Raw genomic sequence first — 144,179 nt, 5'->3', positions numbered from 1 at the left:
ACGCCAGCGTCCACAGCCCGAACAGGTGACAAAACCAACATGGGTAGTAGTACCCTACTACTGAAGGTCGCAAGCCGCTCTCCCAGCAGAAGGTTCAACAATGGGTTGACCAATTCGCCCCTTCGCACACAGCAGTGGGTTACATGAGCGGGTGCTCTAGCATCGGAATCCAGCACCTTAACTACATAGGTGAGGTGCCAAATCCCTTAAGAAAAGGTGGACTAAAGGGGGACAACGGGCACACTGCGGTCCAGCGTAACCCGGCACGATCGGCACCGTAGATCCCAATGGGCTCCACAAAGCCGGGAAACCGGGCCACAGCGCCTCATACGGAGACCCGCCGCCCCACAGCAGGCCACCAAATCCGCCTAGGCGACAGGATGCCTGGCCCCTCTCCATTAGCTTGAGCTGAAGCTAAGTTTCCAGCCCTTACCTGACCGAAGTCGGAGGTCGGAGATCGGACCATTTGATCTCAGCTAACATCTCCCGGTGTGCCACCGCCCTTATGGGTTACAAGAGCCGGACCCCGACTCCTCAGCAAAGCCACCAGTTATTGAACACTCAGACCCCTTAAGGGCCTGTGACAACACTGCAATAGTCGCCTGCCAGCGGCTGCCGCCAATGTCACTTTTCTGACCCAGAATATCGGCCGGCCGCGTTGGTTTCAATTTGCCAGGCCGCCCCCTACATCTATGCCGCCCGGGGCCATGGCCCCTTTTGCCCCCCCCCACGCTACGCCACTGCTATCCATTCTGCTCGCAAGGCCGACGAGATCTTCAAGCCCAGAAACAAGTCCATGGAGATCGTCCAGTCTAAGATACCTTTCGAGCACACACAAACAACTTTTCTGGTCGTTACCACGCTCAACGACGCCAAAGCTCAGTTCCTCCATCATCGCTGCAACGTGACTCTTCACCGCAATCAAGCAGCACATTAATTCAAATACTTGAAAATCAAGCCAACTTCAATAAAAACATCTTACCATTAATAATTCGCTTCGCCGCAAAAATAAAATTATATCACAAATTTTAAGTCGATTAGATAACTGGAAAAATAACGAAGTAGCCAAATAGAATGTTTCTGCAAAAATCAGTTATTTCGCGGAAAAATTAAATACGTTTAAAAAATAATAAATAATAAATTCGCTTTACAATTTAATAGAATAGCTGAAAAAAAAACAATCATATCAAAAAATGGAAAATAAAACAAATCGTTATCTGGATCATTAAACAAAGGTCAACAGAGGTAAAATAAGTCCTTTCCCAGGCCTAACATTTTATTAGATCCACATCCAAATATAAAAAGCAAATTTAGATTTGAACTTTTACCGGCCTTTTTTTAATTGCTATTTTTCCTTCAAAAGTTTGCCTATGACATGTTGTATTTTCATTATAGTCACTTGAGAGTAAATGTCTCAACGGTAGGATGTCCGTTTTCTACCCGAAGGACCCGGGTTCGATTCCTTGACGCGTTCATCATTTAGATTAAAATTATGATAAAATAATTAATTAATTGTAAGTTTAATATATTTTAACAATGTATAAAATGTTGTAAAATAAATTGACGCTTATAACTTTATAACAGCATAAAAACAAGCGTCGGTGTTAGAGTAAATCTCTTCGCGCAGCAGACCCGGGTTCGATCCCGGCCGGTGACAATAAATCGCAAATTGATAATAGGACGTATACCGTGAACATTTGGTGGAAACCCTGCCTTATGGACGTTGAGACGTTTATCGTAACCCTCAGCATTCGGTCCGTTTGAAAAGTCAATACGTTGGAAAGTAGAATACATACGAAACACAAACATCACAAAAACACAACACGTCACAAATGCACAATATACATCAACATCACTACACGACATTTCACAAATGCACTATTTACATGAACATTAAAATCGCAACACAAACATCACAAAAGCACTATATATATGAACATAATAATCGCAACACAAACATCACAAAAACACAACACGTCACAAATGCACAATATACATTAACATTACAATAGCAACATAACGAAAATGACTACTAAGTCTCATCTGTCGCGGCAGTGAGCGTGGACGAACAAAATACCAAAAAACCCAAAACGCAACTAACATCCGTTAACGCTCACCGTCACGGCAGTTTTGCCACACTTTAGAATCAAACAAACTGCGTACGCAGTGATTACGCTTTGCACCAAAATTGCGAACGCGTACACATTACACACACACACACACACACACACACACACACACACACAGACAGACACACACACACACACACACACAGACAGACACACACACACACACACACACAGACACGGTGATTGTATAACCCCTCCTAGGGGACATAGTCCCCTCGGAGAGGTAAAAAAGCGTATCCGAAAAAATAAACCTACTGGCAATTAAAGAGTTTAACAACGTCATTGAATAATATATTACAGATTTATAACACAACGTAAAACGAATCAATAACACAGCGGCAACGAATCAAAGTCCTAAAACCACGCTCCCGGTTCAATTCCCGACAAAATAAAGTTCACAAAAATTAAAAAACAAAGTTCAATAAATAATATTCACAGATATTGTATTCATCCGTTTATTGTACAAAAACCCGCCTTATCATAATGGTTCCTTTACTTTAATATTTATCCTAAGGAATTCAATGGCTCGGCGGTGAACTATCCACATGGTAACAATGCGACCCGAGTTCAATTCCTAATCACGATCAAATTTTACATTAAAATACTTAAATATTTAATTAAATATAAGATTAATATTATTTATAAATATTTAATTAAGTATAAGATTAATATAATTTATAAATATTTAATTAAATATAAGATTAATATAATTTATAAATATTTAATTAAATATAAGATTAATATAATTTATAAATATTTAATTAAATATAAGACTAATATAATTTATAAATATTTAATTAAATATAAGATTAATATAATTTATAAATATTTAAAATGATGTAGAAAATTATAGTACCTAACGTTATAACTTCGTAAAGGACATTTACCAACAAGCGTGGGTGGCTTAGTGGTTAGAGTAAATCTCTTGCACGCAGCAAACCCGGGTTCGATTCCCGTTCGGCGCCAATAAATCGCAAATTGATACTAAGACGAATACCGTGAACAATTGGTGGAAACCCTGACATTGGACGTTGAGAGGTTGCATATCACTCAACACTCGGCCCGTCCCAAAAGTCAATAAGAAGACGTTGAAGAGAAAACGCCCGTATGAACGCAACAGACTCAACAAACACAATCATAACAGACTCAAGACCCACAACCGTCATAACACAAACTCAGCAAACTCAACACCCACAACCGTAATAACACAAACTCAACAAACTCAAACATTCACACCCTACACGTAAACATTACAATAACGAAATATCCAATCAAACTGAGTTAAAACTGTCACGACGCGACGGTGAGCGTTAACGAAAAAACACCATCCGAACCCAACCTCAAATTAATCCGTTAACGCTCACCGTCGCACGGTGGTTTTGCCACCCCTTCGACAGTCCTAGCAACTGCGAACGCAGAGATTTCGAGAAACTGCGTACGCAATGATTAACCTTTGCACGGAAAATGCGAACGCGTTCGCAGGACTGACACACAGACACGGTGATTGTATAACTATTTGGAATCGAAATCTCGAGGCTCAATAGTATGTCAGGTTGATCAGCATTATAAAACAGACGTTGCTAGAAATAGAGATATAACATATATTAAAGTTCTAAAGTTCTGAAGTATTTTAGTTCCGACAAAAGGCGATGCTCATGACGTCAGAGTAAAAGAGAAGGTCAGATTATAGCTGCCCTAGATATTTCACGTGTGAAGTTTACGCGGTTTGGCAGGGACTTCAGGTGGTCCGGGAGAGAGTTCCAGTCCTTGATGGACGAGGGAACAAATGCGTGCTTCCGAAGCTTAGTTTTCAGATAGGGGATTTATTTATTTATTTAGAAAGGAACTTTGCCAACCAAGCCGAATCCGGCTTATGCGCAGGCATTGACAGAAAGAAACAGTATAGTAAATTACCAATAACATAGGATTGGCCGGTTTTCAAACCACGGGGGGCATGCATCCACGATGATATTGTATGCGGGGGGGGGGGCACACCATTGAAAAAAAAGTAAAAAAATAAAAATATTTGTATGTACGACCATACGTTTCGGGGGGGCATGTGCCCCCTGTGCCCCCCCTGGCTACCCCACTGGTTAGCACTCACCGTCACACGGTGGTTTTTCCACCCTTTAAACTACTTTGTATTGATTTAAATAAGGTTTCGCTAAGGGGAATGAAACTTAGGAATTTTATGGGAATTAGAATGAAACAGCTGTACAAGAAATTGTGAGGAGCTATATTGCCCTTTGAATAATTTAATTTTGAATATTTGTGTCTGATGGCTTCACCTAGCTTTATTTGTAGATTCTTATCTTTTGCTATTTTGTGTAATGACGTACATTATAAAGTTGGGGAATTTCAGTTTCATCAAGTACGCATAGAGGTACTAAGAACTATGAAAAACTTAAGTTATACTTTTCATATGGCTTAAGCGTAACTTGGGCCTTGGTGTAATGGATTTTTACATAGAGAGAGAACCGTCGACTGCTTAGACTGCTTCTGAAAGTATAACAACAAGGCAGCATGGGCAAATGTTAAGGTTCCAAGTTCTTAGTACCTCTATGCGTTCTTGGTTTCATCAAGAGCCGTGACATTTCCAGTCAGAGTTGGAGTGAGTCAGGTGGCTAGAGATCTTTTATAAGCACCTTCAAATGGTTTGGTAGTAGGATTATTATTACAGCCACCTTTTCCTCGGATTGTGTTAAAAAATAATTCCAAATGATCTTGAGAAAACTTGTAGGTAAGTAAATAACTAAAATAAAATGGTTTTAAATTTTAATTTTCTGTTATGCTTTAGCCAGAAATAGATTACTTCAATTGAGTGTTTTTTTACAAAAGATATTTCTTTGAAATCTCCAACATGCTGGTAATTGAAATGGGTAAACCTAAGGGACCGGTCTTCCGTTTGCCTTTAAGCGTAATTCGCATTTTACGCCTTTTGATTTTGTAATGTAATTAGTTTCACCAATAGATGGCGTTTTTAACAGACTTATCCCGGAATTATCGATCTTCTGCTAGTTTTCGATACCACGTCTTTCCGACCAGCCTATCACAGCGTAAGGGATCTATACTATTTCATATATCTATGGTGGTCATTCATGAAATAGCAGTTTAGGTCCTCCGAAACTCCCCTTCTTTATGTAGATCTGTTATAGCTTTAGTGTTTGTCTGAAGCATGTTGAGGCTGAGATAACTACCTTCACCGCTTCTGTACAACTCCTCCAATAAAAATTCTCAACGGGTTGTCATTAGAGGTGCTAAGTCCTCCTCTCGTCGTTACCAGTGGGGTGCCGCAGGGCTCGGTATTGGCCCACCTGCTCTTCGCCATTTACGTCAATAGTTTACCAACTTCTGTCCACGGTCCACCATGCCCTAGTCAGTTTATTCGCAGATGACACAAAACTCATCCACGTGCTCTCGACCAGAACATCCCTGGGCAGCTGAGGCTGGCCTCTCGTTCAATGCAGCCAAATCAAACGTTCTCCATCTTGGCAGAAACAACTCTCGTCACACTTACCATCTGGGTGACCAAGCCATACCACCAACGAGCTGCATCCGAGATCTTGGGGTTCACATTAATGATAAGCTGTCCTTCTCCGATCACTGCCACACTGTGGCCAAAAAGATAACCATGTTTACTGGCATGACCCGGAGGGCTTTTCACTTCAAGTCCCCGAAACTGATCAAGACTCTTCAAAACCTTAATCCTTCCATCACTGGACACCAATTTGGTCCCCGCATTACAAGAAGGACATTACCCTCATAAACAAATCGTTAAATAGGCTCACCAAGCTTGTACCTCAACTGCGTGATGTCTCGACTGACGATCGCCGACAGTTCCTCTCCATTCCCACGCTACAAGAAAGACACCAAACAAATGACCTAACCGAACTATTATCTATTGTGTCAGGCTCCAGTTTCCTTCACGAAGGATAATTTTTCGAGCGCCCACATTTGACTTCCACCCGCGGACACAACAAAAAACTATTTCTACCTCACGTCAACACTTCATACCGCAAGCGCCATTTGACACACCACACCCTCTCCATTTGGAATTCCCTCCCTCAAGACTTAATGTCTCTACCCTCAATACATTCCTTCGCACGTACCCTACGCTCCTATCTTACCCCCTCCTGTGCTTAACGTTTTACTGTATTCATATTGTTTTCTTTTTCTTTTATATTCTTGTATAATAATAATAATAATAATAATAATAATTTTATTAGTCAGGAAAAGAAAGTGAAATACACTTATTGAGCCCTGAAACACGAAATATACCAACAAGAGAAAACAATATGAAGGAAAGTGACATACTATTATGGGTATACAGCAGATAGAAAAGTATATACAGCAGATAGAAGGTTATATATTAAACATTTTAGTTTTTTTTATTTATTTACCAGCCACAAAATTTATCAAGGCGGGTCTTGAACGCTGAGGCTGAGGTTTTAACCTTCACAATGGTCGGGAGCTGATTCCAATCATTTACAACCCGTTGAGTGAAAAACACACAGAGCTTTTTGACAATTGTGGGGGCTTTGCACCCCGACCATTTTACCTAAAAAATATTGGACATTGTAGAGACCACGATTAATTTTGAACGTCTCATTGAGATCATTTCTTGCACGCCTGTCCTTAAGGGACATTAAATTTAAGCGTTTAAGGCACTCTTCATAAGAAAGAGTACCAATTTAGTGGATTTTTTTGTACTCTCTCGATATGCTCAATATCTTTGACTAGATGGGGCGACCAAATACTCGAGCAGTATTCGAGATGAATGCGAATATATACATTGTACAATATTGTAAACGGCTTAACACTGAAATGCGAAAAGGAACGGCGTAGTAAATAAATAGCGCGCATACCACGAGCAGCGGCAGCACGACTATGAGTAGCTCCAAACATACGGCCACCGAGCATAACCCCAAGATTACGGACTACAGTTCGAACCTCAATTAGCCTACCACCCAAACGGTACCCAAAACAGAGGTTTTTATCCCCACAATGCAGTACCATTGACTTAGAGGCGTTGAAACCCATGCTATTCAAAGACACCCATTGCTCAAGAGCTTGGATGTCATCCTGTAGGGACTTCAAGCCACAAAGTGATGAAATTTTGCGGCCTATTTTGTTGTCGTCTGCAAATATCTTCAGAAAAGACTCCTTAACAACTAGGGGCATGTCATTGATGAAGATGACAAAGAGAGTTGGACCCAAAACCGAACCCTGGGGGACACCGCTAGTCACCTCACACAAAGAAGAACGAGCACCTCCCAAAACCACCCGCTGAGAGCGACCAGTCAAGAATTCAGAAATCCAATTTACAATCGTAGAGGGGACCTCTAAAAGCTCTAGTTTACGAATAAGTAGTGAATGTGGCACCGTGTCAAAAGCTTTCCGCAGGTCCAAATAAATTAAATCAAACGAGTCACCACCATCAAGACATCTTGTGACTTCCTCAAGAGTGGACAACATATTAGTGAAACAAGATCGCCGTAACAGGAAACCATGTTGATCTTCAGAGAAGAACGATCGACTCGCGAGGAAAGACATCAAAGTATCTCGAACATTTGTCTCCAAATGCTTACAAGGGATACAAGTGAGACTTATGCCTTTAAAATTATCATAGGCACAGGAGCCAGGGGTTTTATGGATAGCAGTGATGTTCGCCTGTTTCCATAACCCAGGAAGTCTACCCAGGGAGATAGAGCACGTATAAATCGAGAGTAAAGGCGAGGTAAAATCGAAGCGCCCGGACGTAACAGCCGAGGGTGAACATTATCTGGACCCGGAGATTTAGCAACTGATAGCCGTTGTAGGTAGCGTCTAACAGTGGAGTACGTCAAACCGAAGTCAAGAGGAGTTAAATCGCTAGGAGTCGAAGTAAATTGAGAAAAGAAATCTCCTAAATACACAGCCTCCAAATGAGGCTCCACAGTGAAAATAGATAAAAAAAAACATTTAAAGTGGCAACAATTAAGGCAGGGTCCCTCAGTGTTTCCCCCGCTGAATGAGTGGGTGTTTGGTGTTACTGGGAATTTCATCAACTAAGCGGGTCTCATATTTTAATTTAGAAGATCGAATGTGTTTGGTGAGAAAGTTGCGCTGAAATGCGAAAGAACGCCGGGAATCACTAGATGGAGAGATTCTAAAAGCGCGAAAGGCGTCTCTCTTGGCCCAAATTAGCCTAGCCGTCTCACTGGACCACCACGGTTCCCTGCGTAATCCCGAACGCTTGTGAGAAGGTTTATTTACCGATGGGACACACTCATCCCTAGCTTCCGCCACGAATGATAAAAAATAGCAAACATCGTATCTAGTAAAGGAAGGCCAGTGAATTTCAGGGGCATTAAAGTCGCCTAACACAACAATACGGTCTGCTAACTTACTAGCTCTCTCTATAACACCCAACATTTTTTTAAAGAAATAGTTGATCTGAGGACGGACTGCGATAACAACAAATAACAAACAGTAACATACCATCAACTTTTAGTTTAAGAGAAGCGGCAAGCACCGGCCTAAAAAATTAAACATAGCCCCCACATTTGTTCACATCACAGTCCGCACGAAAGGAGTCAAAACCGTCAATATGGTAAAGTCAGTGGAGTAGCGTGTATTTCTTCCGCCCGGGGCAGACCCTAAATTTGCCGCCCCCCTATTTTCGCAACTAAGCATAAAATCAGTGAAAATTCTGTGGAACTCTGTTGCTCAGTTGATTCAAGTCGTTTAAAAATTAAAATTTTACTCTGCGTGTTTTTTGCAACGCGAACTCTTTAATGTAATGGTGAATATTAAATTTGTACCTCTTGTTCGATTGCCAAGATACCCAGATTTGTTAATCTCGACGTGCACATTGTAGACCTTAAATAATTTCTTATCACTTTTTCGGTCCACGATCTCAGCCAGCCGCGTTCGTTTCAATTTCCCAGGCCGCTGGCCGCCCCCTACATTTAAGCCGCCCGGGGCCATGGCCCCCTTTGCCAATCCCACGCTACGCCACTGGGTAAAGTTCAGTACCAATGTCCTTGTTGAGCCAAGTCTCGGTGATGGCAATGATGTCCGGAGCTTTGTCCCAGACCAGGACTCTCAGTTCTAAAATTTGGTTTATTAAAGAACCTGTATTAGTGGACAGGAAAATAAGCGAAGCACTGCGAGTGGGAGAGAACTCCAAAGCGAGCGGATTTAGTCTGGTTGGCTTACAAGAGGTAAGTGCAAGTCGCTACCTGAATTCCAAAACCGCATAAATCAGTTTGTGTGTTATTTTTTTTATTCGATTTTTTGAAAGCACTATCAAACCTTTATACCCGGGGTTAATTTTGAAAAAAGTTATCGGAAAAATAAAAAGTTATTCAACTTTTCCAAAACCGCATAAATAATATGAAAAAAAAAAATATTTGAGTTCCAAACCCGGGTAATCAGACTCATGCCTTTTTACACCATGCAGCGCTGCGGCTTCTTAAATTTTATCTCTGGTCTCTGGTAGTCGCGCCGTAGGTTGCTGCTGACAAATTTCTGTTTGACTGTCCGCTAGCCGATTGTAATAAATTTCTGCAATACAGGTAGCTGATCCCTTTAAGATTTTCTCGGAATTTGCACACGATCTAGTAAAATTTCAATGCCAAAGTGGCCTTTTAAATACAAAACACAACAAGAATAAAAGATGTTTTAAGAACCGATATTTCATCTCCCGCATAATTATTCTACACTTTTAGTGTGTCAAAATAATTTGGCGGGAGATGAAATATCGGTTCTTAAAACATCTTTAACTCTTGTTGTGTTTTGTTTTTAAAGGGCCACTTTGGCATTGAAATTTTACTAGATCCCGCGCAAATTCCGAGAAAATCTTAAAGGAATAAGCAACTTATATTGCAGAAATTTGTGAAAAGTTGGGTATTGTGAGAATACTAAGTAGGCGCGAAGCTTAGCTATAAGGAATGATTAGCATAATTTATGGACCTCTAAATTCAAATATGCAACGTAGGTTGCGAGAGATAATAACGAATCTGGAGCAAAGGGAAAACACTAATTACGTCCGTACGGGAACCCAAAACGTAAATGTTAAAAATTATGTTGAAAACTTTTCAGTGACACTCCTTACAAGGAAGTACAAATGTAGTAATTTTTTTAATATTTGTGGCCTCGTTGGTTACCGAAACCAGATAGCCGTAGGTCAGATAAAAAAGCGTACAGGGAGCCAGAGAAATCGAATTGTTTATCGGAAATACATATCTGATATGAGAAATAGTAATCAGTTGCCCAGTACCGTAAATAGACATTGGCGGGGTTGGCCCTCGCTAAGGGCGCGCGAGGGTAAGGGGCGCCGTTTGGGGTTCAAAAAGCTTAAGCCAAAAGTGACATAATGACCAAAAGTGTGACAATCCCTGTACTTTCGTATGCTAAAGGCTTAATGAATGCCACTATGAACCAGTGGCGTAGCTACGTTGGAGCAGAGCCCACAATGCAGGCGGGCCCACGGGCCTAGGGGGGCCCATTCAAAATTATGACCATACTGTTCTAAACGGTAAATTCCAAAAAAGGTCCATGGAGTCTAGTTGTTGGCGGGCCCAAAATCTGAAGTTACGTCACTACTGAGAACATTACATTTTTAACCTCGTTTCCGGGTCCTGTGCGGCCTTACCGGTGGCACCTACCTAGTTACGGTAATGGCTCTAGGCGCGGAGCCTCCAGAAACGCGGTGCGGTGACCAGTGACGAAAGGGCTGAGTAAAAAACGCAGGAGGGGGAACACCAAAGTGATAGCTATGAGGAGGGGGATGATGTGTAGTAACAGTTTGGTTGTACGGAGTAGGCTCATAGTTCAGACTGGTGGGAGGTTGACTACACATTGGTTGAGAGGACCACAGAGAAGAAGATCCACCCACATAGGACCGTCTCCTCGGGGCAAAGGCCCAGTGTTTGTTGCCCTTTGAAGGAGAAAGGCAGGATGCGAATACTCTGGTGGAGAAGTCCCAGCCTGACTAGCTGAGCCTTTCGTAGGTAGATTATTTAAGCGTGGAGGTCTCTGTTTCGAATTGTGTTTCTGGGAGCGAGAAGACGCCAAGTTCCCCGTTGAAAGTTTTGATTTAGGAAGAACCAAGAAGTCAGAGCCGGAAGGTTTGACTACGGATTGTTCATCACCCAAACCCGAGGCAGAAGGTGGTTTATCATTCAAGCCCAAATCCGCTTGGGTAAATCCAAATTTTTTTTATGTCTCAAACTTTTGTATTCTCTGTAACCTAAATTTTTGAGTGCCTTTAAAGGGGAACGGTCAAGCTTTAACCAGTTAAATAGCCCTATAGCCCATTAAAAACTAAAATTTATGGTGAAAACCGCATCAAAAAATATTAAGTGGTTAATTTTTAATAAAATAAAGAAATTTCGGGAAATCGAAAAGCGTGCGTCTGCCGCGACACCTGGTGAGAAGTCGGTGAAGCAGAAAAACAACGTAAAAGCGCGTGCTGCTGAAGACGCGAAAAAAATTTGCCTAAATTGCGCGATTTTAAAAGTTAGGATAGTTCGAAAATCGGTCATACGGGGTTAGGGGCGCTGGCGGCAGCCCCTAAGATGGCGGCGAAAAATCAAACCCAAACACCTGGCGTTATTTTTCGTTTCAACTTTTTGGCCCAAAAGCTGTTTTTTCAAGACAAAAAAGGTACGTGTTAGTATATTGAACGTCTTGTTAATCTTTTGATACGGAAATAAGGCCTTATTTGTAAAAGCTTGGCCGTTCCCCTTTAAGCAGCCAGTGGCAGCTTTGGTTCCTGTAATAAAGAAGAAGAAAGAAAAACTATTAAAAATGAATATAGTTTATTTATCTTAAAATTAGCTGCTGTTCATTTTTAAGAAAGTGTGCCATCTACGTGCCCATGAGAAATTTAGTTCAGTCCAGTGTTGCCAATGTGTGGGATAAATCCCACATTGTGGGATTTTTGGCGATTTTTTGGGCTGTGTGGGATAAAGGGATTTTTCAGCGAAAATCATTGATTTGGTGGGATTTTTGGCGTGAGTTTTTGAAAAAGCCCTATTTCCAGAAATTCATAAACCGAAAATATTAGACTTCTATAATCACAATAACCATAATATTAAATATCTTGCAATTTTAAAAAATACTGCTCATTTAAGCGTACGTTTCAATCAAAGAAGATGGTAAAATGACTTAACAAAACATTTCCCATAGATTTGTTTTATAAAAATTATTAGTAATTTTTATTTAATTTTTTTCCCGCGCTGGCCTACTAAACTTGAAAATATTTGGCATGTTTTACGCTGAGTTTTGGGAGATCGTTTGGCTGGAAATTTTGGAACTGGACTGTAGGATATTCGCTCGTCAAACATTGGCAACACTGGTTCAGCCCTTCAAAATGGCGTCTATCGGGATACAAACGGTGTCTCCATTTTCTAAAAATGTTAAAGATTATGTTGAGGAAAATGGCTCAAGAACCGAAACCAAAGCTTACACATACCAGGTTTGTTAATTTTCCTATTTTTGAAATAAAGGTTTTAGAAAGTTAACCGATGTTCAACCTGTCAATCATTCAACGCCCTTGGATAGTTTTTTTCTAAGCCTTGGCGTGTAACAAAAAATCTAGGTCCATTAAGCCGTTCGTTAGGGCAGACATGTGTTATGAAATATAAAAAGATGTTAAATCTGGCAACTCATACCATATATCATAAAAATAATTTTACTTTAGCACAAAAAGTGTTATGCCTGTTGCGGATATTATGGTCCTTGTTTTGACCAGCCATTCTGTGTTACGTGTCATGCGTTTCTATATCCTTCAAATATTGATGGTCCTGGAGATCCTTTGATTGAAGTGGTAAATTTTAATTACTTTATTTTATTATTAATCTATATTTAAGTGAGGTAAATAAACATCTTTTGTTAAAGAAAAGCGATTCAGAGGATTCCGGCAATGAAGAACCAACAGATTTTTATGAAACAGTTAGAGCTAGACCCCCTCCAAGTAGGCCTCAAGGGCCTCCTGTATTTCAATTTTCTAAATCAACCAAATGTGACCAATTAGCTGAATGTATAACAGCACTTAGCTGTCCTCGAAAGGATAACATTCCAGATTATTTGGTTGAGAATTTACCACTGGAAGGTATATTCGTATCAAATTCTGTTTAGGGTTTCAATAATTTTTGTTTCTATATTCTTCATAGTTTTATCTGCTCTGTTTTCTTATTTGGATGACTTATCACTATGGACATGTGAACGTGTGTGTAAAAGGTGGTGCCAAATTGTAATAAACTTCACCACCGAAGAAAAGTGGAGAAGTTACGTGTTAAGGAAATGGCCTTTATTTAGGCCTGTTTACAATGTTGCATGTTGGAGGACAGTGTATACAAGATTGTATGTAAGCTTAATATATCTGATTTAAGAAATCTTATTAAATTGCTAGGATTATTTTCACAGACTAGAAAGTTCAAATTGTGTTATGTGTTTATATCAAATGATGAATAATGTAAGTAGGATTATGTTATAATTGAAACTTCAAGATCTCTTCACTTTAAAAATAACTTTTATTTTTATAGAGGTGTTTTCCTTCTGAAAATCCTTGGAGAACGAATAGGCTTCAACATGAACTGAAATCATTAAAATTTGATCAACAGCTAGATGGCATTGAAGCTTATCCCATGGATAATAGTTTTTGTCATTGGCAAGCTTGCATAATAGGCCCTGAAGATAGTCCTTATGAAGGAGGCAATTTTTTCCTTTATCTAAGGATACCTTATGGGTAAGTTGAATAAATACCTTAATTCGAGATAGCACCTTGCATCATTAGGGATGTTTTGATTGAGTTGGAAAAATTATTTTTTTTTAATTTTGCTATAGGTATCCTATGAGGCCACCAATTGTACGTTTCATAACCAAAATATTTCATCCGAATATCAGTCGACATGGAGACATTGGCCTTGACTCGTTACAACATAATTGGTCACTTGCTTTGACAATTGCAAAGGTTGTTCAACTTTAATCAATTATTGATAATATCAGGTTATGAACCCATTTTCTCCTAACAGATTTTGATAAGTATTCAGTCACTATTAACGGACCCGTATTGTTCTGTGTGTATGGAACCGGAAATTGGGAAGCTTTATACCGAAGATAGGCCAACGTTTGACTACACGGCGAGACTTTGGACGCATTTGTATGCTTCTAATCACAGATTTCCCATTACAGTGATGCCTGATGTGACATGGCAAGCCTTAGAAAGCGGCTGACGCTTTGTGTATTTACAATATTTTTCATTTAACAGTGTAGGAACTTCAATTAGTGTACATATGACTAAAATTATCTCCTTATTGACCTAACTCTCAAGAAAAAAGTATTTATACTTTTTGTTTAATATAAATATATTCTTTGTTATTAACGTTTAAATAATACTACATGAATTTGATTGACAAAAAATGCCTTAAACGGTTCCTGACCCTGAATCATTTCATTTACAAAGCTCCTTCGTAAAATGTTGAAATTTGGGAACTTCCCCTTTTTTGTACAGTTGTTAGTGTGTTTCAAGCAAACCTGTTTAAAGGTTCATGCTTTTTTAGCTCGTATAATGTCGTAATAGGAAAACTATGCACCCCTTTCTAAAATGTGGTAAAATACTGTTTTATTTTGGAATTTTTGACCGTTACTGTGCTGAAGTGTTTAAACTGAAATATTAGTATATATATGTGCGTTAATAGAATTGCAAAACCCTTTTGATCTTCACTACGTAAGTACTTTAAGAAGCAGGATTAGGAGTCTAATTTGATAAACTAAAATTCAGCACAGCTTCAATGAAAATTCGAAAATAAGTTGATGTATATAACTATTACTTGTATAGAACCCACATTAAGTAACTATGTAACTTATGGACTATAAGTGTAAACATTTCAGAAAAGTGTACAAATTATTTTTCTATAGCTGTTTATTGATCGATTAGTAAATAAAAATTTTGCTAAAAGAACACCATTTTCCAAGATCGAAATATAAGAGAGGTGATGCGTAGAAAATATTCTGTGGAATGCTTTTAAGTTTATTAAAAGAGAACCCCCAGAAACATTTTTTTATTCCTCCTTTATAGAGACTAGTCACTATGACATTTTTTGTTTTTATTGACCAGTTAATAGTAATAAATTAAATCTGGTTTTTTTAAGTGTATTGTTTTAAAATGTTTGTACATAAGTAATTTTTTAATAATCAAAAATAAACTTGTTTCATTTAGTTGACTTTGATTTAGTTCAAAAATAAGGAAGGAACATAACGTCGTCTGATCCGTAGTCCTTCACTTGCATCTTTTAAGAAAATACGGTGTAACAGACGACTTTATGACGTAACTTAGGGAAGCGAGTTTACCAAAATGCAGGGAACAAAAATTTCTTACACTGCCTTTCAGAATCGATATTTTGCAAGAAAATCAAAAGAAAAAAATTTACATATGAAATTGTTTTGACTTTTTGAGTTCCATCACTATGGATACCTCTGAGGAAGTGACAACTTCTTTACGAACAGAACTTCCGGTTTCAGTTAAGGGTCTCTAATAAGAAAATGGTGGATTTTTAAGGTCGGTGGTGACGATAACTTGTTTACAAATGTTAGTTTAAATTTGTTATGATACGTTATTAAGTTATCAAACCACTAAAATATTACGCTATAGTTCCTTAAAGTTTATAGTAAGTTTCTATTTAACAAATATATTTATTTGTTGTAATCGCTTACCTAGTAATATTTATCGTGACAGTTATAGGCCTTGGCTTCTCAAAAATGCGGTTTTACTCTTTAATAGGTTTTACTTAGTTTATTTTTGCTTAATTGTATTTTAATAATTTTCCGTTGTTCAAAATTTTGAGGAATTATAGCAGTTAAAATTTTAATATTTACTTGTGTATTTAGTGTATAATCATGCGATAACAAGACTACGAAACAAAAGATATGGCTGTGTGTAAGCAGTCTCCAGAAGAATTGATTCAAGACGTCTTCTCCCCTGTATTGGCTGTTCTCTGCAGCGATGAGGCAGACGCAATTTGTAGGAAGAATAATCTTTCCTTTGTTGAGCTTGTTCAACCATTCTGTAGACTCAGCAGCGAAGGTAAGAATTGTCTCTCTGTGAATGGATTTAAAAAGTAATTTGCCTTCTTTCACAATCCTTATATCTGTCTAGTGTCCATTCGAGATTTATCATTAGTAAGCTATACACTCAGAAATGCCAGAATTATCATCAAAGATATTAAAAGTCAACCTTATACACCGGCCCTCACTAAAAAAATGTTAAGTGACACTGTGACAAATATTCAAGGTGAAACTGGGCTAAAAAACACACTGACAGCTCAGCCTTACACATTAAAATATTGCAGTAAGTATTCATTCGTCAGTATACTGGTTTGTTTTTAATTACTTTTTTTTAATAGAAACAACACCGTGGTTTGAAGCTTATCGAAATGTATTTTTTCAAGTCTTTTATCCTACAGAACATGAATTCACTAATAGGTTTATAGGCTGTATGTTTAACTATTTACTAAGTACTTCGTAATTAATATATATTGGGATGTTATGTAACAATGTTTTCTTTACAGGTATATATGTAGTTTCTTCAAGTCACCCAGATCCAGTGTCGCAGTTACACGAGCTAGTTCAGGAACAACTTATTCACCAGCAAAATGCCTCTACAAAGTGGTTTTGCCCAAACATTTGTAAATACTTTGTGCTCATTCATGACGTAGCTGTTGAAGATTTAAGCAAGTAAGCCAAGTCTTAGAACTCTGCAAATTGCTGAAACTTAGTTTTTCTGCTTTTGGTGGTTTCAGGGCGGAGGCATCATATCAGAGTATCAAAAACTTGTATGGAGGCTCTCAGTGTCATCTTTTACAAATAAACTCTGGGCTAGCAAATGATGAAAACCATGTGTTACTGCCTGATCCTTGGAATCAGTTTTTAACCCCTCCTTCAGATCATAATGTAAAGAAGTTTTATCTTTAGTTTATTTAAACCAATTTTTTTCCCATGTTTATTTTACTATAGGCGATGGAAACAAGTAAATCCATTGTTGACAATGTTGAAACTAATCATTTCCAAGAAGTTGTTGGTAAGATTTGAAACTTTTCTTGTAAATTGCAAGGTTCTTAGCGTAATTTATTTTAGTAGAAAATCCACCCATATCTGAAGGTGTATTCCATCCTCTCTCTACAAATAATTTTGAAAGTTTGTCACCACCTGATGTTAAGGTATAAATTTGATAAAGGTTTATCTCAATAAGCATTTATTAGAATTAAAATCTTATAATTTTAGGGTACGATTGAGGAAGACTGGATTTTAGCTTCTAAACAAGCTAAAGAAAGCAATTACGGAAAGCATCATGGTCGTTTCCTTACATCTAGTGATCGTGATCGTATCAAAGTTTTTATTCACGAGTTTTTCACCCAATGTTTGATACCATATGCTGAAAGACAAACCAGAATACTGAATGACCAGGTACATAACCTATAACCAAATCTTTTCTATAAATGATTAAAAAATGTTGAATTTATAAGCCTTTCCTGTTGTAGGTAATGAATCGGAAGGGTCTGCACCGCTCTATCTTTAGTGCCACTAAAAAATGGTTTGGCAGCAATAAACCTGGTCAACCAGCACCAGGGAATTCAGCCAATTCAGTGGTCTACAGCCAAGATGCTCCTGAATTACAAGTGCGGAAATTGGGAGACATTGCTTTCCTGTTTCAAATGTATGAAGTTGCCTATCAAGCGTATCATAGTGCGAAAAAAGAGTTTGGCAGTGATCAAGCATGGATTCACTATGCTGGAGCATTGGAAATGGCTGCTTTTTCAATATTCCTTCAGGGCAAGGGTAGCCAAAGACAGTTTCCTTACCACTATTTGGATAACGCGATCACGACTTACTTAAACTCTTCCAAGTAAGCATATTGGAATTTATTTAAAATTATAGTTAAAATAAATTGAATCTCTATTATAGGCAATCTCAATTTGCAACCAGAACAACATTACTGAGTACTGAAACTTTGAAAAGTAAAGGAATGTATTCGGAAGCAGCTCAACTTTTTATAAGAATGACCAGTGAAGATTCGGACCTACTCAGTGCTCTATTACTGGAGCAAGCCTCTCTATGCTTCTTACATTCCAAACCCAGAATGCTTAGGAAGTACGCCTTTCACATAATTCTTGCTGGGCATCGTTTCAGCAAGGCTGGACAACGTAAACACGCCCTTAGGTGTTATCAGCAAGCCCTGGAGGTATGTTAAATTTAAATTTTAAGCACCAATTTTTGGGTAATATCTCACTCTTTATTTTAGGTTTATCAGAATAGGCAGTGGTATTTAGCTAGTGATCACATTTACTTCACAATCGGGCGACAATCTGTTAATTTGAAACTAATCGAGCAAGCTTGTGAGGCTTTTTACAGTCTTCTAGTGTCTCGGAAGCAACAAACAGCTGTTCAACAAGGAACATACCTTAAGGAGTATTTGTTTGTGCTTAGAGTAAGTTCTTCTAAACATTTTCAAAACTCTCACATTTCTCTGACAATTTATTAATTAAAGATTGTTTATTTTTCAGCAACACTTAGCGGATAAATCTGATGATAAAACCTTACCAATCCTTCCAGTACCAGTTGTCAACTGCCAAGCTACTAAAGTACTACTTGGGCGACCTTCAGAACCAGCTACCGGTAAGAAAACTTATTTTTATTTGTATAAACAACGCTGAAGCATATAAATACGCTAATTTAGTGTCAGTAAGCCACATGCAGTCTATGTGCTACTATGTACAGTGTTCAGAAAGTCTTTTAAAGTATAGAAAATGGTTTTGTCTCAATTTCAAATGGCTTTCTTTACGTGTATAGTTGTAGCAAAAGTATATAATATCGCTTATAAGAGAAGTATCCATCTGCCTGTATGGAAATAATTATTTGCTTGATACATCTACCTTTGCTTTCCCATGGTGATTTGTCAAAATGTATTTGTTAATAAAATAGTAAGAGGGAAATTTGTCATCACTGACTATATGAAATCATTACATCAGGAAAAGTTTGTTAAGTAAAAGCGGTCTTATTTTTATAATTTCAGTGCTTTTCTTAGTAATTTTCAGCCTTATCGGCGGAAAACTCACTCCCATTAATAGCTGCATCAAGCCTGCAGGGTATAAGTTTGATTTATCTGACCTAGATGAAAGCTTCTCTTCTATAGCAGAATATTTCATACTTTGGCTGTAGCCAATTCTGGTTTTATTTTCACACCATTTTTTTTAACACAAAATGGTGCAAAACATTGTTTTTAAGTTTGGTTTATAGTTTACGCTTAATATTCATAATTTGCTAAAGTTTTATTTTGTTTTAGTTTATTTGTAGTTATTATCGTTGCAAATGCACATTGTTTTCTAGTTACTCGTTTTGGTTTGTTGCCTCCTTTGTTCGCTCATGGCACTTTAGTTGGACGTATGATTTGTAATACTTTCAGATAACTTCATTTTAGTCGACACTGGCTCCTTTTCAATTGGAGACGAGAGAAACGCCACTTGGGTCAAGCTAGAGGAGCTGGCGTTCAACTACGTCACCGACCACAAAGGAATTCTGATGAAACCTCATCTAAATTGCCTCTCCAATAAAACAAATAATTTGTCAAAGCCTAACATTGTCGTTGAAGGTATATACAAGAAACATTTTGTAACTTTATTGATTTTTATCTAACTCGAGCATTTATGTTACAGAACCTTTATGCGTAGAGTTAATCATTCAAAATCCTTTATTAGTTCCAATTGCACTAACAAATGTTCACTTAGTGTGGGAATTTTTGCCGGAAATTGGCACCATCAGCCAACCAATTAGTAATGAAAGCCTTACTGGAAAAGTAAGTTTCCTATAAATAAAATATAATATTTTTTAATGCAATTTTAACCAAATAAAATTTTTCAGACCGCATTATTAAACGAAATTATTGACACTGAAATTCAACCAGAAATTAAATTTGAGGGCTTACAAGAAAAGAAGGTTCATTTAATACTAAGGCCAAAACAAATTGGAAGCTTGAAAGTAACAGCCGTGGCCTTTACCTTGCAATCCCAAACTATCACATCGCAGAATCCCACAGTTAACAGTGATTCTTCTTCTACTCTGTCAAATGAAGATATGAATAAAACTGTGAGACCAACAAGTTTATCAACTTCAGTCAGAGGAAAATTGTCACTCGAAGTGAAAGGGCCACGTTTGAACAACACTAAATTAGAGAAAACTAGCGTAGTTTATGGCCCTGATTATAGATTGGAGGCTGTAATTATTAATCACATGCCAAAACTACAGGTTTAATTTTTTTATTGCAAATAATTATTGGCTGAGTGAGTGTGATTTATTTCAAGGGTTAAAAAAGATTGCCTTGAGCTGCGTATCTTTTGTATAAATTTTTTGAACTTTTTAATTAAACTGATAATTAGATGTCTGGTGCCAAAGAATAACATTTTTGTCTCAATGGCATGCTCACTCAGCCTTATAGTTTGTGTCAGAAATAAAACTAAATCCTATTAATAGAACCAAACTAAATGATTCTTTTTTCAGGCCAAATTCTTTGACATCACATCGAATTTATTGTGCGGAGAAGTAAAATTAGTAAATGTTCAATTTACAAATATTGGACAGTGTTCCTTGCAGCGCTTAATAGTAGCTTCGCCAATGCCAGATATTTTTACTTTCGGAACTTACGGAGCGGAAGAGACAGAGTCATATTCTCACTTGGGATACGCTGTGCGTTCCACTAGTAACGGAAATAGCTCTACCTCACCAGTTATGGTTGAATCTAAAAACATTACGCGAGTAACAGAACTTTTACTGCATAACGGAAATTCTATCAGCTTAGAACCAGGAGGGTCAATCACAGTACCCTTATGGATACGAGGACCCGACGAACCTGGCTATCATAATATAGATCTACTATTTTATTATGAAAGTTCACCACAAATGGTCAGCAAGCTTAGGTACGTAATTACGTATGTTCTAAAACTATTTTCTACCAAAATTAATGAAATTTTATCAGGTATCGTTTATTACAACATACATTCGAGTTAACTACAACACCATCCGTTTCCCTAAAAGCGACAGTTAGGAGAAGTTTCGCTCAGGGTGAAAATTATAGCCACTTAATAGGATCCTTGCAGTGTGAAAATATATTAAAAGTAAATTAAACTGGAAAAAAAAAATTTCCTTTCTTAAAATTTAAATTATTTATAATTATTAAGGATCAAAATCCGAGTTCCACTGATTTAAGTATTGTTCAAGTTAACGGAGCCAGCCAAAATTGGTGGATTAAAGCGATTGAGCCCAGTTCCAGTGGTTCAGTGCATTTGAAGCCATCAGAGTCGTTTAATATAAATTTTCATGTTTTACCTTTCACCGCCAAAAACACTGGTAATTTTATTTGCTTAAAATTAATCTTCCTTTTACTCATGTACTTGTTCATACAGTTGCTAGTCAAGATGTTATGGTTTTTTCTCTAATACCATTTGAAAGAACCGTGGTATGTAAATTTGATATAATTTTTTTTATTATGGTTTTAATTCCCGTATAATTGTAAATTAGGTTGAAAGTAGCTCAGCTCCTTGTTCCGACTTCTGCTTTCGTTCCTTGCTTCATGGGCTGGCCCCATTAGCAGTAGAAAACGAAGCTTCGACAAATCTCTATAAGGAAATGCCTCAGCCAAACCCGGAATGGGATATTTTGGAAGCCAGCGTAGCAGTCAATTTAACATTAACTGTCTTATGGAAAGCTACCGTTCAACGGGATGATAAGTTTTTTGTGGTTATGGGCCAACATCACGTTACCGTGGAACAACTTACACCTTTCACACCAATATCAACGCCTTTATTAGTAAGACATTAATTTCAATTGTTTCTTAATTATTTAATATATTATTTTTATATAATAGCCAATTTTGAATCCGCAAGTAACAAATGAGGCCTACGCAATATCGTTAGCGGAGAAGTTAGTCAAGTGTGTTTTTGTCCATAAAATGCAAGTAGACCATAATTTCAAGAAACGGAGGTTAGTGTTGATGATAGTATTAAATTTTCCCCATTTAATTACATTAATTAAAATTTGTCCCATAAGATTAGCAATAGTTCCAGTTCAGCTAGTCTTAACCAATTGCTGCAATAAGTCTGTAAAAGTGGAAGTAAATTTAGGAAAGGATGATGAAAGGTAAACAAGTCTCTTAAATATAGGTAAAAATTAGGGATGCTATAAGCATTCATTTCCCCCTCAGCCTGTCTCAATACTCTATGGACTCTTGGCAAGTTGCTCAGTTTAACTGGTCAGGATTGACCAAGTACATCACCACTCTACAGCCTTCCGCGTCGTTTACCATCTCGTTGCGTGCCATTTTTAGCCTTCCAGGGACCTACAATTTATCTGCGGTGCGCGTTTTTGCTCGATTATCAAATTCTACCACAGACTTCATTCTTCAAGAACAGTTGGCGCCTAGTTTAGTAATCATTAATGAAGTAAATTTGAGTTAGGTATATATTTAGTTTCGATCAGAACTGTTTAAGTTCTTTCCTAGATTTAATTTTAAATAAAAGACCTAGTTAATTTCTTTTATTATGATAAATGCTGTTTTGAAAAATTACAGAACTGTTGGTCATTGGAGGTATGATAATGTACTTGGGTCAATATTTCAACAGTTTTTCACTGAGATTTCAATGTTTAGTGGGAGGATTTACATTAATTTGGTTTTTCACAAAAAACTTAATTATAAATGTACCCATTTAATGTTTTATTAATAGTTTGGGGGAGATAAATTATTTAATTTTTAACCCGATTTTACATTACTATTTAAAATTAAGCTTAATTTTCAAATCGGTCAACATAAAAATATATTTTGCCTAAATACAAATATTACACAACACATCTGAAAGACTTTGATATACTTGTAAAGAGATAATAATTATGGGTCTAAAATTATATGAAAACTATTTCCTTAGAATTACGCTATGTATTATTTTTATCATATCATTAGGTCTGAATGTGATTCGCACTTCAAAAACAGAATCGGTACAGTTATTTAACTGTACGTATATTGTTTATAGGTATAAAGTTTTGTTAGTCATTGTATTTAAAATTAAAGAAATCGATTTAATGTTTTTCAAAAAGGTCTATTATTTGTTATAATGCTTCATGAAATCCTGTCTCGAGTAACATGCTTTCTAATAGCAGGTTCTGAGATTCGGGAATATACACTTGCCAAGACCATAAGGATGACATAAATGTGAATGATTTATCATTATCCTGATGCGCAAAATCTGTTATTATATCTTTCTTCACCGCAAGTTCTTTTTCGTATGATTTGGTAATTGTTTTAGAAACAATATAAAATTTTTCAATTGGCCAGGTTTGGAATATTGGTTTTTCAAATCTTTTAGCTTCCTGCAGTTCACTAGCTTTACCTAGTTGGGTTGTAATAGTGCCCATTTTTGATACCAAATTGGATTGTTGTTTACATATTTCAATAAGTTGGTCGGTAAGTGGAAGAAGTTCTTCTGGCAAGTTATTTGTTTGCTGTTGATTAGCTAGCACGTTAAGCTTGATCGATGCGATTTTGCGAAGTAAAATGAGCCCATTTATAGTTAATTTATTCCATTTATGAACTGTATTATGTAAGTCGGCGCAAGAATCCTTTAATTTCCTGGGAATTCCGGTTAAATTACCTTGTTTCGGGGTGTTAATTGTATTTCGCGACATGATAAAACTAACCTTTGTTAGAGCAGACGAATTAGCAGACAACGCTGTCAAGATGGCATTAGTCCATCTGGAGTCGCTGGACCCAAGGTTAGTAAATTTTAGGCTATAAAAGGGCTGCGTTCAACAACTCTAAAAAAGCTCAGCGCTGAGCTCAACGGTCAGCGGTTTTTTGCTGAACGGGTTTTTTGACTTCCGGTTTTGACGTCATGTTGATCATCGGAGACTCAGCGGAAACATCGGCTGAGCGAGATGGTTTTTCCGTTGCTCATCGGTGTCGTGACGTCATTCGACAAAGTTAAAGGAGGGGTAGCAGACGATATTTTGTTCGTTAAGTCAGCGAACTATAAATCGTACAACAACTTTTAGATTTTTGTGACGTAGCGTTGATTAAAAGAACTCAACGATAACTCAACGGTTTTTCTCCGTTGATAGTTGTTGAACGCAGCCAAGGTTGTCTCGATACGCTGTGGTTGCTAAGGGCTAAGGTTGGTAACTTCGTTGCTAACCAACTTCGTGACGTCACTGAGATGAGATCCATCTGGGTGACGTCAGCAACAGACGAATTTTGGAGGCAATCCAAAAATTCTTTCAAACCGTTTCTCGATCGAGACCCCGTTGGGCTGGACCAAGGATCCTTGGTTGGACCAAAGATAATATAACTACGTACCCTAGATTGGAAATCAAGCTCCTTGAACGTAACGCAGGCTCTTACTGAGTTCCCGGCGGAAGTCGAAAAAAATGGCCTCTATGGAGCTGGCAGGGCTACCGACATATAGTTAAAACGTAAAGTTTTAGTGAAAATTACGCCGTTGTTTTTGACTCGCGGTTTTCAAGATACCAGATATTTTTGCGTTCTATGGTTTTAAAACAATAATGGATCATGCCTATAGCTCTAAAAATGTTTCTAAACGAAAGAAAACTAAAGGTGAGTATAATCTTACAACATCATAAATACAACAATGGCGACGGGAATAGTTCTACGAAAATTCTTTTCCGCGCAATAAGGATTTTCCGACGGAACCCACGAGGACAACAAAGGTCCGCGTGCTAAGCCTAACGGACCGCGGACACAGTGCACGACTTTCCTAAGCCTCAAGGAGAGTGGAAGGCCACGAGGTAACAACTAAGTAACTAAGAAAACAGAAATTAAGTCAACATCCACGGCGGCCGTTTCTAACAGAGCAACAAGCAATTACATTAATTACGCTCAACAAGAGACCTGGCAGACGCAACAAGGATTTCGAATTCCTCCACAATGGGAAAATTACCGGACTTTCATCAAGACACAGAGCCATGGTCACAATATAAACAACGTTTAGACGCCCATTTTATAATCAATAAAGTGAAAGAAGAAGAAAAGAGAGCTGTTTTGCTGACAGTATTACCAGCACCTACTCTAACCCTATTAAACAGTTTGGTATATCCGAAAACTGTATTAGAAACTGAGTATGAGGCCTTGGCAGCCTTATTCGACAAACACTTCAATCCCAAACCTTCTAGGATATTGGAAAGATTGAAATTCAATCGACGTTATCGACAAAATGACGAAACAGTAGCGGAGTACGTTGCGGAACTAAAGCGTTTATCAGCTCATTGTGGTTTTGGCAAACACTTCGATGAAATGATTATGCACCAGCTCGTTTGTGGCATCAACAACGAGGACATGCAACAACGACTAACAGAAGAAAGCGATGACATAAAATTGCAAGTAGCAATTGATCTGGTTCAGAAGATCGAAACAGCAAAACACAATGCCCAACAAATGAGGACACATACTCAACATGAGGCAACGTCAAAAGTCAACGCAGTTAAAACTTCAAACGCGCAAGCTCAAAGGAGTCAGACTGAATGTACGAGATGTAAGCGAATGGATCATGTAAATTCTAAATGCCCTTTTATCGACGCTACATGTCACGCGTGTGGAAAAAAAGGTCATATACAAGCCGCTTGCAGAGCGTCTTCCCAACGGTTAAAAATGTTGAAAGGACTTCTTCATACCACAAAAACAAACGGAAGAATTACCGTACCAACTATGTTCAGGACGAGGAAAGATATGTTCCAATAAATGGATATCCTGTCCACCAAGTCACAACTGGACTCAATCAGCAACAGCTTAATGACGACGATGCTCCATCACCTAAAAAGGTCATATGCCAGCTTAATGGGCATGCCTTTTCTTTTGAAATTGATTCCGGATCAGGACACACCATTATATCGGAAGAGACATTCCATCGTATTCCTCGGATACCAAAAATAGAACCATTTTCAAAAATATTACGGTCAGTCACGGGTGAACACCTCAATGTTTTGGGGAAGGATCGGATTCACGTACATTATGGCAACAAAGAGGAAACGTTACCTCTCTTAATCATCAGTGACATAAATCAAGAAAGTCTATGCGGAAGAAAATGGCTTTATTCCACACTTGATATATTACCAATGATATTCGAGAATGGTGAAACTGTGCACAATATTGCAATTCCACCACATAAGGTTATGTATTTGTACCCCGCCGTTCCGCTGGGCACTACGGCGGCACACAAGACAAAGAGTCATGCCGGACAAAAATGCACTTTGCGAAACAAACGTTCGGCCAGTGAGACAGCCATAAAGACAGGCTCACATATGGCAAACAAACGCCCTCATCATGGCCCAACAAAAGGCGACACCATGGGCTGCCCTAATTCCCACCCTCGCACAGCTGAGGACTAGAGTGACTTCCTCTTCCACCACACAAATCCTCCCCAGTAGGATATTGAATGCCAAGTATGGAACACCCCCGAGGTTCCAGTGACCCAGCGCCCCGATCACGAGACACCTCCTCGAGGACTCCAGTGACCCAGCAAACCGGGTGTGGACCGCCCCCAAGAGCCCCGCGACACCGAACGCCGGGTGTGGAGCCCCTCAAGAGCTCCAGTGACCCCATCAAACCACTAGATAGGGACAGTGGGAAAAACCACTAGATACCACAAGAAACTTTGGAGAATATTCTCAGAAAATATGACGAATTATTCTCACCAGGGTTGGGAAGATTAAAGAACGTAGAAGTGAAGTTGGCCATAAAAGACCACCATACACCAAAATTTTGTAAGGCCCGCACAATTCCTTATGCGTAGAAAGAAATTGTGGAGAAGGAACTTCGAAGAATGGAATCCTTAAACATCATCGAGAGTGTAGACCACTCACAGTATGCATCTCCAATAGTCACGGTTATGAAGCCGCAACAGCCAGGCCAAAGTACGAATCTGTGGAGATTTTAAGACCACTGCAAATCCTTCCATAGATACGGCTATCTATCCATTGCCAAAGACGCAAGACATTTTTGCCACTTTAGCCGGATGCAAGTATTTTGACTTACGGGATGCATATAATCAGATTGTATTACATAAGGACTCCAGAGAAATCACGGTAATCAACACGCCTTTGGGTCTATATAGATACAATAGATTACCTTTTGGAATTGCTTCCGCTTCAGCTCTTTTCCAACGCCATATAGAAACGATATTTCGGAACAAACAACGTGTATCACCTTTCCAAGATGATATCTTGTTGGGAGGGCGAACGAAAGAAGACCTTCTACAACTAATAGATGGCGTTTTGAAAATTCTTTTGGAAAATGGATTGAAGTTGAAGAAAGAAAAATGTTGTTTCCTACAAGAATCCGTGGAATTTCTGGGACATGTTTTGGATGCGGCTGGTATTCATCCCCAGGCTGGGAAAATGACGGCTATAATGCAAGCAGCGGAACCGGATAATTTGGAACAACTACGGTCCTTCATTGGTCTCTTAATGTATTACGCGAAATTTATTCCAAATACATCAACAAAATTGGCACCGTTATATGAATTACTTGAGAAGACGACACAGTGGTCCTGGGAAGATAAACATCGTCAAGCTTTCAATCATGCCAAACAATCCATTAAAGACTCCAACATTTTGGTGCATTATGATCTTACCAAGGACGTATATTTGGCATGTGATGCATCACCGAGAGGCGTGGGAGCGGTGATATCTCACTTGGAGAATGGAGTAGAAAAACCGATAGCTTTCGCATCTCGAACACTGACCCCAGCCGAGAGAAATTACTCCCAACTAGACCGAGAAGCCTTAGCCATTATATTTGGCGTTATAAAATTCAAAGACTATATTTATGGACGGAAGTTCTACTTATATACCGATCATCAACCGCTAGTACATCTTTTCGCACCTGACAAACAGATACCAGCTATGGCAGCTGCCAGATTGCAAAGGTGGGCGATCATTCTTTCAGCTTATCAATATGAAATACATCACAAGAAAGGAAAGAACAATGCAAATGCTGATGCGCTAAGTAGACTGCCCTTACCGATTAAGGAGGGAACTGCAACACCTATACCGGGAGAATACGTATTCCTCGTCAATTCCATGGAACATTCACCGATATCCACTCAAGCATTAGCTGAAGCCACAAAATCAGATCCAACTCTCAAAGAAGTATGGAAATTCATGAGAGACGGCTGGCCAAACAAGAACAGAGTTACGAAAGAGTTGATGACGTATTATAAGAGACAAACAGAACTTTCCAACATTGACAGCATCATGCTAATAGGCAACAGAATAATAATTCCTCCGAAATACAGACAAAACCTAATCCGAGAACTACATAGTTCCCATCAGGGAATCGTGGCAATGAAAGCAATGGCCCGATCAAAAGTCTGGTGGCCAGGGATTGATAAAGATCTTGAAAACAAGGCCCGTGAATGCAGAAGTTGTCAAGAAAATGCAACACTACCTGCAGCTAAATATCAAGAATGGCCAAAGGCAGACGGTCCTTGGAAAAGAGTTCACTGCGATTTCGCAGGACCAGTCGAAAACAAATATCTTCTTATCACGGTCGCTTCCTTCACCAAATGGATGGAAGTCGATATCACGAATACGACATCAACAGCTCTTGTAACACAAAACTTACGTGCCCACATTTCAAGATTTGGCATAATGCCCACTCTGGTGACCGACAACGGCACTTGTTTTACAAGCAAAGATTTTGCCGAGTTCACTCGTCTGAATGGTATTCAACACTTGACAACCGCTCCTTACCACCCAGCTTCAAACGGACAGGCAGAGCGGAGCGTACGAACAGTTAAATCTAGCTTGAGAAAGATAAATGGTGGTCAAGCCGAAGAAACTCAACTAATCGATGAGGGTTTATACAATTTTCACAAGGGCACTCTAGAAGAAAGAATTTCCAGAATCGTGATGAATTATCGTCGGACCCCAAATAACTCTGGAAAGTCCCCTGCTGAAGCTATGTTTGGTAGGAACATTTTGACTAAGTTGGACACATGTAATCCGAAATTATTTAAACTTTCTAAGAATATCTCACAAGAAGGAAGTGAGGATAGCAAATACCCTGAATGTCATCCATCTTTTCAAATTAACAATGAAGTATCAGTTCTAAATTTTGGAAAAGGTCCCAAATGGATAAACGGTACTATTAAGAAGCTACAGGGAAACATGATGTTTGAAATTATAACTGATAAAGGCAACTGTAGGAGACATCGGAACCAAATACGACTTAAACCACCAAAAGAGTCTAGCAAGAAACAAACTCTCAATCCAGGAAATGCACAACCCATGAAAGCAATGACAATTCCTCCTCAAACAAATAAACAAAATTGTTTTGCAGCAATTCAACCAAATAGGCAAATCGCACAACCAGCAGTCCATCCGCAAACGACACCGACTGCTACACCCCCCCCCACCAGTGGAACAACAAGTAGCAGCAGAGCAGATGGCAACTCCAGAACCCAAACGAGATCGAACCATCCAAATTCACCTAGATTTCACCACTCCTAAGGCCCAACATGGACACACGCAGCAGAACCAAGAGATTCCTGAGCAATCAACAAACCAAGAAATTCCTAAGCAGTCAACGAACCAAGAGATTCCGGAAGAGCAATCAAACACGACGCAATCAAAGGACGAAGTTCCCAAACCTAGCAGGTCAAGGAGGGTTACACAGAAACCAGCCAAATTGAAAGACTTTGTTACGAGCAAATAAGTTTAGTCAAAAGTGAAATAATAATTGTAACCTAGCAACTAACTTTTCTTCTATGGGGAAGGTACTGAAGTGTATAGGTAAAATTAGTTACTCTTGCGAGCACTAGGGGGCGCATGAGGGGTGGGAACAAGTTAGGAAGAAGTACAGAGGTCTCTCTTGATTCAGACCCTGACCGGGCAAGTAATGGCAAATTTAGTACCTCAATTTTAACCTTTTAATACTTAGAATAATAAAGTGTATTTTAACTTGTAATTGAATGTTATTCATCTTACAACATCATAAATACAACAGGTTATCTCTTGAAATTCCTTATTTCCCACCCTGCTATGGAGCCCGATTTTTCCGAACTTCCGGTGCGAATTCAATAAGAGCCTCAACAGAAAACGCGCTATCGAGAAACGCCGTGATTTCGAATCTAGGGTACGTAGTTATATATTATCTTTGGTTGGACCAAAGATAATTATAGTATCTTTGGTTGGACATCAGGATATTTTTTCAGCCTGACTAGTGAGCAGCCTTGGAAACAAGGTCCTTACAGAGACCATAGATATAGAAACGTATATAAAGGTCTAGATAAAATATTTCAAAGGGAGTGAATACGGAGGTGACAGCTAGCAAAAACGCGTAAATTTCTGCAGGCTATCCTTATAAGGCGCTATCTATCGGTAAGACAGCTCGTGCGAGAGCCATTGTCTCCTGCTTAAAAATTATAGTAATAGCGTTTCCATTTGATTGCTCGAGATTCGCTCCGAGTCTGTCTCTGACGTCATAGATCTCGCCCCAATCGACTAGAGTAAAACCGCAAATTGAACATTCCATTAAAATATTTCCGCGCTTAGTTGTTTTTCGTCTGCTAGTAATTTAAATTTTCGCGTCTTGGTCTGCCTATTTGGCCAAAAAAATCTAAAAGGAACACGCAAAAATTTGCTCCGATCCGTTGATCTATCGAAATCAGCAAATCGGTTTTGGGCGATCTCGGAGCACCCGAGAGCAGGAAATGGAACACGATAAACTTGATCGGAGCAGATTCGGAAAATATACGTAAAATAAGGCGTAAAAACGGACGAGAATTTCGACAACTTAACTAGCCAACTCCCCCCACGCCGCTAAAACTAACGAGAATACAGTAGAAGTTCCGAACAAATTTTGGGAAGCTTCCAGTGGCCGAGAGCATAAAGGCGTCATTATTCGGAGATTTTGACTGTGAGTTCAAATCCCGGTTTCACCAAAACTTCAAATTATTTTCGCAGCGCCATCTGCCGTGTCGTTGCTTTCCACACCAAACAAACAAACAAACACACAACACTTAACGACAATCCGTCCATAGCAATAGTCCCACTTCGATATATATATATCTCGATGTGGAACTAAAAATCGTCTGAGCTTCCTAGGAGGATAGCTCCTTGGAGCTTCTACTATTTTTAACCGCCATGTTATGGCCATTGAATTGGGAATAATACTGCTAGAATTTCGTTTGCCATGGTTACGCGGGACCTGTTTGAAAAGACTGTACGAAATTCATCTTTATAATTTGGCGGTAGCGCTATCTATATTTTGTAAAGTTATATGGCTAAAAATAAATAATTATTAGCTAACTCACCGTAACTTGAGTTAAAAAGGATCGTGTTGACAGAATAAGATTATTTTTAAACAACTTCAAAGGTTTGTTTGTTACGAGTAATCATACATTTCAATTTCGCGTCAGATTCGCGAAAAAATTAAATTGCAATATAGTTTCCACCACTAGAGACAGATGCCGCCACGGTAGGACGATAAAGTTGATAAAGTCTTCTTATTGAACGAAATTGGTCCCGCGCCAGCCAGATTTAGTTGTACCCAAAGACTAGCTTATATAGTCTTTGGTTGTACCTCTATTTATTCCCAACTCAATGGTTATGGCGCTAGCGGCTTGCCGTAGTCAGACTTGGAATTAGCGGGAGTCTTGGGGCCAATGGCTCTTAAGTCTTAATAAAAATAAGTGGGCTCTTAAAATAAATCATTCGAACGGGGGTTGCGGGCTACCGGGGCTCCCAATTTAATTAAAAAATATTTATTAAACATTTTACGGAAATTTCTGGAACATGATTTGTACCCTATACGAGAGCGGGATCTAGCGTTACAAATGACTATGTGTGATATTATAATATACTTGCTTGTTTTAAAGTTAATAAATGTTATGTAAGTAACGTAACCAATTTTTTTTTCCAATTTTCCCTACCTAATTTTAAATTTTTCCCCTAATCCCCCCCCCCCGCTTGGGCCAGTGGCTCTCAATAAAAATAAACTTAAGGGGGGTCGGGAGCCCGCAGGTCCCCCGTAAAAAATATCACTATTTCCAAGTCTGGCCGTAGTCAATGAATAGCCGCTGATTGGCTGAAGCTTAAGCAAAGACTATATAATCATTAGTCGTTGCTACAAAATGTCTTGGCGTCAGGTTCTCCCGTAGACGGGAGCATTCTAGGTAGGAGTATAAGATTTCTATGACACCTCCTTTCGAGGAGGAGTAAAAAGTGTAACCTTTCAGCTCTGGAACAAGCGAACAAAATTCGGGACAGGGTAAATCTTACCCCGAGAACACAGTAGCGTCGCTAAGGGTGGGCTGAAGTGGGCTTTAGCCCCCCTGCATTTCTGAGAGGGGCCACATATTTATATTAAAAGGGCCACATGTTTATAATTAAGAGGCCACATATTTTAATTTAAGAATTTTCTTTATCTCTAGAAATTTGTTTTATTGCCAAGAAACGTTTTTCTGGGAAAAAATCTTTCAAAATCAATTCGTTTACTCAAAAAGATAGTAGGGAGCGGAAATTGAGAGAAAGTTGAAAAGAAAAGGGCTTAAGGGAATTTAAGGAAATATCCCAGGCATGCACGTGTCCCCTCCAGGTCGGATACAAGATCAGTAGGGGGTCCAGAAAACGCGACGAGAGCCGCAACAATAAAACGACCTTGCTTCTCGCTTCCTGCAAAATCTGGAGTTATTTGGATTTCACCATTTTTGCTAAATATGGTCAATCCAAGGTTCCCGCTAAGGGCCACAAAATTCTTAGGGGCCACCAAATAATTAGCCCACCTATGAAAAAACCTTAGCGCCGCTACTGCGAGAACAGGCGAATAAAACGTTTTAGGGTAAAAAGTTTACACTGTTCAGGTTTGTACCTTTATTATGGAAAAAAATTTCAGTCAGGTAAAATTACAAACCGGCCCTTACTAAATATACAATATTATTCTAGGTTTAAAAAGACGAAAGCTTAAAACTTGTTGAAACCTAAAATTATAATTTATTGCGCTTATTATATTATATATTTTAACTTAATATTATTTAATAAAAAATGTTAAAGTAATATATTTACCCTGGAGTTACAGTGAATCTTCTTTTCACTTTTTGTTTTATTTATTTATTTACATGTGTTTCAAGTATTAAACAATAATATATACAAAAATTATTATTTTCCATGGTTGAGATATAACTTAAAATTTAAAATTTAATTGAAAATAGAAAAAATTTACACATGGATGAGTATTGATTTTAAAAACCTTTAATTATTAAAGTTGTCTAAAAACATAACATTCCGTGTGATTGTGCATTGTGGAATGAACTACGTCAGCCAAACTAAACGAAACCTATTAATTAGAAAAAAAGAACATTTAAAAAATGTAAAAGATGGAAATATGTATAATGGGATCGCCAAACATATTTGGAACACTAGAGGGCACGAAATAAAATGGGAGGATTCGAAAATTGTTTGTAAAGAAAATGACTGGTATAAAAGGTTATTTAAAGAAAGTGCGTTTATCAAAAAACAGGGTAATTTAAACCTTGACGACGGTCAAAATATCGACCTGAAAGAATGGGGTAGAATTATATAGAAAACCAAAAAATGATAAAAAAATCAAAATAAAAAAAAAATGAAACGAAAAAATACAAATAAAAGTTGAAAAAATTACGGTAAAAATAAAAATATATATATATCTTGTAAATCCTGCGCATGTGCTGTTTGAACCGAGGCAACAATTGTAAAATTAAAATTCACTCAGTTGATATAGAGCAACGAGCTCGAAAGCTCCTATGTTTTTCGACAACCTTAATAATTAAAGGTTTTTAAAATCAATACTCATCCATGTGTAAATTTTTTCTATTTTCAATTAAATTTTATATTCTAAATTAAACAATAATACTATGTTGCTGGCAGCATCCTGAAGATGTTCTTGGTTTCTGTTTAACTCTTTTATAATTTATAAACACCGTTAAAAAATTAGAATCATTAAAAAATATTATACTATTAGTTAAATATTAACCTACATTCGGTTTAATTCAATGTTTTTTAAATTTTTTTTAAAAATAATGGTTTTTTTGTGGATTTTTCCTATCTGACTAACGTTAAATTTTGGTCGTAGCGAAACCCTGGTGGGAAAATATATACACGTTAAATTCATGCGATTGACGGGGCCGCTAAAGCGCGGTACGCGTGATCTAAGTTGGCCGTGTCTAGATAGACGGTCTCTGGTCCTTATGACCCGTGACCCCTTAGATTATTAATTATTAAACTGGTCCTTGTGACCAGTGACCCCCTAGCTTAAGAATTATGGAACTGGTCCTTATGACCAGTGACCACCTAGCTTATGAATTATTGAACTGGTCCTTATGACCAGTGACCACCTAGCTTATGAATTATTGAACTGGTCCTTATGACCAGTGACCACCTAGCTTATGAATTATTGAACTGGTCTCATATAAAATGTTCTAATGTCATTTTATAAGCCAAAAAACCTATACTACATGCATATGTAACATAATTTCTCATAAGTATGCCACTGTACCTTTTATTGCACGTTGGCTGGACATTTTGGGGCCCCATAATCCCATTAAAACAAAAAAGTGGTCAATGGAAATTGTTTTTCAGTTTAAAAAAATTTCACATTATCATTTTCAATATTACGATCAATAGTTTTTTTAATTTTTTTTTAATTGATCCACAACGCGAATCGGATTATCTCTAAGGGTATTAGATTTATTGATAACAAGGCGAGATTCGACAGCCTACGTTTTCTCATGGTAGTTCGCGTAAATGTCTTTATTCCATTTAAAAAACTAAAACTCCTTTCATTAGTTACACTCAAACGGGTAGACAGTTGACAAAGTTCAAGTATTTTATGAGGTCTGCGAATCTCTCTTTCATTTGAAGAAATCGTTTGTAACAATCCTCAATAGTTTTACTCTTTGAAGCAATTAATATGATTGGTTTTGCATTTTAGTGCATCAATATTGAAAACAAATATTGTATACAAAATTTAACCACTTCTCCGGGATTTAAAAAGTTTTCATTTTGAGGTTCAGCTGTTGTCAGCTCCTTTAATAAGCTATCGTTGTAAATAAATCTCTTTTGCATTTTATCAACTAACTTATCCAAAATTGCATAGAATTCGGTGCGTTATCTGCGTTTGTCATACGGTACCATTTTCGTCAGCCCAATGTACTATACACACTACGATTTGGATATTTCGTCCTTTTATCTGATGTTTTGGGTAAAGAGTTAGGTTCAACTACTTCGATGTCTATTATCTTTGCCACTTTGGATGCCTCAGCCCAAATTTCGTCGAATTTATCTTATTTTTTAAAGATTTTATTGTTCCTTGACATAGTTCAACTGCCCTCGAATAAATAAGCTCTGGATTTTGTAGAGCCTCTGACAGCTAGGAGCAACAAACACAGCACCCCACACAAGGAGAACGCAACCTGTCAAAAGTCGTGCATTTTCTTGTGTACAGTTTTCATTGGTTAGATGCTTTAGCGCCTGCTGCCGTCGGAAGGGGAAAATTCGGAAATTGTCTTCCCTCTTTCCGTAAAACGTTCAGCGTAAAGGCTCGTCAATGAAATTTGTACACAACACTGCGTTAGCGTGTTTAATGGCTAGCTGCGTTCTCCGTGTGTTTGTTGCTCCTAGCTGACAGTGAATTAGTAGTTTCGAGACAAGCATTAAAATATAGCCAAATTTTGTAATTGAATTATGTATCCTTTACATTCCTCGGCTTTGTCGGCTTTCCCATTTTGAACAATGTTTTCAAGAGCCAAAAGTTCCGCATCTACTTTACTTCTAAAATAATCATTCCATTTTGAGTTTCTGTGTAGCCTAATTCCTTTTGCTTATCTAAAAAATATTCACACCGATTAGTCCAGGAGACAGAGGGGTGAACCGTCGGATTCGGTCCGGCAAAGGTATTTGGAATGATTCTGGTATTTTCGAGGGCGCTGATCACGAATCTTCGGGGGCCAGAGCGATAAAGTTGGGCATTTAAAGTTAAGACGTCATCAAGATGGCCGCCGGTACCATAAAACTAAACGGGATTTACCCCCAGAACACCTTGTCCGAATATTACGTTTAAGGTGTCATTTGATAGATATTGGACTTTTTAATTTCATAGTCGTGATGAATTACCAATATCTATCACCAGGGGGCAGTGTGATATTTTTTAAGCCCTTAATGTTGATTCTTGCAAAGAATATAGGCTTGTATAATCTCATTTAAAAGCATTTCATGACCGCTAAGTCATTTCGATGCTGTTAAATTAATAAATTATGCATAACTGCCACTAGGGGGCGCTGTGATAGTTTTAAGCCCTTAACTGTGATTCGTACAAACATAAGTGGATCATTCTCTCTAAGTATACAAAACTCTATGCTACCTATGTCCAGAGTCTTTGTCGGGGTCGGTCTGGCAGCACTTTACAACCGTCCACCTCACTCTGAATTTATATTTCCGAACCAAACGTTTCTTACATTTCTTACGGTGCGTTTCGCGTCCCAAACGTGTCTCGGGCGTCCGAGAGAGATAAATTTTCGAGGTTGGCTCCTCGAGTCCTTCCCCTAAAAAAACCTATACCATGCCTCTGCAAATCTAATTTTACTAGATAGATGGTCTCTGCTCCGCACCTTTAGTTGCCATCTTGACCACTCGGTGGGGCCTCCGCCGAAAATTTTTCGAGATTTTTCTCTCTCGCGTTTGCCCTCTTTACAAGCTCTGACGTCACGAAACCCAGACTAAGATACCCGACCGAAACCCGGAATTCGGCTACTTAGAGATCCACATCCACTTATGGTACAAATAATATGTAGGCTTGCAATATCTTATTTGAAAGAGTTTCGCGATCCCTTGGTCGGCACAATACTAAAGAACCCCTAATTTATTAATATATTCCACTAGGGTGAGCTGTTATAGGTTGAAATTCAACACATTACATATGAATAAAAATATTTATTCAAATGACATACATGTATTTATCAGTTTTCATCTTATCATCGTCAAATTCTACAACAACTGGATTAACTGAGTATTTATTTTTACAGTTATCGCCCCTTCACATTTGCAATAAGACGTACACGATAGGCCAGAAGAATTGAAGTTACATCGTTTTCCTTCGCACATGTTTTTAGAATGGCCAGAACAAGCAACAACTTTCAGCAACCCTTCAGGGGCTACAGCTGATGTATCAAAATTTGGTATCGGGACCCCCAAATTTGCTAATATCTAATTTTGGGGGCTCAAGCTTATCCGCGGCACACCAAGTCAACACTTGAAGGCGAGCCCGTTTTATGTGGCGAACTGTAGCTTCATTCGTTGGTGGAAGAGATTTAATCTTCGGTGGGTCTTTCCTCCGGCTAAAAATTTGGTATCGTAACGTGGTCATCTCAGTCCATTGGCTTCCACCATACAAATTTACCATGAAAGCTGTACCCGCTTTTGAGTAATTTTCTTCCGAGGCCATCTCGTCGCGCATTGGGGAAAGATCTAGTTTCGATCTGAAAAAAGATTTTATGGCACCAACCTCCCCTTTCCAAAAACGGGTAAGAAACGGAATCACACCCGGTCAAAGCCTGAAAGGGCAAAATAGAGCCGCTTATACCTCCCAATTTGGAAACGGTCTTCTTTATATCAATTATTCGTCCGTCAAACATCTTCGTCGACACTGTGAAGCTTATTTTGTATTTCCAAACCAAATAAATGAACAGAAGGAAAACCCGGTATCCTCCGATTTAACTTGAAAATGAGTTCTTCGTTCGTTGTTGAGTTTAAGGAGATGGCATATAATTGTGACTTCGGCCTCTTCGTGTTGGAATAAACATTGTTCCTCTCCAATAAGGCAAGCTTTAGTTTCGTTGTAAGAATTAAAGATGGCTCCAATTAGCTGAAGTTTTTTATCATCACTTTTCATGATCATTTCTTTAGGGGGAAGTAGATAAATTAACAGGCAAAATTTCAATTAATCATAAAAATTGCGGTTAACCGTTTATCCATGGATATTATCCATGGACAAAAACGATTTAATATGGGAAAAAGCCAAAAATAACTGATTATTTTTTGGATAATTTTTGTTAATGGATATTATCCAAACAATCGGTTAATTGTTATCCAAACGCCGACCTCTAGGGGGAAGTACCGTGTCCTTTGTCCAAATAAGTGGCTTAGGAGATGCGTTTCCATTGCGTCGAGCTCTTTCGTGAGATTTTATTGACCCTTTATATTTATCGAAAATTAATTTTTTTTTGTGATTACTGTTCATATATTGACAAATCTTAGAAGGAATGTCAGAAACAGTACCAAGTTTTGGCCATGGAAGCCAAAGAGATGGTAAAGAGCTTCGTTACCATCAACCAGTTCCACATCAATCTCATTGAATTTCTCGCTTGTAAAAACTGCTAGCTTGGAAACTAATGTCGATTTCGTACCTTTTCTCATATCTCCATCTTCGTCAAACAAAGAGGTCGGGACAAAGTCATATCATATCTATCAAATGACACCTTAAACGTAATATTCGGACAAGGCGTTCTGGGGGTAAATCCCGTTTAGTGTTATGGTACCGGCGGCCATCTTGATGACGTCATAACTTAAAATGCCCAACTTTCTCGCCCTGGCACCCGGCAGATTCGTGATCAGCGCCCTCGAAAATACCAGAATCATTCAAAAAAACCTTTGCCGGACCGAATCCGACGGTTACGTCAAAAAAGTTTATCTGTCTCCTGGACTTGAAAATTATACACTGCTTGAAGAAATCCAAGCAATTCTCTTATTTCAGAAAATATTCGTACAGCAATCAACAAGCACTAAATTAAGTCCGTGTGTGTAACAGTGAACATAAGAGCATCCCCAAGTTTCCTTTCAAAATTATGGCTAGTCCTTATATGGACAATTCTTCTGATATTTCCGATACTGAGGTTTCGACCGTTCCTAGCAGTTCGGAAGAAAGTGGAAATAGATACTGTTACCAGAGTTGCCAACTTTCGGAGAGCCTATCCCGCGGCCAACGGGGAAAAAACCCGCGGAAATCCAATATAACCCGCGGTATTTTAAATTACAAAATAAATGGCGAAAGATGTATGAATAAACGAATGAATGTAGTATTTCAAAATTCAAGTGTTTATTATCCTTTAATTTTTTTTATTTAAAACAGTACATTTTTAATATGGCGACGTTTAATGCCTTGCTTACTTCTTGAAATTTATAACCATAATTGCAGGAGTCAATATGCATTACAACGTTCTAAAAAACTTGGGGTTACGATTTTCGATAGCAAATTATAAATGAAGTGTTGTAAATCTACAAATTGTTTGCAATGTGTTGCCTTTTCTGACTGAAATAGCAAATTTGTTTGATGAAAGTCATACAGAGCGCATTTCATAAATATTATACTGGCTTTGTTTGGCAAATCTTTATACATAGCAGCTAATAGGCTCGCGGTATAACAACGTTCTTTATCGGCAGCTAACTGAAAGTGTAAAGAGAGTTCGTCCCACTGATCCAAAACACGCGTTATGACAGGATAAAGAGAGAGCCAACGAGTGTCGGCTGTTAAATTAAAATGAAAAATAATGCATATTCCGAGATAAAATAAGAGAGTAAACACGGTAAAAAATTACAACCGAAAATATCAAACAAATTTTTTTTCAAAAAAAAACCGCGATACCGCGGATATATTTTACGAAAACCCGCGGTAAAACCCGCGGCCCGCAGTCCGAAATTTTTTACCCGCGAATGAAATTACAAACCAGCAGAAAACCGCGGAGTTGGCAACTCTGACTGTTACTGTAGGAAATCACTTGTAACGACACGGGATTTCGGACCGTAGTGAAAGAGCCAGAAAAAGAGGCAAGGTTGGGCAATTCCACGGGGGTCAACGGGGTTTCGCGAGGGGGGAGAGAGGGACGGAAGATGAGGGAAGTCGATTTTGGGAGAGGAACGAAGACGGTTGCTATTTTTGTACGGCGAATTCGAATGGAAAATAAACGAACAAGTTAATTTTTCTTAAAAAAAAATAATAATCAGCTAGGCCTAAGTCATCAAGCGACTTTTGAAGCCTTTAATTCAGGTGTCTTTCAAATTATTTCGATCAAACCCATTTTCGCGATAACAATATACTTATCACAATATCTACACTCGATTCATGACCTAGCAAACGATCAACAAAGGACAATAGAATGGTTTTGGAATCTTTACCTAATTGTAACTGAAGTGAAGTGTCCAAAATGTGACGACGACATGGTTCTGACCAAAAAGAGAAGACCACGGATGGATACGCGTGGCGCTGTAACAGAAGGTGAAAAGTCCCAAAGCCGAAGGAGTCCGTAAGGTGCAAAAACCTAAGTCTCAATCCCAAAAAACTCTTTTTTTCTCTCAAATGGTTTGTGTCTTCGATATGTAATATCTTGCTTGATAATACAACATGCGGTTTCGATGGGATATTACATTTGTCACTCATCGTAAAGCAGAATTTTTGGATTTCAATCCCACCTGCAGTCCACTATGCCATCCCTATTTCTTGGAATATGACCCGTAAGACACCTGTCTATCAATTTCCTTTTAACTATTTACTAGAAGGCGAATTTACTTAGAAACCTTTATGGTGGCTCATAAATTTTGTGAGCGCTTTATTACACCAAAATTCCCGCGCCTGCCACTATAGAAAAAATCTTCCCAATTAGGGTATCGCGTCAGCATAGTCGATTTTGTTACAATCTAATCGGTCATGGTCACGAACAAATTGAAATTGAGGCCCCCTTTGAGATTTCCACGTAGGCTGTAGCCTACTCAGCCTACTCCCTAGCGGCGCCACCGGTTATCACCGAACTGATTTTCACAGTTATTGTGCAATCCAGGTTTCATTCAGCACATAGTCCAATACCTAATTCCTACCATTGTAGTTTTTGTTAGGATTAAATACGTCTGTAAAATTATGTGTTGAAATGAATGTATTATTCATTTAAACTATGAATATCGAGCTGCAATAGGTAGTAAGATCTAGCCTCAGTCACTAGGATGGGAGGGTCTTAGTTATTATGGTAAAGCGCCACCTCTCAAAAATTGTATCGAAGGGCAACGTTTTGAACCTTAACTTAGCCCATCGAGAAATAAATAGAGGAGATGAAAGAACCGTCCAAGCTCTGCTTGGCTTTTTATGCCACACTCCCCCAAACGGGTGGACGGAGAGAGATTTTACCCTAGTAAAATTTTGTCACGTGATAAAGTTAGCAAGCTACCTGGCTCCCTCTGGCCATGAAGAAAAGAGGCTTTTTTTGTTAAAAACACGGAAGAGAGAACAGTCGAAAGGACTGCCAACTTTTATCTTTCTGTATATATATTTTTTCTTTTTCTTTTGTTTTGTTTTTGAGTATCTGTATCAGGGTGTGTATGGTGCGAAGGCCTAGTTGTCATGTGCACCAAAATAAAGTTTATTATTTTTGAAAAACAAAAAAAATAAAAAAACGGTTGAGTTTGAAAATGACGAGGGTTAAGAAAACGTGTGAAGAATAATAGAATTAGGAGGACAAGGCTTACCTTTATCGATGTTTCTCCGTTACGCCTTTGAGGGTTTTTTAAACTTAATACTTACGTCGTGATAATTATGGTCCATATTGCAAATAATTAAAATTTAAATAAATGATAAAACTTTGTTTTCGCGCGTTGCTTTTAGATATTCTAAAGAGCACGAAAAAATAACCATATAACACGCGGTACACAGATTACCAGGTATTTTTTTTTGCAAACAAAATATTTATTATTGGTGCGGTGGTTAAAATTTTCTACAATAGAGGGCACGAAAAGCTTTCATTTCTTGTTCACGTGACAAATTTTTACCAGGGTACCCCCCTTTTATGTCTTCCCCCAATTCTCCCTGTTGTGGGTGGAGATCCTTACGGCTGGGGAGCGACTGCGCCTCCCCTTTTCAACTCCTTTATTAATTCCTCTATGCTTAGCCTTGAACAGTGCCAAGGATTAGCGCGAAATTTAGTTCCTAAAATTTTAAAACACATCTTTTTGAATGAACGAAAATATGTAAGAATATTAATAATAAATTCAATTATTTATGATTATCAAGTAATTTTTTAAAAGTAGAAGACTAGAAGTATTTTTTTAAGAATCACCAGTAATTTTTTTCGTCGGTTAAATCGCGCAATAGCTCTTTATATAAAATATTAAAAAAATAACACTTTTTATACATGTAAGCGTATGTATTATTTTATAGAAAGAGCTATCCCAGAAACGTTTTGTGGATCGAGTCAACGACAAACGCCTGTCTCCTGATTGGCTCAAGTGATGACGTAAAACGCAGAAAGGCAGCGCCCATCTTAGCCCCAGATCATAGAGTAACGATATAGTTCGATATTCATGGTTGAAATGAATACATTTATGGTGTTGATCAATATAGTATCATATGATCGAAATGATCAAAAACTGGCCTAAGAGAAATATTATACGACTAGGATCAAGATTAATTACACTGATATTTAGGCCCTTATAACTTTTTATAAAATATTCTATATAAGCATGTATACACTTTAGCCATCTCTAAAGTACCGTTACCAAAAGTCTTATCAGACTTTTGACGTTCCTTTATATATATATATATATATATATATATGTTCGTACAAGCACCAATGGGCGACTTGTTCACGCTTGGGATAAAATAAGAAATTGTTGTCCGTATGTATGGGAAAATAACCCTATGGTGAAATCATGGATTTCAGTCGCGCGAGATATTTCGAAAACGACTTTATCGACAAGCTTGAAATTTTATATGGATATTCTTTATATTATTGAGGTGTGCCTTTTGATAATTACATGAAATTTAATTAAAATAAAGGCACTGAAAACGAATTTTAAAAATCGTTATGTAAATACAATATACCAGATGGCGATACTTCTACCGCTGCCAAAGTTTTAGCATTATTGTTCTGACCAGATGGATTTTATTTCGTAGTCCATCAATAATTAATAATAAAATGGCCGATCTAAGCTCGAGTTATTTTTAAAATGCCATGCCCTGAGGAGAAAAGGTTGTCGGTCAGAGATGTTCCAGGGCCTCCAGGGGAGCCAGGCCGTCTCACAGTAGAGAGGTGTAGAAATCAGAGGTGCCCGCAGCGCCAGATGGGGCCAGGCTGAGCAGGTCCCGTATATGCCGTCTGTGCCTCAGTGATGGGATCACCGCTTCGGCATCCATCAGGCTAATCGACGCAGAGGTCGGCACTCCCAGAATTACTCTCAGAGAGGAATTCCTAGCTTGGCAAGCAGGGTAGTGGTTGCTGACGTGTAGAGCGAGCTAGAAGCCGAAACACGCCACGTCCTGCGCCCCAGTGAGTCGCAGAGACCACCCGCAATATATTTAGGCGTTTCATCGAGGATAAAACCAGGTCGTTGATATGGATGGACCAGGAGAGACTAGCGTCCATCGTGACCCCAAGATAGCGGTAAGAAAATACCTGCGTGAAGAGTATGTGTCCTAACTTAAGCATGAGACCATCCGGATTTTCCGTTAATTTCGTAAAGACCATGTATTGGCACTTTAGCGGCTGGAAGTTTAGCACCCGTGTGACTCTGTGCGACGAAAAAGGTTGATCTGCATAGTCTGGTATAGACGCCCCAGGACATGACCAAAAATCCAGATGGCGATATCATCCGCATGTTCGCCTTGATGGACCCCTCTGGGGTACAGTTGAGGAATCCCGTTAAGCATTTAACTAAACAAGATTGGGCTGCCTTGTGGAACACCGCGCGTGATGGCGAAAGGCGCGGAGAGTTCGCCGTTGACCCGGACTTGCGCGGTGCGATCAGCCCGAAAATTTTCCACCCTCGAGGCCGCCGCGTTGGTGTTTGTAGAGGAGTGCCTGATGGTGGGCATCTTTAAGGTCTAGGAATACCGAAAGGCACTGGTAATCCGTAGCCCAAGCATATTGAGCCACCATGGCAGGCCGAAGAGCGTTTTCGGTTGCTCGACGGCGATTTGTCCGGCTTCAAAACCAGGTGCAGGACTGTATGTTTCCACCTGAAGGGCATGAAGCTCTCCTCCCAGCGGCTGTTATATAGAGTGAGGAGCGCTTAGCAGAAAGCCTTGGTAGAGTTTTTAATATTGATGTTGGACACATTGTCCACTCCCGGAGCAGTATTGTGTAGGCCCGAGATAACCCCGTAAAGTTCCTCTTCCGAGAAAGGGGAGCTGTACCGGGTGGGAGGCTTCGCCACTACAGGATCAGAGTCATATGCCTGCCACCTCTTTTTGGTCTGTGATCACATTCGACCCATGTCTAAGGACTTTCCATGGTACTGTGCCTGTCTTGAACCAGTGGACCTGAGACCAGACCTGAGTTAGTGGTGTATGGGGATGGAGGTTTTCGCAATATGCCCACCAGCTTCTCCTTTTGGTATCGCTGATCAGACTTTAATAGAGAGCCTTTTCCCTCGTGTATTCAACCTGGTCCGTCGATAGTCCGGAACGTTTGGCCCTTCTGCGAGCCGATTTTTCTACCTTGGCCTTCTCCGAACCATGAGTGTCCCACCACGGCGGTTGGCGAGGGCCATCAAAACCCCTTCTGTTTTTTTTGGGATTGTCTGAAGATCTGTTTGGTATAGAGGAAGTTCCACCGACTGAACTGTGAGTGGAGCCTCCCCAAGAGAGTTGTCCAAAATGATGCGGAAACGTTTCCAGTTGACCACTTAGTAACTCCAATGAAGAGCGCCCGTTATACGATAAGGGTCCCACGGTTTGGCGCTGAAGAGGATTGGAAGGTGGTCGCTGGTTCCCCTATTTAGTACTGTCCAGGGAAGATGCAGAGCTAGTTCTGAGCTAGCAAACGTCAGGTCGAGGGTGCCTTCCGGGCCCCGGCTCGGGCGGCGAGTTGTTTGTTGAGAACATAGATATAAGAAATGTATATAAAGGTCTAGATAAATTTCGGGGCGTCTAAGCCTAACATAAAATACGGAATTGACACCTAGCAGACACGTGACCAAGAGCGCGAGGTCTCTTAGAAATTTAGTACTAAGTGCTTGACCTTTCCGCAGGCCGTAGTCTTTAGACACCATCTGTTGGTGACTTTTAGTATAATTTTTAAGCAGGAGACAATGGCTCTCGCGACGATAGCACGAGCTTTCTTACCGATAGATTGCGCCTTATAAGGATAGCCTGCAGAAATTTCGCGTTTCTGCTAGCTGTCACCTCCGTATTAACTCCCTTTGAAATATTTTATCTAGACCTTTATATACGTTTCCTATATCTATGGTTGAGAAGGACCAAATGTTCCTGTGCGACGAACGTGCAGGGCCGTCTTTTCCCTCCTCAGTATCGGGCAGTCAGACGACTTAGAGCTGTGGGAGCCTTGGCAGTTGACGCCGAAGGCATGGTACATCTCTGGGTAAGATCAAAGACGTGATCCTTCCCGCAGTTGGCACAGATTTCATGATCCACATGCGATCGGCAGGTGGAAGCGATATGCAATTTGAAATGACATGCTGTATATAAACACCTTTTTCGGTACGGTCTCCTTCCGAAAGCCAAAGACGTAGGTGTTAGTTTGGCCTCCAATATGCCTCACCGACTTGAAGGGCACTTCACTTATGTAAAATTTCCAATATATAAACTACGAAACAAAATTTCTAACAGAACTGGTTTTCAAGCACACTGCAAGACTGGATTTTATGTTACCCCTATGCCTCCCCCTGTTGTGAGTGGTGCATGGATCCCTTTAACAAAATAAGAAGATCGTCACGCTATGGGATTTGAGGACTTAGCTTTAGGGATTTGATTCAGGATAACATATAACCTAAAAAGATTAATTTGCTAATCTACAAATATTATACGAACGTTCTTTCAGGAAATAGCTATGAATTGTTTTTATATTCATTTGGATTAAAATTAAACTCAAGAAAATAAATATAATAATATTTTTAGTAACAGATGGCGATATCGCTGTCCAGTACAAATAATTTTACATTACTGAACAAGGCTTGCCTCTGCAATAAGCGCTAGTTTATTTTTCCGACTCCTTCCCATATATTTATAGTGGATTTCAAAGATCTTTAAGTACGCAGCAGCTAATATTATGGCGAAAATGTGCGCGAAATTTGGTTTCACTTGGCAGACCTCAAAATGTTTTCTACCGAGTGGTGCTAACGGCTAGGCTTTGTGTTTCTAGCCATTACTTTTAGAAGAGAACGTTCTTAGCCATTTCAGCAGTTTTATCTATTATGTTAAAAATAATACATCTCCCCCAAAGTCAGATAATGATAATTTTCCAATAATTATAAATAAATCATTTTTAAGTAGTATGTTTTGTCCCAGTAGTCCAGTCAACGAATGCTCAAAAAAAGGTATAGAGGGAAATGTTGGGAACATAATTTTTGACTTGGTAACTTTGTTTGGACTAGTTAGGAGGTGAACATATCAAAAGTCCCCGCTCGTAGCCCTTGAGCCGGGGGGGAGGAGGGGGTTTGAAGGTCCCATTTTTAGGTTTTTCGCTTATATCTCGGAAACTATGCGACCTAGCGACATGGTCACTCTATACACAATGAAAGCTGATTAAAATTGCTACAGGTCTTACTCAGTCACGAGTTTTGATATCTTGCATAGTTTTCGAGATATCCGCTCTCGAAAGTCTGTAATTTTGGAAAAAAAAAACATTTTTGCCTCACATTTTTTGCTCTTTTTGACCGGATAACTTCAACGATGCACCCAAAAAATAAATTCCGCCCATAGGGTTGTAGAGCATTAAATTCACTTCAATAATATATATTACTTTACTATTTTATCTATTTTCCTTCCAATGTTAAAGCAATTTTAGTGATGAGCGTGAAATCTGAAGTTCTGCGACAACTGCCAACTAATGAATCTTTCAATTTCTCACCATTCCCAGTCAACGTATTGGCCAAAATATGCACCATTATGTACACATAGTGAGTACTGGACGTCTAAATAGCACAGATACTCATTTTCGAATATATACTAGTGGGGCCGCTGACCATGCGACCAGCATCCTCACACTTAATTAAAAAGACCTAGACCATTTTAATGGGAAAATATGTTGCTATGACCAACGTTGTGCATATACGAGTGTCTATAAGGCATTGGGATAGTGACGAGAAGTGAAGTCACATTGGGTAGTTGGCTGATTTTGCCATCACCCCTCTCTTTACTGGCTTTTTAAAGGGAAACTATCCACTTTTCACCTACTTTAGAAACATCAGGACTCGATGCAGTCACTTCCTCATCACGTACAAAACACTTGCTGGTCATTTTGACGACACAACACTCATGACATCGTTAAATGTGACACCAAAACATCCCACTGAAACAAAAAAAACAAACTATGACAAAAACAAACAAATGAGTGCCCAATTAGGTTATAACTAGCAGTAAAGCACAAAAACAGTTAATTTTGTGTAATAATAACCTAACTATGTCACAAAATGCTAGCCGAAACGCTAAAACTATGAGACGCATTATCGTAGCGATCGCCGTCTATTAATTATGTTAGATACAATAAATCTTCAATAAAACAGCTAAAAATAACTTAAATTAATTAAAAATTAGATTATTTACCTTCCAATGATGTATTATTTTATTATTTACTAGCTTTAATACCCGTCCTCGCCCGGGGTCTTAGTTTTAATGAATTAGATCTGATTTGTACGTAAGAAAGGTAAACGCTGTAGCAAAAACGCAACACGCGTAGCAAAAACGGTAGCCAATGTGACTTCACTTCTCGTCACTATCCCAATGCCTTATAGACACTCATATATGCACAACGTTGGTCATAGCAACATATTTTCCCATTAAAATGGTCTAGTGTGAGGATGCTGGTCGCCTGGACAGCGGCCCCACCAGTATATATTCTAAAATGAGTATCTGTGCTATTTAGACGTCCAGTACTCACTATGTGTACATAATGGTGTATATTTTGGCCAATACGTTGACTGGGAATGGTGAGAAATTGAAAGATTCATTAGTCGGCAGTTGTCGCAAAACTTCAGATTTCACGCTCATCACTGAAATTGCTTTAACATTGGAAGGAAAAGAGATAAAATAGTAAAGTAATATATATTATTGAAGTGAATTTAATGTTCTACAACCCTATGGGCGGAATTTATTTTTTGGGTGCATCGTTGAAGGGTTATCCGGTCAAAAAGAGCAAAAAATGTGAACCAAAAATGTTTTTTTCCAAAATTACAGACTTTCGAGAGCGGATATCTCGAAAACTATGCAAGATATCAAAACCCGTGACTGAGTAAGACCTGTAGCAAATTTAATCAGCTTTCATTGTGTATAGAGTGACCTAAAAATGGGACCTTCAAACCCCCTCCTCCCCCCCGGCTCAAGGGCTACGGGCTGGGACTAATAACTAGTCCAAACAAAGTTACCAAGTCAAAAATTGTGTTCCCAACATTTCCCTCTAAACCTTTTCGTTGCCTGGACTACAGTCGACACGTCTGAAACCTTTACTTCTGGACTATTACAACAGCGCCTGATTTTGTCAAAAGTTCGGGAATTGTAATCCAAATAAGAATAAGCCAAGTGCGAAAACTAGCAGCTATGAAATGACGTTGTGGCCCTGCTATTAACAAAGACAATAGTCCAAGACGAAGGTAGTAATCTTACATTGTAAAATTACATATAGTTGAAAATTAGATGAGGATAATATAGTATTTACCTGAGGCGAGATAGTACGAGCCGCTACAGTGATAAAATCCATTTCGACCATTTCAAATTTCAAATCAAGCAAATCTATTCACATAAAAAGTAATACACTTCTTGAGAGTAAGAATATACGGTAATGCTGGTATTATTATCTTTGTCTAAATTTTATTACAACGTCTTCCTTTTGAAGGTTGCAACTGACTCGCGAGTATTAGAAAAGGTAATGGACATTTTTGTACGTATTCACTTAAGGATGTTTTTATTTGCAAAATATACAACAATGGTATAAAACCACGGTACTACCATAAATAAGAAAAGTATAAAAACAATATTTACAAGAACGCATTGTAAGATAAAATAATAACGAGTTATAGTGGCTTAATGCCCTCAGTCGGATTGGGCATTGCAATACCGTCAGGATGTGGAACGATGATTTCCGGCAGAGATTGTTCTGACTCGTCATTTGGGACCATTTCAATCGGACCAGAGGGAATGCGAATCAAAGTATCCTCGTTAGCCGATGCGGAAAAGTCCATCGTCGTTTCAGCAGATTCCGGTAGAGGATAAACTAGTTCAGTTGGCGATTCGTAATAGCTTGGACCGTTATACGCCAGAGGTCTGAGGTAAGGTTCATTAACGCCAGGCATGAAGGTTATTTGTTGCGGCGGTGCTGGGAAGACTTCTGATCCCTGACCAGGTTCGGCAAAGTGGGTAGCGGAAGATACGTGTAAAGGCTCACCGGGAACGTAAACGGGTTGTGGCAACTGGAAGTCCGGAGTCCGTTGTAGACCAGGAGCTGAGAGTTCGATGTCAGTTCCTTCAACAATTTCGGGTTTGTCGTAGTTGAAGTGATTTTCTACTACGACGGTGGGCCGGGGAATAGTATTGATAGCAGAACCTATAGCTCCAAGGGTTCCAGCGGCTGATCCGAGAGACTTGACCGCTTCCGATTTTGCTTGTGTGAAGGATTTGGCGAAGGAATCGACCGCACCACGGACTGCACCATCGACGGACGTACCTGTGAATAGAATAAGATTAATAAAACCGAACTATTTGACCCAATTCAAAAAGCTAACTTACCAATAGCAGAACCGTAATTTCCAGTAACAGAGACTTGTCCTTGAGGTAGAGGTCCGGTTAGACTCTCACGAACTCCAGCGAATGCTTTTTGCGTAGCAGCTCCAATGGAGATTCCGGCTTTAGCTTTGGTGCCGATGAGTGAAATAGCTTGGCCTCCGATCAAAACTCCAGCTCCTAGTTTGGCGACGGCGGCGGTTTTTGCTAATTTGGCTTTTCCAGAAATAATAGCTCCGGACTGCTTGATGACTACTTTTCCGATGCCAACTGCTCCTGCCGTCTTGGCCCCAAGAACTCCAGTTGCGAATTTACCAGCAGCTCCGATGGCAGCTGTTCCAGTGACTGCTACTTTCCCGGCAGCTAAGGTGGTGGATTTACCAACTGCAGTGACTGTAGCTTTACCAGCGGCCAACGTCGCGCTTCCAACTTTAACTCCTGCTGCGACTACGGCTTTTCCGGCGGATAACTTGACGGAGCTGATTCCAGCAGCCACTTTACCGAGTCCAACAACTTTTCCCTTTATTTTTCCAGCGACGATTTTACCAACTCCAACCTTGACTCCGATCAATTTCGCTCCACCAAGCGCGGTGGCACCTAAGACAGCGACTTTGCCAGCAACTAATTTACCAACTCCGACGACAGTGGCACCTCCCAGAATGACTTTCCCGGCAATTAGTTTACCAGCTCCGATGGCAGCAGCTTTCTTTACCAATCCTAAGGCGGTACCTCCCACAACAACTTTGGTACCGACGATGATTTTACCACCTACTAGAGCCACTCCTCCAAGACCGACAGCTGCTTTCTTGGCAATTCCGAGACCAGCTGTTCCAACAACTACTTTGGAACCAACTACAACTTTAGCAACACCAAGACTAGCAGCTCCAATTGCTTTTCCTCCAGCGACGACAGCTCCTCCAAGACCCAGGACGGTTTTCTTAGCAACTCCGAGTCCCGCAGCTCCAAGGGCTAGTTTACCACCGACCAGCATTTTTCCGCCGGCAACTGCTACTTTGACTTTTCCACCCGCAATTTTTCCAACAAATCCAGCTCCGGCTTTGACGACAGTTACTTTGCCACCAAGGAGAGCTTTACCACTAGCAACCGCTAATTTCCCGGTTCCAATTACAGTTTTTCCAACAAGTCCAGCTCCCGCTTTGGCGACAGCTACTTTCCCCCCAACGACGACTTTTCCTCCGCCAATGGCTAAACCGGCTACACTGGCTTTTACGTTGACGATTTTCCCAACTAGTTTAGCTTTGGTTTTGACCATAGTAACTTTCCCTCCAACGAGAGCTTTGCCACCGCCAATAATTAACTTCCCTTTACCAGCTATGACCTTTCCGACTAATCCAGTCAAGGCTTTGGCAACAGCAACTTTACCCCCGACGACAGCTTTTCCACCGTAAATGGCCAGCTTCCCTTTCCCGACTGCGACGGCTAATTTTCCAGCAGCGACTTTTCCTCCTATGAGGATGGGGATCTTAACGAGTCCAATGGCCGCTTTGGCGACACCTTTGGCTACAGCTCCTTTGACAGCGAGGGCTCCTTTTCCGATAGCGAGAGCTCCGGCACCTTTGGCGGCTGCCATTCCCCCTCCAACGGCCAGCAATCCTTTCCCGGCAGCGGTAGTGAGTTTCCCTTTAGCCACCAACAAAGCTCCTCCTCCGGCTATGAGACCTTTCTTGACGATTGCGCCTCCGATAAGTCCCTTAGCGGCAATAGCCCCAACCAAGACGGGTTTAATCAGAATTGGTTTAACGATAGCGGCACCAATCAAAGCTGCAAAGATGAAATCAATTTAAATTATAACTTCCACGCTTAAGTACGACTATTAATTAAAGGATCCACGTACCTTTCTTGAAGAGCAGTGGCCCGACACCTACGCCCACAATTGGCGTGGCTTGGAATTCTTGGATCAAGAGACCGACACATAGGAATACTATTAAACTCTTCATATTGGAGTCCATGACTGCAAACAGACGAGACAATGGTTAATTCCTTTCAACTCAAAATATCCTGTTACCTTTAAGTTGCATACAATTAAATTCAAGTTAATTCACTGAATTATGAAGTCTCTCTACGTAAATCCTGTAATCGTTTTGATACAACCGCTCAATGAAGGATGGAACAAGCTGGAGAACTGATGCTCTTTCTAAATTTCTCACACTTTTTATACTGTCTAAAATTTGCCGGCCAAATATCATCATCCAATGACAGGGCTTAGATATCGAATCGGTAAAAGACATTCGTAGACGCTATTGCCAAGTAACGCGTAAAAAATAGAACTCCAGTGAAAACCAAGATACGCATTTCTTTACAATTATTTTTTACACTGAAAAGCGGGAGATTAAAGGCTTTGTAAAATAAATTGTGGAAAAAAATATATACTTTTAATTTATGTATTCCAACAAGTTCGCAAGCCATAATATACCTCTCCTCGTAAGGGTTTTCCGGTGATATTTTTTATTTTCAGTACAGCGGCATGAAAGTCAATGGCACAGCGGTAAACAATCCGCCTGCTAAAAATATGACTCGTGTTCGATTCCTTGCCACGACCGTATTTTATATTAAAATAATTAATTAAATTTAATTTATAAATATTAAAAATATTATTGAATAAATTGACGTTAAGACGTTTATAAAGGCGTAAAGGAAAACGGATTTTCGACATCGAAGCTGTTTTTCTAAATATCGTAACAGTGTAATATTTTTCGGTGTTTCTGTGGTAGAACGCTCGTCTGCCAAGCAGGAGGGCCCGGGTTCAAATCCCAAACGCCGGATTAGTTTTTATTCAATAGACAAGCCGCAACATTTGAATTTCTTCTACGCAATAATTTAAATCGAATACGAAATCTCGTTATATTTAAATAAGAACCAAAATATAAAACTCTAAGCTGAATTTCTAATTTTCAGTTAAGCGTAATAAGCGTCGGTGATTCTATGGTAGACACTCGCCTGTCGAGCAGGTTGCCCCGGGTTCAGATCCCACCCGCGACGCTTTCGATGCTAAGACGTTTAACGTAACCCTCAGATTAAAAGTCAATAATTATAGTAGCAGGCAGAGAGTAACAATACCTCAACATTCGCCATAATATACTCAAACAACACTTACAGACACTCCAACACTCTTCACCACGCAATAGAAATTCAGAAATTGCACGTACACACACTGTACCCAATGGAAGAGAGAATAGTTTTTTGAAAACACCTTTTCCACAATTTCAATAACTGCGAACACGATTTTTACACTTCACCCCGATACTGCGAACACGTTTTCGCAGTCAGACAGACACACATACAGACACGGTGATTATAAAACCTCTCCTAGGGAACATAAGTACCTCGGAGAGGTAAAAATACCAAAATAGGTGATGTACGTAAAATTAGGTGGGCTAAACCACTCGTCAAAAACGTATATTAAAATTTGTAGGAGTGGGGTTGTAGCTTTATTGTTTAGAATCTACACTTCTACAAGTTCCCCCAACACGTTTTTAACAGTGGCGTAGCTGGGATCTCAGAGCCCCCCCCGCAAAAATCTCAATGGGGCCCCCCTTTTCAATTTGTTGATGGTGAGCAGGGCCCCCGAATCTCGCCCCCCCTCATCGTGGACCCTGCGGACCATCAGCTACGCCACTGGTTTTCAAGTGGTGGCTTAACCTGTCTGTTAAGGTCAGGTATCAAAACTAAAACGTGCGAACTATAGAACGTAATTTTGGACGCTCTTTAAAGGGAGAAGGAAATAAATAGAAATATCGTCTTCTAATACGCGCTAAGAATTGTTTTTAAAGTAACTAGCGCAAGTTACCCCTAGTTTCTGTTAAGTTTGGTGGTAGAAATGTTAAATTCATATTAGTAGAGAGTAACTAAATATGAACATGTAAATCCAAGATGGCCGCCAAGATGGCCGCCATAACCCCCCCATAACACCCCCCAAATATTTTCCAAAAACAAAATTTTTGTCCTTGGAAAAATCGAAAAACATATTTTTGTTTTCAATCTCAAATTTCACCTTGAAGATGATCCTTGACCTCGACGCTCGAGCACTGTCTACCACCCCTAAGCCTCGGTCTATCACCCCAACAAGTTGGGACACGACCGGACAAGGTCGGCCCGAGATATCGGCGGTAATATGTGACCCCCCGGTTACTTCAGTAGGATGTGCTAACCTCTTCAGGGTTTTTCAATGTACAGGTAGAAAGGGGGTCGGCACCGGAAGTCCCCGCTTCCTTCCCCCTTCCGGCAGGTGGCGCGGGGGATCGACACTCAGGTCATTGACCTCCGCAGAGTGGCGCGCGCTGATTGGCGCGTTAACTACGCGACGTGGATACTGCGCGCTGATTGGCTGGCGCGGCGCGTGTACTGCGCGCTAATTGGCTGACTCGAAATTATTCAAAATGGCGCCGATTGGTTGGCGTTTTGGCGCGAAAACGGGTCAGTACTCCTTTAAAGGAATTCCCAGGCTCGCTATACTCGGGCATTGTTAAGGCGGTGACAGGTTTGATTGATTGAGCAGGTGTTGAGCGGCGTAGAAATAACTTAGCGGCGCAAATACCTTTAGTGACAATACCGAGAGAATCACCTATTAATTATGTCATCGAATTAAATTGAGTCGCGCATTCGCTGGAAATGCGTTAGTGAACAATCCTTTCGCATCGTCATGGTAGAACCGGTTCATTCCGCTTTCGTTAAGTAATTAATCATTTTGACAAATTGAATACACCTGTCACGCGTTTATTTTGTTCTTTCCCCCCTTACCTTGCGAGTATAAAAGAAACCGCGCAACGGTCAATTTCGCAGAAGCGACGAACACCGCCCTCACTCTCCCCGACGACCAATCAGCAAGATGGTAATTATGTTTTTGAAAATTTTTTAAGCGAGATTAGTTTTTTAATCTCTATATGTCTTAGGCAGCCCGAGACGACATTAAGCTCGATTATGACACTCCCCCAACAGCACCAGTGAAGTTGCCCGAAGTATACGCTAGAAAATCAAAAGTCGGCGAAGTAATTAAAAAAAATAAACCTCGACAATTATTCGCTGGGAAAGGGGCTAACCAAGACCAAGAAAAATTAACAAAGAATACCACTTGGCACGATATTGTATTAGAATTCTCCGAGCTCGGAGATTTGGGCGTTAAAATAACGACCTTTGACCAAAAAATATATATAGATATAAGGCGTTACGCCACGCACGTAGCATCCAGTCTTCCGCAACCGACTAAACAGGGTGTATGCTTTAAACTAGAATCAGGACCCCAGCTTAAAGCAGCCTTAGAAGACGTCAAGGACCTAGACGCCGTTTACCTAATTGAGGGTGATAAATTAGAAATTCGCCATAGCCAGGCCACCGGTCACACTTGCTTGACCAAAAATTCTGGTTCCTCATTTGCAAAATCGCTGACCCTATACGGCAGAAGAGACATTCACGACGTCCTGCGGTTATTGAGGGAAGTGACTCAACGCTACGACGAAATTCGTAAATTACAATGACTCAAGAAGCCCCTCTCGATTTAAGCACCTGAGAACTATTATTCGGTTACTAAAATTATCTCTCGGACTTCCAAAAAATACAAATGTAAAACTTTAGAATTCAAGTGCGAGTTCAAAAATTTGGACGATCTCAACCACGCGCGAATAGAAACCCAATTAAACGAAATTTTCCAATCCCTATTAAACGAAATTAGCGATGAAAATCAGGGTTATAGTCGTATCAGAATAGCGGTCAGTTCGGACGAACTCGAAGAGCCCATTAATTTCCAATTTATTAACCTAAACGAGTTGACGGCCGATAGAATTTTAAGCGGTATCGAGCAGGTAGCCCAGTCCCATAAAAATTTATACTTTGAAGCCCCCCTAAAATTCGACATAATTCTTCTGCAAGACACCAATATGAGTGGTATTCGAAAAAGTATTCGTAACAGGACTATTGAGTGCTTAGAAAATTACATTGAACAGGGCAATACCTTTATCCCGATTCGCAATTCTGATAATCTGTGCTTTGCGAGGGCTGTTGCGGTAGGACAGTGTCTCGCTGACTACCAAGAATTAAAAAATAAAGGCCAATCCAAAAATTTTAATATGAATGATCTAGATTATATTCGTAATGTCAACCATCCAAAACAAAAAAAGCGGCCTTGGCATTACACAGATTATCAAAAGTTCCCCCAGGTCCTGTTGAAATAAAAGACATTCCTAAATTCCAAAATGTCTTGCCCGATTATCAAATTATCTTACTCGATTCCGATTCCAATTTTGACCCCATTTATTTAGGCCACTTTCAACCCAAAAAAATCTTTCTCCTTAAATTAGGAAACCACGTCCATGTAGTGAGGTCTTACGCCGCCATGTTCGGGGGAATAGGGTACTGTCCATTTTGTTTGAAAGTTTTTACGAATAACAAAGTAAAAAAGCAGCACAATTGCGAGGGCCCCGTCAGCTGTAAGCATTGTCTCGACACGAATGTTTCCCATACCGAAGCTAGTCAACGATGCGCCAGCTGCTTTAGATATTTTGCGGGGAATACGTGCTTCCTAAAGCATATAGAATTAGGGACGTGCGACAAACTCAAACGTTGCCTAACTTGCGGTAAAGAGTTTGAAGGGGATCACGTATGCGATTTGACATGTCACTACTGTAAAATTGAGCACCCGAAAAATGCGTGTTTTGTTCAACCTATTACGTTACCAGAAAATTCAACCAGAATCCTTTACTTTGATTTTGAAACTTTAGTCGACAATGACGAGATTAAACCCGTTCTGCTAATTACCGCTATGCAAGACAGTCCGTACTCTGAAACGTACGATTACGGTACCTTTACCGGCTTTAATTGCGTCGAGACGTTTTTAAATTACTTATTGGAGAGTCAGGTCGTTGCAAAAAAGGGTAAGACCAAATATTCAAAGGTCGAACCAGTTTTTAAAAACATTACGTGCATTTCGCATTTTGGGTCTGGATTTGATAGTTTACTCGTATTAAAAGGAGTTCTGACCCGGTCAATAATCCCCGAAGTTATCTTTAAAGGTTGCAAACTTATCGCGATGTTTCTTTCCAAATACAATATAAGATTTATAGATAGCTTTTCTTATTTTCCAGCCCCTCTCAGAAGCTTCTCCAAAACCTTTAATTTAAGCGAAAGCAAGGGATTTTTCCCGTATTCATTCTTAAAAAAAGACACCTTAGACTATATCGGCGTCGTACCGGAAAAATCCTTTTTCGAAGTAGATAAATTCACTCCCGACCAATTGGCAAATTTCGAAACTTGGTACGACGCCCAAAAATTTACCGTTTTTGATTTAAAAGAAGTGTTGACAAAGTACGCCATTGATGACGTCAAGCTGTTACAGAGGGGTTTTGACCGGTTCAGAAATCTTTTTAGAGAAAAGGTCAATTTCGACATTTTGGCGTGAAAAAGCGTGACTCTACCCGGAGCTTTAACCGATTTATTTTTGAGCCGGTATTTGAAACCAAATACCATAGCTATTATCCCGCCGGCAGGGTACAGGGGTAAGCATTCCGTTAAAGCTCTCAGATGGGCGGCTTACTTGGAGCAAAAAATGCACGTAAAGTTTCAAACGGCGCGATCGTTGGAGGGAGAAAAGTATTTAGCTCCTTACCACCCCGACATTTACAGCGCTGACCCTTTAATAATTGGGGAATTTTTCGGGTGTTTCTGGCACACTGACCATAATGGGTACAATTACGAACTTAAAGAATCTAATATCAATAATTACTTAAAAACTCTCGACAAAATCGAGTTTTATCGTCAAAATTACCCCAACGCGCGTTTAATTACCATATGGGAATGTGAATGGGACACTTTTTTAAAAGAAAACCCCGAAATAAATTCTTTTTGCGACGAACTGGCTTTCTCTGACCCGATCAATTCGCGAAGCGCTCTGAGGGGCGGGCGCGTTGAAATTTTTTTACTGTATATAGAATCCACCCCCGAGAGGCCGATTAAATTTTACGATTTTAACAGTATGTACCCGTCGATCTCCATGTCCAAAAATTACCGCTACCCCAAAGGGCTCCCCGAAATCTTAACTAGCAACTTTAATTACGAACCCGATTTCTATTTCGGGCTTATTAAAGCGACTCTTCTCCCACCCCAAGATCTATATCTCCCCGTCTTGGGCTCCCTGATTGGCGATAAATTAATGTTTACGCTATGCAGAACGTGCGCCCTCTATAATCTAGCCGACTGTCGTCATACCGAGGCGGAACGCGCGATTACGGATACGTACACTACCCCCGAGTTTTATTTATCCCTTCAATATAATTATAAAGTTTTACAAATTCACGAAGTGCAGCATTATCGCGAAACGTTCGACTCCGATTCACCCCTATTTGACGATTATGTCAGAGATTTTTACAAAATGAAAACCCAATACGCTGGTTTTCCTAAAAACGTTGACTCCTTAGAAGAAAAACAAAAATATTTAAACGACTTTTGGGAACAGGACGGGATAAAAATAGGCCTAGAAGAGGTTAGCTCTAACCCGGCTCTCAAAGCGCTTGGCAAGCTTTCCCTTAACCAGCTTTGGGGGCGTCACCTAATTCAATTACGTCAAAATAATAGTTCTTTTATAAATTCCTACGCCGACTTGGTTAAAATTTTAACTGATAAAACGAAAGAGCTAACCGATTTAAAACTCCTAGAAAACGGAATGGCTCTCGTGACGACCAAAGATCACGAAGACCACGTCCCGGCTTATCGTAAAGGTTCCCCAACTGTGGGCATTTTCGTCGCCTCTTATGGGCGTATTAAATTATATAATCTTATGGCTAAAATCGGGCCTAATTTGGCCTATGGCGATACGGACAGTTGAATTCTGATACACGATAAGAAATTAGATTTAACTTTATCAAGCAGCTTGGGTGGACTTACGGATGAATATCCTAATGACCCCATTAAAGCTTTTACCACGATAGCCCCCAAGGGTTACTCTATCTTGTTCGAATCAGGCAAAATTTTAACCAAGATAAAAGGCGTCACTCTTACTAAAAAAAATCAGACCATCTTAAACTTTGACACGATAAAGCAGTTGGCGCTCGAGAACCGCGAATTAAAATACCGAGTCGAGATTCCTTTTAACGTGAAAAGACAAAAAACCGGGCACTTGTATCTCAGACAAGCCGAAAACTAGTGGGATTTACGTCGACGAAACGTATATTTTTCAAAGACGGTACTTCTATTCCCTACGGATATTCATGTCTATCACACGCCTAAAATTTCAAACCCCCTGTACCTTTCTTTTGGCTGGCCCCAGTAAGTCGGGAAAAAGTCACTGGACGTTTAATCTCTTGAAAAATAAAAATTTAATGTTCGACAATCCACCCCAAAAAATTTTATATTGCTACAATCTTTGGAACGATCAATTTGACGAATTAAAAACCCTCGCCCCCGAAATTGAATTCCATAAAGGGCTCTTTAGTGAAAAACCCGAAGATTTGTTTGACAAAAGACAAAACAACCTCTTGGTGCTAGACGACCTTTCGAGCGAGTGCTTAGACAACGCGCTGGTATCTGAACTTTTTCGCGTGTGTTCGCATCATCTGAATCTGAGTATTGTATTCTTATGCCAGAACGTCTTTGGTCAGGGCAGATTTTCGCGCGACATTTCGCTTAACGCCTCATTTACAGTCCTGTTCGGAAGCCCCCGTGATCCATCACAAATAAAACATTTAAGTCGTCAGATTTTTCCGCATAACCCTAATTTTCTGAGCAACGTTTATAATTACGTAACGTCGGATACGCCCCATTCTAACGTGGTTGTTGACCTGCAACAAAAAACTCCCGAATTTCTAAAAGTTAGAACGCAATGCCTCATGGAAGAAGGACCAATGTTAGTATTTACCGAAAATTAAATTTTTTTATTTTATGTATTTATCATTTTTGGTAGAGGAAAATGTATATTATTGTAATAATCAGAATATATAACAAAGTGTTTATTCGAATTTTACGTCATTCTGTAAAATGCCTTTGCCCAGGTCAATTATAGAAAGCCGCCCGTATCTAACTTTATTGAAAAAGGCTTCCCCAAATCAAAGACGATTTTTACTGAAGAACGCCACGCGAGATCAGGTTGGCTCAATCGCGAATATCTGTCATAATATTTGCCGCGGAGCTTTACCCGTTGGCGAGAATAAACGACTGCAATTACAACGATATAAAAAATCTATTAGAAAACTAGGTCAAAGAGATCTCAGTGATCGTTATCGACGAAGAATTCTAGTCTCGCAAACGGGCGGTTTTTGGGGAGCGATTCTCGATTCGCTCATCCCGCCAATCTTGGGTCGTATAATTAATCCGGCGCGATGAAGAAATTTGTCTTGCTACCCGCGGATAGCTATTTATCCGATACCGAAAAATTGCTAAATTTAATACAAGAACACATGAATAGTATTCTTAACAAACCCGTTCGAGACGGTAGTGAAGAAGAAAAACTACGATAATATCTGGCAATGTTGGCGCGGTATCTCAGAATTAAAGACTACGACGGCGCTCCAGCCGTTCAAATAAAACCGCCCCCTTTACCTCCTTCTTCGAGTACGTTAGCGCCGATACAGTTAGCACACGGTGCGATCTACCAGCCTCCCGCTGTACCTAACGTTTCATTCGGTAACCCGCCGCTCGCCTCGCAAAGTGTTTTTTCGCCTCCCCAAACGCCAAATCAGCTCCATCAACTATTCGCCGCGCCGCAACAGGTGCAAAGAGCCGTACAGCAACCTCTCCACCAACTGGAAATGGCTATTAACAGGCCCCTCCCAGCATCACCGATAAATCCTGGAATTTCTACACCATGGCAGAGTGTCTCCGGCATTTCGGGGTTGGACGAAAGTCAATCGCCCGATTACGCCCATAAAACTTTAATTGCAGCCCCACCGCATCTCGTGACGTCACGAAATATTCCATTCAAGCGTAACTTTGCGAGTACTCCAGGCTACCAAAAGGGAAGATGGAGGAACGGCGCTAGCAACGTTTTCACTTCGCCCGCTCGAGCTGAGCTACGTAAATCTCGAAGCGAAACGAGTCTCGATGAATATAGCACGCCAACATTCAAAGACAGCAGCTATAAGCCTTCGGAATCCACCCTTCGTAATACGACCGAACCTGTTTCCTTGCCTTTCGTAGGACCGCTCTTGACAAGAAAGGAATTGCCAACCCGACAAGGTCGCAAAGAAAGACGCCGGGCGTATTCTAAAGATCGTGAAATTAATGATTGGGAAATTAATGAATGGGAAAATTAATGTTTTTTTGTAAAACCATGTTTATTAAACACTATTGATTACAAAATCTGTTTTCGTGATTAAATAAATGCACACACAATGCCAATAGCGAAATTACTTCGTTCATATATATTTCATTATTATACGTTTTTAAAATTTTCTTAAAGCTTAATCCAGCAGACCTATTTAACAGAAACGAAGCAACGTGCAAGCCGCAAGTTTCTTGGTTCATATCTTGAATTATATTTTTATTATAAAACCATTTCTGAGCTAAATGATCCAATTTAAAACCGTAGACATCAAAATGTTGACCGAAAGAACAAAAAAAATCTCCCACGCGTTGTCCTTTCCTATTTTTAGCACTGACGAAGATTCCTATCCAATGGCTTCCCGGCATTGATGAGTCTTGTACATTGGCCACCAAACAAAAGGGCTTTTTTTTCGGACAATCTCGAGGTAAAGTATCTTTGGAAAATGTGCCCAGAAAAAAAGGTTTGGTTCTCGGGTCGCATTTTAAAAAGGCGTCCAATTGGAAAATATTCATGGCAAAACCCTTTGAATTTCTTCGGGGTAAAATGACCCCAATATTTTCTCGTTATTCTTGTCCTTGATATGGTAGAGTGGGCGGGGTTTATTTATCACCTTCGATATGGTGAAAACCTCTTTACTCCAATATCCTTTAAATCCCTTACGAAATACTTTGCTGGTTTTTGACAGGCGCACGTGATCGCCAATCTTGAATTTCGGTTCCTCTCTTTTCGCTTTCTTTCCAAATAATTTTTGCCAAACAAGATGCTCATTGGCTAAGCTTACTTCGCTAGGTCTAAATCCCGTCGTGCGATGAACGCTGTCGTTATAGGATTTTACAATTTTTGGTAGTTCTTTTATAAATTTTTTTCCTTTACTTTTGGTAAGAAATATGTAAATTTTATTTTTAAGCGTCCTATTCACTCTCTCGCATACGCTGCTTTTTTTATCGCCGTAACAAACGAAATGCTTAATCCCCTGGTCCTTGAAATAGCGTTGCACGGTACGATTTAAAAATTCAGAACCTTGATCAGTATTAATTTTCAAAGGCTTACGTTGTTTGTGGATTTTTTTGAAAGCAGCTAATATATCGCTCGCTCTCTTAGTTTTCACGGGAATAGCGAATAAATATCGGGACAGAATATCGATATTAGTAAGAATATAATTAAATTTATTAATATTTTTAAATTCGTTTAACTCGATTAAATCAGCCTGGTGTTCTTCGTTCAAGCTCGTGACATAAGTCCTATTTCTAGGAAAATTAAATTTTCTATCTTTGTGCAACGTATAGGCGTCTTGGGTCAGCGCCCAATCTTTAATTTTTTTCTTGGAAATAGAGGGTAATTGTTCGGATAAACGTTTTAGTCCTCCCAGACTTCCGGGATTTTCTGGGTCAAAATAAATAGATTCTATATTCATGTCTTGACAGTTCAAAGTGTGCTACATTATTAAATGAAAGACCAGCAAAGTTTACATTTTTATACATTTTAATGGAAATTTTTAATACATCAGCTCTGATAAAATTTCAGATTCATTTTGCATGATATTATGATATAAATTTTCTACCCCCAGTTTATAGTCGGGAAAGTTGACGTAAAAAGCCTTAATTACGTTGTCATAGTTCATAAGGGGTATCGCCATCTTGACACTTTTTTCGAGTCTTTCGCAGAAATGTGACGCGATCGGTTTGCAGCTAATGTGATGGGCCAATTGATTATGGCAGGGCAGGTTTGGGCATGCCTCAGTTAACGTAAATAATACACTTTTTAATTCGTCTAAAATAGACATTTTCATTCCTTCAAAAGCGTCTTTTCGGTCAGTTATTTCTTTGTCGAGACTCGTACGGATAATCTTCAAACGGTCCCAGGCTTCTTTATCTAGGGCGACCCCGTTGGCGGATGAATACACAACGTCGTAATTTGAATTAGACCCGCGAATATAGCCGCGAATATCAATAATTCTTCCACGCTGACAGAAGAATCCTTCCAACTTGACATTATCCGACAACCAGCTGTGAAAACGTATAGCTTCGGTAGTGGTATTGAAAAATCTTTCAATTTCTTGTTCATAGTTCCAGAGATTCTTCCACACTTTTACGCTAAAATTGACATATTTTCTATGTCCTTGACGGTTAATTAAAATTTCAGGCTCCGCGAGATTCGCCGATAAAAAAATGTCGAGTTGGTTGGAGAGAAAATGCGGGCGTGTCATTCTCAAACAAAAGCTCGCGTCGAACTAATCGAATAGAAAACAGGGTGGCTCATTTTATTCGATACTATATATCACCTTTCTGTCCCGGGTAATTAAAATCTCGTTATCAAATTCAAAGTACATTATACACACGACATTAGTCGGTAGGGGGTCTTTCAATTGAACATCTAAACGTAGAGACCCCTGTCGAGGAATACTCGTATGATCAGCCGAAGCATTCTGGTCCGGCGACATATCAAAAGTAAAGATCGTATACCCCTCCTTAAAATTCGCAAAATTTAGATAATTACCCCTATCTTCGGAAGCTATGCCCATTGACTCGAATAAAGACTGAAAAGGTAAACAGTAATTTGAATTTGCATAATCCATTTGAAAGCCGTCAGGAGGGTATCTATCCGGTCCGACTGACAAAGATAAGTCGGTGATATTTAAATGTTCAAATTTCAAGCTATTTGTGGTCAATGACCCGTTGAAACCTTCTTCTTTGACAAAAACTACCACTGCCCTTTTTGGTATTTTCCCGAGTATAACGTTATCGCGATTTATGTTTTTCAGACCCTGAGCGATAGAAAAACTTTTCATAATTGTTTGCGTAATGGGATAAATCGCTGGTATTCCGCTTTCTAGCATCCTAGCGTGGGCTAAACTTATCTGCGGAGCCACCTTGATTTTAGTAACGTATAAATACGCCTGTTCTAAAATTAGCTTATAATCTTTTCCCTGCTCTAAAGCTATTATACAAGTTAAACGAGGGCTTCTTACTAAGCGGAATCTTACGGGTAGTTGATTGACAATAAACTTATTCATGTGACAAATATCGAGGGGTAAATGGCCCATTAACTCAAACGTGGTCGATTCTTTCGTTCGCGCGCATCTCTTCAGCATTCCGTTACGATCATTGTTAAAAGCAGGTTCCCACATGTCTTGCGGGTTACAGGCCAAGTTCATATAATACATTCCATTCTCCAGTTGCGTTTTCTTAGCGTCTTCACCAAAATTCAGCAATTTCGCCAAGTACGCGTTATACGCCGAAAGATTATTTGTAGATTGTACCGACGTGTCGCCCAAATACGCGTCGATTTGCGAAAAAAGAGTTCCAATAAGATTTTTCGTGACCCCGACTTTCTCTTCAGTGGCTGGTACGTCTGTACCATCGAAATGCACGAGTTTCATTTTTAGTTTGAGCATAGTTTTGGATAAATCAATGTATAAGTCATCAGATGCCGGAATAAAAAATTCGAGAGGGCCATTGTCGGTTATGTTATTCGTGGGTAGATATCGTATTTCGGTTGTAGCTAATATGTTGGTATTTAACACGGGTCGTTCGAACAAGTCTAACGAACTTAGCATGCCTTCTCGAAGCGCCATTGTTTCTTATCCCAAAAAATCGTCTTTCGTCCTTGATTTTTTCGTTTTCTTTTTCCGTTGTCTAGGAGGCGCGCGTCTCTTACGAGTTCCACTGCCTGACTGGGGCTTACTCATTCTGTCAGCGGCTTTATGTAACAAATTGCTTCCGGCTAATCGTAAATTGTTGCGGATAGCCAATTGCGGATCTACACCGGATTCCAAATCACCGAACATACGCTTTCCGAGACCTAGCGCTTCGCTGCGTAAAGGTATTACCATCGGTGTAATATATCTCATTAATTTCTTAAATATTCCACCCAAACCACGCCCTCTCTGGTAAACGGGGCCGGCAAACACTCGTCCCCCATATTGAGACTTATAGTAACGGAAATAACTGTCACTCTCTGACATCTTTCTTGAAATGAAGTCGAACGACCGTCTTCCCCGCGTTAAATATCAAATTTTCTCCAAAATCAGTTTTTAAGTCTATCTCGATCAACTCTAGCTCTCTTGCTCTAACCGGGTAATAGTCTATTTTGTCGTATATAATAGACTTATTACTAGGCTGATCATTGCTCGCTAACGGTATAATTTTCATGAGAGGAGCGAAAGTATCTCCGGTATACTGGGGATATATTAAATTCGAATATAGATAAAGCGTACTCGTGCCTCTAGATAAATCGGCCGGATAAGTACTGTCGTGACCAACCAGGTCAAAATCGAAATCCGTAAATCCTAATAATTCGCCTAAGCCTTTCTTACTCGATTTGAAGAAAATAGTCACAGCCCCGTGATCAGCTCCTACATGGATTGTGCCATTGGGGTTTATACCGAAATGAACAAGGTTTCTCACGTGATCAGGGATAGTGTTTGACATGGCGTCTAATATTGCTTGAATACTTAAATAAGTTCCAATGGGAATATTACAGTCAACTTCTACGTTGCGTGTAAAAGTCATATCGCGTAGATGATTTTCTTTGATTTCAATATAATTTAGATGATTTAAAATTATGCTCCTCGTATAGGGGGTTACCGGTTTTGACGGCTGATATACCCCCGATTGATATCCCGTGTCATCCTTGCTCTCGAAACATAACAGTTCTTTCAAAGGTCCGTCAGCAATAAATAATTCGAAATTGGTCTTCTTTTTCTTGGTCGGGTCAGCCGGATTATGTATTGTCGGATCGTAAATCCAATAAAGTCCATCGGGTTTTTCCCAGATTTTGAACGAAATGTAGGCGTCCAGTCCATTTTCCCTTATTCCTTCGTTAATAGCGCGTACAACTTTTTTAACCAGACTATATTTGATGACAAATCCGGCAGTGTCTTTTTCGGCTTCCAATTTAGCGACTTTTAATGAGATTTTATAAATGTAAGGTCGTTTTTTATAATAATCAGCTGCCACCGTTTTTAATTGAAAATTATTAGTTTTATCCGTGATATTTTCCCAGTTGGGAGGCAAAATTACTTCCGACACGCCAACAACAAATTTGTCCGGTAGTGTTATAGAACGACCCAAGTTTACTTTAAAGTTTGACTGAGTATTCGCCGGATAGAGGTCGCTAGAGGCGTTACTCGGTAGAGTTACGTAAAAGTCGTCCATTTTTATAAAAAGAATGACGGTCTCTTATTTGGAGGGGATTCGAACTCGTGACTATTTGAATTTGCTATTTACAAAGTTGTTCGTCCTACCAAGTAAGCTACCGTCATCCCTACTCGAGATTCGTTTCGTTTCCTACAGATTCTCCTTTCATGAAAGGGCAAAGCGGTATCTTTTCCAAGTGTCGAATGAGGACTACGCTTTTCCAATCGGTTATGACTAGCGGACAGAAGGCGCACTTGACCGAAATGCTGTCTGGTAACGAATAAAACCCTTGCGCGGCCAAGTCTGATTTATGTACACCTGGTACCTTCCAATTAACGAAACTCATTAATCGTTTTTTTTCCGAAAGAAATTTTAAAGGAATATCGTGGCTATTTACCGTAGCCATTTTTTCTTCGAAATTTACGTATACAACGAAATCGTCCCGAATACAAATCTAGAGTTTCCTCTAACAGCGTACTGGGTAACCTAGCAACGGCGCATTCGTCGATAAACACCGGCTCGTAATCAATCAAACCTGTCACCACTTTAACAATGCCCGAGTATAGCGAGCCTGGGAATTCCTTTAAAGGAGTACTGACCCCTTTTCGCGCCAAAACACCAACCAATCAGCGCCATTTTGAATAATTTCGCGCCAGCCAATTAGCGCGCAGTACACGCGCCGCGCCAGCCAATCAGCGCGCAGTATCCGCGTCGCGTAGTTACCACGTGGTCCCCGCGCCAGCCAATCAGCGCGCGCCACTCTGCGGAGGTCAATGACCTTCGGTGACTCACCCCGAGGGGGGAGGAACATGTCGACCCTCCGCGCCACCTGCCGGAAGGGGGAAGGAAGCGGGGACTTCCGGTGCCGACCCCCTTTCTACCTGTACATTGAAAAACCCTGAAGAGGTTAGCACATCCTACTTACTTCAACTTATTTACTTTTGGTGTCATTTTTTTCGTTTTTTCGTTTTTTCGCCGTTTAAAATGCTAATTAGTTAATTGCGAGATGGGGAAACGAATTCGCGACCTTCGCTTTATAGCCTTGGCGGTTTTGGCCCCACCCAAAATACTTTAAACAACTAATAAACGAATCTAAACTTGCGATAATAACTATTTCTATAAATAATAATTGTTTTTACATTTAAAAGTCAAAGGATATGTGTAAGCGTAAGACGTCTCAAAAATCGAGCTCTTTAAATGTTAAAAAAATGAAGTTATTTATGGGGAAACCAGAAATTAAATGCAAATCGCCTAACGAGAATCCTTGTTATTATGATGAACCATGTCGCAAACACACTTTTAATTTCTTTGATAATTTAAACTTTAGTGTTAAATGCTGGACTTGTCAAGAACAATATCTTGACAAGACAATTTTTAAGCAACATTTAATGGATCACTTATCGAGTAGTTATAAAAATCAAATTCGTATTGATGTTTGCGATTGTCTTCATTCAAAGAAACCAGAATATACAACCAAAGAAGAAATATTAGACGACCAAATTATTGATTATTTGAACGAGTTTAACGTAAAACATCAAGAATGGTTAAACGAGTTTGTTAATGGTAATGGAACTCCAAAGAAAATTCATCGTAAAAAAAGACAACTGGTATTAAGTCCGAAGAAACTTTAAATTCAACAAGGAAATCAAATGTTGTATTTCCACCGGATTTTGTCATGCCATCTGATGAGCAGATGGAAGCTATTATTTTTTTTCAAGAATATTGTAAAAATAATCAAATTTTAACTCTTAATCAAGTTGAAACGCCCATTGAGGTTTTGGAAAATCTTGAACAAACTTGTCAAATGATTGAAAATATGTGAATAAATTTGTTTTCTAATAAATATATTGTTCTTATTTTTCCTACGTAAAAATAGAGATTTTAAATCTTTCGTGTTAAGGTTTAGCGTGGTAGATCGGTAGCGTTGCAAGACGTTATTCAAACAGAGTCAAGTTCAACTCCCAATCCTTTCGATCTATCACGCTAAATCTTTTATTAATATAAAACGAGATGTCGCCCAACTAAAACTATCATTATAAAGATGTCAAGTTTCGTAGTATTTCTACCTTCGAACGCATCACCCGATATTTACCCGGAAAATACGCCTACTAACTTTAAAGTACAGTTATCAAAACCTTTAAATTTTAACAATGAAAAATGGGTTTGTGCATTAGCAGAGATAATTCTTCCTGAAACTTATTCAAATATAACAAAGGAGTATTCGCATTTCCAAGTAGGGCACGTGTCAGATGCTATTTCACCCGAAGAAAATCAATGGGATTATATTAAAATTGAAATTCCACCCAAACGTTACGAGGGTGATCTAGACCGAAATAAGAATACTATTCCAACATCTCTTCAAAATAATATACTTAATGAGTTTGCTAAAGCTATTGAGGCCAATCAAACACTTAAAGGAAAAATACATATGAATACGGTAAAAGTAGATGAAAACGAAGCTAGTTTAAAATTAAAAATACAGTTACAAAAAGATGTGCAAGTAAGAATACCTCAAGCATCGCCCCTAGCTTCTGTTCTGGAATTTCGAGAAAATGATTTTGTCGACAGTGATTATCTTTCTAATTATCCACTCTCAAATCACGCCAAAGCTATTTCTTTAACTTACGCAATAAATTTTATAGAAGTACGAATTAAAAAAGCGTTAATTGTGAATAAATATCAACAAAAATATTTACCACGACAAATTCCCGTGGAAGAAATCCAATCACAACCCAGGAGGAAAAAACAGAAAATTAACAAGAAACCGAAACTAAAACTAGAAGTGAAACAAGAAGAAATACCAAAACTTGAACCAAAACCAAATTTAGAAGAAAAGTCAAATCTGAAACCAGAAGAAAATATAAACAACATTTTACCAACTGACCCTTTAATTCCAAATATTAATGGAGACATCAACCAACCAAAAGTTTTAAATCCTTCCGAAGAAAATAATTTACCAAGTTCTCTTCCAATACCAGTTAATCTACCATCTCAGCCTGTTATTAAACAAATACAATGGAATAATTACGCAATTGTGTTTGAGGCGGCCAGATATGAGGGAGAAAGACAATATAATAATGAAATTCAACCATTCACATTACACTTAATTATACGCGATTTATTAGAACAATGTAAACCGAGACAGTTTGATGGATTAAAAACCGCGATATCGTCCGATGATGAAGATAATTTATATTTTAATTTAGAAATACCGGTACGGATGGAAATTAAATTTCAAAATCCATTAGCAGATCTTTTTAAAATTCCACCAGACACTTATTTTACGGGTATTCAAAAATTTGGCCCGTTAAATAATTTAATCAATATTACTTTTAGTTCGCGCAACAATTTTATCGACATACGTATTGAGACTACAAAAATACCGCGATTTGAGCAGGAAGATTGGGCTTTTTATTCTGTATCAGTTATCCAACCTTTTTTATTTGAAGGTCAGAGAGATGATTTTGGAAATATTATTCCATTATCTTTGCATAGGCAATTAAAAAACGAGATTCAACAGGCGACTAACTTCCCCCCTTTAAATCGGTTTGAAATTAGTTACGCAATCGAAGAAATAAATCGAGGTCATTACTTAAGAATTTCATTCCCTAGAGATCTACAGATGGCCTTCACCGGGAGATTAGCAAATATTTTTAATATAAACGCGCCAGAATTTCAAGATGGTGTAATTAGCAGTCAAAATCCTTTAAAAGTGTATGAGGAAAAATTTATGTCAGATGAGGAATCTGTTATAGATTTTAGGTATAATAAAAATATTCCAATTGAAGCCCCTAACTGGGAAAATGACAGTTATACGTTTGAACGTAATTATTACGAGTCTGATAAGGATTTAAGCGGGAATTTTAAACCATAATCTCTTCATTTCAAAATTTTAAATGAACTTCAAAGATATTTTGATTCGCATATCTCACTTAAGGCTGGTTTTTTGTATTTTCAAAGAAAATGGAAAATATTATTTTCAAATTGAGTTAATGAGTGGGTTGGAAATTAAAATATTTGGACCTCTAGCAGACCTCTTGCAAATTGAGTACAAAGTAGATTATATCTCCTCAGTTTATAAAAGCAAAGCATTAGACCCTCTTCAAATTAGATTAGAATTAGATAATACGGTTAATTTTATAATTTTTCGAAACGATTTAAACAGAGTTGAGAATAGTCGACGACAAAAACGTGATATTGATTTCCCCAATTACGAACATGGTAAAAATAATAAACTAAATGTTGTAGACAAATTCCATTGTCGAATTCCAAGGGGCGTTTACCACACTATTGATGATATTTTAATTGCGATGAAACATTCATTACCACATCAGAGTTGGGCTAAATTCGAGTTTAATTTAAATTCAGATTCGACAGTTTCAGTTAAAGGATTGGGCGGAAACAGTTTTTTAACCTTTCCAATAGATAACCCCAAACTCGGACAAATGTTAGGTTTTTCAAACAATCAAATTGAAAGACCTCTTTTTAACGAAATAGGTATGTACCCCGCAGATCTCAACCACGGAATATCCGGAATTTATGTCTATACAAATATTATACAACCTGTAATTACAGGCCACACTAATACGCCCCTGCTGAGTATTATCAAATTAAACGAAAATAAAAATCAAGCACAAGTTGAAAGATTTCATTTTTAGACTATTTTCCAGTTCTCTACGATCAAATACAAACTATAGAAATTTCTTTAAGGTCGGATTACGGTGAACTCCTGCCATATAAAATAGGTAAGACTATTATTAAATTAATATTTAAAAGACTGGATTCTTAGTCTAAAGTACACTTAAAACAAGCTCATCATGGAAAGATATTATAACCATTATGTACAAACAGGACGCGGATATAACGTATTTCGAGGAAGTCAATATCAAACTGGTCGTGGATTTGGGTTAATTTTTAAAAGTTTAGCAAGATTCGTAACTCCTCTTTTTCGACCCGTAGCTAAATCACTCGGTATCCAAGGTTTGGTTATGGGGAAAGAATAATGGATGATGTTGTTGCGGGTCAAAATTTTAAGGAGTCATTAAAAAAAATAGTAAAATTGCCGGAACAAATCTTTTAAATAGTCTCGGTGATTCCATATTAAATACACAGAAAGGCTCTGGAGTTCGGAGAGTAAAGAAGCGCAAATCAAAATTACGCAATAATCAAAGAAAACGCAAGAGAACAAAAACCGATTTTCTGGACTAAAGCATTATGCCTCAATTTGAATCTATGTGTTCGGAGTTAGAGCTTTTTAACGAACCCCTGATTAATGGCAATATTGAGGGGAATAAATTTGTAGATTATTTCCCTATAGCTCCCTTGTCTAATGCTACACAGATTGATTTTTCTATCCCCAGGGGAGATTATTATATTGACATGTCAAACTTGATGCTTAAAATTCGAATTCGTGTTAAAAAAGAACAAAACGGTGTTTTAATAGATATACCTGCAGCCGAAAAAAGTATCCCTATGTAACCTTCCATTGCATTCTATTTTTAGCCAAATAGACGTGTTTATGAATGAGACTTTAGTACAATCTAGCAACAACTGCTACCCATATTTAGCATATTTAGCAACAGTTTTAAATTTTGATAAGGGAGCCAAACAATCTTACAAAACCGCCGAGGGCTATTACGAAGACGGGTTTTGCGACCCAGACCTAGCGTTTGACGATGTTAATAAAGATAAAAAAACAATGGAATTTTAAAAAGAAGTAAAGATATTGCGGGATCGAAACTTTGTGAATATATGGGTAGACTTCATGTAGACTCTTGTAAAATAGACAAATTTATTTTAAACAAAGTGAATTTAAGAATTCGACTCATGAAAATTTCCGATGAATTTATAATTATTTCCCATGAAGATGTTAATAAGAAATATAAATTGATTGTCGAAGATGCGGTTCTTACGGCTAAACATATTCTCGTTAATCCAGATCTCCAGCTGGCACATAATGCGATATTGCAGAAACAGAGAGCTTTGTACGATCTAACACAAACTGTTGTTAAAACTCTGACAATCTCAACAGGCGCTAGCGATTTCGTGAAGTCAAATATTTTTTAGGTAAAATTCCAAATCGGGTAATAATTGGAATGGTAAACAATTCTGCGTACAATGGCGCCAGTCAAGAAAACCCTTTTCAATTTAACCATAATAATCTCTCGTTCTTACAACTTTCATTAGATGACCAAAATATACCAGAAACTGCTCTAACTCCAGATTTTAATAAAAATCTCTACACTAGGTCATATTATTCACTATTCTCGGCAATGGATTTAATTGGAAATAACTCTGGTAATTGTATTGATTACGAAAATTATAAAAACGGTAATACATTATTCGCGTTTGATTTAACTTACGACTCTTCGGCAAATTCTAACAATCTCTCAATTCAACGAAATGGTAGTTTACGGATGGTAATGAAGTTTTCTTCCCCCTTAACTAATATTCAAAACATAATTATTATTGGAGAATACGAAAACCGATTTGTCATTAACCAAGAGCGTCAAGTTACGTATATTACGGAATAAAAACAATCAACGAGGGCAAAGATTGGTTAGTTGTTTCGCGAAATCGTAGTTGTAAAGATGTCTCGAACTCACAGTCTCTCACCTAAACAAGAAGTATCGGTGATAGGTTATGTTAACCCATCCATCAAAATTTACCGACTAGACACTTGCGCCGAATTTGAACTGAATTTGGAAGCCTGGCAATCTCTATTCACATTCGAAAAGGAAATAACTGATTTTTTTGAAGATCAAGTTGCTAGTTTTCACACCTGGCTGCCTCTTGAAGGTTCAAAGATAAAACTCGAGTGTTTCAAGGGACAAAAGGAAAAACTCGTGGATGTACGATCTTGCGCAAGAGGAAAAAACCATTTGTATCATCTTTTTTATTCAACAAATTATGGTTTTACTCTCAACCAAGCAGGGTGGAAAAGATTGAAGCATTGTAAACATACAATCGATCAGGAGATTAATTTAATTTTGTCGGCAAAAAATATTATGCGTGACATAATTGTACATGAGCTCACGGATAAAATGCTTGAAATTACCGAAAATTGTGAGAATCCACATTGTAAATCTTCTATTACTCACGATCTCTCTTGTAAACTAGGATTTAGCACAAATTTTGAAGACCGAGTGGAAAATATGATATTATTAGCTATTCCCCAATTAAATTTTGATCATATTGTTGTTAGATTCCAAAAGGAATTTGGTCTTGACCCCTTAATAGTAGAAAGTCAATTATATTTTGATATTGTTCAAAATGTGTCAAACTTAAAATGTGATTTAATTTATTAAAATAAAAACTTTTACTATAATCTGTTTTTATTATTTCTATTCATACATTTAAAGATGGTGGTGTCAAAAACAGAGAACAATTAAGTAAAGTTTATTACGATGTTGAAAACCCATACAGTTATTCTGACAGTGTTACTTTAAGAAAATATTTTACCAAAATTTCGGAAAAAGAAATTAAAAATTTTCTCAACAAACAACCAACTTACACACAACACAGAGCTAGGAGGTAAAATTTTAAACGTAACAAATTATACGTAACAACTATTGATGAGACATTTATGGCCGATTTATTAGACCTCCCTATTTTACAAACTTTTAATAAAAATTACCGTTTTTTGTTATTAGTTCAGGATATCTTAAGCAAATTCATTTTTATTCTGCCAATTAAAAATAAAACCTCGAGCGAGATTGTGAAGGCTTTTAGAGATATTTTCAAAAAACGGGTACCCCTTAATTTATGTACCGACGCAGGGTCAGAATTTCGAAACGCCCCATTTCGCGCTCTCTTAAAGCGTTATAACATCCACCATTACCTCACATACTCCGAGAAAAAGGCCTCTATGGTTGAGAGACTCGTTCGTACGGTAAAATCTAAAATTTTTAAAATAATTACCAAGACCGGCGATTTACATTATCTTAATAAACTACCATTAATTGCAAAATCTTATAACGCTCGAAAACATTCTACAACAGGAATCGCCCCTAAAGATGTCAATAAAAACAATGAATCGGCAATTTGGAAAAAAAACTATGGCAACCTTAGTATGATTGGAAAGCCAACTTTAAAAATTGGGGATAAAATTCGATTAGCCGTTGCAAAATCAACATTTGATAAAGCATACAGGGGAACGTTTACAGCCGAAATATTTGAAATTCATAGAGTAATTACGAGAGATCCCTGTATGTATATTGTGAAAGATTTGACCGGCAATATAATTAAAGGGGCGTTTTACGCTCAAAAAATAGTTAAAATTCAAGTGTAGAGCGCTACAGTCTTTATTCAACATTTTGTTAACCATGGGTGAAGTACACATTCTCCTGGGTCTCGCGATTGTAATATTTGGTGTTAGTGCCACAATAGTGTCATCCTGCGATGAAGTTTAAAAAAAGAAGTCCCGAATATAGCCTAGACATTGGAGTTTGTGACAAAGCATACGATCTAGGAAGAGACACTTTCGACGTGCGACATTTCAAGAAAGAAGACGGGAGTTTAAAACCATCTATCAGGGGAATCAAATTAACAAAAGATCAATATGAGAAATTATGCATTTTGACAGTGACCTGAAAGATGAACACTAATCAAATCCAATCTATACTTAAGTGTGACCCCCGCTCGAGAGATAAATTTATCGGAGTGTTTCCCGCTAATAGATTACCAAAAGTTCCAATTAAAAAAAATCATATTGTTTCGTAATCAACACCGATCCTGATACGCTTCCAGGCTCTCCTTGGACGGCTGTTTACAAATCGGGCGACACTCTAGACTTTTTTGTTCTCTAGGAAGATCACATCGTGACTATGGATTTTTTCTTTAACGATATAGCAAGCGTATTCGACACAATACTCATAAATTTCAATCAAATAAAAGCCAAAACTGCGGACCTCATGTGATTTATTTTCTAACCTCGAGATGTATGGGGATTTCTTACAGTAAAATAATTAACGAATTGTATAATTTCGATTTAAAAATAAATGATAGTTTAGCGTTGTTGAATATATGTATTCATTTGATGAAAGAGTGGAAACAAAATAAATCAATTTGTTTAGAATAAAAAAAAATGTTTATTTATTTCACACATAATTATTTTTACACATTTTTATTATTCTTGCCAGCGGGAAGGAGGCCGGGTCTGTCTTTTGGGCCTGGGAGATTTTTTAGGGGATGGTAATTTTATTTTTTTTTGCGGCGATATTGGAACTCCACCAACAGCACCCTCCTCCAAAGATAACTCTCGATCCCAATCATCTTCCTTGCTTAATTTACTTCCAATATCGGTATTTTCTAAGTATTCTTCAAATATTTCATTTTCTTGATTTAATCGTTTATGCATTCTATCATCAGTAATTGTCTTTTGTTGCTTAACAATCGGCGTAGATGATTTCCTTTTCCAAGAATCTACTGTCTTTAAGAGACTCGGGAATTTGACATCTCCCCTAGTCTCTTCGTTTTCTCTCTCGCTGAGATAGTCTTTCATTTTGCGTGTCATAGTATTTAAACGCAGCTCTGCAGCGTCGCCATCGTTAACTCCCTCGGGCGTTTTGAAGGGTGAATAAATTTGCGAGGTGAACGGGGAATTTAATGGGGCAACAGGTACGGGTGCTTGAAAGTTTGTAATTACAACTTTAGGTACTGGTATCGCTTTCCTCATTTCTCTGGCCTCGCTCAGTATTTTTAGAAATTCTCGTAATTTGGTGCGGCTGTTTAAATTAGAAGTTAATATATTTTGCAGCTCATTATCTAATAAGTTATAATATGTTTCCTGGGGAGAAACAAGCTGTTTATTTTCTTGAGATATTTGTCCGACACTCGATGCGGGAACTAAAATCATTTTTTTCATTTTATCTTTTATTGAATAAATTGGCAATTAAAGGAACGATAGATCCTAATAGAGCCGGTATGAAGAATCCCGTACCTTTCTGAATTATTAGAGCACGCTTCCTTTTTTGCGAAATTTTTGGACTGGCTAAAAACCATATTGCTTTTTTATATTTAGAAAGTTGTTTTTTTTTGGCTTTAGATAATATAAACCCACCCCCTTTCAAGTTTTTGCAAACGGTCTGTAAGGCTTTTAATTGCGTTGGAGAATTGTTAGCTAATAAAGTTTTACGTATCCCTCCTTTAGATTTATACAATAAATTTAAATATGGATAGTGTGTTTTAAACCTGTCATAGGGATTTGCAATAGGAGTCGTTTTTTACGTACTGTCTTTTTTGGAGCCATTGTCTTTAATGAACTTGATAATAATATAGTAAATTATTTATTATTGGAAAAAACTACCATTTGTGGTCCGTTTTGATTAAATGTGTACGATCTTAATCGTAAGCTATCTGGAGTGGTGACAGATGTGTCTATAAATAGGGAATTGTAAGGTTCTCTACTAGTAGCCATATCGTAGGCCATTTTAATTATTTTTGTATTATTTGGAGATATTTGATTGGCCAGATATTGAATTTGACTTAGATCTCGAGGAGATTTAAACAGATTTAGATATGACATATTAAGAGAGATTAAACGAGATTGTTTGCCTCGAGGAAATAGGGTTTGTGAGATTAATACGACTGAAATTTCATAATGATGACTGTCGACAGTAACCAATTTAGCAATTTGATCATTTTTGTAAAGTTCGTCTGCTAGATCATCGATAATAAGTAAGGAATTTCTATTTGATTCCCAAAACTCGCTGTCCATTGGAGGAAGTCCTTGAATAAACTCTATATCGGTTAAAAACTGAGATAAATCATGGTAACCTGATTGCCAAACCGAATAACAATAAATAATTTTAATAGGAGGTTTATCGATTAATTCATTCCTCCATCTAATTAGTGAGTTCGTCCATGATGATTTGCCCGACATAGTAGGCCCTGACACCATCATTCGAAACGGTGAAGGAAATTTTATATAAGACATTACTGTTTAAACAAAGACAACATACTACGTAGTTTGTTAGTAAATTGACTGATTTATAGAATATATGTAAAAATAAACAAACACATTTTAAATTTAAAAAATTATTTTATTAAAGTATAATGTTTCTTATCAAAATCCATTCCTTCACCAGTTATATAAAGTTTCAAAAAATAACATACAAAAATAACATTTTTGAATAAAAAATAAATCATAACATCTCCTTAACCAAAAAAATTATTAATTCCCGTTTTATAGTAAAAATTCAATTTTAGAAGTTAAAAGTTTAAATCTTAGGTTATTTAAAAATAAAGTATTTACTCGATTTTCGGAAGAGATTTCATTTACGATAACTATGTGGTTAAATGAAACCTGTTTTGCAAGTTTTTTTGTTACATGATTTTTAGACTTATAATTAAAAGATGACAATTTTATTTTACAATTCACCATCTTCACATTCTAAATAGCCGTAGGGGACACTAGAGATATTATCTTTTAGAACACGTTTACAAAATGTTTTTTTGAAAGTTTTACTTAAGTTGCCAACGCGTAAAAGCATTTTGTACTTATCTTTTATTACGTTAAAGGGAATTTTCACCTTAAACTCGGTATTTGGCACAAAAATCATCTGTTTAAAAGAATCGAAATGGATGATTTCTGAATTCTCCCTGGTAAGAGTTATTCCTTTTAATTTTATAATTGTCTGATTATTTTCAAGTTTAAAGCTGTAGCTTTTTGGTCCGGTTGATACGAATTTTGTTATATATGTATTCGGAGTCTCGCACGTAAGTTCACCTAAATTACCACCGAGGGGGGGTAGCCAATCGTTTGGTAGATGTGTAAATTTCACTCCGTCAGTGTCAAAATAAATTACTCGCTTTCCCAACTTATTAATTAACTTATGCAGATGAATACGACCGTAACTGGTGACAAAGGCGGCGATTATTACATTACCTTTTGAAAATGTTGGGGCCAGCTCACTTTTTTTTATAGCCCACCATGGCAAAATCGTTGTTGATTAGATGAAAGTCTGTTAATTTATTCGTTGTGTCTGCTATAATCTCGGTTAATCGGGAGTAGCGATGGATAATTTTAGTTGATGATTTATCCATTCTTAAGGCCATTCTTCCATATAATGAATTTTGCGCCAATTTCGCGGAAGTTCTTAAGGATGGGTTATCAACAATTTCTTCAGGCTCTAACCTTACTCCATCCGCTTCGTATATCGCATCTAAATACTCTTTTTGTTCTTGATATGTTTTAATATTGGGTGGAAATCCTGAATTTTTAACTTTTGCTCTAAAAAAATGTCAATATATGGTTTGAAAAAATTGGTTGTAATATTGTAATGGTACACCTCGAAAATTTCTAACAGCTGATAATTACACTCTTTTATTGAGTAGTAGATTTCCACCGAGGGTAAGACTACCGTTATAGCTCGTTCGTCAATACTGTGGGTACATTTTTCATCATTATTGATCACACAACTTCCGCATAAAGGATAATAAAGTTTTTTATTAAATCGGTAGGGAAGAAGGGGTAAGTAGAGGTCTCTGGGGGGGAGGATTCGACAACTAATTATTCCTAAATAGGCGTCCGGTGCATAATCAAAGTTGTGTGTGATAACTTTAACATTTTTACAACCATATTCCATTTTTTGTAAGCAATACGCATACAGACTACAAAAGTCAAAATATCGGATTTGTTCTCCAATTAAGGGTTCTATTTCATGGTATAGTTTAATTGTTTCTATACGCCCTCCAACTAAAGAATCTCTAGGGTTAATTTTAGGAATAATTTTAATTGTATTAAAAAATGCTTTCGCCTCGGCATTTTTTCTCAACAATTCTAATATTTCACATTCAAAATTTTGAATATATGTGTGGTTTGGTAAATTTTGTTCAATAAATTCTTTTCGATCTAATTCTCTTTCTCTAATTTCTTTGAATGTTTTTCCGACAATTGAATTAAAGCTCGAGCCAGAAAAATGTTTTGGACAACCGTGCCAGAAATCACCCATTACATCAATTACTATGGGTGGATTTTCACAATAGCCATCTACGAAATACGGACCTACAGCCTGTTCCCCATCCGCGGATCTGACCGTTTGCAAAATTAAATTATTTTCCTTCTCATACCAAGATAAATATTTTAATGCAATCTCGCTTTGATTCTGTCTACTTGCCAAACCGATAGCCGGAATAGTACATAATGTATATGGTTCTAAAAACTTGTCAATAAATACATTATTAAGTGCCCCAGAAAGAGAAATACCCCCATAATTACTGATATCAATTTCAATTAGTTCTTTATATAAAATGCGAAATTTCTGCATAGCTAAGCGTAATAAATTACAATCTAAAAGACAATACGCTCTGGATTCTGATTTAATACAATAGACCGGTTCGAGCTGTTTGTGTGAATACCAATTTTTAAATTCTCGGTATTCCAATTCTTTCATTTTATTGGGTTCAAAATATTTTTCGTCCGGAATTGGTCCTGAATAATTCAAAGTTTTTTTTGTCCAAAAAATATAGGGAAAATATCCTTTAGATTGAGGCAAAGAAAACATTTTAGGAAAATGTCTTAGTGGAGCACTAATATAGTTTAAAGAATCTACAAAACGAATGTCTACCCCTTTAATATAAATAGTAAGAATTTTGGCTCCATCGTAAATAACCTCGGGAATGACATGATTAATTAATTTAGAAATAATAAACATTCCGTCGAAAGATCTCAGATTATGGGCCATTACGATGAGGTTTGAAAATTTCGGTCTAATTGTTTTTCTTTTCCGTTTCCCATCCGTAAGTAAAATAGTTTCATGTTGAAACAAAAAATTGAGGAAGTTATTTACACAATATTGTCCTTCAAAAACAGTGGTTTCCACAGGCTGATTTAAAATTTCACTTTGGGCCACTAACAGAATAGGCTTATGCATATTATTCTCGATTATAGTTTCAATATCGAAATATACATAGGATCGTGGTTTTTTTTGAAAACCGACTGTTTAACATAATGCTGGTTAGGAGGATGTTCAATTTTACAAGAGTTGCAAGCTGTTTCACATTTGTGAGTTTTTAAAGTTTCAAATTGAACACAGCATTTTTCGCATCTGTGGAAAAGCTTGCAAGTTTCATTTTTCAGGTGAAAACTGTAACATTCACCTTGTTTTAAATACCTATTACAAAGTTTACAACGAATTAATGGAATTTCTAAAATTTCGTGAAAATCTCGACCTAAACACCTTTTACATTTAATATTTCTAGTGTCAAAACAGTGGTGTTTGTTCCTACGATCGGTGGAATAAAAAAAATTCACAGTCTAAGCACGAAGCTACGCCACCCCAAATGGAATGTAGATTTTTAGCTAAATGAACGTGCGTGCCAATTTTTACAAGTAGAATTTTATTTTCGGCAGGGGGGAAGCCTTTGAAATAAATTTGAAAATTTTATGTGGCGTTAAATATTATTATCTGATACTTTGGGGCTAAAAATGTCTGAAATTTAGCTATGTCACCAATTTATACAGCTCCTTGTGCAATTCCTACATCATCATGCAATTTCTTAGCGGCTTCAGTTTGTAATTTACTACGAAAGAATGTTAAGGCTCTATATTCTTTAAGAACACTAGTTAATGGAAGTTTTTTCTTTTTGTACTCGGCAATTTCACAGAGTTTTATTCCGACTGTGAGGGCTCTCGCTACGCATAAATTATCGATGTTGTTTATATAGTAAAAATTGGTTTTAGTTTTTAAAAAAGCATCAAGATCGATAATGTCTCTGTTTTTTAGAGCTAAAATTTTTTTTCCCATTTTCTGTGTTGATTTCAAAAGAATTATACTAAATTTAATTTCTCCATCTAGTAAGAAATCTTTTTTCGATTGAGCAATGCGAGCTATATGGTTAAATATTCGAGAAACAGTTAACTGATCAATTTTAATAAATTTAATGTTAATTGGATGTTATAAATTTTCCGATTGAATTGCAAATCTGAGGAAATCGAAACCTGGTGCCTCTTGTCTTACGTATTTGATAATTTTGGACAGAATCTTTTCAAATACTGTAAAAAATAAATGTGTGGGGATTTCTTTTAAGTCTATTAGTTCTAGATCAATATCAAGTTGTTTACATTTCCACTTTTTTGAATTTCTAGGGCTTAATTTTTTAATTTTATAAAACTTTTTATAATTAAAACTGTTTAAAGATGAAAAGTCTAATTCAGAGTCCGAAACGTAATCACTGGAGTCTTCCATATTCTAATTTCGTTTCCAGGTCTAAAATGTTATTCTAATTACTATTACGAATAATTAATTAATGAGTTTAACTTGCCTTCGTGGGTGGGCAAACAATTTTTCCTTCCGTCTGGTCAATTATCTTTTTCAGCCTGTTTGTTGAGTTTATGATTCGAATAACGTCCATGGATAGGGTGTAAGCTAAGAACTTTACTCTTTTATAATCACCCTTCCAGAGTTCATCTCGATTAAGATGTTTAATGTTTTTATACGAATATATCTGAATATCTAGATATATTCCCTTGTCGCTCGCCTTTTTTCTCGGAGTTTTAGTTTCGTAAGAAACTCCACCTTTCTTAACTTTCACTGATTGTTCGATTCCAACTTCTTCGATGTTTGACATACGACGTACCTCTTGAATAAAGTCCCCATCCGATTCGTCCGACTCTAATAACATCTCCTCTTCAGGCCTATCAAAAACTGAAACTGCTTGACTCGCGGAGCTTTGACTATTGCTTGTGGAAGCCATTTTAGCCTGTTATGTTTTAATAGTAAAATTTTGCCCTTTTATACCAAAAGTATTTATTTTTTCATTAATTTTTTCAAAATATAAAACCTTGAATATTAAAGTGATTAATACTACAAGGATAGAACCTAGTTATAATTTATCAGTATGTAAATGGTATTTAAAATTGTTTGTGAATGCCCATTTAAATATAGACATGTATAAAAATATAAAATTATTAATTATTTTTTTGAAGGACTTTATATTTAATATATATCATTGAATTTTCCGTGACAAAAAAGACAACGCCCTAAGAGTTTTAATATTTTTACTTTAAAAATCGATTATAGATGTAAGAATTTTGTTAATTACAGGGTTAGATGTTTTTTAAAATTCTATGGGAAGAAATATATTTCTGCGAGGTATAAAATTTAAACGAAGGATAAAATTATATTTCTGCAGGGTGTATTTGATAAAAAATTGTCTTTTGACTTGATTTTAAACAGGTTAAATCAGGATGTAAAAATTAAATATTTCTAAAATTTTTCTTATCAAAAGACTGTCTTTACCGTTTTCGTTTTATAAAACCATGGGCTCTCGCGAAGTTTTGACTGTTTCCGGTAAGATTTATCATCCTCTCGCTATTAACCCTTTTTCACTTAAATATCTAGCATTACGCAAAGTTAGGAATCGTAATCTTATTAAAATTAACGATGTTTCAATTAGAGTTGAAAATTACTGTATGAAAACAGTCTTTCTTGAGTGTCAAGCCTTAGTAGAGCCTTTTAAAAAAATCATTTTTGCTTGCCCCTTTATAAAAAAATCTTTCAAATTATCGCCAGCTGTTTTTGCTTCGGTTTTTTCTAGAAGAATCAATAACAATTCTTGTCTATTTGACGTTCATTCCATTAATTTTGTCTGTCCCCACGACGGTTTTGAGTTTGATGGGTTACTGTTCCACACTCAATCCACTCTTGAGGGCTGGTTTTCTTACGAAATTTTACGCTTAATTGGAAAACATATGAGACTATATCAAAATTTAAATAAGATCCCATGGTTTCGCCAACATAGCAATCGTAGGAATCTTCAACACGACCTTTTAATTCTCTACCAATTACAACAACTATCTTTCTTTCGGAAAAAACAATTAACTTTAACTAACGATTTTCGCCTAACACGATATAACATCCGTTTAGAATTAGGCGTGATCGTTCTATTTTTTATTAATGATTTGGATCGACAAGAAGTTAAAATAGTTACAACTTTAGAGTAAGGAATACTAATTTTAAAAAAATAACTACAATAATTAAGATAAATATTTTTATTTAGTTGCAAATTATCTCGACCAAATCACAATTTAAACGATCGTCGGCAACTTTTTCAACTACGACTCAAGGTATTTACAATATTTTTTTATTTATTTAAAAAAATTAAATTTATTTTTTTTAAAAAATAGGACTCAAATCTTATAAAATTTTAATTTTGTGCATCAGACTATTTTATTTAAAGACTTTATTTGTGTTTTTTTTATTTTTATTGTTTTTATTTGGTGAAAGATATTAATTTTTGAAATGTTTTATATTTTTTATTTAAAATGTTTTTATTTTAAAAAGTTTAAATGTTTTTTAAATATGTTTTCCAAAATAACTAGTTTTATTAATTTAATTCAGGCGGTGGAGGCTCTTTTTAATACTTCATAATCAACTTTTTCTTTTTTAACTAGTTTTATTAATTTAATGTTGGGATTGGTGTAAAGCCTTTTTTTCTCTATATTAAAAATCCTTTGTTTTCATCTTTTTTATCCAATACATTTTCTAGAAATGATATTCTTATCTTTTTTGTTAGGTATCAAATTTTTTTGTTTAAATTAATTGAGTTATGTAAATATTTTTTTTGTTTTTATTAATATTAGTTTTTTTTATATTTTCTTTTATTATTATTATTATTATTATAATTATTATTTAAAAACTTCTGGAAAATTTATTGTTTAAAACTGATTTAAACAAAGTTCATCTGGGATACAATCTATCGCCTGTATCAAACGACCCATTGCCTGTTTCAAACTACTCATTGGTTATTTATTAATCTTTTTGTTATTTTCATATCTTCAATATACTTTTTTATACTAATATCGTGATTAAACTCTAATGTTTTATGTTTATTTTGGTAATTAATGAGTATATTAACTGAAATTTTAGTACATTTTGTACTAGGATGTTCAAAAATTGAATATAATTGTTTTTATTAATATATAAAAACTTGTTTAAGAAGGATAGGGATAATTAGTAAAGGATTTTTACCAGGAGAAATCTAGAATCAAGATGTCTGGTGAATTACATCTAAAGCCTGTACTTTCGAATTATATCTAAAGCCTGTACTTTCTTTGCCGCGATCTTTAAAATTTCTCTCTCTTCGAGTAGTAAGAATGTATAATCTTTTGTAATACTCGTCAAATTTCGTGGTGGAATCACAAGAATTTAAAACATTTTGAGTCTGAACTTCATGTGTTAGATCAAATTCAACATGTTGACACTGTACAACATACCGTTCGATCTGTTTTAATTAATTCAGACATTCTCGAACTATATACTTCCGAAGCGATTAAGACCAAAACCAGTGTTTTTATTCGTGCGATGGTACAGCAACAAAAAGAATTTTTGTGGTAAATATTTTTTTAGATATATTCGTTTTTAATAGATTAATTTATTTATATCTATAAATTCTAGCCCGAATTTCCAACCCGACATGTCATTTTGTACCGAAGAGGAAAAATACCTTCTACGAATTGATGTAATTATAATTATTTTTTATTATACACTTAAAATATTTTTTAACATTGTGTTTTTTATATTTTTCAGCCTTCAAATTATTTATACCCCCTTCTTTAATTCTTTATTATTTATTAATTTAATTTGTTAGATTATGTTTTAGTTTTATTTGTAGTGTTTCATATGTTGTTAAGTGTTTAAAAAATATATTGTTTGAAATATAATAGTTATTAAATATTATAATAACTAATTGTGTTTTTACTTTTACTAAAACTAACATTGTTTTAAAATAATAAACTATTCAAATATTTGCGAAAAATGAAAAACTTATTTATATTAGTTTAGTTATTTAAAGTATTTTGGGTGGGGCCAAAAGCCGCCAAGGGTATAAAACGAAGGTCGCGAATTCGTTTCCCCATCTCGCAAATAACTAATTAGCATTTTAAATGGCGAAAAAACGAAAAAACGAAAAAAACGATACCAAAAGTAAATTAACATAAGTATTTGGTGGTGTCACATATTACCGCCCATATTTCGGGCCGACCTTGTCCGATCGTGTCCCAACTTGTTGGGGTGATAGACCGAGGCTTAGTGGTGGTAGACAGTGTTCGAGCGTCGAGGTCAAAGATCATCTTCAAGGTGAAATTTGAGATTGAAAACAAAAATATGTTTTTCGATATTTCCAAGGACAAAAATTTTGTTTTTGGAAAATATTTTGGGGGTGTTTTGGGGGGGTTATGGCGGCCATCTTGGCGGCCATCTTGGATTTACATGTTCATATTTAGTCCTTCTCTACTCACTGTGTCAGGACAATATTCTTGACTTAGAGTTCTCATTAGACACCAACCTTGTTTCTCATGTTACAACCCTACCCCCTTTAGGCTCTAGTGACCATTTGGTACTCAGTTTTTCCTTCTCCTTAGCCTGTGACTCCCCCATTTTCCACCACAAGCCAAATTTCTACAAAGGTGACTATTTGTCGCTCAATGCCTTTTTATCAGAAATAGATTGGTCACTCCTGATTTCTAGTGATTCTATAACTGACTCTTGGACCTCTTTTCACTCTATTATCGAGGCTAGCATCTCTTCCACCCGTCCCAAACGCAGAACCTTTTTCGCGCATCGCACCGTCCTGTGCCGTAAGACTAAAGCCCAAGCCTGGCATCGTTTATCCTTATCAAAAAAACGTTTAGCTACCCTTCCCACTATATCCCGTCATCTAGATGCTTATCGCAAAGCCCGTAATGGACATTCAAATCATTTGCGCAATATCAGAAGAAAGTCTGAGGCCGCTCTCTCTAATCTCATTGCGGAAAACCCAAAATCGTTTTACTCCCAAATTAATACATTCCGTGTGACGCGTCATAAACGTTTTGAAATTCAGAAACCTGACGGCACGTTTATAGTTACTCCTAAGGAGGCTGCCAATTTTTTTAACAACTACTTTGCTACCGCCGTTCAGACTCAACCTTTAATTCCTAGCCCCCCTATCATTCCCCCACTTGCCTCTTTGGAAAAATTTTATTGTGAACCAGCGGATATACTTTTCTTACTCGCCAAACTTAAAATTGACAAATCCCCGCTTCTTCTTCGTAATTGTGCTCAGTATCTCGCTTCGCTTTCCCCCTTTACTTTTTATCTCCTTTTCCTTTTCTTGTTGTACCCTACGTCCTTCCTGGAAGGAAGCCAATGCCACGCCTGTTCATAAAAAGGTCTCCCGTTCCCTGCCCCAAAACTTTCGTCCTATTAGTGTTTTAAATCTTGTCCCTAAATTATCCGAATACCTTGTCTTTGACCAATTAAGTCTTTTTCTTCACAACTCCAGCTTCTTTACTAGTGCATAACATGGCTTCCTTCCCAAGCGCTCTTGTCTATCTAACCTTATTTTCGCTACTAATCACTAGTCAAGTTGGCTTGATCAGGGCTTTAGTGTTGACGTGATTTTTCTCGACTTCGCTAAAGCCTTTAACTCCTCCCCCACGCGCCCATAATCTCTGCTCTCCGTGATGATGGGGTTTGTGGCGACGCGCTTGCTTGGATCACAAACTACCTCTCCAACCGCCGACAACGCGTTGTGTTCCATGGCGAGGAGTCTGATTGGTCAATTGTCCCATCTGGGGTTCCACAAGGGTCCATTCTTTAACCCCTGCTCTTTAATGTGCTAATAAATTATCTCCCCGGAGCTGTTCGCGAGGCCTTTGTTGCCCTTTTCGCTGACGACACAAAATTGTATTTGTATTAAAACGTTCGCTGATTGTCACAAGCTGCAATCAGACCTTAATGCTGTTGTCTCCTGGGCTACCTCAAAGGACCTTTCTTTCAATACCGACAAATGTTCTGTCTTACACCTTGGAAAAACTAACCCAAATCATGTCTAGAGCATTTAATGGTACCCCTATTAGAACCACTCTCTCCGAGCGCGATCTTGGTGTAATAGTCGATCCTTCCTTACGTTTTTCAAGTCAAGTCAACAAAGTCTCTAAACAAATTCGTTCCACCACTGGTGTTATCCGTCGCAACCTCCTCTTTCACTCCCCCAAAATTATCCAAACTCTCTATAACTCTTTGATACTTCCCCACTTGGATTTCTGCTCTCCAGTCTGAAATCCCCACCTTCAATCAGACATTCTTGTCCTTCAAAAGGCTCAAAATTCGTTTACTAAACTCTCCCACAAAATCTCTCGTCTCCCTGCCCCTACCCGCCTACGCTTGCTTCTTATCGACCCTGTTCATCTTCGTCATCGTGTTAATAATAAGGATTTTTGGGACCTGACGAGGAACTACGGTTCGAAAGCTTGTCCGCTTTTAAATGTTTTTATTTTAAATAGTGTAAAATAAAAATTTTATTATAACCAGTCATGAAGTATCGTGTCTCATCATTAAATAAAAAGTTTTAAATCTCTGCTTGCTCTACGACTTTTTTACAATAACCTATCGCTAAACTTCTCTGACTTCTTTTCCATTAACCACTCTCGTACCCGCGGTCATCCCTTAAAGCTGGCCAAGCCTAGAGTTTCTTCCTCTCAGCGACAAAGTCATTTTTCTTGTGGGGTCATAAATTACTGGAACTCCTTACCCAAAGTTATAGTATCCATCCCAAATCGCCACACATTTTGCCGCCACGTCTAAAATACTTCCCTTAAATTGTTTTTTTCCCGAACTTTACGTTAAAATACTTCCCTTAAATTTTTATTCGAACTTTATAGCTGTGCATAGTATATAGTATATAGAAATTTTTATGTAATTTGATCCCAGTCTTTATTATTAACGAAATGTGTTTCTAAACTTAGTTAAAATTACCATTATCAAATGTTACTAGTAATGTTTCTCAACTTCATTGATTATAACTTCTTTTTGGTGTTGTTGTTTTATATGTCCTCCCTTCACTCGTTGTATCGATGCTCAAAGAGAAGCCCAGAGCTGGCTTATTGAGCAGTTTTTAATTAAATAAATCACAGATGAAGCTTTGCATTATTTATCAATTTTGGCAATCGAAGGTTCAAACAAGTTTGATAAATTGCGGTATAATTTTAATCGCACCAGATTTTTGAACAATGAATTTTTTTTACGGGAGATGCTCCCATCCTTTTCACATTTAAAATGTTTCCTAAAAATGAATGAAATTGAAAAGAGAACTGTCATATCGGTATTTGTTATGGAGTTTTTGGATTGTCTTTTCATATATTTCGCCGAAAAACAAACGAAGAAGCAAAAGTTCACCAAAACAACAACTAAATGTTTATTAAGTCCAGCTGACTTCATGAAAAAAGATCTAAAAACCCTAGATCAAGTAGCCAGCTATGTTGTGAATGAAATAATTGGCTTCTACAACTGTGAAACATTTTGGAGCAAATGCCAATTAGGAGAAGACTTTCATGGCTGGACACTAAAGCACGACAGAGGAGGGCTACTTTTTTTTATCAAATAAGGCATTTTCTTATTTTGAGAAGATGGTTAAAATTATTATTCCTTTTGTTGAACCGCTTAGGGTAATTGAAGAAAACCAAATCCAAAGAAAATAAATATGATAAGATAATCTCCAAATTGGACAGCTGTAATGAAATTAATGAAATTTGGTATGAATTGTGGGGTCAATCGGGAGAAGCAGCTGGGAAAGCCTTAACGAAATATCGTCAAATTTTGATAAATTGTTATTTAAAAGGAGTGACTGTAAAAAATGCATTTCCGCCTCAGGAACATAAAAGAGCTAGTTTGAATGCGAACAATTTAAGGAAACAATTGAAATTATTAAGCAATGCAAAGAATAATGAAGAGTAAAGAGTAAATTTTATGTTCATGTGATTGGAAGTAGATTCCAAATATAAGTGGTTGTTCCTAAAGTTTGTGATAAGATGTATAGAACTTAGTCCGTTTAAAATATTTACTAATTTAAAATATCAAATAGTTATTAAAACCCAAATAATTGATCCAAAGGTTATTAATATATATTTTAAAAGTTTTTAATTTACAAAGATTACATAAATGCAGAAAAAAAAGGAAAATGCAATACAGAGAAATAACAACATTAAAGTTTTTAAACAAGGGTGTTTATTGCACAATGTTAAAATCAATTAAAATAACAGTCGAACTGAAAATATAGTCTAATTTTAATTGATTTTAATATTGTGCAATAAACACCATTGTTTTAAAAATTTCATTTTGTTATTTAATGAAAAAGTAGTCATAGTAAATAAATGCATTCCAGTTTGATTTTATGAAAACTTAAAACTTTTTGCTACATGTAGTTTTCTTCTATCCACTTTAATTTTTTTAATTTACTACAATTTCTATTTTGAGTTGTAGCTATAATAAGAGACTTAGCTAACTTGAGTCTTTTGCTACCCTGGCAAATTTGATCAACTGTTTTATTGTCTCCACAGCCTATGGATGATCTTAATTTGGCCAAATGGTTTTCCAAAAGGTCTTGATTGAACTTAGCAGTTAATACATAACTGGCTCCTTTCTCGAGCAAAAACTTAGTTACACCGATGATAGAGCAAGCTAAAAGCGTTTTTATTAAATAAGTTTCTTATATCGGATAATATTATTTATCAATCAAACATACCAGTTATTCTAATTCCTTCTAATGTCTCCCTGCTTATAATCATATTTGATTTGTCTAAATCTTTTTGCTCATCAATTCTCCTCCCACTCCTTAAAATATGCAAGAAATTCGTCTTCAATCCACTATTTAAAAATAATACTAATATAAAAAAATTTAAAAGTTAAAATGGGCATTACCTGAAATCTCCAATCATTAACGCTCCTGAATGGGTCTAGGGCAGGCTTTCTTGTATGTTTGCCTTCATCAAGGTTTGACACGTTGCAGATGTCAAATAACTTATCAGCTAGACGGAGGAACTTGACAGTCTCCGAAGCCTCATCCACTATTAAGTCTTCTGCAGCGTTAGCGGTAGTACTGCCCATGACTTGGACTGACAATTTAACTCTCATTGCACCAAAAGGGCTGACATGTATGTGGTTGTAGGTCAGTTTAGGAGCTTGTAATAGTGATGCGGAATCCATTTCATAAGGGTTGCCACGCGTCAGGGAAAACAGTAAATCAGGGAAAAGTCAGGGAATTTAAAAATGGGCCTAAAAAGTCAGGGAAATGTCAGGGAATTTTAAGAATTGGTAAAAATCCAGGGAAAAGTCAGGGAATTCAATTTTATCTGGGCACTTTTTGAAGGTAATTTAACTCTAGATGTATGACAAATTCCACGATTATCATTTATTTCCTTGAAAGTTTGGCTAATTTTTTCAACATTGCAATAACCTTTTTACTGAAATATAAGGCCATCTAAATTTATTAACTTCTGATAAAAGTAAAATATAAAAGAAAAAATTTGGCCTTAATAAGTCAAGGAAAATCTCTTAAAATGGTCAGGGAAAACAGGGAATAGTCAGGGAATTTGAATCTGAAAATTTCGTGGCAACCCTGTCATATATCCTCCGAATATGATCCCAGAGGATATGTTTGTTGTTTTTTAAAAGTAACCGCGTGTACCGGTAAACTTTGTCTTTATGTTTCTTCCCGCTATTTGAAAGGCAGTTCCTTAAAGTTTTGACATCTCTTCTCCACTAAAAAAAAATACGGTTCGGTAGCCAATTTTGTCTATACACTGGTTTTGCATAGCTTCGGAGCACATTTTAATAAAGCGTTGGTTTATTGAAGCTTTATCACAAACCACTGTCAGTACACGAAACCCTACTAGATGAAGGTTACGTATTGCTTGCCAAACAATAGAATAAATATCATCTGATTGTAGTGTTGTCACACATGGGGAAAATGCATACGCAAACTTTATTTTTGACGTAATACCTCGTACCATCAAGAGTGAAATTGAGACTTTGAAAGCAACTATCAAAAGGATGACTTGAGGTACTGATAAAATTGCTAACAATGATGAAATGACCAGATAATACACCGGTCTACCAACATTCGCTATTTTCACGTGGCTTTTTAAGTATAATGTATTTAGAAATAACTATGAATAGTAATTTTAGTAAAGATAATAATAGTAATAATAATCAGCTAGGCTAATACCCAAGACACCACCTTAGTGATCAAGCGACTTCTGAAAAATATATTAATTACTTTCTGGTTTGCTGAAACTCAAAGCAGAAAGGATGACATATTGGAGAGGCGGTAAGGATGCCAAGGGTTCAGCCCCACTATCAAAGAAAAGTAATTTTAAAGTTGCCTTTATTGACCAGTTATTTGCAGTTATGGTTCGACTGAAAGTTGGGCTATTTTCCCGAGATGTTTCGGATAGATTTAATATCTCAACCTCTTCATTCTCTGATATGTTTTCTACTTGGATCATGTTGATGGAAGTGGAATTGGCAGCACTTTTTCCATTTCCTACCAAGAGTTTAGTGGATAAATACATGCCAGAGTGCTCTAAAAATATCCTAATACAAAAATCGTGATCGATTGCACGGAAATATTTGTGGAAAAGTCATCATCTTTCACTACGCAAAGCCTGACATTTTCAAATTATAAAAATCACAACACGACGATATTCCTAGTTGGAATCACTCCAGGGGCGTTATATCTTTCGTATCTGAAGGATGGGGTGGCAGAGTGTCTGATAAAGTGATCACGAAAGAGTCAGGTTTACTAATGTTGCTAGAGCCTGGGGATAATGTGATGGCTGATAAGGAATTCTTGATTGAAAACTTAACTTACAGAGCGCAGTTTACTGAAAAGGAAATATTAGACACTGTAGAAGAATTACAGAAGTTAGAATAAATGTAGAAAGGTCAATTGGGAGAGTTAAAATGTTTCACATATTCGATGGAATAATGCCCATTACAATGACTAGACTAGTGAGCAGCATGTTTGCTCTTTGTTGCTATGAGCCCTTAAAGTAAAGTGGTTTTAAATTTTACAAATTTCTTTTACCAGTTTGTATTAAAACAATATAATTTTCACGACAATAAAATCTTTAATTTTTCAATATAATTAGTTTTATCACAACCAATATATTGACTAAAGCTTATAAAAATATGATCATTGTTTTAGTAAAAAAGGCACAATATATTTTTGAAAAAAGGAGATCAGTTTTGGCAAAACGATTTCTCTCTCTGAAAATGTTATCTGTAGATGCTTCTGTATAAATCACAAAGTCAGCCCATTTTAATTTATTTACTCCCATTTCGCTTAGAACTTGAAAGTAGTAATTTGTCTTTCGATCAAGCTGAATTTTTCCATTAACTTCTTTTAAACAAAACTCGGGGAAATTTTTCACAATTTCAGTGATTGGCATTTTGGTTATGTTTCTCCCTTTTACTGAACAGGGACATTTTATTTCCAAAATCCCTTTTGTGTCTTCTAAGGGGTCGGTAATTAAACTATTAACTATTAACAACGTTAAACCGCTTTCTTGAATGGTCAAGATGTACGATTCCTCATAACATCTTCGAGCTATCGGTTCTAGCTGTTGTTCCCTCAGCATTGCATATGGTAGCTGTTATGGAAATTAATTTTAAGTTCAAGGACTGAGTAAGAATTTTTTTTAACATACCTTTCCATTTTTCTTGGATTTAAAATTGTATCAACAAGCGAGGTTGGGAACTTCTTTTCTTTGCAATGGAAAATTTGTCCAAATATTGCTCTAGTAATTCTTTCCACTCTTAAATTTTTCCGAGGGGCTAACCACTTCCCGTTATCGGTGTACACCCTAACTTTAATGATTACCTAATCTTCGGTAATCTTTTGTAATAATTGGTAACCCCGCAATCATTTGTAATCTTCGTACTCATCTGTAATCACGTGTAATCATTTGTAATAGCGTGTAATCATCTGTAATCACGCGTATTCATTGGGTTGAAAATTAACTTCTTAACTTCCATTTTAAAATCTAGAACAGTTTCATCTGCATCATTTTCCATTAGTATTTCACCAGGTAACTCCATAGCAGAGTTGCCAGATGTACGATCTGGATCGTATTTGTACGATATTTAGACGGTCGGTACGATATACGATCCGAAGACGGGATCGTACGTCTATAATAACTCGTTCTGGAGTACCAAACAGAATGGAACGAAAGGGAGCCAGACTCAGCCACTGTTATTAACCACCCCCCAAGGCTTATTGGTAATTGAAATGCTTTCAACAGTAAAAATAACGTTTACTTGGCAAAATAACGATTCACTATTGAATTTCGTTTTAATTTTATACAGCGGTCAAGGCTACACTTTTAGATTTAGTTTAGTTAATAAAATCAAAATTGGACTTTTTTCTTTTTTTTTCAAATCAGGTATTATCCCAAATTTAGCACGATAATCGAGCTGGTACTGAAACGAAACAAATCTAGGGAATAGGTTATATGTAATTTTAACGATTATAGAAACTTTTGCAAAGGAGATGCAAATAGTAAAAAAATGAACCTCAACCAATGCGCTGAAGACCGGTGAACCGGCCAAGTCCAGCTTTATACAATTTTCAAGAGCCACGCATTTCATCGCGTTTATTGACGAAAAATGTCGATAAACCAGACACCGTTTATTTTAAGTCCGCCACAATCTAACAATATACATGCAATTTATTTTAAGGGCTATTTAATTGTTTCTTCTACAAAGAGAGAAACACTAACAACCTAATGAAATTTGAAATTAGAAAAATTAAGAAGCTCCAAATTTCATATACACCTCTCAAGCCCCAAAATGTCCTTAGAGCACACGAAAAACGCTGAAAAATTAACATCAGCGAGGGGGATTGTAGACCATTGGACCGAAATCCCATTCGTCCGAATGTACCATTCAACCGAATTCCAATCGACCGAAAATCGCGTTAGTGATACATATGTATATATCGTAGGTTACGTGACGATACTATATCTAATTTGGACTAAACTATGTCTTAAATATTTATTATTTCGTAGCGACGTGTATTTTTAGACTTTTTCCCTTGAAATTTGATATTTTCCGGGTTTAATTTTGGAAAATAACCTTGATAAGACTCGACGTGAAATAGTTGCCTACCATATCTAACCTAACCCAACCTAACCTAACCTAACCTAACCCAACCCAACCTGAACTAACCTAACCTAACCTAACCCAACCCAACCTAAACTAACCCAACCTGAACTAACCTAACCTAACCTAACCCAACCTGAACTAACCTACCCGAAGTGAAAACGAACCAGATTTAAATTTCCCATTCAACTGAATCCCGCCATGTTGGGCTATAAACGAAAATACTTTTCGGTTCAATGGGATTCGGTGAAACGGGATTCGGTCCAATAGTATACAACCGCGAGGGGCGTAGGAACGTTCTAGAAGTCGGAGGGGGCAAAGAGACACGAAAGGGGGTCTGGAGAATGGTTTGGAATTTTTAATTGAGTGTAGCTTCTCTCTCAGATTCCAAAGAACTGTTCAAATGTTTGTTTTTTGGAAATGCATTTCTTGTCGTTTATCGTAATCGCTTTCACTATCCTCCTTTTCCACAGCCGGTACCTTCGAAGCCACAAGGGTAATGACCTTTTGACATTTCCCGCTGCCTTTATTCGTCGCTACTGCTTTCGGGGTGAGGAAAATGACTCTTCCCAGCGAATCCAAGGGACATTCGAACATAATTCGGAAGAAAAACCCAACCAAGAAACTCAACAGCAAGTTCCCCAGAAACATCCACACCTACGAGTGAAAAGGAAATAATCAATCTAGTCTCTATGCACACTTCAAGAGCAATAAAAAAGGTGTAGAACACCACGTTCCAGAATCTGCTCAAACGGCACCGTGACACTGTGGAAAGGAGAAAATTTTGCCATTGTCTAGTTCAAACAAAGTCCCACTGCAGCGCTGCCGTACAACGCCGAATTTTCCAACTGCATTCAGTGTCACGGTGCTCTTTGAGCCTGTTCTGCCGCGTAGATTTCGACACTTTAAGCAAACACACTAAACTTTAAAACCTAGTTTAAATCCAACTGAGATAAACCTGGTTTTAAGCGATAGTGTGACCTTGTAGGAGATAAGTATTCTGGAGTGGAAAACTGTATAAATATTAACCAGACTACCTTCGATTTTAGTTTGACCTACGTTTTTACGGCAACCTGGATCTAGCAAAGGACAAAAATGAATGAATAAAAAGTTAATTTTCTCTTCCATAGGTGGCTGCAATAGGTGAAGCCCGACCAGGGAAAAGCATACTGAGAGTTTTACCCCTCTGAAGATTGTTCCCAGTTTTCTACTGCGGAATACTTGGAACCTGCTACAAGGTGTGACTGTGGCTTTAAAGCCGTCAATCACCCTCCAATAATGACCAAAGTTATGTGGCTCATTTCGATGACGCCTTTCAGATTCCACGAGTAGTAGTTGAGGACGAGCTCGTGGAATATGTACATCATGAAGGATACTCGGCTCAGGATGACGAAACCGCTCCAGGATAAGAATTTATTCACAATACCTGCAATAACCAGTTTATCAATTAGATTTTTGCAATTAGATTTAATGCTTTATACACATTTTATAAAGGGTCCTGTCACACGGGTAACGCCAATTGAGGTCGATATTTAAATCCGTGAAGTCTTACGAAATGGTGCCAGTAGACTAGAGACCGATGCCGGCGCGCCGCTACGCCGTCGATCTTTTCTCGACGCGACGATATTATTTTTGATCGAAGTTGGCCAACGACAAGCAATATTTTTTTCAAACGAGTTTGATGTAAAAAATTCCCATAACTGAATAGTAGATTCCCCGCGAACTCCCACAACCCTAATGAAACCTGCCACTATGCCTGTCACCAACAAAAACTATCTGGAAATCAGTGACGGTGATCCCGTGGGGGCTCTGGGGCTCGACTAGGATATGAAGTCGTTTCACAGAAGACCGACAAGCTCTGTGATGGCTGTATCTACGGAAAGATGACGAGACACAACTTTGGGACCCGATTGGAGGAAGCAACAAAGCCTGGTGAAATAATTCATTTCGACCTCTTAGGACCGTCACCGACGCCATTTGTGAAGGGCAAGCGTTACTACCTTCTCTTCAAGGACGAATTTTCCGGAAAAAGAGTCGCATATTACCTGATGAAGAAATCAGAAGTCGTCGAATATTTTAAAGATTTCCTGGCTATGTGCAAAAACCAAGAGCACACAGTTTGATAACTGGTTACTGATAAAGGCACCGAGTACGTCAACGAAGAATTTCATCGAATGACAGCCAGGAGAGTCTCAATCACGCAGTGGCGGATACATATGGGGGCGCCCCCCCCCTTGAAGCTTAAGCTTTGCATGTGACTGGATGATTTGTCATTACACCCATATCTCAAGATGTCTTTTAACGCCTTCCCCCCCTTGAGTTTTTTTCTGTATCGGCGACTGCAATTATCGCAAGTCAATGTTTTTCACACCCGAACAGAATGGAGTCACTGAGAAAATATCGAACAATCATGGAAACCGTCAGAGCTATGTTACATTCTAAACCTGGACTACCACCGAAGCTCTGGGCTGAAGCCGTAAACACGACGACCTACAATTTGAGTCGCTCAGCACCAACACGAATACCTGGGAAGACTTCGTACGAGCTGTTGACCGTAAAGCCAAACCCGTCAATGAAGCATCTCCGCGTTTTTGGAACAGAATGCATCTTGCATATTCCGAAAGAGAAAAGAAGAAAGCTGACAAAGAAGGCTTACAAGGAATTTCTCGTTGGATACGAAAGTGATACAGATGCTTATAGAATCTACGTTCCGGAGCTCAATGATGTCCTGCGGACTAGAGATGTCCGGTTTAATCCAGATCATTGCAGCAGAGAAACGTATCCTTCAACGTCAGACGACGAATCAGGGCAAGCGTTTATCTGATAATATGTCCAGCCAGGGCGAGCAGTCATCCGTCGCTGAATATCCGGACGTGTAACTCAGACCCGACAAGTCCCCAAAAGACATGGAACCCCGACCCGTCTATTTACGTCCTGAAGAACCTGCTGCCAGTTCGGTTTTGAGAGATCTTTCAAAGTTAAAGAAAACTCTTTCATTTACCGTTTGTCCTTCTGCGAACAAAACTTTCTTTGTCTGTGACGCTTTACCACGAACAGCAGAAGAAGCTCGTACGAGTATCGAAGCCGTCAAGTGGTAGAAGGTGATGAAAGATGAGTTATCGTCCCTGAACGAGCACCGCGTCTACGAACTGGTCAAACCTCCTAAAGAGCGCAAAATCATTGTCAAGGGCTATGCTCAACGAGAAGGAGACGATTACAACGAAACTTTTGCACCGGTTGCCCACTTCGAGACGCTCCTAATTTTCTCAGCATCGTCGCCCTGAAACGACTTTGTCTAAAACAATTCGACGTTAATACGGCGTTTCTTCATAGGAAATTGTCCGAAGAAATCTATATGAAGCAACCAGAAGGTTTTGAACTTGACAGCGGAAGAGTCTGCGGTAGAGAGCTGCATGGAAACAGTATTTTCCCAAATACCGCGGGAATGGTCGGTAATAGGAGTGAAAAATTATATTCAGTAATGGAATGGATGGAAATGAAAAAGATTGTGCCGGTAATGGATGGGAATGGAACATTTCAGTTCGGGAATGGTCGGGAATGGATTTTCTAGTGACACGAGAAAGCGGCCGGCCGAGAAATTCGGGGTAAATACATCGAAATTTCGAGTTCTAGAGGATGTCTCAGTCTGCGACACGCATGCTAGTCACATTCACCCAGCGCCCTCCCCTTCGTAACTTCGTACGTTGTTTTTGTTTCGCTGGGCGAACTAGTTGCGTGTTGAAGATCGGCGCGCGGTGTAACGTTGAAGAAAGGAATTAGGGGAATGAGCGTTAAGGGAGGGGGGGCGTTTCTACTTTCTAGTCAGCGAGGGGACGTGCTGGCGTCCTTCAAATGGAATATCGAGGTTTTACTTTTTGTTTCGTTTTTGAAAGTTCTTCAATAGGCGGTATATACGTCATCGTCATCGCTAGTCTCAGTAGTTTGACTTCGGGACTTTAAAACATAATTTAGTATTTGTTTAAAAAACAATAAAATATTTCTTGAAATTAAAACAACTGTGTCATTTCGTGCTTTTGTTTTAATTGCTGTACAAGTCGTAATACTACTAGAAAACAACAAAATTTCGGTAATGGATAGGGAATGGGACTACTTTTCTTAAATGGAAACGGAAACGTCCGGTAGCGAGAAATTACGGAACGGTAACGTATGGAAGAGGGATATTTTGAACGGGAATGGAAAACTATCAACGAAAACTACGGGAATGGATCGGGAAAGGGAAAACCTTCAACAGAAACGGACGGGAATGGTAATTTTTTTTTTAATATAATGCAGCTCTCTAGTCTGGAGACTTGAAGCTGTCACCACGCTGTTGGAATGTACGAATTGACAAAGTACTACGAGAGTATGGTTTCAATCATCACTGCCTATAGGACTTCTAGGAGGATGATGTGTACCTCGTTCTCCTAATATTACTTGTATTTTAAAATAATTTTTAAAGCGATTATAACGTGTGGTACAATTCAGTCCACTTGTCCATCTGATTAATCAGGTGTAACTAACGGCCGTGGCGGAAGTATTCCGACCACCCGTTGGGGAATTGGTGGTCGTCCTCACACGGCCATCCATAAACTCTGCCTACCAGACGCTTGGGATAACAGGAGTTTTGATAAGTTTATTTAAAAAAAAAGTTCTTATGACTTTTTAATTTGACTGTAGCAGACGCTAGGTCATAGGCGCTACATCGGAGAAATTGAGAAACTATCGCCATTACGCCACGTCGTGAATAAAAGCGGTAATTTTCGGTCAAATAATTACTATACATTTTAGCAGTATTTCGGTCTAATATTAGGGTAATAAATAAATGAATTTAGGTAATCACGCGTAATCTTTCCCCTTTGGACTTTATTTATTCTACTTTCCCTCCACTTAACACATTTTACAGTATAATTATTCCCTAGACCGCTGACCAGCATATACCACCACCCCCCACCCCGGCTAACTAATGATCTTCTCATTATCTTTCTCTACCTAAAAAGTAGAACCCTTTCTATATCTCTTAGTCTGTAGTAATACGCGCGTGGTAAATTATTAAAATAACACAGATTTAAATGAACAGCTAGGCTAATACCCAAGGCACCACCTTAGGCCCAAGTCATCTAGCGACTTATAATGCCTTTAATGGCCGGGTTACAATGCGTAGGAGGGTGGTGGCAAGCCCTTCATGCCACGCGAGTCAACAGTTCCCTACACTCACTTTTACCGTTTTTGAAGGTTAGATCTTTATAAAAAAAGACGACTCGTCGAATTTTAATTGGCTATCATAGTGAAACGTAACTTCTACGTCACTAGTGACGGGCCCGATACATTTAAACAAGAACGCCAATGTTACTTTATAGAAAGGCCTATTCCGGGAGATGGCTCTGGCGATAAGTAAAATTAAATTACATACCTCCGTTTCCGGTAGCGCACAGTAGGCACAACCAACACAGACCCATAGCGTAGCTAATTTTACTTAATCCACCGTAGATGGCGCTGTACATGGTGGGAACTCTGTAACCGAGGCTCCAAAAATAGGTGGAGTAGACTGCAAACAGCGACAGTGTGAATGCCACGAGCCAACCCAAAAACCTGAGAGTCTGCGCAAACATTACATAAGCCAATAATATATTAATTAATTAATTATTAATCATCTTACGCGTATATGTAATGAGAATTAGTTTAAAAAACAAAACCATGCCATTATTGCGTAAGTAAAGTCAAATTTATTTACAATAAAACCGAATAGTTTCGGCACACCTCATCATTATTATAACAGTATTTAAAAAAATGATCCCCCCATAAAAAGTATACCCCCGTAAACAAATTATTAATTTAAGTTAAACTACATTTTAAATCTAAGGTTTTTTATATATAAAAGGTAAATACGGTCCATCGTAATTATTTAAAAAGTTTTTCTATGTTTGTAGATTTCGATAGCTTCACGCAATAATGGTCGTGGTTTTGTTTTTTTTTAAACTAATTCTCATTATACTTTTTTATACTTAGCGATAATGACTATGTTGAGACGGTTTTTTAGCTTTGATCTCCATACGACTTATGCTCCAAGAGTAAGCTCACACCCCTTAATCAAAACCAAATCAACCCGATATCTCATTGGTTCCCTAAGACTGACGTTTTCCGGGGCGATTGAGCCCACTCCGTTAACGTTTTCCTTCCCCATTCTCGCACCGAGAAAAATTCGTCCTTTGTCCACCGCATAGTCGTTTTCCCCAAATGTAAATAAATACCTTTTTGATAGTCGCTTCATTAAAACCCTCTTTTAGCATAATGCTTGGTTTCCACTAGCGCGCGTAACGGCGAGTTTCTCAACTTGGAGACAACAAACTTTTTGCTTTTTTATTTACCCGCTTAAAATCGTTCCAAGGTTCGCGCGCTAGTGGAAACCAAGCAAGCAAAATTATTTTTCATCGACGCTACCAGTCGCGGCTTTTTTCCCTTTTGAAAACCAGTCCTTATAGAACGACTTTAAGCCCAAGCCGATGACCATATTTGTACGTCCAAACTCTTCCTCACTAACTGCAGAACCCGTTTTATTCAAGTGTCTATTGGTTCGTACTTTACTGAGGTGAAAATGCCTTTCCTTGGATAAGAAAGTTCCCAGATACAGACCAACTGCGAAGACACCCAGGTGGACGTTGGTCGGGTAGAAGACTCGTGGAGAAACGTCACCGATGTAGCTACAAGAACAGCCAATGAGGGAGCTTGTTACACTAGATAGGTTGAGCACGCGTGCTTGAGAACGATAATATGTAAGCTTGGACGAATAATTACTGGACCCGAAACCAAATGGCGCTCTTGGTGCTTTTACGGCAGCGCCGCATGTAGCGCCGTAGTGTCAAGTATTGGAAAGATTTCTATCCAAATACTAAACACGTGCTAAATATTAGCGGACGATATTAGGACAAGCGTTCTTAGCTCGTCACTCTCGTCAAAGCTTACACCTTTATTTCCATTTTGACTAGGCGTTTTTAAATTTATTATCTATTTTAACCTGCACACAAGCTATACACTGGGGTGTTTTGAATTGCTCTTACTGGGCATTTTTTCAGAAACCGCAAAAGATAGAGTTGTGAAATTTTCAGGGTATTATTTATAGTGTGGGATCGCTTGAAATCCTAAATTTCAGAAAAATCGGAAATAATTTCGGGTTTTTGTAAAAAATATTTTTTCACCGGGAGGTGCTAGAAAAAACGTTTCAATGGGAAAGTTTTAGAGTGCTGTCGAAAATGTTCAAAGAAATTGGTTTCCTTGAAAAAAAAAACAAGCTGTCCATAGGGGCCAATAGCCTTCACATTTTTGTACGCAAATGAAAGAAATCACGTTAAAGGTCAAGTTTTCAATTAGTATTTAATGTGAAATCTTTTTATTTTTTACCATTCTCTAACGTTTATTGAGTCGAATCAACATGCCACTAAATTATTCTCGTGATCAGCGAGCTTTTATGGTCGAGTTATTTTATAGTGAAGCCAATCGTAATGCGCATAGGGTTAGTGAATTGTTCACCGTTCGATATCCAGATAGATTTCGTGGACCAGGTCGTCAAAACATCAAAATGGAAGACACCGCTCTAGCCTATTTTGTTTCGTATCGTCGAGCAAGCATCAGAGATGCAAGCGACGATCTCGGATTATCGACGAACTACGTGTGGACCATTCTTCACAATCACAACTTCCATCCGTATCGAGCGACCCTCCACCAACCTCTGCACGAAGGAGATATGGAACGTAGATTTGATTTCTGCAACTGGCCATGTTTGATGAGAGCCCTAATTTCATAAATCAAATGCTGGTGACCGAAGAGTGTTCCTTTGGGAGAGATGGGTCTTTCAACCATCAAAACACCCACATGTGGTGTTACGAACATCATCACTGGGGTTTTCCTCACCATCATCAACAACAACTCCGACTGAAGAAGATAGAAGATTTGCGTCATCGAATCATTGCAGCCTTCGAACTTGTCACTCCTGATATGATCAGACGCTCGTTTCAAAACATGCTTCATCGTGCCCAAACATGTATCGCGCAAAACGGAGGTGTCATAGAACCTAACTTGTAAAATTCTCATGTTTATTCGAATAAAATGTTCAATTGTATCTTTCAGACATTTCTTTCGTTTACGTACAAAAATGCGAAGGCTATTGGCCCCAATGGACAGCTTGTTTTTTTTCATCCGTTCATATCTTCGTGAAAAAGTGTTCTTTTCCAATGAAACCAATTTCTTTGAACATTTTCTGCAGCACTCTACAACTTTCTCATTGAAACGTTTTTTTCTAGCACCTACCGGTGAAAAAATATTTTTTACAAAAACCCCGAAATTATTTCCGATTTTTCTGAAATTTAGGATATAAGCGATCCCACACTAGAAATAATACCCTGAAAATTTCGAAAACTCTATCTCTTGCAGTTTCTGAAAAAAAATGCCAAGTCAGTGCAATTCAAAACATCCTGTATATGCAAAAACATTAAAGCGAACTTGCTATTTAAATGAATGAAACAATTACCCTTTCATTTTTATTCCAATACAATTATTACTGAATAATCTAAAGCCTATTAAAATTCCAAAAGTTTCACTTCTATTAAAAACAGCGGAGTGGACGACGGAATGAAGGTCATCTGACATTATTATATATTTAGCGATTCTCTAGGTAGGAGCGCTGATGGGCGATGCAAATTGTGGAACCGGATATTTTGCTTAGGTTTCGAGTTCAATAATTATTCGTCCAAGATGTAAGGTACTCACGATATTCCAAATGTATAACTATGCTTGTTGGATTTTTAATTAACCTGTTTTCTGTCTAATATATAGAAATACAAACTACTTGAATGTGCCGTTTGCGAGAACTAGTAAAATATCAACTAGTATATTTTGTCAAGGGGCGATTTGTATAAATAATTAAATTGTAATAAACGTAACCAGTATTTCGCCATTTAAAAGTTCAGCTAAGCAACTAGTCCTTAAAAATTTAAAGAAACGATTTATTTTAGTTCGATTCCTTCTCTCTTTAATAATGTAATCTAATTAATTTTCTATTTAACTTTGTAACGCTATGTCTGAGTTTTGCTGCAAAAAGTCACATATGACTTAGCCGAAATGTATGTATTGAAATTTTAATAGCGTGCTAATAATCGCACTAGGATTAGTTAACGGTTAACGCACAATGATATTCCGGCTCAGCTAAAACGCTGCTGGAGTGCCAACCAGGTTAATCCTACAAGACAGGAACATCCTACAGGACCGGAACATCACAATGCGTTACTTAATTAATCCAAGTCAGGGAGGAAATCGCGAATTCATTCGTAATTTGGAATTCTTTGAACTTCTTCGAGCTAATTCTTACCCTTGGTCCAAAACGGAGAAGAGCAAAGTTGGCGTGTCATCGAAAATGTAGATAACGAGTCCAGACGAGACCATCGACACAATAACTAGAACCACCAGAAAGGCCTTCCCCATCCATTCCTTCCTGTGGGTGATATTTCAAATTGAGTAATAGTCTCAAAATTTAAATGAATAAAAGAAACTCGCTTCAGGTAGAGCCAGATGAAAATAAAGCTGATCACGAGGAACTGGACGTCGATGCTCAGGTACCATGTATGTAAAGCACACTGTGGAATGTAAAAATTAAGCTTAAGCTCGCAATATATTAAGTTATTGTTAAAAGATATTGTACACCAGAAAATTTTCGATTTTGGATTTGATAATTATTAAAGGAGGAAGCACTAAGCGTTAACCAGTAGCATGGACGTATAGACTAATGGAAAACTTAACTTTATGGAGAAAACCACGTTAAAAATATTAAGCAGTAAAACACTAACTAGTCCCGTCTGTAACCCAGGTGACTCAGCACAGAAATTTGTGCTAAGAGAGCATGCGTCAGTATTAACCTATCTAAGTTTGTTTTTGCGTCTTCCGCCGAGTGTGTCAGCGGTTAGATTTCTGAGCGTTAATATTCAAATAAACAGGCGCGGATTGTATGGCGAAACAGAAGAAACTAGTCTGGAGCAATTAAACCAAGTATTAATTTTGTAGTTTAAAGTTTTTATCTTAATTAAAACCTCGATCAACGTCGGAAACGATAATTAGCGAGTGTTTGGCAAAGCTGATCTCTTCCACATTAGCCATGATTAAGAAATTTTCCGTTTATGATTAGGTTGGTTTGCGACAGTTTGAGAAAGTACTAACAGCGACTGACGGCTTAGAGAAATTGTTGATGAACAAAGCCAATTTCCACCAATTCTGCCGGCAAGCGTTACTGTAAGAGTCCATGTACTCGTTCCACATTGGTCCGCTTCCCAGTACTGGCAACCACAGAATGGTCCCCACCAGTAACATGGACACTGGCAGAAATCTAAAAATAAACACGTTAATATAATTACTTCTAAATAAAAATTGAAGCTTGCGCTCGTCTTACTTCCAAATTCGCTTGGCTAATATCAGAGGCATATTGAACGTCCAACGTCCGTGCACTTTTACAGCTTTGAGTATGTTGTAAGAAGTTAAAACGCCTCTGATTTTGGAATTAAAATTAGCATTTGAATTGACTTTCGCTTTTCAATCATTTAACGGTTATAATCAGGAAACTATATGTACACACTTTGAATATAAAAGGATCCATTGGCACCGTGCCGCGAATGTGTCTGGTGGGATTTAAACTACCGAATCTAAGACGTTGCGCGTTTTTTTTTTCAAATGAAGGACACTCACACGAAAAGTGGACGGACTAGAAACTAAATTGAATGAACCCCGATTAGTTCTCAGACTGAAGATCATAGAGTATTTGTCACGTTCTTCGTGGAATTGGTGTAGTTGCGCGGTAAATGACGGATTTTAACAGTTAAAAAAGAGCACAGAAGATAAGTTAACTTAGAGACAAGGCTTAATGCAGACTCTAGCTTACCATGAAATTTCAAGTGGATGCACATATAATTTCCTTATTAAAATTTACGTGACGAAGAGGAAACTGTCGACGCTGTAAAATCCGTTCGTGATGGCTTGAAACTCCATATGACGAATTTTCGTCAACATGGACGACAAGTTCCCTGCAAATTCATTCATTCAAACTGTTCTCACTTTGCTGCATTGTATACAATCAGTTAAGCCTCGCAGTATGGGAAGTTTAGATTGCAAGTTTAGTTAATCGCAATCGTGGATAACTTATTAATCACATTTAAACGTTATTTACTCTATCTAATCCTGATGTTTGATCTGCATAAAAAATGCTGTTTTCAATACCCCCTATCTCCCTCCCTACCCCTATATTACGTAAGTATAACCACCACTACCGAAATTATAATAAAATTAATTATTAATTGCAACAAAAATGTACTTATTTATATTTAGAGATAATTACTTAATTATTTTAGTGGAAATGACAGGGGAGAGTGCCCAATGGGTAGCAAAATAATTGATAGATTCTTAATAACTGTGTCATGAAAAATATCATCGAATAGGTCCCCGACCAATGGTGGTTCTGTTTCGATATTAATTGTTATTTTCAGTCTGGTCTAGGTAGTACTTCTTGCTGCTGTAACAGGGAGATTAACACGTTCTCAGTAACCTATTTCCGAGCTACCTAATGTGTAGCGCGATGGAGAGCATCGACAGAAGTTAAGACATAAGTTTCAAATATATCTACTTAAAGATAACCCTTCGTCTAAGTCATTAAAATGAAACGTCTAAATTTGGAGGCTCGAGGTTCAATTCAATGGGCGAAAATTTCGAAAGAAATCTCGGATGAGTACCCCGCATCACGGCTGGTAATATACCGCGTGTATGACTACTTCACCTCATCTTCCGAAATACATTTTTTAAAATCAGCGGTAAATTTCAAGGTACATGTTCCAAGTAAATAGCATTAGAAGTATAAGGATATGCACTGTTAAAAAAATTCGTTCAGAAGACGTTCAACTTAGAACAGTCTGTTCAAAAATGAACGATAGCGTTCTAAAGGTATGTAACAGAGAACGGAGTGTTCAAGATATTATATTTCGTTCAAATAAGAACGAATGCTCTTTCGCCCTCTGGAGGAAGGTTTGTAAACTACACAATAGAATAGATTCGTTCCAATAGCTAGGAGATCGTTCCCCTTAGAACAGGTTTTACACACAATCCTATATGGATTTCTTTGTATTGTCTTCATGTACATGTACTAACATATAAACGTGACACTTTCAACATATGACCAAAAGTAACAAATTAAACTATTACTCGTAGTTATTTATTTACAGGGTGAGTAAGAACATGTTGTAATGAAGTTGTTTTTGTAGTTGTATGTACAGTGTGTTTGGAAATTTACTGAAGATTCAATTTCATTGTTAGAGCGTAGCTCCTTCACTAGCGACTCAAATGGCGTTAGGTCTGTAACGCTTTTTCTCAGAAACTACCCCACGAAGTAGAAAACGAAAAATGGTTGTGAAAGGTCCGAATTTATAGGACACGCACCGTTTTTTTAAGTATATTTTAATTTGATTGGCAAGGTAGACGAAATTCGTTCGGAAATGTAATTGCCCAAGTTCCAGAATTAAAATTTACAGAAAATATTTCGTAATATACTGCAATTTGGTTAGAAGTTTTCAGCATAGGAATAAATTCTAACATCGTTTGTTACCAGGTCTCGGCCTTTAAACTGAGAATAGAATGTAATATCTTTTGCGCTATGAAAAGGTTTTATTTATTTTACGCGTATCACTTACGTGGTAGATATTTTAAGCTTAATAAGATGGTTGTAGTTGAGGAAACTTGAGGTAGAAACTAAATTCAAATAATCTGGTTTTAGGCCTGGTTTTTCTATTCGGTGGGCAGGAGACATGAGGCATAATTTAGAAAGCAATAACGATAAAGCATTCCAAGTCGAACGAGAAAATGATCCACGGCGAACGACAAAGCGTTCTACCGCGAACGGCAAAGCGTTCCACGGCGAACGACAAAGTGTTCCACCGCGAACGACAAAACGTTCTAATTTGAACAAAGAAGGTTTGTTCAATATAGAACATCTAAGTTCAATATTGAACCATCAACCATCGTTCTTTATCGAACGAATATTTTTTGTTCATATTAGAACAAAATAACGTTCTGTTACAGGGACAACCTTCAGAACGGCGATTTGTTCAAATTAGAACAATTTTTTTTAACAGTGTGGATAGTTATCTACTCAGCAAGTGATATACTACATACTTCTTGCTATAAGACTATTACAATGTACATTTTCTTTTGGGCGTCACAGAGTTTTGGCCGTAGTGGAAACCAGTCTATAAACTAAACTGTACGGTATGGTTCACTGATCACTTTCGTGTACTTACGCGATAACAATTTAAAACTTTTGAAGAATAAAATTTCGTGTCATTTGAAACACGTTTCCTGCCTTTTGTCTGAGAAACCACAAGGAAAATGTCTCGATGTTTTGTGATGAATACGGATAATTTCATTTCCTCTTCGGTTATTTGATATTCGGCGCTAAAATTTTACCTTTAAAATCACCAAAATACCCCATAAGATGAAGACCTAAAGAAGACTTTTGATCTAATCTAGAAAAGTTCCGCAACAGGTCAATCCATTTCCCTGGATTTTTGCCATATCCATTCATTTTCATAACCATTAAACTTTTTGAATCCTTTGCGCAAATCAAGAATACCCAACAAATTTACAACATACACTTTTGAAATGCTTAAAGGATGTAATAAAAAATTTCTGATAACTTAAAACGAATCACAATATTTTCGCCTTTAAATTTTCATTAAAAACTTTTAGAGATTGAAGTTACTATAAATCTTTCCAAAAAAAAATTATTTTAGTATAAAAGCAATATACTTTTTCAACAAAATGTCATTGAGTAAATTTTTCGATTCTAGTTGGCGAAAAACGTTGCATTTTCGTTAACACGAAAGGTTGTCAAGCTACCGAGGGTTAACCCGGTTACAAAAATATATATTTAAAATTAATGTTATCATTTAGATTAGAGAAATCGAAAGAATGCGTACGAAAAATATTAAGTTTAGCAAAACCGAACATTCCTCAAAACCTGGCGAATAAAGCGTTTGCGTGGTCAACACGTTGTGAAACTATTTACTTCATTCATTCGGAGCAACTCGTTTTGCGACAGTTGACCAGCCATGTTTTGGGAAAATGTTGGCTTGTGTATAGGCATTTCGACTTACGACATTTTTAAAATTCAGGTAACGTTACTTGGAAGTATTTTTAATAAAACTCTTACTGAAGAAATAGGAATCGGTGAACAAGTAGGTGTGACCCAAGATGACCCAGGTCATCGATATGAACCTGATCCCGTGTAAGAAGGTCAACTTGTTGGAATTGACGTTCCTAGGCATGGTCAGAGTACTTGTCAGCGAACGTCTGATCGAGAAACCCAGAAAAAGCGTCACTCCCGGCGCTATGAAGAAACGTTAACTGTCTTTTTAATTCTGAACTTTTAACTAAATAAGAGGAAAGCTAAGGTGAACGGTTACTATAGCATTCGTGTACTTGAGTTCTAGCTCCAGTAGAGCCATAAGATTATATTTTTATTTCACATACGTGTGCCAGTTCCCCATCTTAATAATCAGACAGGCTAATACCCTTGGCACTACTTTAAGCCCAAGTCAGCTTCCAGATGGCCGCGTGTGTAGCAAGTCCTTCATGCTATGCGACCCAATAGCCCCTACACTTCATATTATCGTTAAGATTCACAAGTTTTTATTGGAAATTGGAAACAGAAGATCTCAGGGGCAGTGGCGGCGCCAGGAATTTTCGCCAGGGTATAGGCAAACCAAATAAATGGGCCCCCGACCCGGGACCCCCCTTTTCTCAACGAAATGCTTCAATAAAATGAAGTAGTGATGTACATGACGAACAAAAAAGTTCTAACAACAGTAAAACGAGTCCAAATATAACAGAACTGGTTTTATTAACTAGGAGATACCTCAAAAATTTCTAAATACATTATCGACAATTGTTTCATTGTTATTTATAAATAATTTTATCTCTTGGGACAATTTTGAGACCCTTTCTAGATCAATTTGGGGCCCCTTATAGGATGATTTTGGGGCCCCTCAAAATTTTAAGGTAGGCAGTGGCCTATCTGGCCTACCCCCTAGCGCCGCCACTGCTCAGGGGAGAACCCCCTTCAACCAGTGAACCAGTGAGGAGCCAACTCAACGCGGAAGGAGGTGTTCCGAGTTTTGAGCCAGTGCCACACAGTTTTGTTGCGATCAAATTTGTCGCCCAAGGCAAAAATTGTTTCCAAACGAAACCTAATCATTATTTTTCTCCCCCTAACCATCGGCGCCCGGGGTGGATGGCCCCTGACACCCCCTCACTATGCCACTGGTGGGATCGTCGATCGAACCCGGCTCCTCTTGTTACGAGGCCAAAGTGCTAACCACTTTTACCATAGGTAACATAATAACGATAAATGTGACACTGACATTATCGCCAAGCTCAGACTTGGACTTGCACTCGAACTGAGTAGCGTGATATCATCCTTGAAAGTAGTAGGGGGCGCAATAGCACTGAAAATAAATCAGTTCGGTGATAATTTTTCTTAATTGACAATGGTTTTTATGTTACTTATGCTTTTACTGAATTTGAATACTCGCACATTTTTTGTGAACCTCAGCCTAGCTGATTATTATAAATACTTATCGCTTTTGGTATGACCTTAGACCTAGAATGTATAGAAAACGTGAACGGGAAAACTGGTACACTGTTAAAAATAAAGTTTTTTAAACCTCTAAAGTGCTTAAAACTTTTTCCAATATTTAAGAATATTCAGGGTATTGCCACAAATCATATATAAACCTTCTGCTCTCCAAATTCAGTTCTTTTGTGGAGTGTTCGAGCACATAACTTACACTTTTTTATCAATGTTACTTCACAAACAGTAAGAAGATAGACCTATTAAAAGCTATTTTTATTATTTATTTATTTTTTAATATTCAATATATTAACCATTAACATAGCCAGATTAAGCTGGTTTTCACTCGAGGGCAATAGTCGAATGAGCGTCCCTGAAGTCGATGAACAAAGGGTGGTTGCAACACATAAATTATCATAAATTACGTGTTTCGGTGTTTGATATAACAAGAATTCTTTGGCGCCCCTATTTGGGTACGCATAGTTGGGCGCCTTATCTCCTATATTTAAAATCTGTAATCAAACTTTCGAAGACTTCACTGTTGTTAAATATTTCAGGTGATTGGAATTTCTTAGCATTGTGTTATTTTAAAGAAAATATTTAAAAAGGAAATAACGTAGTATTCAAATCTTAGTCTCGAAATTGGTTCGTTTCATTTCTTTGTTCGTTTAATGGAATTGAATGGGTATTCAAACAACTTTTTTACACCTTTACCACAAAGACTGGAAAAGGTTTAGTTTAGTCTTAGGGCTACTTCCCTTTCAATACCCCAAAAGGTATAATGGGTCTAAAATAAATTATTACACCGTTTTAGAAACTAAATGGTTTGGAATAAATTAAAAGTCAAAATTTAGTCGTTTTATAAACCTGTATTTTTAACAGTGTAGGGATGTTTGGTTTCATTGTGTACAGTTTAAAAGTCATCTCTATACGCGTTTTATAGCAAAAGCTTAACCTCTCTAATATAATTAACTGATCTTCTTACTATCGCTTTCACATTTCGTGTTCCATTTCTAAATGAGATTGCCCCAGTAGATCTATCTGCGAGAGGTAATGCATTTAAAATTGCCCGTCTAGCTTAGACCTAGAACTCGAAGTGGTTTATGGGAGTATACCCTTTGAGGTTAAAGAAATTCATTGAAAAAGACTTTTATGCTCGACGTATTCTCTAGACATTTGGTCGTACTAAACTTTCTAATGGTCAACATACTTGGTTCTTTCTTGTCCGGTGAACTAAGACTTGGAAAGGTCCAATAATCGAAGACAGTAGCCGTTACCACTACCATCAAAAACGCAGCCACGGCCGAACTGTTTGTAATAAGGAATTGTATCAAAGTGTAACATTTCAATGTGTCGTTGCATAAGTCTATAATATTGTTCCATAAGTTTGTCACTTTGGGGAATATTTTACTGAGAGCTAGTAACGGAGTGACGTCATCACAAGAAGAAATTATCCCCCTAGCGAGGCGCTGTCAAAGGCTACTTGTTACGCGTTAGCAAGCGGATTCAAAACGGCGACGAAGCCCGTAATGCAGTCTATCTTGTGAATAGCTCTCAGTAAAACTTTTGCATGTGAAGAATAGGAAGTGTCACACTTATGTAACGATATTATACACTTATGGTCTTAGTATATCCGTACAGAGCTATCCACATGTCGCTCTTGATGACGATGTCCCGTTTTATCTCGCACGAAGACACTGCGGATTGCCAATACATCGGTTCCACCACTATGTTACGATACGAAAAAAGCGATTTAAGGTTTGAAAAAATCCTAATCTGCGCGTCATGATTAAGATCAAATCAAACTAATTTGAAATTTAAATTACAGGTTACCAATAGCTTAGCCGTAGGCTCAATCTAAATTACGGTTCATCCTCTCTTTAAACCCGTTCTGATATAATGACTCGTATTTATATGCACAAGCGACAGAGAAGTCATGTCCTACAGACTAGATCAAATCGTTTATTGGCCCATGGACCACCCTACTTAGTTTGGGGGGATTGAAAAAAAAAATTTAGTAAAACGACTCCATTGATCTTTCTGAAAATCGTAAAACCGGTAACTTTGGCTATGATCACCATTGTGGGCGCGAATTTTTTATGAATAGGAAAAAGCATGGGTGACGTAGCACTGCCATGACTATATAATTTGTCCCGTATCAGTGGTCAAAATTGGACAAAACTTAGTATAGTCTTTTGTTTAAAAAAGTTAATAATTTTATGTCAGTCAACCTGAACCCGCGAAGAAGTGCGATCTATATTACTATATTTTTTTTCAAAGGTGTTCTTTCTAATATCTCCTCTGTCACTGAATTCATTGATAACACATTTTAAGTCGATGTCTTCAGAAAAATCTCTGTGTACATGGCAAGATCATTAACCTTTTCCCCCCACATACATTACGAAGGTATTTTAGGCTATCTAATGTAACTTAAGATAATTGGGTAAAACTGGATACGCGACCAGGCGATTTTCTGTTTAGAGGAATCTATCGAAATTAACTTTATGCTTATTTCATCTTAATAGAACTTGCATCTTCAATATTAAAATAACTTTTGTAAAAAGACTGTATTCGGACCAAAATTTGGAGGTTAGAAATATTATGCCCCCCCCCCCCTCCCCTATGTTCCACCAAGGAGCAACAAACACAAGGAGAACGTAGCTAGCCTTAAACACGCGAACGCAGTGTTGTGTACAAATTTCATTGGACGAGCCTTTACACTGAACGTTTTACGGAAAGGGGGAAGACAATTTCCGAATTAACCCCTTCCGACGCGTGCGCTGAAGCGTCTAACCAATGAAAACTGTACACAAGAAAATACACGACTTTTGACGGGTTGCGTGTGGGGTTCTGTGTTTGTTGCTCCTAGGCTCCACTGAATCACATATTCGCATCCTGTCATTTTTCAAACCCTTTTTACTAGTGCGCAAAACTAATGAAATTCAATTGATTATGTGACCATTTAAGTCGCAACAAATAAAGTCGACATCTTACCTGAGGAAATGATGTCGCTTAGATCTTTCTTCGTGCATACCGAGGGAACGCAAAGGCCCACCCGAAAAGCGGAATCGTAGAAAGAAGCCGCAGTATCAAGCAATCTTTTCATCACCTTGGAAATTTATTCAAGATATTTCATAATTTAATATGAAGTAATTGGCTGTCTCGTGGATATTCGATTTGTATATTTTTTAAAAATCATTAGTTCGCCATGAACGTATTTATGTTACTGAGAAATTACGAGTCAAGAAATGCTACTTAAATTTCAAATATAAAGTGTATCGCCATCTGTCGGCGATTTGCTTTATAAATAATTGTGGCACGTGTTAATTGAAACGTGCCACTGAGTATGCGTCGCGGTCCGTTTTTAAATAGAAGGTGAAAAGATCCCTAGCGTTGCTTAGCGCCATCTTCAGCAAAGTCGAAGTAAAAATCTTCCTTATTAAATCGCTTACTTGATCTTTATTTAAAGCTTCACGACTAAATTAAGATTTAAATCGAACTTTTATCTAACAAATCATAACCTTTTTTATCTAATGATAAAGAAAACGATCTTAGGACCGACACTAGATGGCGCCATGCCACTAAAAAATGGAGAGTTAGTTAGATAGTGGATACTGGATCATGCTGACCGGCTTGAAAAGTAGACTCGTACTTTCGCCATAAGCTAAATACGTTTCAGCTAATACGAAGTTAGGTAAATGACGATTTTAAATTGATTTTCGGTTTCCGACGAGACATTAATTTCAAACGAACCTCCGTTTTAGGCGTGTAGTTTTGAAAAGCCGGAAGTACTTCTTCGTAGTAATAGTAAGGACGCTCCTTCTTGGGTAGCGGAGGTCTGAGGTCCACCAGGCAATATTGACCAGTGAAGACCGGCGGCGAATCCTTTACTTCTCTGTACTGGAGGTTGAGACACTCTTCGTAGTTCCCGAAGGCAGATACAGTGCCCTGCAGTTGCCCACCCGACCATTTTCCAGTTGCATCGAGCACTGCATAGTTAGAATGCGGGGTTATTCCATGTTTCATGGTACATTCATGAGATATAAAGCAGAAGCAACATATCCTTAACCATGTGCCTTTGAGTATATTTTTATAGCAGATAAATAAATTGTTTTGGTCTTGGCACGCGTCATATAAATGTCAAATCTGAACATTTTATTTTGGTTTAGTCAGGAATCCATACCTCTACTTGGAATGATTATCCTGTCGTATCGCGTATGGTAAGATCACTCTGACGGCTTTTTCCGCGCTATGATAGAAAAAAACCCTCTGCTAGCCCTCCCCTCTCACGGTGTTGTTTGTTAAGTTAACATAGTGACGTCGAAAAAACCGTCAGCCACATCGAGACGAAAGTTTGCCGCGATAAGCATGCCAAGTCTGGTTTATTAAATATCTCGCAATATACGGATTCAAGCTCGTGAGCAAAAATCAATCTGTTAATTTACAAATTCGTTTGTTTTAGTCCAATTTTAGAGTCTGTGTGTCAATTTTCTCAAACACAGGGTTGGAAATATACACATTTTACGTCTTACAAAAACGAGTCTAAAATTATCGCTAAAATTGGACGGAAAATGAACGATTTTCCAATGTAAATTTATATATTGATTTTTGAACGAGCTTGACTGAAGATTTGTAAACAGCAAGGTCGTTGTTATACAAATAGAAATTTCGGAAAATTAAATGCAGACTTTTACTTCCTTTAAAGTAAAGGCTCTATCCTTGCCACCTGTATTATGAAAAGGCCAATGTTATTAGAGATGGAAAACGCGACTGCGAGAGCGTGGTGACATCTATTTATGGTGAAGGAAGCTAAAATTCAAAGTAGCCAAAGGATAACATCGTCAGAGAGCCATTGTATACTTAGACACCTTATACTCTATTTAGTGGACTTTAACATCAATTATATGTCCCGTGTAAAAATATTGTTTATAATTGCTGTAATTTAGGTTTATGGGCGAAATTACAAACAATTCAATCAGCGCGAGGGGTACCTATAATTTTACTTAACTATCTTGTTTTGATTACGACGCTAGCGACATCTGTTGAAAAAAGAGCTACTTGACGTCAATCCGACACTTGCTTTAATATATACGATAACGTACTCTGGAATGCCCAATTTCTCATGTTGCCCAAATCGATGATGAGTTGTAGGAGACCTTCGACGCAGGAATCGCTGATGTCCAAATCTCCCTGGGACGACATCATTTTCTGCATCAGAGTCTTGACCACAGACCCGATACCCTTTTCCAGCTGCTCTTCCATCGCGGCCCATTTGGATATCACCACCTTCGAGTCAGGCTCCGTCACGTAGTTGACCCGGTTATACACTCCGCAGTTGACTTCGTCCACCACGGAAAACGCTACTAATATTAGCTCGAAAAGAAAAGCGGACTTCATGGTACGCGTCTTGTTTGAAGACTGTATATTTCTTCGCTACGAATATTCTACGAAGTATTTATTAAATAGTAATTGTATTTCTTTGAGGAAATTTGCGATGCGAAATCTTCTAAATTATGACTCGAAGGGATAGGGTGAAGGTGACATGTTGGATCATGGATTTGATAGCCAGGATCTTGGCAATTGATTTGTTTTTAAATATACTTCTCAAATCGGTAGGCAAGGTGTTCGCATTATTCCATTGTTCATATGGTATGCTATAGAAACATCCCAGAACGAGTTAAAGAGATACGTCACCAGCGATAAAGTTCCGCCTTCTCGTATATATACTGGCTGAAAGGTGAATTGGCTTCAAATTTTGTCCGAAGATCAAGTTTTGTCGATTGCGTGATAGTACGAAACAAAGATCCGTAAACAACCTCAATTTTTTTTGTCAAAGTATAAGTTTCTTTGATAGAAATTGGGGATGTTATTTGTTTCCTGGCGCCAGACGTATTGTTCAGAGTTTCGTTTTGTGTCGCAAATGAGCTTGAACGTCTCGTATAATGATATCAGTAAGTTGAAGGAAAATTTTCGTGATTTGAAATATCTCTGTAGGTTTCAAAGCAAGGCTTGATTACAACTATTAAAGCAAGTGGTTCTATAATCGGCTGCAAACTTAGAAACGGAAAATTTCTAGTACAATTTGGACCAAGATATAAATTACAATACCTATTTGCGGTTTTAGAATTTGACTTTTCTGTTCGTCTTATCTCAATTCGGGGAAATAAATCAACTCCGTACTATTTAAAATATTACAAAAATAGGTTTTCCCTTTGTATGGTTGCAACTAAGTATGGTGTAGTACCTCGATGACTCAATATATGTCATTGTCGACCGTGAGAAGGCCTAGTATCCTTGCTCAGGTTGGTGGAGATTTCCAAAGCTTTCCTACGAAAACTAAATAAATGACGTATTTTTGAACGGGGCATATTGCACGAAAAAACACTCATGATTTAAGTCCCAAAAATTAGTTTCCAAAAACGCAGTTTGTTTAACCACTTTTCCCAAAAAATTGCAATTTACAAAACAAAAAATAGAAATTTCCAATAGAATGGTTCCTTAAAAATTGATGCTCCTGCAAAGCGTACATATAAAACAAGTCGGCCCCGGCCCAGGCCGTAATATTAGTTCCACATCAGTGTATTCGAGTGGGCAAACCCAAACCCATACACCCTTAGTAGACACAGGTAGGCAAACTAATACAAAAGCTGTTGAGGCTACGTGATTTGACTGATTTCTTATCGTTTGATATATAAATTGCCATCCTAAGTTAAAGAGTGGATGCCGCCCACCATCAGGAGACCCGGGTGGGAAAACTGATATAAAAGCTGTTTTCCTATTGTTTGATATATAATTTACCAATCTATGTTAAAGAGTGCGCACCGCCCACCCTCTGGATACGCGGGTGGGCAAACCAATACAAAAGCTCTTGAGGCCATGTGATTTCCTATCGTTAAATATAAAATTCCACCCTAAGTTGAAGGATTAAAACTTGGGCGCCACCCACCCTCAGGATACGTGGGTGGGCAAAGCAATACAAAAGCTGTTGAGGCCATGTGATTTCCTATCGTTTGATATGTCATTTACCATCCTATGTTAAAGAGTGAACTATGTAAAACTAAACCTAAGAGAATCACTATAAATTTTGGACTATAAAAAAAAATCTTATCTTCAACCGTGAGGACGGCCCGAATAGTTTCTTTGCCACATTGTGGAAATTGTAACCGCGCTCCCGTGGCTTTTCGCACTCCCTTAAAAAAATAATAAAAACGTGCGCGCTCAATAGCTTTAACAGTGCATCGGAAACATTGAAAACCGCCAATAGTTTTCGAAAACTTATTACATTATCGTTTGTTTTGGAAATAAAGTATTGATTTCTGTTTATTGATAATTAAATTCCTAATACGTAAAAAAATTATATGATTTTATTAAAGGTAGAATTTCGATTCCAACGTCGTATTAGTGTTCTCATGAATCCATACCTCTACTTGGACGGCAGATTTTCGTCTCGATGTGGCTGACGATTTTTTTTTGTTAACTTAACATACAACAACGTGAGAGGGGAGCCCGTGCAGAGGGGATTTTTCTCTCGTAGGCGGGGCGAAAGCCGTCAGATCTTACCATACGCGACACGCCAGGATAAGCATTCCAAATAGAAGTATGGATTCCTGGTGTTCTCCATAAGGGTTAAGATATTTGGCTTGTAAAATTTTTCTCCTGCTATTTTTTCTCTGGTTTCCCTCTAAACATTCTCTCTCGGCTCGCCGAAAAGCAGACGGCGATGATACTTTGACGTCATACGCTCATACCTCAGCTTGACCTCGGTGACCTATGATGTTAGTTCAGGCTTCTCTTTGTTATGATAAACTACCACTCTAATAGTTATTTTTCAATTAGATACGGATATTGAAACTCTTTCTGTACTGCTTGTTTCCTTTCCTAAAGTTGCAACCATAGACAAAATAAAGAAATAGACCCAAGATTGTACGGGTGGTTAATACGGAGGCGACGACTAGCAGACAACCGGTAGTTGTTCCGTATTCCTGTGGTACTACTTTTAAGCGACACCTGTCGATTAGGTGAGGGAATAAAAAATCATCACGTGATCGTGTTTGTAATCTTTTAGGTACTCTGACGTGATTCGCGAATATTTCGGCTGTGATAATTCAAAATAAGGTTAACTTTAATTCAGTGGCGTAGCCAGGGCGTATGGTCGTACGTACAAATATTTTCATTTTTTTACTTTTTTTTTCAATGGTGTGCCCCCCCCCCCCCCCCGAAACAAAATCCTGGCTACGCCACTGCTTTAATTATAATTATAATCTGGGAAGATGTTCAATATTTCGTATTACAGTAAGTTCTAGTTCTTAAGACTACATTTCTTTTATAGAGAGAGGAATATCTCTTCATAACAACTTAATAAAGTTGGCTAAAAACCAAGGAGATCTCGCTCAAATTATAATAACATAATGAAACCTACACGAAATGATCCTTGGTCAAAATTTAAAGGTGAGACGTTAGCATCACCGGTTTTTTCGATTTCACTTTCAAGTGGATGTAATTTCTTTACATTAAATAAAAAATAATAATTTAGACTATTTTTACTTGTTTTAATTCTATTTAAACAAAACCAGAGTTGGAATGGCTTTTGACGTGACCCACCTTTTGCCATTTACAATTTGTATATCCCGTTCTAAAAAGTGATCATTACAAATTAAATCATGATTTTAAGGTGTCCAGTTGTCGCGATTTACAGCAATTATCCATTGAGAAAGTATTGTAGGTTTAGATAAGGGAACCTATAGTTACATAATGATTTTAAATAAGAATGAATATTTATCTAAATAATATTATAATTTATTACTACTTATGGAATGAAACCTTTTCCGGTATTGTTTAAAGCCTGGTTTCCACTGGGCTAAAAAACAGCGGAATTGGCTTTCCGCGCCGTTTGCGGAAAAATATTTTCCGCAAAATTTTACGGAAAGCTCGCGATATTCCGCGAACAAGCGCGGAATGGAAGTTCTATTTTTCCGAATTTTTAAAACGCAACGCAATGTGCTAACCAATCAGTGAAGATCATGCGTTGACGTCACTAGCTCACTACTCTCGGTTTGATTCAATTTGTTAGACATTGTTATTGTAATTTAGTCAGTTTATCACGATGACTTCTAAACAAAAAAGAATGAATGGTAGTCAACAGGAGTTATTCATAGAAGAGGTTCGCGCTTATCCTTTTTTATATGACAAAGCAAATAGATGGTTTAAAAACAATGAAATGAATGAAAATCGGTGGACTGCTATTGGAGCTATCTATGGCGTCCAATTTAATTCTGTGAGTCAGTAAAGATACAATTTTCAGCGCATGCGCTATCGAAACCGCCAAATTACAAACCGCTTGAAAAAATCCCCAGTGAAAACCAGGTGCGGAAAAGCCTTGGAAAATCCGCTGGAAATATTTTCGCCGTTTTTTAGCCCAGTGAAAACCAGGCTTTACTTATTGTTGAAAAGTTATTGCAATGTGTAAAAGCACAAATATTAACCATTTTTACCAAATAAAAACAGATTTTCAGTAGAAAACACTTTTACTACTACTTTTTTAATAAACAAACCACAAAAACTTTGGTATTTAATTATAAAACATGTTAGCTAACATAAACGTACTACCCGTGTTTCAAATTCACCGCTGAAGTTTTTGCGTCTGATTTTAAACCCGTTAAATATTCTTAAGCGTTAGATTCTACGTGGCCTAGGCCAAGCACTCACTGCTCTTCGTAACGTCTACGTAGTACGTACTACCTTCCACAAGCCTTTACTTCGTAACGGAGACAATGCCTTGTGGAAGGCAGGACGGATACGAAACGGAGAGCCACTGGGCGCCTAGACTAAAGCGCCACCAAACTTAAGTGGCGCTTTACACGTAGTACTCCAAGAATACGGAACAGCTGCCGGTTGTCTGCTAGTTATCGCTCCCGTATTTTTTGTCAAATCAAACTCCGCGTAAGGTGTCTATTTCTTTATTATGTCTATGGTTGCAACTTACAAGGAGATGACCCGAGGTGATAATCACCGATTTTGTTCAAAGTCGGGTATTATGTACACCTCCATGTAACTTGAAAAACGTACAAGGGAAAAGTTGCGACGGGCTTTCGTTTTGCCATGGCAACCGAAAATGTTTTTGACAACATGATTTGGAATTATTTCCATTAAAAATAACATGGGAATCTGAAGTATTTCAAGGGACCCCCAACTGACCAAATTGCATTTAAATTTAATTTTTAAAATCAATTAAAGTTTTTTTTAAAAGGTTTCACAGGGGGGAGGGGCCCTTAAAATCCTTCAGATTCCCATGTTATTTTCCATGGAGAAACCCAAATCATGTTGTCAAAAACGTTTTCGGTTGCCATGGCAAAACGAAAGCCCGTCGCAACTTTTCCCTTACAGGTTTTTCCTCTCCGAGGGGACTTTGTACCCTAGGAGCGGTTATACAACCACCGTATCTGTTTGTCTGTCTGTCAGGCCGGCGAACGCGTTCGCATTTTCGGGGCAAAGCGTAATCACTGCGTACGCAGTTTCTTAGAATCAGGGAAAAGGTTTTCCAAAAGCGCCCTCTTTTTGTCATTGGGTGTAGTATAATTTTTTAATCGGCCGGGATTCGAACCCGAGCCTTCTTGAACGACATGTGAGCGTTCTACCGCAGAACCACGGATACAGCCAACTTGTTCAAGGTACATGGAAGTGTACACTATACCCGAGTTTGAACAAAATCGGTGATTATCACCTCGGGTCGTCCTCTTGTTAGTACAATGACCTTGATAATGGGAGTATGGCGTCAAACGACGTCACACATACTATTCCCGTAGAGGAAAGAATGCCTCACATAATGGCGATCATGAGAAAAATTCTGAAATAGATGCGTAAAATATTCGTTCGTCGCCACTATATACTATCTCTGGTTCCAGTTAGATTTTGAAAGTTAGGATAGTTCGCAAATCGCTCACTAAGGTGCTGCTGGCGCTGGCGATACACCTTAAGATGGCGGCGAAAATTCAAACCCAAATACTTGGCGTTATTTTGCGTTTCAACTTTTTAGGCCAAAAACTATTTTTTCGAGACAAAAAAAGGTACGTGAACGTCTTGTTGATCTTTTGATATGCAAATAAGGCGACATTTGGAAAAGCTGGGCCGTTCCCCTTTAAGCCGCCACTGAACCCCCCTGCATCAAGACTTGTCAAAGCTACTTGTAGAGTTGCTTTTCCGTTTCCATATTTCCTATATTTCTTCCAACTTTTGATCCGAGTTTGGTCATTTGAATATTTTTTAAGATAACAAATATTTCCTAATTAACCCAGTAAAAACGTAAAGGAAAGTTACTTTATATTTATTTATTTTTAAATAAGCTTGTCTATATCATTAATATGATAAATCATAAACGTTCATTTAAAATTCGTCTCTAATTAAGTTTAATTACGTAAAGATTAACTTTGATGTACGTTCGCTTACCCCGCAATACACCCGGCGAAAACCATGTGACTGGCTCAAGCATCTTATAGGCTCTCTTACCATCCAATCACGGAGTCACCTTTTCATAACGTAACTTAAACTTAATTATTAAACGTTTATAATTTATCATATTACTGATATCATAAGTTAATGATACCTCTAAGTAGACAAATGGCTATGCTACCTATGGCGGATATGCTTGTCCAAATTGACCTATGTCTCTCCGTACTGCGTAACAAAGTAGCTTTAACATAGACTTGGAACTGCTGAAGCTGACGTTTCTTTAATCCCGTTTGGTGCAAGGCTAGCTTGAACTTCCCTTAGAAAATTCGTTCCCCCCGCAGAGGCCAAAGAACTTTTTTTGCTATTGGTTTATTTCTCTCAGCCCAATGTAGTTTCATTCTCGACCGCACAGCGGCGCTGGGTCCGAGATATTTTTCAAAACTTTCATTTTCGCGGGAATCGGAGAGACAAGAGAGGTATCATTAACTTATGCTGATATAGCCAAGCTTATTTATAAAGACATATATATATATATATATATATATCTATATATATATATCTATATATAAGGTGGAACTTTCCTTTAATAGGAGTAATGTGTGAATAACTAAACAGTTTAAAAATAGGTATGGAATATTTATTTGAACCATTATTTAAAATTTGGGAGATCACATTTTGGGTTTGCACCCTGGTGTCAGTAAGTGAAATATTATCTACATTTTCACCATCTTCACTTAAAATTGTGTAAGACTATACAGCATTTTAATTTTGATGTTTCAAAACACTACGAACTAAAGTAAGATTCCTTAATTTTTTTATAATCTTGAAAAACTATCCTTTAGTTCATGTCTTTAGAAAGAGTACACGTTACCTAAGTGTACCTAATAATGATCTCTAAATGCCTTAGGTGTATTAACATGTGTTTTACGTGTGTACACTAGTAAAAACCGAGCTCGAGTTATTGGGCTACCGAGTATATGCTAGTGATATACAGCCTACTCATGATGAAGTGGCTGCAATTCACGACTTACCTCCAACTATACACTCTTTAACGAAGTCGGCCATTTCATGACAGGCCTAATTTAAAATATTACAGGCAAGGGCGCCTGCACGTGCTCATCAGCTCGAGACGTCGCGTGCACTTGACCGCGCGAAGCGGCCTTGCATGCACTATTTGAAATCAGACCTGTAATAAAATGGCAGCTCTCACAAATAAGGATATAAAAGAGTGTATAGACAAAACGAAATTGCAAGCATCTCTTGACATTATAAATTTATATGACTGTTTCCTAAGAAACCGTTCCACTCTTGAACCACTACATCGTCTTCTACAGAAAGACTATAATAATGGACGGACGAGCCTTCGAGACTGCTAAAGCTCTCTTACCAAAGATGACCTCCTCTTTCAGTTTTAAATCATTTACTATCCGACGGTCGTGATATTGCTTACTATTAACTTACAATGGCAAAAGCCGAAAGGAACTACAGTCAGACCGACAAGGAAGCATTGGCTATAGTGACGGCTGTAAAGAAATTTCATCAATACCTCTACGGTCGTCGATTTACAATTTTCACTGATTACAAGCCACTTTTGGGTTTTTTGAATCCCTATCACAAATCGTCTCTCCGAGAGCAATTTGTTGGAGATTGATATTACCTGCCTATGATTACTAGGCCCTAAACTCGCAACCGCCGACGTGCTAAGCCACCTACCACTCGCGACTATAGAAATTGACGTTAAAAATCCTATTGAGGTTCTACTGTTTAACGAGATTCACGATGAACGGGTCGACTCGGTTCAAATAGCCAACAAAGAAAGATATAGTGCGGTCACCTGTCTCACTTTTGGCTTTAAATGGATGGCCAGACACATCACCGGACGATCTTTTCCAACCCTATTTCCACAGGCGCAATGCATTCAGCGTCCACCGAGACTGCGTTCTTTGGGGTAGTTGAGTAATTATGCTGGAAGACCCGCGTCAAGAAGTTTTAACAATTTTACAGGCCCCTCATCTATTGACTGACAACTTTTCGATTCCACGACGAGTGGCGCTAACCAATCCAATGATGTATCTTCAACGCCACCTCTCACAACACCGCGACGATCCCTTCGTCAAAGGTTGGCTCCCAAATATCTCACTATCTTTGGAGGGAAGGACTATAGACCTTAGCGAATTTAGAACGTGGAAAAAAATTCACAATCATTCGTTATTTCAAACAATAGTTAAAACTAGTTTAAGGGTTGGAAAAAGCCATTTTGGAGCATGTTAACACGCGATTTATTCCGAAACTAAAAATTTTCCAACGATTATTAGTAAATCTTACAATTAGTTCATTTAATAATTTTACTGTTAGTATTAATATTTTGATTAAGTAGCGGCCTTAGAAATCTTAGAAACAATGCTTTCCCAGCTCTCCCTCTAAAGAGAGCTAGTGAACTAATCCATAGGCTTGACTGCACTATCTCAAGAACAAGCTGGGCAGTCGTAGATAATTTATGGAAAGGCCTATTTTCCCGTCCCAATAATTGTTTATAGTCTTATTAGAATTTCAATTTTTTAACCCAAATTAAATATTGGTTTTATTTCGGTACTTTTATTGAGGTATTTCTCCAAAAATAAATTTAAATCAAATAGAGATATTTCGATTTAATTTGGAGTTCTAAAATGAGTTCCATGTTCTATAATTTTTAGTTTCCACATAATCCACATTAATTGAAACGGATGATTGTTACTAAATTAAATTTAAGTAACGCAAAAAGTTTATATTCTAACGAATATCTAGAGTTCTATAGATACTTTATATGGCCCTATATAGCCCTCAGTGTATTCTGTAGATATTTACAAAAATACTATAGAGGTAGTCATTTCCTCGGTGACGAGCAAGCTCGCGCATTTTAAAGTGTTTCGAAGCGTTTAAAGTCGGAATGAGCGGAAATTTTAAACATTTTGATTGCCCTGCCTAGAGCTGTATTAGCTATTAATGAGCTAGATGGCCAAGAATTAAAATATTAGATTGGTTTGAAAGTGAGAGGATCTGAGGAATTTAATAGGCGAAACTATAAAGTAAATTTGGTCTTAACCAACTTGTTAAAATAGGAAAACAAAATCACGTGACTACCTTTTCACAGTCAACTTCGATTCGGTAACTCGTGTTCATAGTTGGCCGTGCGACGGTAAAGAAAAAAATTATTCCTTCCAGATACTGCAGAAATCACTTTTCTATTACAAAATATTTTAATTAATAATAATAAATAAATAATTTAGACGAATCGATAAAAATGTAAACCACTATTAGCAAAATAAAATGAATAACAATAGTATTTCTTAGGATAGATGGCGCTGCAGTTCTCCACAAAGTCACGTGACTACCATCTTTTCAGCCCCCTGGACTTTATTGTTTCACCTATTGTGGGTGATAAAATTAATTAAAAGTTTTCAGAATTTTTAAAGAAATGTAAATACTTTTCTATAACTTTTCCCTATGCATCCCACTAATTTCCCTAAATCTCCAAAATTACAACACATGAGAGGAAGAGCTGGGGATGCAACTTCGGTTAATTAGCTTCCAGGCTACTCAATTTGACCCTTCAGCTCTTAACCTTCAAACGACGCGTGATTTCCAGGTATTATAGAGAGTAGATTGCGTAAAGTTTTCCTCGTACAACTTTTCGACGGGCTTGTAAGCGCGTAATCTGAAACTTCCTCTTGCTGGGAGAAGGCTACAGAATAGGGTGCCGGGGAAAGCTGCGTCGCTTTCTGTTCAATCTCAGTTGCATCATGGTTTTCCCTTCATTTTATCGTAAATAATAGCGTCAATCGTCATTATTACGCCACGGGTTTTTCGGATGGTTTTGGAAGGAGGGAATGGGGTCACTTCGAAAGGAAAGATTTACCGTGGCCGGGAGTAGTGGCTCACTCCTGTAATCCCAGGCATCCGGGAGGCAGAGTTTGTGGATGGCCGTGTGAGGACGACCACTAATCCCCAACGGGTGGTTGTCATACTTCCGCCACGGGTGTCCCAACCCTATCCCCGAGTATCCCCCCGTTGGCGTGGCCGTAACACAAATCTCGCACCTGATTAATCAAATGGACGAGCGGACTGAATTGTCGCACCCGTTACAATCGCTCATAACGAGCTTCTAAAAAAAAAGATTTACCGGCCGAATTTCTGAGTTATATAAGCCGACTTTTGAAACTTTAAGACTATAGATTTTAAATAAATAATAAAATGTATAATAAATAAACTATTTTATACCCTACGTTGCAACAGGCTTTTCAATGAGGGGATGCTACGTCATATTGGACGAAATACCTACCTTCAATTCTATACGCCGCACTAGACAGCATACGTGATAAATTATGTCTTGCGCAACCACTGACAAGAAGTATATAAAATACAGATTAAGTCAACACCTGAAAACGTGTAGGGGAACTTGACGGAGGTGCAGGCTGTACACAAAAAAACCTATACGTCTACACTCCTACAAGTTCCCCACCTATACGTCTACACTCCTACAAGTTCCCCACCTATACGTCTACACTCCTACAAGTTCCCCACCTATACGTCTACACTCCTACAAGTTCCCCATACACGTTTTTAACCTGTCTTTAAACTAAATTGCTTAAAAAATTATTAGTCAAGTCAAGCATTAGCAGTATACGGAGATAAATACTACACTCTTAAGATCGATATTATATACTTCTGGTGTGACATTTAAAGCGTATTTGCTCCCTTGTTGATGTGTAGCGTCCCATTTTAACTACAAAGATTTGAAGATCCTCATTAGTAATTCAAAAGGTCACTCCTAACTGGGTTTGTATTTAGAATATATTCACGTATTACATCGTCGTTTCTTTTTTAATCTTTTTAGAAATGGTGTCATTTTAAAAAATACCATTGTTTTTTTTTAAGGGAAATGAAATTTGTTTTGCGTAATTGATGAAATTCTCAAGGAAACTCTCTGAATAATATCTTTCGTGGAAATGTGAATGTCAAATGGGATAGCCAAAGTATTTATAATTGCGCATTCTGATTGTTAATATTGAAATTTTTAATAATAATGGATTATGGTAGAATAAATTTGTGATTATATATTTGAAACTACGATACAGGACCTCTACATTCTCGAAACTGGTTCAAATGATTTTTGGTTCGATAAATATTTCTTTTGTTAAGGTTCTCAAACATACCAAAAAACTATAAATTGAATAAATAAATAAATAATTTGAGGATAATGCCATAATACAAATGGGCGTTGTTTGTTTTATTTTGTAGCAATTTTAATTTAGAATCAATTTAAGCCCTACGTTATTTATTAAAAAATTATTTAAAACAATCGTTTAAAGTCTCACTTTTAAAATAATTTCCTCTCATTGGTTCAATTTGGTTGTGGTGACGACAAGCTTTGGATTTAAAACAGAAAAATATACGTGCATGATCAAGAGAGAGATATCCTAATAATTATCCCGAAATCTTTATTCAGAAATTCCCCATCTTTGGGTGATTCAATCATCTCAGAAAATGGACTTTTTAAGTTTTCTTTAGGTTATTTATGGAACTGTTTTTCCATTATTTGTCTGCTATAAGCGCAAAAAATCATTATAGAAATCCCAAAATTAAGATTAACGTTAAAATTGAGAACCGTCCTAAATTGATTAAAAATTGAGACAAGTAAAAATCTCAAGAAACCTCTGTTAAAATTTTAAATCAGCGAATGATAATAATTATATTTAAGTTTCAAATAAACCTTCTTTCAGGGGAGTAGTAGTAGTAGTATTATCTAAAGTCTGGATTTTTGTAATACTCATTAAATTCTTGTATGTTTGTCCATCTTTTCAAATGTGCACGTGCTGTATTACACCTCGTCTCTTTTTTATAAACGTCTTGTGATGTGTAAGATGCCTGGACTGGCGAATAGAAAATTCAGAAATCATTTTCAAAACTGAAATTCTATAATCAACAACTTTTACCAATGCAAATAAGTGTCCGTGAATGATTCCATTTCTCAAATATTAGGTGGTTTCTTTTCGCTTGTTCCAAGAATTTGGAGTAGGGTAAGAAAAGAGTAAGGCTATGACGTCATTTTACTCCGATTCTGCGGTGGCGAATAGTTTGAGTCGGAGTAAAAACGTTCTTCCAAAATGGCTGCCTGTGGCCTTTATAGAGGATAAATTCTGGCTAGCAGACGACAAAATCCGATTTACTCTCTGTATACCTCCTTTTCAGAAAGAGTAAAAAGAGTAGCCCTAATACTCCGGAACGAGCGAATAGTTTATGGGCCTGAGTAATTATCATCCCCGGAACAGGCGAATAAAACGTTTTAGGGTAAAAAGAGTACACTTTTAGTCCGAGAACAGGTTAAAAGAAACCACCAATACACTGCTTTGATTTTAACGGCTAATAGTAATCAGCTAGGTTAATATCCAAGGCAACTATCAACTTTTAATGCCTTTATATCAGTTGGTCGGGTTACAACAGCTACACTCACTATTACCGTTAACCTCGACAAGTTTTATGGAAGGGGAAACCGGAGAACTCGGGGGAAAACCCCTTAAAACTGTGGGGAGAGAACTTGCAAACTCAACGCGGAAGGAGTTGTTCCGAGGTTTCACCCAGTGCCGCAAGCTAGGATCGAACCCGGATCCTAGCGAGGCGAAAGTGGAAAACTCCAAATAAATGTGTTTGTTGATTTCAATTATAACCAAACTGCAAAAAATATGACACAAAAAATAACACTTTCACGAATTATTCCTCAGAACATTTAGGTCGCAATCTAAAATCATGTTCGAAAATCTGTTTACAATATTTGCACTATTTTAAATCACCAACTGACTCTGAAGGCTGCTATCTTTCGTTATTGCAGTTGTGGTATTTGATGGCGGCCGCTGTTCGAGGCTCCTCTTGAAAAACTCGATAAAACAGACTAATTCAACGCCAACGATTGCTAATATTAAAACCTAATATGTTCCAAAATCAGGACCGTCGTGACGTGCAGGCAAAACAGGCGGTTGCCTGGATCGCCAAATTCAAAGGGGCGGCCAAACGATTCAATATTTTTAAATTTCGTATTTTATAACTTTTTAAACAATTTAATTTCCAATCATATTATACTTTTAGCACTCATTATGAAAAAGTGAAGCTCATTAGATACAGGCAAAATGGTGCGCCTCGCTTTTAAGCTTTTATGGACAAAAAAACGGTGCTACTCTCTTTCCACGAAGACCACAATCATTGCGAAACGAAGTGGGCGCCTCTCTCTTACTGCGCTCATTGCAAACACTAGTACAGCGCTCTACTTTGCCACGATCATTGCGAAACGAAGTGGGCGCCTCTCTCTTACTGCGCTCATTGCAAACACTAGTACAGCGCTCTACTTTGCCACGATCATTGTGAAGTGAAGACGGTGCTTCTCTCTTATTGCGCTCATTGTAAACACTAGTACAGCGCTCTACTTTGCCACGATCATTGTGAAGTGAAGACGGCGCTTCTCTCTTATTGCGCTCATTGTAAACACTAGTACAGCGCTTTACTTTGCCACGATCATTGTGAAGTGAAGACGGTGCTTCTCTCTTATTGCGCTCATTGTAAACACTAGTACAGCGCTTTACTTTGCCACGATCATTGTGAAGTGAAGACGGTGCTTCTCTCTTATTGCGCTCATTGTAAACACTAGTACAGCGCTTTACTTTGCCACGATCATTGTGAAGTGAAGACGGCGCTTCTCTCTTATTACGCCCATTGTAAACACTAGTACAGCGCTCTACTTTGCCACGATCATTGTGAAGTGAAGACGGCGCTTCTCTCTTATTGCGCTCATTGTAAACACTAGTACAGCGCTTTACTTTGCCACGATCATTGTGAAGTGAAGAAGGCGCTTCTCTCTTATTGCGCTCATTGTAAACACTAGTACAGCGCTTTACTTTGCCACGATCATTGTGAAGTGAAGACGGCACTTCTCTCTTATTGCGCTCATTGTAAACACTAGTACAGCGCTCTATTTTGCCACGATCATTGTGAAGTGAAGACGGCACTTCTCTCTTATTGCGCTCATTGTAAACACTAGTACAGCGCTCTACTTTGCCACGATCATTGTGAAGTGAAGACGGCGCTTCTCTCTTATTGCGCTCATTGTAAACACTAGTACAGTGCTCTACTTTGCCACGATCATTGTGAAGTGAAGACGGCGCTTCTCTCTTATTGCGCTCATTGCAAACACTAGTACAGCGCTCTACTTTGCCACGATCATTGTGAAGTGAAGACGGCGCTTCTCTCTTATTACGCTTATTGTAAACACTAGTACAGTGCTCTACTTTGCCACGATCATTGTGAAGTGAAGACGGCGCTTCTCTCTTATTGCGCTCATTGCAAACACTAGTACAGCGCTCTACTTTGCCACGATCATTGTGAAGTGAAGACGGCGCTTCTCTCTTATTGCGCTCATTGTAAACACTAATACAGCGCTATTTTGTTTTCGCGTTTATTGAAGAAACAAAAACGTAGCCCCTTTCATTTTGAAAATCTGATACAGTGCTATTCTGTTTACGCTTTCATTTAAAAAGCAAAAGTGGCGTTTCACACTTTTCGCTTATTTATCAGCGCTTTTAATGAGCTTCTAATTATTGGTGCAAGGGCGTATCTAAGGGGTTTCAAGTGTCAAACCCCACCCAAAACCGAACATTGGTTTTTCGTTCAAAGGGGGAAGCAAGACCCTTAACATGCTCACTGCATATGCTCAGGCCACTAACTATGCGACGAGAACGTTCTTCACTGTGGTGACCACGATGCGAAATGAATTGGAAACTAAAAATGGCCGTAAATAAGGGCGCAAAAAATATTTGCCTGGGGTGCTAAAATGGCTCGCGACGACCCTGTCCAAAGTAATCTCAACTCAAAAATGATGCTGCATTGACTTCCCAGACTTTCATATTTTACATCTACACTATTTTAATTAGTTTATATATTTGGAAAGGGAAAAAATTACAATGGTAACGCCATTAAAGGGCGATTTGTAAGTATCCGAAATTTAGCCAGATGGCGCCAACAGTCTGAAACATTTTTCAGAAATGTTCAAGGTTAGCGAGTGCAGTTTTACCAATTTATGTCAGTACAGTGCTGACAAACCCAATTTTTTTGGAAATTTTGAATCGCCGATAAGCACCGCTGTTTGTCGAAGTAAAAGCACCTTCATATTCGATCACCAGTACAAGTGGAAGAGGTAGCTCCAGAACAGCTCTTTTTGAAAGATGAAAAGTACCCGGCACTGTGTTGAACGCCTTTCAAGATCTAAGAAAAATATATCTAGCGCAGTCCAAAATTCTAGTAACTTCTTCATATATACCCTATACAACCCTAAACACTTTAAACATTTTGATGCCCCCTGGGCCCATATGGAATAATGAAAACAATAATAAACAGTAAAATTATATTTTAATTTTGGAAATGACTAAATCACACTCGGAACTTTAGAAAACCGTAAACCTCATTGCGTTCCTTTTTAACCAGGAAGCTTTTTGGACATATTAAGGCTTGACAAAAACACGACGTTCTGTTTACAGGTTAAAAGTTTCCATTATTGGGATATATCAATCGATAGGTGATATCGTGCCCTCTTTCATGTGATATTTTGCCCTCATAGTCGTTGTCTCCCTTTTGGGCAATACGGTCTAGAAAAATGATACTACAATCGATAGGCTACATCGTGCCCTAAGTTGCTGTCGCTCTCATAATATTGGGCAAAGAGGCACAGAAATTAGGCGTAGAAACGAAACTTTTGCGTAATTTGACGAAAATCTGCCGCGATAAGCATTCGAAGTAGATGTATGGATTCCTGACAAGGGATATCAAACCCTTGTTGTGGATGTATTATGTTTGGTACTCGAAGGTTCAGATATCGGTTGTTTGCCCGATTAAGAAGGTGTATTTATACGCGGATTGTTAACCTCCTCTTCAATTTACTTCACGACTATAATTATTTAGGTTAGCAGATACAGATGTTCTTCGGTATAATTTTATAATTTTGTGCGCCCCAACAGCCTTGCGCCCCCTTGCCCCCTCTTAATCCGGCCCTGTATTTATTCCCTTTACGACAAAATGTTTAAATTGGTGCCATCTAGTATAAAATAAAACATTAAAATCGTACCTCCAAGGGCTTCGCTATAAATGTTCGTTTCACCGTAAAGAATTTGTGAATCGTTCTATTGTAAAACTATTTTGAAATAAAGTTTTATTAATATATTCATTTTATTACGATATATCAGTTACATAACGGCCTCATTTTTTAATTTTCCCACGTAATAATTTTTATAGATTATTTATAGACTCACAATGGACAATAGATTGTCCGAGTTTTGGTTGAGGAAGTAAAACAATATACTGATTTTAATATTTAATTTTCCCAAAAAGCACTTGGATATTTTATCCCTTATAATAAGGTGATATCAGTGTCCGCTATCGTCATTTGGAGTTAAAGTTTCGCGATGGTATCTGTAATCGTCGTCATCTTAAGCGCTTGGCTGATCGGGGGAACTGATGCCTTGGAGATTCTCGGTTCTCGCAACCCAACAACGGAAGCGACCCATGCCGAAGTGCTGGAAAAATGGCGCATTATGGAAGACAGGTTAATCATGAGGGTGGAATCTCTGGCCGAAAGTATACGGAAGAGCCTGGATGACGCCGAGTTGAACGTTGACCTTTCGGAAGACTGCGTCACTGCTGGTTTACAGTTTTATATCGACATCAGAGATCTGAAACCGTGGGCTACCAGGAGTGAGTTTTTCCCGGATTTCTCGTAGAAGATGGATTGGATACTAACTTTTCTAACCAGTGCTTGATAGTTCTGGCAAACCGGCTGCTGGGATGATGGAGGGTGCAATTAGCGCTCTGGGAAATTACGACGAGTGTCTTAAGATAGAAGCGTTGGACGAAGACGACCAGACGGTACTCTTTCACGGACAATACTGTTTGGTGGATATCAGAACAGCCCTCCCTAAACGTACGGGATTTATGTCTCAACGCAAAATTATCGAGCCACTTAATAACTTCACCGCCAAAACGCCAGTACGTTCGTATAAGTACTCTCTTTGCTTTAACTTTATTCATTCCATTTAGTTGGTAGTAGCGTAACAAGAGTTACATATCGTAGTTGTGAAACTGACAGTAATCTTTATCATTAGACGGTGATGTCATCTATTTATGGTAATACAGCAGCTTCCACGTGGTCCGTGTTCCGATAATGTTGTTTTTATGATTCCAACGCTAGGAACGCTTTAGCACCGAACGCGTGAGCAACATTCCATAGCTATACTAAAAAAAAATATTGCATAAGTGTAAAATTACTAAAATATAAAGGTCATCTAGTCTTTGGTTGTGGTATCAGGTAAGGTTTTTTCTGATTTACTAGGTTAGTAGAAGTGTCCACCGACGTAGGATAAAGTTCCATATTTGAGCAAAATGATTGTCCAACTATACCTCTAGTTATACCAATTTAAGCCACATAAGACCCATTGAAAAATGTATTGAGAGCTAATCTCACCATCGACTAAAAAGCCAACTAGTAGGTAATGTACTGGAAGCCAGTAACGTAGCCAGGATTTTGGTCCAGGGTGGGGGCACACAATTGAAAAAAAATAAAACCAAAAAAATATACAACCATAAGTTTCGGAGGCACGTGCCCCTTGGGGCCCCCTGGCTACACCACTGCTGGAAGCATTCCCTTTGGTCTGTGCCCTAATTTGTCCTGGCGCAACTTTCTCTCTTATCTTTAATCGCACGTAGAGAGACGTTCTAAAAAGCCACACATGTTGGCGCTGGAGTGGAAAAAAATTAGATTATGGTGACGTATTCAGTACCCCTGTCCTACACTCTCTTTTTAATAGTTCTTTTTATAAAATAACGTGGCCTTCTTGTTGAAATGTTGCTCTTACGTCACAGTCTCTTACTTTGACAAGCCTACGAGCGCGCGCTACAGTCGCGAGGAATATAGCTTTTTCTAGAGCGCGTGCAAATCGCTCGTGCGAAGAATACACTAATAAAGCTGGGTCTTGTGACGTAAGAGCAACAGTTTAACAAGTTGGGCAAGACCACTTTTTATTTTATAAAATCAACTATTCGCGAAAAGCTCTCGTTGCAAAATATAACGTTCTGGCACAATTTTTCCTCTTACGTCACTTTTGGTTATGCTATTCCCAAAACAATGCAAAAATTTTGCGTGTTTTTTTAATAGATCGGACAAACTCTCGCTGAGAATGCCGGCTTCTTTTACGATGGCGCCTTGCGAGCGGCTATTTGCACTCCGTCCGTATGTACCAACGAAGACATTAATAACATCCTGAGGTCAATTACTAAAGACGCCGGTTACTACGCCAGCGTTTATAGCTGCGAGGTACACGAAAAAAGTCATTTAGACGCCACTCAAATTGCCATATTGTAAGATTAAAATTTTATTTAAATCCACCTACATTATAGACTTTTGTGTCGCGTCCAACTGGGGACGCTGCCATTATGAACAAACATTGATCGGAAACACTGCTATCATGTTCTTGTTTGTTGGTAGCAAAGATAATATAGACCTCGAGGTACCCTAGATTCGAAATCACTGGCTAGCGGGTAGTCAACAGACCCTTCAAGGAAATCGCCAAGAAGTAATATTTCCAAGAGCCAGAATCCACAGGTGACTGTTTATACAGGGTGTTTCAAAAGGTTATGCAAAAATTTTAAGGAGTTGTAGGGGGTGAGTTGAGAAGTATGCCTGTTTTTTCCATTTTTACTACGATGAGTTAAAAGAGCGCCAGAGAGCTTCAAAGTGTGGCCTACTAGCGCCTGGAAGTAGGATGCAACAAGCGCAAACAAGCGTATATAAACAGTAACTTACAGGTCCTGGCTCTCGAAAATATTACTTCTGGGCGATTTCCTTGAAGATGTTTTATTTAAGCTCCTATAGCTTTTACCCACTTCCAAATAAGGTCTATAGTTATCATGGTAACTAAAATAGCGCCCGAGGGGCTAACCACTGTCAGATCGAGGGGATAGTCACTCCGCGTAATCGGTGTACAAGCCCGTACCTTTGACTGTACTAATGAGATTACGCGTAACCTTTATCAGTGTTGAGTACGCGTAATCATGGTACAGGCCATCTGACGGTGGTTAGCCCCTCGTGTCAGATGGCCTGTACACCGATTACGCGTACTCAACACTAATAAAGGTACACCGATTACGCGGAGTGACTATCACCTCGATATCGCCTTACAGCGACCGTTGGAGGCCGATTTTTCGGATGTCACGTGGCGAAAGTTTGTAATCGCTTCCTTACAAAACTGTTAAACAGAAGCTCTCTGAATTCGAATCTAGGCTGCGGAGTTCATTATTATCTTTGTTAGTAGGCAGCTAAAGGAGATAAATACTTTTCTTTAATGGAATTTCACTATTTATGCCATTTTGGGATAAGTTTTCCTGCTTTTTGCTTTCGGGTAAAATAGTTCTTTTTCTGGAGATAAAACTATGATATGTATCATCGAATTTGCTCTCAGCAAATTTTTTATGAGGATTGCGTAAGATAAATGGATGAAGTTGTTTTATTTTGTTAAAATAACGCAAAATCTATTCAGAAAACATTTAAAAAAAATTTTTCCTAATTATTTTATAATTCGTTTTAAAATAGGCGTGTTAAGTCACACTTTAGTCATGGCTCTCGATACTTATAGATTCCCCTTCAATTGGTATTTTCTAAAGCACCAGCCAGAAGGCTACATAATTAAAAATCTCATTCAACAATAACGCCAATTTTCATTAATTTTAAGATTAGTCCAAAACAATAGTTAACAAATTATACATTATTAAAACACGTAGTTAAAGTTGCCTACGTGAAGATATTTTTTTAATAATAAATAACCGCCAACTAAAATTGGCCCTTAATGGAATGTTTACACAATCAATGAGATATGGTTATTTCATTGTATAAAATGTTATGTTATGTGAATCTGACAAAACCTTCTGGCCCTGTTCGTACTCAAAAAGGGGAAAGAACCTTAGCAAAAGCGTGTAGAATGTCTGTAGTAACGTGTGATACATTTTCCCAAGTCACACCTACGAAGAGGGGCTAATCACTCTGTAACAGTGTGTCCTAATAATCAAGATTAATAATTTAATCCATATATAATCATTTTTAAACTCTAAACAGCCAAAGTTACAGATTTGATTTTAACCAGATTTAATTATAATTTAATAATCCTAATATCAAGGGAGTTATCTGCCCCTCGATCTACAATCACTGCTGGGTGATAGAGAATGGCCGACATAATGAGGGGAAATTGCGAACAGGTTTTGGCCCGAAAGAATTTCTATAAGCATGAATGTATTAATTTCAACCATGAATATCGAACTATATATCATTACCCTTTCTACCATCTGGGGCTAAGATGGCCGGTGCCTTTCCGCGTTTTACATAATCACTTGAGCCAATCAGGAGACAGGTATTTTTCGAGTATTTGTCGTTGACTCCATCCACAAAACGTTTCCGGGATTGCGCGATTTTACCGGCGAAGAAAATGACTCGTGATTCTTAGAAAAATTTCTGTATTTTTACAAAATTACTTGATAAACATAAATAAAGGAATTTGTTATTAATATTCTTAACTATTTTCGTTCAATCAAAAAGATGTTTATAAAAATTGTAGAAACTAAGTTTCGCTTTAAGCGTTGGCACTGAAAGCTGGTAAAGTTTTAAAACGTAGCCTTTCATTTCAAAATTACGTTTTTGCGCGTGGCAGTACCTTTACGTTGTGAGGTATAGCGTGCATATTTACCTGATTTTATACCCTAACATGGCGGAGTGTTTTCACGCGCCAAATGAATTTTAAGCAAAGAGGTAGAATAAATAGAGAACCAAATCCGTCTTCCAGGACCTACCGTTTCGCGGGACAGTATTTGTTGAGTTGGAGAGTTAGGCCTAGTAAATGAACTTAATCAAATCGTGTTTTCGCCATCTATCGTATTATTGGAAAACTAAACCTTAATATATTTTGCAAAAGTGTCTGCTTATAGAAACAGATGGCGCCAACATGATTGGATAAAGTTGAAACTTGAGCCAAATTCTCCTACTCAAATAAAACGTGTCCCGCGAATCCCACATTTGTTTGGGTCTCTATTTATTCTACCTCATTGATTTTAAGATCCACCAATACAATTTTGAGTGACGGCGCGTGACCACTGACCAATGTCATAATAACTAAGCCCGTCCCATCATAGACTACATAATGCAGTTCGATATTCGTAGTTGAAATGAATAAATTCATGATATAAATAGCTATTTCGTTTTAGGTGTATTCTGGTACTGTTTGCAAGCGCCGTTCTTTTCTGTACCACAATGGACATTTTCCACAGTAGTGTACCTTCGCGTATTTTGAGCTTTAAGTATTCCGTCATCCGAGGGTTTTCCTTGAGACGCAACTTGGCAAGATTGTTCGCGGTACCCAAATGCAGTGATGACGATCGAAGATTTTCTTCTTTCCATGGAATTCGTTTCATTAGTATCTGTTGGGTGGTACTGTGTCATACGTCCATCAGTATCAGTCCGTACTTTCTGCGTAAGTTGTTTTGTGTCGCTCATAAGTAATTGACGTCCTACTTTAAAGGCTGTCGTTATAGGGTCAACGCTGGAAGCCCAGAATATAATTAAGAATTTCTCGCTACAGTTCGTGGTAAATGGATACTTGTCGGTGGAAACGTTCTTCTTCATTTCGTAAGTTTTTCGAAACTTTTCCGTTAATATTAGCATTAATATTAAAACTTCGTTTTTAAAAATGTTATTTTAGGCGTCATTAGAAAGTTAATTATTATTATATTTTCTTAGCACTTTAAAGAATTTACTAGTGCGTAGCTTGTATTTTGTTAAAAATATAAACATTTTTACCATGAATAGAAAATTCTCAAACTTAAACAACTTATTCCCAATATAATATTCTTTGCACATTACATATGTACTCACATGACGTCCGACATTGTTTTTTTGGGCACGAATTGTATAAAAGTATATAATTATGTCCGTAAGTGTGTCAGTTAGTTATGAGAAGTGTTATGTAGAATTGACGTGATACCCAAAACGATAAGCGCCACTAACAAGAACATCTACAACTTAAAAAGATGTTATAACGCGAACGGCGTATTAGTCCTAAAAGCGCATCAAAAATTGGCGTTCCTTCTAGAAAAAGCTCTCAACAAAATTTTTACTTGAGGAAATTAACACCCTCGTTTGAAACATAACTTTAAAGTTTACTGCTCATATGTTACTTTGCACAAGCATTGTAGCCTCTTAAATTTTCTGTACAGGACATGATTATTATTTTTGCAGTTCAGTTCTGTTTTCCTACATGATGATCAAAGCTGTTGAACTTAAGGGTCCCGCTGTGTTTAACATTCCTGTCGCTGTTGCCAGAAGAATTTGGCGGTAATGTTTCTATACTATAACCAATTTATGACTTTTTAAACGCCACGTTACTATTGAAAATTGAAGACTGCTCCCATCTGCCATGTTGATGATCGGTTTGGCCCTCTTGCTACCTCTGGTCAGTTCTGGTCCGCTTTGGAAGGAACTAACCAACCCCGTCGTCGAGGCTTGCAGGAAGAATTGGTGGGGTGTTCTGGTTTTTGGACACAATTTTCAGCACCCTAGTAATTCGGTTAGCCAAAATCCTTTCTAAATAGTTATCTCGCAACTAAAACATAACTATTTTAGTGTCTTCTACATCTATGGTACGTTTCGTCTGATCTGCAATTCTTTCTGGTCGGAATAGCGTATTTGTCCCTGTACTTCCGTAACCGGACAATGGCAAAGTACTTCCTGTTATTCTTGATAATCGGGTCGCTTACTTCCACCGCTGTGGTCTCGTACGCTATGAGATTTCCGCCATCCGTTCACGCTGTGTATCCCGATACCAGGTAACATTATCTGCGTCTGTTTATAGACCTCTACACATAAGGTCCTTTCACAGGGATTATACCATTAGAGGTCGATTTTTAAACACCCGAAATCTTACCAGATGGCTTCAGCATTCTTAAATGTAAAATATTTAAATTATCCAAAATATAAATAATTTCACGTTTCTTTTTATGACGTATGTTTTCTGATTTCAACTTTTTACATAAAACGTCTCTTAAAGAAGTTTTAGAAATTTTTGGTTTTTTATGTTCTGTAATTTTTTTCTTTTCCCTTAAACAACTTAAATTGGCGCCATCTAGTAAAAACTAAAAGCCTGAAAATCGAACCTCTGACGGGTTCGCTCTAAATGGTTGTTTTCCTGTAAAGAAATCTGTGAATTGGTCTATTTAAATTATCTAATAATATCGTCGTTCTCTACTTAGATTATTTTTCAACTACTTCTTTTACAATTACTTGTTACCATACAATCACGTTGGCGTGTATGCGATAGGCCTCGCTCTTGGAACTGCACTAGCCAACGGTTCCAAAATTAAAATACCCAAGGTTTGTTTTAACCGTTCGTATATCTATGTTACCGTATGCTAATAGTAATCTAACATGATATTCTAGTTGGTGCAAGGACTGTGTTGGGTGGTCGCATTTGGTCTGGGTTTCGCTTCGGTTTACGTTCAATATATTTGGAACAATGGTAGAATTCCTACGTTGGTCGAGAGTGTACTGTACAATAGTCTTAACAGATTTACTTGGACTTTGTCTTTGTCTTGGATCGCGTTGATCTGCGCCATTGGACAAGGAGGTAAACAGCAACTTTGAAGCGAATGCAGTCATTTTGCGGCCAATTACGCCAAGGCAGACGCTTTCGTAGTGCTTCCAACGGGCAATTGATCAGGTTATTTAGCTCGTAATTTTCAGATATCCGAAGATAGTCGGTTCGTCGGATTAAAATTATTCTATTATATTCCCCTAACACAGAAATCCTTTCTTAAAATGTTCTGACCAGATTTAGTTTGTTGATATCTGACTTATACGTTTAGAATGAAATCTTGTGGAAAACAAATCAAAATAAATAGTGATTTCATTAAAATTTAATGAAATTAATTTAATATTGGATATGTAAATTCTAAAACTATTATGAAACTGCAATCCGCTCACATTCTGTTTGTCGATTTACAATGAATTCAGATTAGTTTAGGGTTTTAACTATCTGATTGACATTTTGACTCTTATCAACTGATCTGGCATTATTTTAACGTAAATGCAGATAATCGTATATCTGATCTATCGAATTGATTTGCTCAGGGTGGAAGCGCTACACTTAATTAACAAATAAAGCCAGCGGACTTGGTCTTTTTTTTTCAATTTCCCAATTGTCTGTGAAGCATTCGAATAAGAAATTTCGTTTCCAGGATTTGTGAACGATTTCCTTTCTTGGAAAGTTTTTAGAGTTCTGAATAAAACGTCTTACTTGATGTACTTAGTTCACGTACTGGTCATACACTACTACTCCAGATCACTGGCCGGCACTGTTGATTCCAACGTCACGAATTTGGTAATTAAATAAACGTTGGTTATTCATATTTTAGAGTATTTTCACAACTTATTGCTTCTATAGTTCTGGACTTATATGGGTAACTTGATGGCCAGCTACTTCGTGTCTTTGATTTTGAGTCTCTTCTTTGAATCGCCTCTCACTCAACTCGACCGAATATGCTTCGAAAGGCTTCGAAAGAAGATTCTACCTGTAACTGTAACTGAAAGTGCTACCTCTAGTTCTTCTAGAACCGAGATAGACGAAAATAAATTCAACAATTAACAATTTGACCATTTCAAATACGTCTTACTATATACACTAGGAATATCTAAGTTTCCACTGGTACCGTGATTACCAGTAGCAATTTACCAGAATTTTTTATTTCGACACTGATATCAGCCAGTTAATTGGATTCTGAAAAATAGTAAAATTCTTCGTTCTTTTGAGTACCAAACATTTCAATGCTGCCAGGCTAAATTATATCTCTTAGTCCTTAGGTTTATTTTATTCGTTATACAGGATGTTTCAGAGAAGTCTAGTAAAAGACAGAGAGACACGTCTTATGAGATAAGTTAATAACAAGTTGGCAAGCCAAAATATACCTCTCCTCGGAAGAATAGTCCCTAGTGGTATTAATTTCTCGAGATAACTCTTTAAGATATATCTCCGCAATTTAGAGTTATTTGTTAAAAATGTTATCCCAGTTCTATCCCGCCCGGTATAAAATTTTAATTATAATGAAAATAATTGAGACGAAACGACCAATTTTAATTTATTCAGAATATCATAAGTTACTTGTTACAACAGTGAGTTAGACGTACAATTGAATTTAACCCTTTTTTACAGTACAAGTTTATAAGTTGAATACATGTATAATACGAAGCAAATTTTAATGAAAGAAATATCTACAGAGGGTATTATAACGACCGTTCGCTTTTTGGTTTATAATTTTAACGGAATCGGGCCGATTTTAATTAAACGATAGTTTATCGAAATTTTGTTAAAAGAATATTCCCTAAGGCCGCGCGATAAATTTACGATAATAATTTCCCGTCGCCGTTATATCGAAAATTTATTTGATTCGGGATTGCCAGAACTGTAATGTTGTGGGCGAGTGATTAGAAAATAAAATGGCAACCAGAATTATACAAAATTATAAATGTTTATTTTTATTCAGAACAGTCTATGGAACGTTCTTGATTTAACTTTCATCAATAGCTCAATACGTAATTGTACAGAACTGGTACTCAAGTGTCTAAGACTAGATTTTAAAAATAAACCAAAACACACTTACACTTAAGTAAATATTATAAATTATACTGAGGAATTTTAACTAAATTCAAACTACCTAACTATAAACTCCGTCTTAATTAACAGCTGAGAGCTGTTCGCTACTGATTACTTCCAATCTACTTAATTAGCCTCACAGGTTGAGTTGACAATTTCAAGGGTATAATTAGGTTATTCCAATTCAAAAAAATAACAATCAATTTTATCTTACAGCTGACTTGAGTTAGTTCACAATTACTTTAACACTTTCAGTCTTAAGCACGCACTGTTCATTCACTTAAGTCCATTCACTCACGTTCCAAAAGCGAAACACAATTTAACTCTTTTCTTGACCGAAGACCGAACATACTAATTAAAACCGCAAAGTTACCTCATAACTTTTGACCGACACCAGGACCCCGTCCTGTAGTATTTCGTCTGACAGCCAAGAACTAAGAAATACTAAATCTTCTAAATTGACGGCAACGGCCTTATATACCTTTATTTCGTGTTTTTATTACCCCTCGAGATTTGACTAAAGTTCGAAAAATTGAAGATATTATATTTTTTACCCGGTTTGATTGATAGTTCTCCACACGGTGGCGCTATATTATTACTTTTATATAGTTTCCGCGGGAGTTTTGAATAATTATCCTTTTTCTAAGCGTTATTAAAAGGTAAAAAACCCGCCTTGTCATAATGGTGTCTTTACTTTTTATTTTCCTTAAGGAAGTCAATGGCTCGGCGGTAACGATGCGACCCGAGTTCAATTCCTGAACACGATCAAATAAATTAAAATATTCAGATATTTAATTAAATATAATATTAATATAATATATAAATATTTAATTAAATATAATATTAATATAATATATAAATATTTAATTAAATATAAGATTAATATAATTTATTAGTATTTAATTAAATATAAGATTAGTATAATTTACAAATATTTAATTAAATATAAGATTAATATAATTTATAAATATTTCATTAAATATAAGATTAATATAATTTATAAATATTTAAAATGATGTAAAATAAATTATAGTACCTAACGTTATAACTTTGTAAATGACATTCGCCAAAGCTGTTTTTTAGAAAAACACCGTAACTTAACAAGCGTTGGTGGCTGAGTGGTTAGAGTAAATCTCTTGCATGAGGCAGACACGGGTTCGTTTCCCGGCCGGCGCCAATAAATCGCAAATTGATACTAAGCTGAATACCGTGAGCAATTGGTGGAAACCCTGCCATTGGACGTTGAGAGGTTGCATAACACTCAGCATTCGGTCCGTCCCAAAGTCATTAAGTAGAAGCTGGATAGAAAACACCCGTACAAACACAACATTCTCATCATCTACAACCATCATAACACAGACATACCACAATCTCTACACCCACAACAGACATAACACGAACTCAACATCCACAACCATCAAAACACAACAAACTCAACACTCACAACCGTCACAACCGTCATAACACGAACACAACATTCACAACCTACGCATAAACATTACAAAAACGTAATACACCAAACCGTCACGACGGTGAGCGAAAAAACACCATCCAAACCGAACCACAAATGAATCCGTTAACGCTCCCCGTCACACGGTGGTTTTGCCAACCCTTCAAGAAACTGCGAACGCAGAGATTTCGAGAAACTGCGTACGCAATGATTAACCTTTGCACGGAAAATGCGAACGCGTTCGCAGGGCAGACACACAGACAGACACACACACAGACACACAGACAGACAGACACGGTGATTGTATAACCCCTCCTAGGGGACTTTGTCCCCTCGGAGAGGTAATAACCCCTTTCATTAAAAGTCTTAAAATTCTCTCAACTTAGTTCATTAGATCAATCCGGGCCCCCTCCATAAAAAGTCCTGGGTGCGCCACTGGTAGCAGGCGTCAATTATGCCGCTTTATGCGTAGGTCTTCAACCTCTAGAACTTCAGTCTTGTATACCATATCCTTAATATGGTCCGAAAGATTGAAATCACATGGGTAAAAAAACTAAATTCAATAATTCCATTTTTTTATTAGGCGTAGTCACTTAGAAACACCTTGTTATTGTTAACACGTATTTCTACACGTAGCTTACTTCTTTCATTTTAATAACGCACTTTTGATACTAGTTTTGTTTTTTATCGAAAAAGATGATAAACCAATGCTTAGTGAAAGGAAACTATTGGGTTCAAAGAAAAATAGAAACTGCACATTTGCGCGTTTTTCGACGTTTTGGTAGCGAATTTTTGACGGCCAATTACTCGGATACGGTTGAATTTAGGAAAACGTTTCTTAGGACGTTTTCCACTCCTTTTTACCCAATAAACACGCCTGTAAATTTGTGACAGACTTTTCTGAAACAGCCTGTACTTAGATGGTTTAAACAGAGCACAGAAGGCAAGTGAATGTTTTTAGCTAAACATTCCGGCGAGCTAAAATCTCGCCCGGTAAACTACCCCCGTTGCAATGCAAATCATCAGGGTCACCATAATCTTCCTTAGGAATTCAAAGTCAATGCGTTTATAGTGTCCTACCAAAAAAAAATTAACAAACACATTTTGGATATACAACTGAACAATTGGCACGCCACTGACGCGAAACAATCATTTTAATATCGTATAATTAAACCAGGAAAAAAGGTATCAAATCCAACAAACTGTGAAGATTAAACCAATATTTTAAACAATGCACTCGCAATCTGTTTATGTGATAATAAAATTATTATTTTTGAAAAGCGTTATTTGCTCTGGCATTGAAGTGAGCCGTTCTCTCGCTTCTTCATTTCAACCAACGAGGTGAAAGATGTACCATCCGAAACAGCGTATCTGGCCGTTTCTCGCGATTATTTTCGTGTTGCATTCTGTGCTTGGAAATTACGTGTCGGACCCCAACCCGGAGACCCAAAGCGACGATATCGTTCTTCAAAAATGGTACCAAATGGAAAATTATTTGAAAATTAACGTTGATAATCTAGTTAAAACTTTATTACCTAAATTAACCGAAATGAGTTTCAAATTAAATCTAACCAACGAATGCGCTACGGCGCTCTTCAAACTCGTGTCGGATTTTAAGAATTTGAAGTTATGGGCCCTAAAGAGTGAGTGGAGGT

General features: G+C 37.8%; 7 protein-coding genes across 11 annotated transcripts; 3 read left to right on the top strand and 4 right to left on the bottom strand.

Moving 5' to 3' along the window:
• The first annotated feature begins 12,480 nt into the window (after nucleotides 1–12,480).
• On the top strand, nucleotides 12,481–15,338 carry morgue (modifier of rpr and grim, ubiquitously expressed). The gene is made up of 8 exons (XM_090174414.1): nucleotides 12,481–12,594; nucleotides 12,820–12,945; nucleotides 13,017–13,230; nucleotides 13,292–13,481; nucleotides 13,545–13,593; nucleotides 13,664–13,866; nucleotides 13,965–14,091; nucleotides 14,153–15,338. Exons 1-8 carry the CDS (start codon nucleotides 12,490–12,492, stop codon nucleotides 14,351–14,353), a joined length of 1,215 nt encoding a protein of 404 aa, XP_090030540.1. The 5' UTR covers nucleotides 12,481–12,489; the 3' UTR covers nucleotides 14,354–15,338.
• A 321-nt stretch (nucleotides 15,339–15,659) lies between these two features.
• On the top strand, nucleotides 15,660–22,793 carry l(3)76BDm (trafficking protein particle complex subunit 8 homolog l(3)76BDm). 4 transcript variants are annotated; one of them, XM_090174425.1, is made up of 24 exons: nucleotides 15,660–15,678; nucleotides 16,008–16,203; nucleotides 16,276–16,467; nucleotides 16,523–16,612; nucleotides 16,688–16,853; nucleotides 16,919–17,069; nucleotides 17,133–17,196; nucleotides 17,253–17,335; nucleotides 17,400–17,582; nucleotides 17,657–18,021; nucleotides 18,081–18,357; nucleotides 18,418–18,603; nucleotides 18,680–18,791; nucleotides 19,579–19,764; nucleotides 19,829–19,968; nucleotides 20,034–20,417; nucleotides 20,670–21,085; nucleotides 21,145–21,283; nucleotides 21,347–21,515; nucleotides 21,572–21,624; nucleotides 21,687–21,974; nucleotides 22,033–22,148; nucleotides 22,215–22,304; nucleotides 22,369–22,793. In XM_090174425.1, the coding sequence occupies exons 2-24, from the start codon at nucleotides 16,047–16,049 to the stop codon at nucleotides 22,619–22,621; spliced, it is 4,260 nt and encodes a 1,419-aa protein (XP_090030551.1). In that variant the 5' UTR covers nucleotides 15,660–15,678; nucleotides 16,008–16,046; the 3' UTR covers nucleotides 22,622–22,793. The 4 variants fall into 4 exon arrangements, with proteins under 4 accessions (XP_090030551.1, XP_090030552.1, XP_090030553.1 ...); XM_090174426.1 differs by lacking the exon at nucleotides 15,660–15,678 and adding an exon at nucleotides 15,685–15,787 and having other exon boundaries at nucleotides 17,256–17,335; XM_090174427.1 differs by lacking the exon at nucleotides 15,660–15,678 and adding an exon at nucleotides 15,685–15,787 and having other exon boundaries at nucleotides 19,594–19,764.
• A 77-nt stretch (nucleotides 22,794–22,870) lies between these two features.
• On the bottom strand, nucleotides 22,871–23,903 carry LOC149943904 (cyclin-dependent kinase 2-interacting protein). The gene has a single exon (XM_090174428.1). The coding sequence runs from the start codon at nucleotides 23,841–23,843 to the stop codon at nucleotides 23,268–23,270; it is 576 nt and encodes a 191-aa protein (XP_090030554.1). The 5' UTR covers nucleotides 23,844–23,903; the 3' UTR covers nucleotides 22,871–23,267.
• A 25,173-nt stretch (nucleotides 23,904–49,076) lies between these two features.
• On the bottom strand, nucleotides 49,077–52,050 carry LOC149943903 (uncharacterized). 2 transcript variants are annotated; one of them, XM_090174408.1, is made up of 4 exons: nucleotides 51,935–52,050; nucleotides 51,764–51,880; nucleotides 49,915–51,690; nucleotides 49,077–49,852 (listed from the first exon to the last, which is right to left on the bottom strand). In XM_090174408.1, exons 1-4 carry the CDS (start codon nucleotides 51,945–51,947, stop codon nucleotides 49,203–49,205), a joined length of 2,556 nt encoding a protein of 851 aa, XP_090030534.1. In that variant the 5' UTR covers nucleotides 51,948–52,050; the 3' UTR covers nucleotides 49,077–49,202. The 2 variants fall into 2 exon arrangements, with proteins under 2 accessions (XP_090030534.1, XP_090030535.1); XM_090174409.1 differs by having other exon boundaries at nucleotides 51,950–52,050.
• Nucleotides 52,051–93,402: 41,352 nt separating this feature from the next.
• Nucleotides 93,403–111,598, bottom strand: LOC149943902 (nose resistant to fluoxetine protein 6-like). The gene is made up of 12 exons (XM_090175726.1): nucleotides 111,518–111,598; nucleotides 111,089–111,186; nucleotides 108,460–108,636; nucleotides 105,196–105,289; nucleotides 104,662–104,757; nucleotides 104,433–104,598; nucleotides 103,772–103,855; nucleotides 103,591–103,709; nucleotides 100,810–100,930; nucleotides 99,643–99,829; nucleotides 95,516–95,658; nucleotides 93,403–94,889 (listed from the first exon to the last, which is right to left on the bottom strand). Exons 1-12 carry the CDS (start codon nucleotides 111,592–111,594, stop codon nucleotides 94,632–94,634), a joined length of 1,620 nt encoding a protein of 539 aa, XP_090031852.1. The 5' UTR covers nucleotides 111,595–111,598; the 3' UTR covers nucleotides 93,403–94,631.
• A 788-nt stretch (nucleotides 111,599–112,386) lies between these two features.
• LOC149943901 (uncharacterized) lies at nucleotides 112,387–115,275 on the bottom strand. Its single transcript, XM_090176242.1, has 4 exons — nucleotides 114,981–115,275; nucleotides 113,632–113,867; nucleotides 112,873–112,987; nucleotides 112,387–112,412 (listed from the first exon to the last, which is right to left on the bottom strand). Exons 1-4 carry the CDS (start codon nucleotides 115,273–115,275, stop codon nucleotides 112,387–112,389), a joined length of 672 nt encoding a protein of 223 aa, XP_090032368.1.
• Nucleotides 115,276–136,651: 21,376 nt separating this feature from the next.
• LOC149943900 (nose resistant to fluoxetine protein 6-like) lies at nucleotides 136,652–140,069 on the top strand. Its single transcript, XM_090176240.1, has 9 exons — nucleotides 136,652–136,904; nucleotides 136,966–137,059; nucleotides 137,669–137,764; nucleotides 137,831–137,996; nucleotides 138,053–138,255; nucleotides 138,679–138,799; nucleotides 138,866–139,052; nucleotides 139,663–139,805; nucleotides 139,869–140,069. The coding sequence occupies exons 1-9, from the start codon at nucleotides 136,685–136,687 to the stop codon at nucleotides 140,067–140,069; spliced, it is 1,431 nt and encodes a 476-aa protein (XP_090032366.1). The 5' UTR covers nucleotides 136,652–136,684.
• The last annotated feature ends 4,110 nt before the right edge of the window (nucleotides 140,070–144,179 follow it).

This window comes from Leiobunum rupestre, chromosome 5 (genome assembly GCF_980474605.1).
Source record: "Leiobunum rupestre chromosome 5, qqLeiRupe1.1.hap1, whole genome shotgun sequence".
Classification (NCBI taxonomy): Eukaryota; Metazoa; Arthropoda; class Arachnida; order Opiliones; family Sclerosomatidae; genus Leiobunum; species Leiobunum rupestre.
The sequence above is the reverse complement of the archived record's forward strand: the minus strand, read 5'-3'. Positions and strand labels throughout refer to the sequence as shown.

Excerpts from the sequence above, each read along its gene's own strand:
- LOC149943904 (XM_090174428.1), bottom strand. The coding sequence starts at position 23,843 with ATGTCGCGAAATACAATTAACACCCCGAAACAAGGTAATTTAACCGGA.
- LOC149943902 (XM_090175726.1), bottom strand. The coding sequence starts at position 111,594 with ATGTATTGGCAATCCGCAGTGTCTTCGTGCGAGATAAAACGGGACATC. Across the intron at positions 103,710-103,771 it reads TCTGGCTCTACCTGAAGCGA|GAATGGATGGGGAAGGCCTT; the intron begins GTTTCTTTTATT and ends ACCCACAGGAAG. Across the intron at positions 99,830-100,809 it reads GGCATTTTCACCTCAGTAAA|ACTCTCAGGTTTTTGGGTTG; the intron begins GTACGAACCAAT and ends ATGTTTGCGCAG.
- LOC149943901 (XM_090176242.1), bottom strand. The coding sequence starts at position 115,275 with ATGAAGTCCGCTTTTCTTTTCGAGCTAATATTAGTAGCGTTTTCCGTG. Across the intron at positions 113,868-114,980 it reads GAGAAATTGGGCATTCCAGA|TGCTCGATGCAACTGGAAAA; the intron begins GTACGTTATCGT and ends CTAACTATGCAG. Across the intron at positions 112,988-113,631 it reads ACTACACGCCTAAAACGGAG|GTGATGAAAAGATTGCTTGA; the intron begins GTTCGTTTGAAA and ends TAAATTTCCAAG.
- morgue (XM_090174414.1), top strand. The coding sequence starts at position 12,490 with ATGGCGTCTATCGGGATACAAACGGTGTCTCCATTTTCTAAAAATGTT. Across the intron at positions 12,595-12,819 it reads CCAAAGCTTACACATACCAG|CACAAAAAGTGTTATGCCTG; the intron begins GTTTGTTAATTT and ends ATTTTACTTTAG. Across the intron at positions 13,867-13,964 it reads TATCTAAGGATACCTTATGG|GTATCCTATGAGGCCACCAA; the intron begins GTAAGTTGAATA and ends ATTTTGCTATAG.
- LOC149943900 (XM_090176240.1), top strand. The coding sequence starts at position 136,685 with ATGGACATTTTCCACAGTAGTGTACCTTCGCGTATTTTGAGCTTTAAG. Across the intron at positions 137,060-137,668 it reads GAAACGTTCTTCTTCATTTC|TTCAGTTCTGTTTTCCTACA; the intron begins GTAAGTTTTTCG and ends TTATTTTTGCAG. Across the intron at positions 139,053-139,662 it reads CTGCGCCATTGGACAAGGAG|GATTTGTGAACGATTTCCTT; the intron begins GTAAACAGCAAC and ends TTTCGTTTCCAG.
- LOC149943903 (XM_090174408.1), bottom strand. Across the intron at positions 51,691-51,763 it reads GCCACTGCTCTTCAAGAAAG|CTTTGATTGGTGCCGCTATC; the intron begins GTACGTGGATCC and ends TCATCTTTGCAG. Across the intron at positions 49,853-49,914 it reads AAATTACGGTTCTGCTATTG|GTACGTCCGTCGATGGTGCA; the intron begins GTAAGTTAGCTT and ends TTCTATTCACAG.